The sequence below is a fragment of the Paramormyrops kingsleyae genome, chromosome 8 (genome assembly GCF_048594095.1).
Source record: "Paramormyrops kingsleyae isolate MSU_618 chromosome 8, PKINGS_0.4, whole genome shotgun sequence".
NCBI classification, from domain to species: domain Eukaryota; kingdom Metazoa; phylum Chordata; class Actinopteri; order Osteoglossiformes; family Mormyridae; genus Paramormyrops; species Paramormyrops kingsleyae.
The window spans coordinates 6,291,580-6,435,758 of record NC_132804.1 but is presented as its reverse complement, the minus strand read 5'-3'; the positions used below and the strand labels follow the sequence as shown (position 1 = coordinate 6,435,758).

At 43.8% G+C, this 144,179-nt stretch overlaps 4 protein-coding genes across 7 annotated transcripts; 3 read left to right on the top strand and 1 right to left on the bottom strand.

Annotated features, from left to right (window-relative positions):
* The first annotated feature begins 4,220 nt into the window (after positions 1-4,220).
* LOC140592184 (pepsin A-like) lies at positions 4,221-9,520 on the top strand. The gene is made up of 9 exons (XM_072714898.1): positions 4,221-4,276; positions 4,532-4,679; positions 5,650-5,767; positions 6,204-6,322; positions 8,028-8,224; positions 8,299-8,415; positions 8,653-8,797; positions 8,880-8,978; positions 9,383-9,520. The coding sequence occupies exons 1-9, from the start codon at positions 4,221-4,223 to the stop codon at positions 9,518-9,520; spliced, it is 1,137 nt and encodes a 378-aa protein (XP_072570999.1).
* A 4,952-nt stretch (positions 9,521-14,472) lies between these two features.
* Positions 14,473-19,469, top strand: LOC111853302 (pepsin A-like). Its single transcript, XM_072714897.1, has 9 exons — positions 14,473-14,528; positions 14,784-14,931; positions 15,413-15,530; positions 15,933-16,051; positions 17,552-17,748; positions 17,824-17,940; positions 18,543-18,687; positions 18,770-18,868; positions 19,332-19,469. The coding sequence occupies exons 1-9, from the start codon at positions 14,473-14,475 to the stop codon at positions 19,467-19,469; spliced, it is 1,137 nt and encodes a 378-aa protein (XP_072570998.1).
* A 7,490-nt stretch (positions 19,470-26,959) lies between these two features.
* Positions 26,960-44,001, top strand: LOC111853190 (protein phosphatase 1 regulatory subunit 12B-like). The gene is made up of 8 exons (XM_023829877.2): positions 26,960-27,079; positions 27,232-27,491; positions 34,738-34,751; positions 35,271-35,418; positions 36,046-36,150; positions 36,844-36,888; positions 37,564-37,614; positions 41,367-44,001. Exons 2-8 carry the CDS (start codon positions 27,390-27,392, stop codon positions 41,451-41,453), a joined length of 552 nt encoding a protein of 183 aa, XP_023685645.1. The 5' UTR covers positions 26,960-27,079; positions 27,232-27,389; the 3' UTR covers positions 41,454-44,001.
* A 127-nt stretch (positions 44,002-44,128) lies between these two features.
* Positions 44,129-138,109, bottom strand: LOC111853181 (synaptotagmin-2-like). Of its 4 annotated transcripts, XM_023829842.2 has the most exons (10): positions 137,794-138,109; positions 83,375-83,407; positions 56,930-57,181; positions 55,931-56,091; positions 53,610-53,741; positions 52,704-52,871; positions 50,793-50,960; positions 50,171-50,288; positions 49,559-49,692; positions 44,129-48,414 (listed from the first exon to the last, which is right to left on the bottom strand). In XM_023829842.2, the coding sequence occupies exons 3-10, from the start codon at positions 57,126-57,128 to the stop codon at positions 48,199-48,201; spliced, it is 1,296 nt and encodes a 431-aa protein (XP_023685610.1). In that variant the 5' UTR covers positions 57,129-57,181; positions 83,375-83,407; positions 137,794-138,109; the 3' UTR covers positions 44,129-48,198. The 4 variants fall into 4 exon arrangements, with proteins under 4 accessions (XP_023685610.1, XP_023685620.1, XP_023685600.1 ...); XM_023829852.2 differs by lacking the exon at positions 83,375-83,407; XM_023829832.2 differs by lacking the exons at positions 83,375-83,407; positions 137,794-138,109 and adding an exon at positions 72,271-72,443.
* Positions 138,110-144,179: the final 6,070 nt, after the last annotated feature.

Sequence of the window (144,179 nt, the reverse complement as noted above, 5' to 3'; positions counted from 1 at the left end):
AGGAACACCCACAGGCGACACGAAGGGGCCAGGGGTGAACAGAGGAGGAACACAGGGACAAGGAGCAAACACAGGCGGGACGAAGGGAAAGGGAGGAGGAAGAAGGGGAGCCCGAAGGAACCCAGACGGGCGACGGGCAGCGGCCGGAGGGGCCGCAAGCGAGAGGGAGGAGGGAGCAGGAGGGGACCACCCAGGGGCCAAGGGAACGGGACGAGGGAGTGACGGAGGGGACACGGAGGGAGCAGGAGGGAACACCGGTGCAGGCAGGCAGGAGGGGGAAGCCGCGGCAGGCGGAGGCGGAGCCGGGGAAGGCGCCGTCCGACGCCAAGCCGGAGCAGGGGGGCCCGGAGGCGGCCGACACGGAGCTGGAGGCGGGACCGAGGACCGGCACCGAGGAACCAGGGGGGGACCCGGAGGGGACCGCAGACCCCGAGCCGGAGGACCCGCAGGCAGCCACAGCCAGGGGCCGAACGGGCGAGCCAGGGGGCAGGGCGGGCGGGACCCGGGCCCGACGCCTATGTCCCCGTCCCTTACGGGACACTGAAAGGCGGGGCCCTGGGGGGCGTCGGCCTTGCTGGGGTAAGGGCGAGGGAGTCAGGGCCTCTAATGATGCAACAGGCGTAGCCGCAGGCGGGGCAGCCAGAGCCGCGGGCGTGGTCGCAGGACAGGCAAGACAGGCAGATCAGGCGCCGGCAGGACAGGCGAGACAGGCAGATCAGGTGCCGGCAGGACAGGCGAGACAGGCAGGTCAGAAGGGAGCGCCTCAGCAGGCACCTCGGGCGCCTCAGTCACGTGGCCAGCAGGGGGTGCCTCGGCATGCACCTCAGGCGTGCGGCCAGCAGGGGGCAGGACAGGCGGGTCAGGCAGGACAGGCGAGTCAGGCAGGACCAGCAGTGCCGCGGGCAGGGCGGCGGCAGCCGCAGGAGGTGCCGCGGGCAGAGCGGCGACAGCAGCAGGCGGTGCCGCGGGCAGAGTGGCGGCAGCTGCAGCAGGCAGTGCCACGGGCAGATCCGGAGCGGGCGTCAGGAGGGGAGCTGAGCGACTAGGCGCTGCACCTTTAAGGGCTTTGGAGACCCGGGGAATAGAGTCTCTCACGGCGCGAAGGCCGCCGTGCCCCAGACGCTCTGGCCGGTAACAGTAAGCCTCCAACGGAGGCGGCTGCTCTCCATGGAAGCTGGCAAGGCGGGCAGAGGCATGTCATCCCAGGCGGGCGGTGAGCTGTCATGCTCCCTGGGTAGCTCCCAGGCGGGGAGCAGAGAGCAGGCTCCCAGGAAGAGCGTCGGGGTGGCTGCCTCTCCTTCTTGCCGCGTTCGGCGTTGCTTACGCCGGTTCCTTCTGGAGCTGGGGGGTTGAGCGGCCGAAGCCGCTTTAAGCTCAGTAATGCGCTGTGGAAGACGCGTCTTTTGCAGGGCGGTGGAGGCTGGAGCTCTAGCCGTCTTGCCCAGGACGGAGAGGACGTTCGAAGGTGAGTCGGGGGGCGGCTCCCAGGAGGTATATCCCAGCGGGGACAACCAAACAGCTGCTCTCCCCCTCAGCCGACGAAGGCGTTCTTCCACCCTTACGTGGAGCTGTTTCTCACCGAGAATGTCTCTGTTTTTCAAGAGCTGCCAACACTCCTTTACGAGCGGGCGTGCCTCTGGATCATCGCGGAGTTCCAGCAGGTTGGTCCAGTGGAGCACCTCTTCGTCGATCGAGAGGTCCGCCCCGACAGCGCTGAGCTTGGTTGGGAGACTTGTCATTCTGTCAGCATTGGGATCCGACGAACCAGAAATCAGGCGAGTTGCAGCCAGGAGTTCAGATAACGGGGTTTATTAGGCAAACGACGAACAGGCACGGACATCCACTGACACTACAATGACAAGTCTGGGGAAGACTGACTCAGACGAGGACTAAATACAAAAGACGGGCTAAACATAACAGGACACAGATGATCACAATCAGGGCTGAACACGAGGTAGCGAGGTGGGCGTGGTACACATCAGGAGCGGACAGAGCGGATCATGACACATACCCATGATTTTGGGCATAAATTAATTTGTGTGCAGCCCTCCACCTCAGTATTTGGTTTAAGGGTCTAGTCTCCACACTCAAATAAATAAATGTGAGTCAGCATTCAGTACCAAAACAGTTTTTGTCACATGGTTTTAGTATGGAAAATACACAGGACTTTGTTGAAAAATGCCATTGTTTGCATCTTTATTTAGAGAATAAGGTGCTGACATCTTCATAAGTACAGTTCACATTTTCAAAAAGTTGAATGGAGGCAAGGAAAAGAACACTTTAATCCCAAAACCTTTTGTGGCATAAGCTTGAAATGGGTTTGGTTCTGTATATTTGACCAGGATTATATTGCCACTAATCTTAACACCAAACTGTATTTACTGTAACTTGAAACTTGTGCCTGCTTATATTCTGACTCTGAGCCATTTTGCATGAATCACTCAATAAATATATTTTGAGTTGTCGCAGTTATTTCTGTTTTTGTAGCAATTACGAGAGGTCAGCAAATCTTGCTGTCTGGCTATTACTGTACAAGCATGCTGAAGGAGACACATTGACCTTAATGCTATTAACTATTGGTAAGCTGCACTGGGTAAGGCAGATCCTTAAAGTCCTGTAAGATGTGAGGTGTGTATGTGCTTTTGGCAGTGGACAGGGGTCAGCATGGGCCCTCTGCCCAGTTTTGATACCTTTAGTCAGCATTAAGGTTTTCAGCAGTTTGTATTGCAGTTCCTATCCTGTGGTATCGGACCTGACAGACTAGCTTTTGTTCCCCACGCACATAAATGAGCATTGGGCGCCTATGACCCTGTTGCTGGTTCACCAGTTGTCCTTCCTTGGACCTCTTTTGGTAGCTACTGACCACTGCATCCCGGGAACACCCCACAAGACCTGCTGTTTTGTAAATGCTCTGACCCAGTCGGCTAGCCATCACATTTCGGCCCTTGTCAAAATCACTCAGATCCTCATGCTTGCCAGTTTTTCCTGCTTCCAGGACATCAACTTCAAGAACTGGACACATTCATTAGTGCCCTCATGTAGAAGATTACGTGCTGATTAAATATTACTGTTTATTTTCCGGGTGTCAGGTCCCACCCACCTCCTCTGCCGGACCCTCCTGTCTCCTCGCTCATGTGGCCCTGATGGACCACACCTGATGCTTGTTGCCTCTTGTTAGTCTATTTAAGTACCTGTTTGCCTGGTCATCACTAGTCCGGTCATTAATGTCGCTCTTCCTGTCAGCCCATGTCTGTCCTGGTACTAGTCCTCACGTTTTGATCCCTGACAATTTTGTTAATTTCCAGTTCCTGTTTGTTTAAGCTCAATAAAACCCCTTTTGTTTCACCAAACACCAGCCCTCGAGTCATTCGTCCTGCATTTCATGACACAGGCTAAGGAAGCTGACATTTCTCAGCCCTCAGATTTTCCATCTGAAACAGAGTCCAATCCCTGTCAAGCAAAGCATGACATCAAGGAAAGCAGTAATGTGTTCCAGACTCTCGATAGTGATTCTTTTAATTTTTTATGTGAAAAAAATATATATTATATAGGATGACACAGCAGCTCAGTCGGGTCCACCTAGAGTCTGCAGGTTCCCAATGTGTTCTTTGTCACACCATCCAAAGTAGCACACTTAGGTCAACTGGTGTCTCTGGATTGCCTATAGTGTATGATTGTGTTTGTGACTGTGTGTGTCTGTATTTCCCTGGGATACATTACACTCCTGGGATACAATCATCTTATGCAGGTTCGTAGCAAGCCTGCGGCCGATCCCACAAAGTGCAGAGTATGGGGACTGCTGATGCTGTCAATTTCTGACACTCACTTCCAGGAAAAGCAGCAAGACTAAGTAAGCATGTACCTTGGCTTGGCTTCCCACTGATCAAACGCAATTGTTTTCACTGTATTTTTTAAATGGCAATTTCCCTTGGAGATTCATTTCCTCAGGCTCACAGGGACACACTGCATATCCCATAATACATTAATAATATTCATTATTATTATGCACTGTCAGTATAAGAATGTTCTATTGATCTTAGTTCAATCGCAATGAGGATTCCTGCTGTCATTCCTACCCCAAAATGTTTACTTCTTACTGAAAGCTTGTGTTTTTCTTACCGCCCAGATAAAGAAGTGAGTAAACAGTGACCCAGTATATAAGAGCCAGAGCAAAGCCAGAGTCCCCAGTCACCCAGTGCAGACTAGTGGACACAGTCACGATGAAGCTAGCCTTTCTGCTGTTCGCCCTGGTGGCCCTCTCCGAGTGCCTGCACAAGTAAGACCTTCATTCTACCACTTTGAATTATTTACATTCTTGCAGAAACTGTAGTTGAGTGAGTTCAAGTTTGCCATTATCTCCAACTGCACCTAATGAAGCGTTAAGGTTCAGCAGGGTGAATGTTACGATTTTAAGGTTTTCTTTCATTTTAAGTGAGAAAATCAGGGTAAGATTACACCTTAAATTCTTCACGTGGTTCATGATAATGTGTTGGAGCACAGGCAGGCTAATATGACTGTGATGTACTTGCAGGATTCCCCTGAAAAAGGGAATGACGGCGAGGGAGGTCCTGCAGGAGCAGGGACTGTGGGAGGAGTTTAGGAAGAGACACCCCTACAAACCTATGGTCAAGTTTGCCAGCAACTTCGCCAACACTGAACGGATGACCAACGATGCTGACGTAAGTGACCTTCATGAATTCTAAAATCTCAGACTGAATCAATGGCTTTCCAGTCTGTTCAAACAGGTGGCTACATTTACAGAAAACACAAATCGCACAGCTGAAGAGGCACAAAAACACATGGGCACAATTATAGAATAGGGAGATATTTAGAAGGTAAATGATGCATAATAAGCAGCTTATTCAGGAGTTAGGATTGTATACAACAAGTACTCTATATGAGACACAGGGAGTCCCCAGGATACGAGACGTACGTCAAATTTTGCTGTAATATAAAATAGAATAATAATAATAGAGTAAAAAAAAGAGTAATTCATGCAGTACTGCATTGGAACTCGAGCCGAAAAACCGCTGAAGCCTAGCACTGTTTCACGAGCGTCACAAAGTAGCATGTATGTTCCCTATTACGAACCATTGTATTTAACCCAAATATTTGATATAACATTCTTTATGGCAGTCTGTTGTACGAGTTGTACATAAGTCGGATGTTGTTAACCCAGGAACTGTCCACCTCATATGTTGGTCATTATAAATGACTGATAATTAAAACTGAAACGTATTCTGTAGTTAGAAGCATAACTTCAGCAAATAGATGAAAGTTAAGTGAAAGTGAAGTGAAAAACTGGTTCATATTGTACTTGCAGTCGAACAGCTAATTTACTGAATAAAGACAAGGCCATCTGGAGTTCTGCAGTTCATTCTTGACATCACAAACAGAACATGACTGGGTCTTAAGTAACTGAAATGATTGTTCCTTTTGTTTTTCAATTCACAGCTTGAACATTAAACAGACAATATCAGTGTGTTTCTTTGAGAAATGTCTGCTTAATACAACTTATTTCATAACATATTTGATTTTAAAGATAACACCTTTATTGTACATTTTATGTAATAGAGAGATGAGTGGGTATTGTTTGAACTACACAACTCATACTTGTGATGAACTTCTGGTATCTTTCTTCCTGTACAGCTTCAATACTATGGTGTCATCTCCATTGGAAATCCACCACAGTCCTTCAATGTTATGTTTGATACTGGATCCTCCAACCTATGGGTACCATCCATCAGCTGCTCCAGCCAGGCTTGCAGTGAGTGACGGCTGTCATTGTTGCCTTGGTTACGGGTCAAGTCTCTGACATTTCTATGGTGCTGTCCTGTCTTGGGCTCATATTTAAAATCTGAAGGCTCTGATGATTCTTGTTCCATCCCAGTGAGGTAGCAGAGTCGCAGAGGAAGCAAGAATGTAATCCATGACATAGCAGTAATATTAGCTAATAGTTCTGGCAGCTGTTGAAATTTACACAATACAAGAGCAGCAAGAGTAAGATTTGTGTACTTAGTGACCTCACAAACCTGTATTTCAAGTATCACCCCAAAGGTACAATTACATTGGTCCTGGGTCTTTTTTCAAAAGTTCAAATCCCTAATTACAATTTTATCTGCCTATCAATTTTGCTTAAAAATTTAAAGTAAAAAAATCCTTAAATCACAGTGGCTTTTTTTTTTTTTTTTTTACTTTTCCAGGCAACCATGCTAAATTCAACCCAAAAGGATCCAAAACTTTCAAGTCCACATCTAATTCAGTGGCTATCCAGTATGGGACTGGGAGCATGACTGGAGTGCTGGGATATGACACCGTTGAGGTAAACCGATGTGCTAAAATACACAGCGTTGTGCTGGCTATACATGGTGAACAAATTCACATGCAGATATTACTGTACTTTATGCAATTAGTACCTTTGCTCAATGTCAAATATTTTTATGGAATTTTTGTAGCATAAACCATTGATCATTTCATCTTCCTTTTCCATGTTTTTGCCGAGTTTAGCAGAACAGTCTCTTATCTTTTTCACCACCGTAAAGGTGACATAGAATGCTTTTTTCTCAAATTGTTCTCTGGTGTTTACATGGACGGTATATGAATTGGGATTGGTTGAAAAATGTCCAGAAGTGGTTTTACGGGCCCAGTTACAACCGTAAAATTTGGCTCTAGAAACGAAACAGGCTGCTAGCAACGTTAGCACTGCTCCAGCTATGTAAGTTGCAAACGGGAGGTTTTGGGAAACGTATGCATACAGCCTGCCATTTTCGCTGTTGTCCTCTGCTCGTTATTTGCAATACCTGCAGAATAATGCTGTGAAATTTGCAAACAATTCGTTTATTGGGAATGAGTCCCTTCCAGTAACCAATCATTCATACTCAGTTCCCTGCAATGAGTCGTTCTTTTCTATCTTCTAATTTTCCTCAGAATTATGTCATGAATGCAGCTTCCCTTCTCAACTATAGCCAGTGAGCCATGTGAGGGTGTGCTGTAAGTGAGCATATGATTGGCTGAAGACTAAAGCTGGAACTGAATATATATGTCTACAGTGAACAAACAACAGGGAGTCTAGTTTAGTTCTGAATGAGACACCCAAAAAGGAATGAGTTGGTGAGTGAGTCAATGAACAAGGGAGTCTCTCCACTTTTTTGGGTCTCTCAGTCTCATTCTCAATGAGAGACTCAGAGGAGTCAACAAGTTGCTGAGCAAGTCAGGGCACAAGAGACTCAGGCTACTAAACAAGAGAGTCGTACGTCAGTCGTGACTGAAGTACATCATCTACTGATGCAGTGTATAGCCTACATGTGCAGTGCATTTTAGAGATTTTACAGATGCAACATATTCACGATTTATGACAATGACTATTAGTGATATAGGCTCTGAACATTCCACAACCCTGACCAGGACAAGCGTTTGCAGAAAATGGATGGATAGATGGATGGAATATTGGTGGTATTTAGTTTACTCCTTAGTACCAATTAGCCTAAATAATAGGCAATTTTTTGACATATCAGAACACAGGTGTTTCAGATCTTTTTTATGCAAACAGGAAGTACCACTGAACGAATTAGTGAACATATCATAATGAATCCTTTTGTTGAACTGAATCAAATGAACTGTGTCCCAAAACAGTTATTTCATCCCTCACTACAACAGAACTTTGTTACGTTCATTTCCTTCTGTCACATATTCAAGTGTCATATTTAAAAGAAGGAACAATAGTGTTTGAGATTCACGGTATGTTATTTCCATGTACTGAACACTCCTTTTTCAACTATGCCAAGGTAAAGTCAGATTATCCTTCTATGGCACCTTTAACAAATGCGTTGTAAAACTTCAGCTAAGTTTTACATTTTGGACACTAATTAAAGAAGCCAATCATCTGCAACTTGACTGTGGTCCCTAAGGATCAAATTCAAACTGGGCTGTCATAACAGCACATTCATGGAGCTTCACATCACCATATTGACATTACATTGCAAACCTATTTATCCACAGTGTTAATAATCTGTTCTTTCCTGTCTAAGGTTGGTGGGATCATCGTTCGCAACCAGATCTTTGGTCTGAGTCAGACAGAGGCTCAATTCATGTACTATATGGTACCCGATGGGATCCTGGGACTCGCCTTCCCGTCAGTTTCTTCTTCTGGTGCCACCCCAGTCTTTGATAATATGATGAGCCAGAGGCTGGTTTCTCAGGACCTGTTTTCCGTCTACCTGACCAGGTGGGGCCAGATCATTGGTCAGATAAGCAGGAAATTATACAGCCAGGTCACCTAACATGACGTTTCTTTTTCAGCGATAGTGCAGATGGCAGTGTGGTGATCTTTGGTGGGATCGACTCTTCATATTACACAGGATCCATTTACTGGATCCCACTGTCTTCTCAATCCTACTGGCAGATCAACATGAACAGGTCAGTGTCTGGTCGGCGTCTTTTGGCATCCAGTTGTCAGATCATCATATATCACAAAAAAATTACTAGCGCTTGCAGCATATAAAATATATCGGTAATTTGGAAAAAGTGAAGGGAACGAATGTACCTGTCTTTGCTACATCCTGGAACATTCCTGAGAAACAATGTCTGTAGGAGTGTAAGGGACAAATTTGACCGCTATTTGTCAGTGGTCAACTGATCTTTTGTCCATTGCAGCGTGTCTATCAATAAAAATGCTGTTGCTTGCTCTGGTGGCTGCCAAGCTATTGTGGATACCGGCACCTCCTACATCGTGGGACCAAGCAATGACATTCAAAACCTCCTGAGCTCTTTGAAGGCTTCTGTGGACCAAAATGGAGATGTAAGAGGCTCAGCCTGCTCTACTTTGACATTCAAATAATGCTGCATGAACAAAAAATAAGATGAAGGATTGTGTCCCGTAGGCATTCGTGAACTGCAACAGCGTGGGATCCATGCCTGACCTGACCTTTACCCTTGGCGGATATGCCTTCAGTATCCCTCCCTCTGCATATGTTTCTCAGGTATGATTTGCACAACCAGGATTAAGCTTCACTCTATTAGATCCAAAAAGAAGATTCAATGGCTACCATTTTACTAAAACCCCTGAACTCTAATGAGAGCACTGGCAGATTACATAATTGATATGGTTGCCGACAGAAATCTGTCAGAATAAACATATGAAACAGGAATCAGGAAAGTATACATAGCAAACATTTACTCTTCATCTATTTCCTGCTACCCTTCTTCTGATAATCTTTCTTTCTGTTATATCATTCCACCAATGACATGTTACTTAACACTAGAGAATAAACTTCATTGTTGCCTTGTCTCTCCCTCTCAGAATACTCATGACTACAAGCCATAATCATTAACTTAGTCAACCATCCTTTGAATTGTTAATGTTTCTTTTACTTTTCCATTATAGTACAGCAGTGGATGCATGCTTCGCATTAGTACCGGTGGCTTTGGCCAGCTCTGGATCCTGGGTGACGTCTTCATCAGAGAGTTCTACACCATCTTTGATAGGGGCAACAATCGAGTGGGTCTTGCTATAGCTGTGTGATGCACATGAAGAGGTGTGGAAACAGTGTAATAAATGCATAGATTGTCTACGATGCATAAGATGTTATTCAATAAATGCAAATAATGATTCATTTTAATATTTTCGATTGGACCTCAAATTGATTTGGATACTTTCTGTTTTCTTTACAACACAGCAGCCTGGGTGGGTTTCAGCATACAGTATAAGACAAAAATTAGCTGGCCAATTAGGACAAGCATAAGTAACAGCAGCTATGAGATTTTCATCACTGTGCATGGAAATTCTGTTTATATTATACCGATATGAAAACGGCATACAAATTCCATATTATTAATTAAACACGTGCATGCTTAAAGGTATATTTCAAAGTATAACACTGTAAACCATGGTTGCTCATAGATTACTCTCATTATGGCAGCTACAGTGTCCTTATACCCCCTGGGATGTGGGTTTGAATTCCTACTTCTATAGCCATGCATTTGGAGTCTGTATGCTTCCCTCTGGCTTCTTCCCACAATCGAAATACATGTGGAATAGCTGAAAAGGTCTCTCCAAACTGCCCAATTTATAATAACTGGTCATATAAATGGGCTAAATGTTAAAATACAGGGAAAGAATAAAAATCTGCTGGAAGTAACGTAACGTAAATGGATTTTGATCCAAACTTCACTTTTACCAAGTAAAGTGGACCAAAGAACCATGGACATGTTTCTCTTAGCCAACAAGCCAACATGAAGGAGCATCTTTTTAAAATTTGATCAGATTTTTTACGGAGGAGAGGTTCAAGTCACATTTCTGTTACAGCAGGACATGGCCAAGGTGGAAAAAGTGTGAGGATCCACGGGGAGGCTCAGAAGAAAAAGTGATTTATTAACAAGAACTGAACACCAAGAGATAAACCACAAAATTACGGGACCCCAAGGGGTCAAGTACTAAATAGGAGAAATAAGAACTTTAAAGAACCACAAAAATAAACATACCAGGGAACGGAGCAAAAACTGAGAGCAGGACTAGGGATCAACCAAACTACAAGCACTAAGCAACATCAACACAGCTCAAACGTTTAAACAAAATGACCTACTGAAGAACAGGATGAGGGCAGCCACTTAAATACTGTACATGCAGACAATAAGTTTATCTAGGGGCAGGTGTGGACTATAACCAAATCAACCAATCAGGACAAGCTTTGGCCAACAAGAAATAGGTGGAATAAGTTACAATTACTAGGCACAACAAACTAGGACATACTGACAAACACCGAGGCCTACCACTAAGAAATACCTGGAACATAAGGACAAACAGAACAGAATTAAACCAGGCACGGGCAGGATAAACCCAAAACATGGACTCAAAGCAAAGACTGAGATAAACAATACCAAACACTAAGGATAAAATAAAATCCAATAAACTAAACAAAAGGCATCTGAAACGCATGACTGGAGTGATGTCAGCTTCTGAGCCACTCACTCAACGCACAGAGCTGCGCAGTATCCCTGGGAGCAGGGAAACACACTAGGAACATAGAGATACATTACAGAGAGAACAGGATGGTCACCGACACTGGTGCCTCAAATGGGGGCAAAACCCTTGGAGTTTCAAACAGACCAAATTACAGTACATTAAAACATCATTAACTGCCATTGGATAGCTTTTGGTTTTTCCCAATATGGCAATGCCATCAAGATACTGGTACCATTCCCTGCCACCTCCTTATGCTAGTTCACTTTGGTCTATAGTAAGAGCTCCATATTGTACTGCTCATAATCACTCCCACAGGAACAGACTGCTCACAGAGGCCGGTGCATGTGCTTTGATAATTTGACCAATGTGCTTCTTGGATATTTACTGTTCTGGGACACTATATTGCCAAAAGTATTGGGACAGCCCTGAAAATCACTGAATTCAGGTGTTCCAATCACTTTTATAAACACAAGTGTATAAAATGAAGCACCTGGGCATGCAGACTGCTTCTATAAACATTTGCGAAAGAATGGGTCAGTCTCAGGAGCTCAGTGAATTCAAATGTGGTACCGTGGTAAGATGCCACCTGTGCAATTAGTCCATTCGTGAAATTTCCTTGATACTAATTATTCCACGGCCCACTCTTAGTGGTATTGTAATAAAGTGGAAGCAATTGGGAACAACACCAAGTCAGCCATGAAGTAGTAGGACACGTAAAATCACATAGCAGGGACAATGCATGCTGAGGTGTACAGTGTGCCGAGGTCACCAACTGTCTGCAGAGTCAATAGCTACAGACCTGCAAACTTCATGTGGACCTTAGATTAGCTCAAGAACGGTGTGTAGAGAACGTCATGGAATGGGTGTCCATGGCAGAGCAGCTGCATCCAAGCTTTACATCACCAAGTACAATTAAAAGCATTGGTGGAAAGTACACCGCCACTGGTCTCTAGAGCAGTGGAGACGTGTTCTCTGGAGTGACCAATCACACTTCTCAGTCTGGAGTCAATCTGATGGACGAGTCTGGTTTTGGTGGTTGAAAGGAGAATGGTACTTGCCTGACTGCGTTGAGCTAAGTATAAAGTTTGGAAGAGGGGGAATAATAAAAAAATATCTCCAGATATAAAAAAATATCTCCACAACATTCAATGGAATTTCTTCAGTGAGAGCATGACGCAGGAATCACCTCTGAACTCCCCACTGCAAACACCTGCATCAATTGTTACCAATGTACAACTGTTACAGAGACTTTCAGGACAACATGGGTTTTGCACTGAGCCATACCCATGATTTTGGGCATAAATTAGTTTGTGTGCAGCCCTCCACCTCAGTATTTGGTTTAAGGGTCTAGTCTCCACACTCAAATAAATAAATGTGAGTCAGCATTCAGTTTTTGTCACATGGTTTTAGTATGGAAAATACACAGGACTTTGTTGAAAAATGCCATTGTTTGCATCTTTATTTAGAGAATAAGGTGCTGACATCTTCATAAGTACAGTTCACATTTTCAAAAAGTTCAATGCAGGCAAGGAAAAGAACACTTTAATCCCAAAACCTTTTGTGGCATAAGCTTGAAATGGGTTTGGTTCTGTATATTTGACCAGGATTATATTGCCACTAATCTTAACACCAAACTGTATTTACTGTAACTTGAAACTTGTGCCTGCTTAAGTTCTGACTTTGAGGCTCCATTTTGCATGAACCACTCAATAAATATATTTTGAGTTGTCGCAGTTATTTCTGTTTTTATAGCAATTACGAGAGGTCAGCAAATCTTGCCTGACAGACTAGCTTTTGTTCCCCACGCGCATAAATGAGCATTGGGTGCCCATGACCCTGTTGCTCGTTCACCAGTTGTCCTTCCTTGGACCTCTTTTGGTAGCTACTGACCACTGCATCCCGGGAACACCCCACAAGACCTGCTGTTTTGTAAATGCTCTGACCCAGTCGGCTAGCCATCACATTTCGGCCCTAGTCAAAATCACTCAGATCCTCATGCTTGCCAGTTTTTCCTGCTTCCAGGACATCAACTTCAAGAACTGGACGCATTCATTACTGCCCTCTTGTAGAAGATTAGCTGCTGTAGGAGCTGAGGGCAACGTGCTGATTAAATATTACTGTTTATTTTCCGGGTGTCAGGTCCCGCCCACCTCCTCTGCCGGACCCTCCTGTCTCCTCGCTCATGTGGCCCTGATGGACCACACCTGATGCTTGTTGCCTCTTGTTAGTCTACTTAAGTACCTGTTTGCCCGGTCATCACTAGTCCGGTCATTAATGTCGCTCTTCCTGTCAGCCCATGTCCGTCCCCGTTCTAGTCCTCTCTCTTTGATCCTTCGCAATATTGTTATTTTCCGATACCTATTTCTTTAAGTTCAATAAAACCCCTTTTGTTTCACCAAACATCAGCCCTCAAGTCATTCGCCCTGCATGTCATGACACTGGCTAAGGAAACTGACATTTCTCAGCCCTCAGATTTTCCATCCCTGTCCAGAAAAGCATGACATCAAAGAAAACGGTAGTGTTCCAGAATTTCAATGTTAATTGTCTTAATATTTTATTTGAAAAAAATATACATTATATAGGATGACACAGCAGTTCAGTCGGTTCCACCTAGAGTCTGCAGGTTCCCCATGTGTTCTTTGTCACACCATCCAAAGTAGCACACTTAGGTCAACTGGTGTCACTAGATTGCCTATAGTGTATAATTGTGTTTGTGACTGTGTGTGTATGTATTTACCTGGGATACATTACACTCCCTCCTCAACCAGGATAAGCAGCTAGAATATGGATGGATGGATGGATTTATTTTATGGCAATACACAGGTTTTGCAACCACCTTGTCATCCCTGTCCTGATAACGAATGTGACTGATTAATGCTAAATCTCAGCTTTATCATAGAACAAGACCCCCCATAGGTTTAAAGCTACATAATTCCTGTTCTTCCATCCATCTTAGTCCATAATTATCCAAGAAATAAAATTATCCACCAATCATCTTATGCAGGTTCATAGCAAGCATACGGGTGATCCCACAAAGTGCAGGATACGGGGACTGCTGATGCTGTCAATTTCTGACACTCACTTCCAGGAAAAGCAGCAAGACTAAATAAGCATGTACCTTGCCTTGTACCATCAGCTACTATTGTGTTTTCCAAAGGTCCCATTTTCCCACTGATCAAACGCAGTTGTTTTTACTGTATTTTTTAAATGGCAATTTCCCTTGGAGATTCATTTTCTCGGGCTCACAGGGACACACTGCATATCCCATAATACATTAATAATATTCATTATTATTATGCACTGTCAGTATAAGAATGTTCTATTGATCTTAGTTCAATCGCAATGAGGATTCCTGCTGTCATTCCTACACCAAAATGTTTACTTCTTACAGAAAGCTTGTGTTTTTCTTACCGCCCAGATAAAGAAGTGAGTAAACAGTGACCCAGTATATAAGAGCCAGAGCAAAGCCAGAGTCCCCAGTCACCCAGTGAAGACTAGTGGACACAGTCACGATGAAGCTAGCCTTTCTGCTGTTCGCCCTGGTGGCCCTCTCCGAGTGCCTGCACAAGTAAGACCTTCATTCTACCTCTTTGAATTATTTACATTCTTGCAGAAACTGTAGTTGAGTGAGTTCAAGTTTGCCATTATCTCCAACTGCACCTAATGAAGTGCTAAGGTTCAGCAGGGTTAATGTTATGATTTTAAGGTTTTCTTTCATTCTAAGTGAGAAAATCAGGGTAAGATTACACCTTAAATTCTTCACGTGGTTCATGATAATGTGTTGGAGCACAGCCAGGCTAATATGACTGTGATGTACTTGCAGGATTCCCCTGAAAAAGGGAATGACGGCGAGGGAGGTCCTGCAGGAGCAGGGACTGTGGGAGGAGTTTAGGAAGAGACACCCCTACAAACCTATGGTCAAGTTTGCCAGCAACTTCGCCAACACTGAACGGATGACCAACGATGCTGACGTAAGTGACCTTCATGAATTCTGACTGGTTTTCCGGTCTTTTTAAAAGGCAGCTACATTTACAGAAAACACAAATTGTACAGCTGAAGAGGCACAAAAACACATGGGCACAACTATACAATAGGCAGACATTCAGAAGTTAAATGATGAATAATAAGCAGCTTATTTAGGAGTTCGGATTCTACAGGTACTATATGAGACACAGGGACTGCCCAGGATACAATACGAAAGTCTGATTTTGCATATACAGAATATGAAATACAGCAAAATCAGACTTTCTTATGTTTTTCATTCCACAGCTTGAACATTAAACAGACAATATCAGTGTGTTTCTTAGAGAAATGTCTACTTAATACGACTGTTATTTCATAACAAATTAAATTTTAGAGATAACACTTTTATTGTAAATTTTATGTAATAGAGAGATGAATGGGTATTGTTTGAACTACTGATAAACTTCCAGTATCTTTCTTCCTGTACAGCTGACATACTATGGTGTCATCTCCATTGGAAATCCACCACAGTCCTTCACTGTCATCTTTGACACTGGATCCTCCAACCTATGGGTACCATCCATCAGCTGCTCCAGCCAGGCTTGCAGTGAGTGAGGGCTGTCATTGTTGCCTTGGTTACTGTCCTGTCTTGGGTTCATATTTAAACTCTGAAGGCTCTGATGATTCTTGATTCATGCCAGTGAGGTAGCAGAGTCGCAGAGGAAGCAAGAACGTGATCTATGACATAGCAGTAATATTAGTTAATAGTTCTGGCAGCTGCTGCAATTTATGTGTTTACAAGAGCGGCAAGAGTAGGATTTGTGTACTTAGTGACCTCACAATCCAGTATTTCAAGTATCACCCCAAAGGTTACAATTACATTGGTCCTGGGTCTTTTTTCAAAAGTTCAACTCCCTAATTACAATTTTATCTGTCCATCAATTTAGATTAAACATGAAAAGTAACAAAATCCTTCAATCCCAGACTTTTTTTTTTTTTACTTTTCCAGGCAACCATGCAAAATTCAACCCAAAAGGGTCCAAAACTTTCAAGTCCACATCTAATTCGGTGGCCATCCAGTATGGGACTGGGAGCATGACTGGAGTGCTGGGATATGACACCGTTGAGGTAAACCGATGTGCTAAGATACACAGTGTTGTGCTGGCTACACATGGTGAAGAAATTCACATGCAGATATTACTTGCTCAGTGTTAAATATTTGTATGGAATGAATGAAATGTAAAATCTGTTATCCTGAGCCATCACACTCCCAGTTCTGGCTACTGAGTTTATGTTGGCACAGGCTTATTACATCAACATGAAGCATCATCTGCAAATATTGTACCATAAACCATTGATCTTTCCTCCGTTCCCAAAGTTGCTGTTCCATTTTCGCTGTTGTCCTCTGCTTTGTTATTCACTATACCTGCAGAACAATGCTGTGACATTCGCAAATGACTCATTTATAGGGAATGAGTCCCTCCCAGTAAATAATCACTCACTCACTCACTCTCACTTCCCTGCAATGAGTCCTTCTTTTCTTTCTTCTAGATTTCCTCAGAAATATGACACAAGTGCTGCTTTCCTCCTCGACTATAGCCAGTGAGAGCCAGTGAGGCATGTAAGGGTGTGCTGTAAGCAAGCATATGATTGGCTGAAGACTAAAGTTGTAACTGAATATATATGTCTACAGTGAACAAACAACAGGGAGTCTAGTTTAGTTCTGAATGACAGACTGAAAGGAGTGAAGGAGTTGGTGAGTGAGTCAATGAACGAGAAAGTAATGAGTGAAGTACATCACTACTGTATACTACTGGTGCAGTATACAGCCTATCTGTGTAGAGTATTTTAGAGATTTTAGAGATGCAACATATTCATGATTTAGAACGATGACTATTGGTGATATAGGCTCTGAACTCTCCGCAACCCTGACCAGGACAAGCATTTACAGAAAATGGATGGATAGATGGATGGACTATTGGTGGTATTTAGTTTATTCCTTAATACCAATTAGCCTAAATAATAGGCTATTTTTTGCATATCAGACCACAGATGTTTGAGATCTTTTTTATGCAAACAGAAGTACCACTGAACGAATTAGTGAACGAATCATAATGAATCCTTTTGTTGAACTGAATCAAACGAACTGTGTCCCAAAACAGAGTTATTTCATCCCTCACTACAGCAGAACTATGTTACCTTTGGAGGTATCATTAAGACTATCACATGACAGTCTTGAAATTTTCGAAAAAGTCGATTTCATTTCCTTCTGTCACATATTCAAGAGTCATATTAAAATGAAGGAACAACAATCTTTGAGATTCACGGTATGTTATTTCCATGTACTGAACTCTCCTTTTTCAACTATGCCAAGGTAAAGTCAGATTATCCTTCTATGGCACCTTTAACAAATGCATCTGTTTCTTATTGGAACTTCAGCTAAGTTTTACATTTTGGACACTAATTAAAAAAGCCAATCATCTGCAACTTGACTGTGGTCCCTAAGGATCAAATTCAAACTGGGCTGTCATAACAGCACATTCATGGAGCTTCACTTATCACCATACTGACATTACATTGCAAACCTATTTATCCACAGTGTTAATAATCTGTTCTTTCCTGTCTAAGGTTGGTGGGATCATCGTTCGCAACCAGATCTTTGGTCTGAGTCAGACAGAGGCTCAATTCATGTATTACATGAAACCCGATGGGATCCTGGGACTCGCCTTCCCTTCAATTTCTTCTTCTGGTGCCACCCCAGTCTTTGATAATATGATGAGCCAGAGGCTGGTTTCTCAGGACCTGTTTTCCATCTACCTGAGCAGGTGGGGCCAGATCATTGGTCAGATAAGCAGGAAATTATACAGCCAGGTCACCTAACATGACGTTTCTGTTTTCAGCGATAGTGCAGATGGCAGTGTGGTGATCTTTGGTGGGATCGACTCTTCATATTACACAGGTTCCATTTACTGGATCCCACTGTCTTCTGAATCCTACTGGCAGATCAGCATGAACAGGTCAATGTCTGGTCGGCTTCTTTTGGCATCCAGCTGTCAGATCTTCATATATCACAAACAAATTACTAGCGCTTACAGCATATAAAATATATCGGTAATTTGGCAAAAGTGAAGGGAACGAATGTACCTGTCTTTGCTACATCCTGGATCATTCACACCCCCATCTAAAATTACTCTTATGGCAAATTTATACACTAATCTATGCTGTTACCCAGTCATCCTCTATGTCTACAAACCATTCAAACATTTGAAATATGTAAAACTATTTGTTAAGTGTGAGGGAGCTTTAAAATGATAAACATTTCGGCTTACAGAGAAATCTTGCAATTAAAAATTCAGTCCATCCAAATGTAATTGGTAGAGCACAGTTTTCATTTAAGTTGTACCCAAGTAAATTTCTATAATTTATCATTTAAGTATTGATGTGCTTTGACCGAGAGGAAATTAAAAACGAAATGCCAGTAAGAGAAAAAACTCACGGCCCTCTCCCTCTAAAAGACAATCATGCAATTTTCCTGGGAAACAATGTCTGTAGGAGCATAAGGGACAAATTTGACCACTATTTGTTAATCTGTGGTCAACTGATCTTTTGTCCATTGCAGCGTGTCTATCAATAAAAAAGCTGTTGCTTGCTCTGGTGGCTGCCAAGCTATGGTGGATACCGGCACCTCCTACATTGTTGGACCAAGCAGTGACATTCAAAACCTCCTGAGATCTTTGAAGGCTTCTGTGGACCAAAATGGAGATGTAAGAGGCTCAGCCTGCTCTACTTTGACATTCAAATAATGCTGCATGAGCAAAAAATAAGATGAAGGACTGTGTCCCGTAGGCATTCGTGAACTGCAACAGCGTGGGATCCATGCCTGACCTGACCTTTACCCTCGGCGGATATGCCTTCAGTATCCCTCCCTCTGCATATGTTTCTCAGGTATGATTTGCACAACCAGGATTAAGCTTCACTCTATTAGATCCCAATGGAAGATTTCATGGCAGTAGTTTTATAATATTATTTATACCCCCAGTATCAATAACTCTAATAAGGACAAGGCCAGATTATATAATTCACAGGGTTGCAGACAGAAATCTTTGAGATGAGATTGAATCATGAGATTCAACTCTTAACTCTTTAAGAATAAATATATGAAACAGAGATCAGAAAAGTATACATAGCAAACATTTACTCTTCATCTATTTCCTGCTACCCTTCTTCTGATTATCTTTCTTTCTGTTATATCATTCCAACAATGACATGTTACTTACCACTAGAGAATAAACTTCTCCATTGCTGCCTTGTCTCTCCCTTTCATAATACTCATGACTACAAGCCATAATCATTAACTTAGTCAACCATCCTTTGAATTGTTAATGTTTCTTTTACTTTTCCATTATAGTACAGCAGTGGATGCATGCTTCGCATTAGTACCGGTGGCTTTGGCCAGCTCTGGATCCTGGGTGACGTCTTCATCAGAGAGTTCTACACCATCTTTGATAGGGGCAACAATCGAGTGGGTCTTGCTACAGCTGTGTGATGCACATGGAGAAGTGTGGAAACAGTGTAATAAATGCATAGATTGTCTACAATGCATATGGTGTTATTCAATAAATTCAAATAATGATTCATTTTAATGTTTTCGATTGGACCTCAAATTGATTGGACCCTTTCTGTTTTGTGTACAACACTGCAGCCTGGCTGGGTTTCAGAATACAGTATAAGACAAAAATAAGCCAACCACCTTTTCATTATTATGGGAAGTATTAGAATCTCACAGCTGTCATTGTATAGATCTTAGCAACAAGCATAAGTAATAGCAGTGTTTGGATGCACTATTATTGTCACCAAAAATTTCTGGTTATACTATACAGGTCCGAAAATGCCATTTACATTTTATATGTTCCAGCATATGAGTACATGCTTAAAGGGTTATTTCAAAGTATCACACTATAAACCATTACTGCCAGTATATCACTAGTATTACTATGGCAGCTACAGTGTCCTTATACCCTCCGGGATGTGGCTTTCAATTCCTACTTCTAGCCCTGCATTTGGAGTCTGTATGCTTCCCTCCTGTTTCTCCCCAACAATCCAATTATATGCAAAATAGTTCAGTCTGTCTAAATTGCTCAGTTTATAATAACTGGTCATATGAATGAGCTAAATGCTGAAATACAGGGAGAGAATAAAAATCTGCTGACAACAGACAAAGTAAATGGGTTTCGGTCCAAACTTCACCTTTACCAAGTAGAGTGTACTAAAAAACATGGAAATGTTTCTCTTAACAGCAAACAACCCAACGTGAAAGAGCAGCTTTTGTAAATTTGATGTCTGTGTGTCAGATTGCATCAGAGGAGAGGTTTGAGACATTGCGGGACATGGTGCGGGCAGAAAAAGTGTGACGATCCTTGTGTGACGATGGCTTGGAAGAAAAAGGGGTTTATTGGCAAGAGCTGAATACCAAGGGATAAACCACAAAATGTAGGGGCTATAACAGGTCAAAAGTTAAATGGAAGAAAGAAGAACTAAAAAAACCATAAAAATAAACATACTAGGGAACAGACCACAGAGAGCAGGGTGGTATTTTCCGTATGTCGCTTAAATCATCCAAGATCAGATGCCTCATCTTGGATGAGTTAATGCCAGTGAGACTCATCTGGGATAAGTTGGTTTTTCAAAGGCAGCTGTGTAGTAGATTAGTCTAGCTGGATCCATTCATCCGAGATGATTGCGCGCGCCTGCGCTGCTTGAAAAGCCCATATATATCGAGTCTAGAAAACATGATCGGCAAATCATTGATAGGCTGCAACAAAATCACGAAAGAAAGGGCATATTTTTTTCACAGAAGCGGAGCAGGACCTCGTATTAGAAGTATATGAAGAATTTCAAGAACTAATATGCACAAGTGGTAACACGGCAAAAGCAGCCCAAAGCCGAAAAGACGGCGGGCAAAAAGTGGCCGACAAATTAAACGCGGAAGTAGTGTTCAATGTACTTACTGAATGCAGCATTTCATTTCCTATGTGTCAGATTAATTAATATTTAATACAGTAAAATCCAGTTATAAAGGACTTCAAGGGACCTGGCAAAACAGTCCGATATATCCAGAGTTGCTGTATATCCAGAACACAACTACAGGACACCATTTACTCATGCCACACCCCAGCAGACACACTTCTGGTATAGATTATTATTTTGTACATGTAATAATCCAACTTTACCTTTAGCAGATGCGTGACTATTAATAATCCCGACTACGTATCTGCGCTGGATATTACCAGCACGCCGGGTGCCTTGTAGGCGGAGCTGCATGTCCGTTGAAGCCGAACAAAACTACAGCTAAAAGCAGCCCTGTGGACCAAATTGTTTGTCCGTTATTAGCAAAATTCCGTTATATGCAAGTCCACTATTAAGGGATTGTACTGTATGTCATAATTCCAGATCAAACATAAGCACAATGATAACATGGGAACAGGTTAAAGTGAAGTACAAGAATATACTTCAAACTGGTAAATATTGGTATATCACTAAGGAATTGACATTAAAAAAATTATATATATATATATATATACATACATACATACATACACACACATACATACATACACACACATACCTGTAAATATACACATATATACACTTCACCTTGTTTGACTTTGAATATAAGCTGCTAATAAATCTTTGGGGTACAAAATTCCTCCTCGGCTAAAGTGATATCTTTAGAAAAGAATTTCGTCTGGGAGCAATAAAGGATCTTGCCGATCGCGCAAAACCCTCTCTGTATGAAATTATCTTCTTATAATTTGGCAACCGATATAAATTGGTCGCTCATTCATGAATGGCGAGGCCATGACTTCAACGCATGGACACTGATTACGTGTGCGAGCTAATCCTTGTTTACGTAGAACAAACCTGCTCCGAGCAAGTTTGAGGATTTGGATGTGCTGCTATGACAACACATCCAGCAAGAGTTTCGAAAAACAGACAGATCCAGGATTATGCCAAATTGTCAATAATTACATCTGGCTAAACAAGTAATCCACGTACGAAAAATACCCCCCAGGACTAGGGATCCTCTAAAGCTACAAGCACAAAGTAACATCAAAACAGCTCAAACATCGAACACAATGACTAACCAAAGTTAGGGGCAAAATTAAGGGCAGGCACTTAAATGCATACAGACAATAAGGCTATCAAGGGGTAGGTGCGGACTATAATCAAATCAACCTATCAGGACAGGCTCGGGCCAACAAGAAACAGGTGGAATGAGTTACAATTAACACGCACAAGAAACTAGGAAACATTGACAAACACTTAGGGCTACCACCAGGAAAGACTAGCGACATAAGTACAAGCAGAACAGAATTAAACCAGACACAGGCAGGATAAGCCAAAAACACGGAGAAAAGGCAAAGAGAGAGATAAACAATTTCAAACACTAAAGATAAAACAAAACGTAATACACGCGTCAGGCCTGCTTCAAACCAACAGCTAGAGGGGTGTTCGCTTCTGAGCCATTCACTCAACCCATAGAGCTACACAGTGTCCCTGGGAAGAGGTTAGTACACTAGGGACTGAGGGAAAAGGATTGCCACTGGCAAGATGGATTTATGACTACAGAGCAGGGGTGACCAACCTTTTTGAAACAGAGCTACTTCACAGGTACTGAGCCATACGAAGGGCTACCAGTTTGAAACTCCCTCCTAAACTTATCTAAACTTCATGTATAATAAACATGTTTTAAATGCTTTTTTAAGATATTGTCATTTTCAAATCTATTTAAATGCAAATGTGATTAAAGAAGAATGGCAACAGGATAAAATTAAATTTTAGACGCTGCTCACTGGTGAGTTGTGCTATATTTAGAACAGGTCCACGGGCAACTCTTGTGGTCCTTGGGGGCATCCTGGTGCCCACGGGCACCATATTGGTGACCCCTGCTACAAAGAACCTAGTGAGCATAGTGCATGGTATTTATGACTGAATACTGAATACATTGCCATAAATGTATTCAGTAATGTATTCCATTACAGTGCATAAGAAGCAAATGTATTTTTGAAAGGCATGTGTAAAACATCATTATTTGTTTATTTTCTTTTTGCAGTATTCTGGGTGGTGAATTTGCATATCAGCATCTGAGCCCAAGCTTCTCCCCCCACATGTCTCATACAGTAAGTGAGCAAGATGGCAAATGTCGAGATAGAATTGTATTCAACCCATACAATGACAATAAAAGGCATTCTCTCTGTCAGTGTTCAGGTTATTAATTATAATTCATTTTTATACCACTAGATGGTGCAACAAGATCTTGTAAATGATGAATGAAATTTTTGAGAAGGGATTGGTTTCTTATAATGGTAGTGTTTGCTGGTTCACATTATAAATTAATATTCGATATTCTGTTCACTTTACTGGGTTAGTCAATAGCTATTTATCTGTACTGTCTATATATATATATATATATATATATATATATATATATATATATATATATATATATATATATATATATATATATATATATAATCTAAACTAGTTTTGGACTGAATGTATTGTATGAACTTTAATTCCTTCTGCTTCAGTGCCTTTCATCCCACAGGCAAAAACATGGAGTTCTGTGAACTGGGGGTCTCCACCTTGCTCAGAGTGTGTCTGGCCCAGGGCGTCTTACTCAGTGCTGCTAATCATACGCTCACTGCGAGTATTCCTGGATTAGCGCCTATGAATGATGGATAGATGGGTATTTCCATTTAGTGAAGGTGTGGAGTGAAGACTTTGCATATTTAGTCACAGATGAACAGAACCCAAATATTAAGATAATGACACAAAATAAAAGTGTTTTGTTACATATATATTAAGGTTTTGGATCCATGAAGACCTGAAAACAAAACAGCAACGTTTCAGCTTTAAAATGTTAAGTCCTGTTACAAGCCTTTGTTTGTGGATGAAACGGGATGCGTAAATATTAACTACTAAGTATCACTTTTAGCTCATCCAAAAACAGATTTTTTTTTTCCTTTCTATATTCTGTAATGATTACTGTAAAAAAAACACCAGTTGACAACTCTGTTCAACACACTAAGTCTTTGGAGAATAATCTGTGTCACCCACACTGATTTCCAATAGGCCGACACTAGCCATCCAATCAACTGTTAAAGTCAACTGTCAGTATGCTTCAGATTAGCCAGACTTAACCTTTGGCAATGTGCGGACAGTGTGTGGATTTAAAATAACCTACAGTCACGAAAGGACAAAAGCTGTTAACAGAACTTCAAAAATATGCAAGTACTGCTTGACACGTGTGTTTTATACGAGCTGTAACAGATCAAATATGCTTAGCTGTTTACTCCGACATCACCCACACAAACCGCTTGCAGCTACGCCAGAGGCGAACTGGCGAGAGGAAACTCACTCTGCAGTTTTAAAACAGTTAGTCAACGCAAGCTCAGACAGACACAGAGCAGTAACTGGAGTTTAGGGAGTGCTTATAGATTTGCAGCTTTATTTTGTGGTGGAATATTCAGGTTTTGAATACACAATTAAAATGCTCAAACCATGTTATCACATCCCTTGTCACAATCACTTCATGCTGACTATAATTCCCAAACTCTATGAAGAAACATCACATGACAGATATCTGACATGACAGATTTTATATACTTTATATACTGTTACTCAGTACTTAAGATGTGTTTTTGTTGTGCTTGTGCACTTCACTGTTTGTCCTATCCTGTCATGTCTTGTGTCTTGCCTGCGCATGGGACAGTGAGAAACGCAATTTCGATCCCTTTGCATGTCCAGTGCATGAGAAGGAATTGACAATAAAGCTGACTTTGACTTTGATCTGTCTGTTTTTTGATAAATGAAAAATAGTGGTGTAGTGGTCGACTTCGTTTGGGAACGTTATTCTTTTTGGCACAATCTAAAAATTTGACCACTTCTGTGAAATGAACATTCGTAGACTGTTTTTACGCGTTAAAATGGTAGGTTACCAGTCACGGTAAAACAACCGTGTGGCTCCCAACGTCCACTTCTTTATTTTCATATTCAAAACAAAAACTTTATTGCTCCTCTGACACATACTCCTTCCGGCAGTTGCAAACCAAAACTAACCGGAGAAGCACTTTCATGTATAATATGCTACATAAATTTCAACTTATAATGGCAGGTTTAAAACAACATATTCCAACCATTTAATTAAACAAAAACTACACCATTCTGCATAAATGGCGCTTACAAGTGGTAATAAATTTTGTAATGTAAATTACAGATTGAGCTGCGATCTTCAGTTACACTACTGCTATTCTCTCTGCTAATTACAACATCAGGATTTCAGGCAAACCAGTGAGCCAGTTTGTTGTGTGAAAACCAAGTGTTGCATCAGGCTAGACACCCTGGTAGGTCGAAGGCAGCAAGCAGCCAGCCAATGGGCTTCTGAGAGGAGAAGGAGTGCAAGTGAACCACTGTGATCAGTTTATAGGGGTTCTGGGGGATTTTTAAATGATTAACTTAGCAACATGTGACCAAGGCAAATGCCTTTTAGAGTAAGCATTACAAAATATAGGATGATATTAAACACCCCACAGAATTTAATTAATGGTTAATAACATATTAAATTGAATATACAAGCCAACCATATACATAAAGGACTTTGTTTATTGATTGTTATGAATAGTTGCGCTCTAGGTTTCTTACTGATGAAACTCAGGGGAAAACACTTCAAAGAATTTCATTATCAACCAGAATCAGACAACTGGCAGGTTGTCGAAGTGGCCAGTGTCTGACCTTTCACCTGTGGGGTAAAGGAATTCAGGGTGGGTGGTTTTCTGGCTCCACACTTAAAAACGGGTCCCACATAAATCCTAACATAAATCTTCCCATGAAACAACAAAGTCAGCATTGACTCAATAGTTGCTGTGAGGAGAAATCCATTTAAAGCGACCCATACAGCTTTCCTGCTTGATAACTAATGAACATTTTCATACATTCTCCGGTATTCCCAAAATGCAGGTCTCTTGAGGCTCGAGTTTGACCAAGATGTAAATAAACATTTACCCAAGATAGCATGTTAGCCAATCACATGGCTCACACTCACTTACAGTACACATTATGGAGACCCCAGATAGCATGTTAGCCAATCACATGGCTCACACTTACAGTACACATTATGGATACCCAAGATAGCATGTTAGCCAATCACATGGCTCACACTCACTTACAGTACACATTATGGAGACCCCAGATAGCATGTTAGCCAATCACATGGCTCACACTTACAGTACACATTATGGATACCCAAGATAGCATGTTAACCAATCACAGGGCTCATACATACACATTAGGGATACCCAAGATTGCATGTTAGCCAATCACAGGGCTCATACTTACACATTAGGGATACCCAAGACAGCATGTTAACCAATCACAGGGCTCATACTTACACATTATAGATACCCAAGATAGCATGTTAGCCAATCACATGGCTCACATGTACACATTATGGACAAATTAGAGACACCAATTCACCTTTTTGGATAGTGGGAGGAACCCAGAAGAAACCCACACAGAACTTGTAACATTTTGTTTATTTAGCACTGACTTTTACCCAAAAGCCGTATACAAATGAGAAAACAGGGTCAGACAGTCCCTAGAGGGGTTAGGAGCCTTGCTCAAGGGCCCGACAGTGACATCACTCTGCCAACCTGGGGATTTGAACCACTAACCTCCTGATCACAGGCACAGCCTCACAGGGCACAGTTGCACGCAGTCATCCACATGTGGAGAAAGAGGTGGGATTTGAAACCCCAGCGCTGGAAGAGTCTCAGCGACTCTGTGAGGCACTTGAGACTGAAACAGTGTTCGAAGAACCTGGTACCGCAGAGGAAGTGTGTACTTCTCTGTGCAGTCTGAGAGCACTGTGCAAGCAGGGTGGGGCATTATGCAGGGTGGGGTGCAAGTGGCAGGCAGTCTGTCATAACCACCTGGTGGTTTTGCCTCCTAGACAGCCTCAAAGGGAGAGACTGACAGAGAGAGAGAGAGAGGGAGAGAGAGAGAGGGAGGCTTGATTGTTCATGTGGGAGGTGCTTGACTGTGTGTGCAGGACAGAATCACAAAACTGAGAGAGGGAGAGGCACAGAAAAAGAGCAGGTTTGATTGTTTTAATATTTTAGTTTTAGGAGCAGAATATAGCAGTGTTTTTGTGAGGGAGGTGGGTCCGGGATCCCTCTTCCAGGTTGAGGAGTCTGCCTTAACTCCACCTGCCCCCCTTCCTTTTCTGCAACCCCTGCTGTCCTTGGTAGCAGTGTGGTGGCCTCCCGTTGGACCTTGGAGAACGGCGGGGATGAGCACGTGAAGGATGGCGCGGCGTGTGACATAATCCGTGCGTTTAGCTGCCGCGTGTGTCCAGCACTCCTCCCTGCGCTGGTGGGGGCCGCCGGCTGACCCGCTGCTCTGCGCCATGTCGTCCCTGTACACCCGCAGCAAGGATCTGTTTTACACCAGGAGGTCGCCGTCGGACCTGCCGCTGTCCAGCCGCTCGCTGACAACCCGGAGCCTCAGTGTAAGAGATGCCCTCTCGCCCGTGTGCTTACCCAGACGAACAGACTCAGCAGGAGTCTGCCGCTCTGTGCTCGTCAACTTTGCGTTCTTGTGTAACATGGAGAAGGTTTTTATGTGGGAATGGATGCCAATCATCATACCACGTATGCCTTAATTACCTGACAGTGTTCAGTGTAAAAGTGTAAAATGTGATTTGGTTATATAACATCACACATAACTTTGTAACTAATCATATAAAAAGTTAAAGTTAACATTACACAGAACACTGCAGTCATACTTCAGTTTATCAGCATTCAGTTGTTTGAAACTTTATGCTTAATACTTAGCAGTTGGCTGACTTTTTTTGCACAATATACAGTATATCCATTTATATTCATGAAAGAGCAGCTTCCTAAGATGTACAGCTGTAAGGCTCCATCTAGAGTGTTGGTCTTAGTGTCTCAGTTTAAAGTTAAAGAGTCTAGGTCTCAGAGTCTAAGTTTAGAGCTTAGGTCTTAGAGTCTCAGAAAAGTCTTGGTCTTAGAGTTTCAGTTTAGAATCTAGAATTTACAATCTTGTCCTCACATTTGTGTCTTTTATGTGTCATTGTGACCATGCACTGGATAGGCAGTTATGGAAGATGGATGAAATGGATTGATGTATCATTGCTAATATATATATGGACCAAATGTGGTCAAAACGTATTTCAGCCTGCAAGGCACTGAGCAAGAAGCAGCTGAGGATGTTTGAAATGGCAGTGAAAAAGGTGATGTGCAGGTGGGGAGGAGGACATAGTACAACCAAATAATCATTACAACAGCCCCCCCTCCCAATTTAAAAATCCAATTTGCCCAGGGCATCATGCAAATTTCCTTGGCTTGTCATATGGTGTCATGAGAGTAACATCGCGGGGTTGGACGGGTGCATGCTCAGGCTTATCCTCTGAGGGGTGTGATCACCGGGCAACAGTGAGGCCAAATGTTTACACTGTGCCTTATCTCTGAGCAGCTGATTGCTTGTGTAAATCCCCAGTGATTGGCCTTAGTGATTATCTGAAAGGTCTGGGCTAAAAGTCATGTTTCACCGATCGCAACAATCAATGACACAGCTGCATCCACCTTAACAGGGGATGGGGGGGATTTTCAATGTGTCAGCCATTTTTGGGCCATCGGGCTTATTGGGATGCCCGCAGATAAACACCTTGGGCAGCCCTGCACGCATCCTCAGAGTGCTTTTATGTCGGAAGGACAGTGCTAGGACAAGTTCATCTTGAAGCACGTGATGATGCGTGTTGCTTATAAGCAAAGTGGTTGATACACCAGAGAGGATTTTACCCATTTTTGATGGAAATGTCAAGGTTGGCCTGAGATGATTTCTTCTGCATGATGGTTCCCTGAGTGTCGCTGCAGAAATCACTAGAAATTCTCTGATCCCATTTGTTAATGACAGAAAGCTGAAAGTTTCAGCAACGTGTTAAGCAACCTGATGTGAATTTCTTAGACGTCTGCTTGTATATTCATGATCAGCCGTCATCCTGTCAAGGTGCAAGCCCTGGTTTGTGCCTTGTGTTTCCAAAAAGACCATGCAGACCCTACAGGATCCCGTGAAGGATAAGCAGTTATGGAAGACAGATGGATTATTATTATACAAGTGTGCTGGTCATGTTTGTTCTTGGCATTGTATTCTGCTGTGAGAGGCTGGCGTTTGGCATGAATTCAACAATATCCTCTGTAAAATGAGCGTGGAAGGAGATGAGAGCAATTCTGACTTCATAAAAATTTGTCCTCTATCTTTCTGAGCTGCTGGTCAGAAATCCTGATAATATGCATCCATAAATACATGATCTTTCAGCCAGGCAGAAAATAACTACATTAGACGTAGCTACATTGTAACTACATTTTTGTACCAAATTAACTTTATGTTATTGTGTTAGGCAAGTTGGCACTGGCGATGTCAGTGCAGGCAAATACCCCTGGGGGGGGGGGGGGGGGTGAGATTCATTTAGGGAATATAGGGAATATGTTGTGGGGATGAAGGGACTGTGCTTCCCAGTTCAAAGGCAAGCACTGCTTTCTCCAAAGGGATGGTCACGGGTCCTGCAGATCATTGGGACAGTCTATCGATGAGGTCAGCAAAAGCTATTGCAGCTAGTCTGCCTTGGGCCTGTAACTGACTGACAGCGTGGTGCTGATTGGCAGTTGCTGGGCCGCAGCGGAATCCCGATGATTCGTTGCATCACAGTTATATTTTCTCTGTTGTGTGACGTCTGTGGATGTTTAATAGGGAGGTGAAGCCTCTTCAGGACACTTAGGAAATAAGTCTGTATAGAATTAGTGTGCTGAAGGTTGTAAGATGCAACTTCACAAGTAGGATGAATATCTGAAAAAGTTTCATGCAGCTACAAATGTCTCTATGGTCATCTCAAGCCTCTCTTTGTTAAATCACCCAGTAGTCAGTACGCCAGTGGATTTATACACAGATTTATTTGAGTTGTGGCTAACTGAAAAGGCTCAGACAGGAGACCTCCACCCCAGCAGATTAAGGGAGCCCAGTGCTTGATAGACACCTTAATATATAAGATTATACATAAAATTGGATGGAGGGACCCAAGGTGACATATTGTTAGAGGGCCCAGAATTTCTAGCTACACACCAAGTCAAGCCACACTGTTTTGTGTCAGGATTGTCAGTAATTTTTTTCAGTGCAGGTGTATTTTGCCATTCAGGGAACACTGAATTATGGGAAATCATTGGAAATAAAAAAAAATTCAGCAATGAAGGATCACACTTGTGCAGAAAAACACTGAAAATTAGCACTAATAATTCATACAATCAAAAGAAAAACAACAGCACAGTCTTTTATGAATATTCTATGAACTGTTTTTCACCTTTTCTTTGGGAAAATTGAAGAATATATATTTTATTATATATCCTATTAGAAAACAAATCTAGAAAAAATGTATTGACTTTCTGCATTTTTATAGAGTGACCATAAGAGTATTATATTCATACAACACATCGTCATCTGGACAAAAACACCAAGGTTTTCACGGTGGCCTTCCTGTGATTTTACTTCTTTGTTTAAACTTTAGCATGCAGCTGAAGCATTTATATCCTTCCATATATTAGCCTGGTTGATAGTATCCCAGTCAAAAGTGGGAAAAAGAAAAAAACAAGCATCCACAGTGACACACCAACCAAAGCAATGCACCAGAAAATATCTGTTTACCTCCAGGGGCTGGAGTGACTTTCTGAACAGCCGGTTAGTGACTGGTGCTGTTTTGTCTTGTCCTGGGAACACAAGATTGTTTCCCTAGGAAGCTGAAAAGAGATAACAGGAAGCTAATCTGAGCTGTTTACTCAAACTGCAGTGCTAGACCGTCCCATCAAGAGGAGAAGGGCTGAGCGGACAGTCCTGCTGTTGGTGGATGGGAAGTCTGCCGTAGCGCTGATGTTTATTCTTGGCCGTACTGGGGGCGGAGGGAGGCTCATATTTTCCATCGGTGAGAGCTGGCAGAAATGACGAGGAGTCATGGACCCAATTCAGAGTGCGAACTTTAGTGTGAAGTTTTGCATTTTATCACCGTACAGTCAGACTGTGCAGGGCAAGGGGAGCTTAGGGACTTAATGCCCGACAGGGGATGTGCGGGGGAGTGTTCACGAGATCCCCCCACGATGTCACACGAAGGCGCTGAATGTTTAAGATGGCATGCGAGCCGCAGCTTCTGTCTCAGGACCGGACCTCTGTGTGGGCTGTGATATTGACGTAAGCCCTGGCGCGTCATTCTGTCCGCTGTTACGGTGACCTGGGCCTGCGGTGCCATCGGCCGCATTTAAACTCTGCAGTCCTTGTGATACCTTTGCCAAGCACAAAAAGCAGGATGAGAAGCACATGGGTATTAACCGACGCAAGGCCTTAAGGGACAAGTTACATTGCGTGCTCTGGTCTCTAGGGTGACACTAGAACCACATCCAAGATCTATTCTTCCTCTTTCCTTCTGCGTTTTGTTCCACTACAATGGTTATGGCATGAGAAAATGCAGATAAGTAAACAAGAGAAGATATTATCACGTTCAGGAGGCCCCTCTTGGCTGTAGCTACTGGAGAGTTATGCTACAGAGTTAGTTTTCAGTTTTACTAGTTTCTGTAGGAATGCATATATTCTAGAATAGAATAGAATAGAATAGAATTGTATTGCTGCAAACCTGAGGCCTGCAGCCGACAACAGGTGACAGCAGGATATAAAAGCAGTTCAGATTAAGTACCCACTCTGACCTAAGACGTCAGACTGCTGCTGAAAGGCTCGCAGAAAGGCTGCAGGGCACTCTGTGCCATCGTCCGCTCCTTTGATAGCTTGAATAGAAGCCCCCCTCATTGCCCCTGGAGAAAAGTGTCTGGATGTAAGATTCCGGGTGGCCAGTGACCCTGCGTGCAGGGGTTCTGGTTAAAGGAGGCCCTTGTTTCACCGAAGGGCCGAGAGCAGGAGAAGAGATAATAAAGGAAGGAAGGGAGGTGGGTGAATAAAAGCTGGAGGCATGAACGGAGAACAAGATGTGGAAGAAAGACAAGTGGGCAATGGAAGACAAGGAGGTGTGTGAGTAATACGGAGATGGTGAATAGAGAGAAAGGATATATAACACTGTAATCCAAGGCTTCACAAGAAGAACTTAATGTGTTAATGTATGTAAGATGGACTGACCACCCACATATGATTGATGGGGGTGTGAGTTACTGTGGAAATTATGGATATAATTAGCAGCAGGTCCACCTGTGGAACTTGAGTGAGAAGTTCCTGCTGTTTGCCTCCAGCACTCCAGTATTCTGGAGTGGTAGAGAGAAAAAGAACCTGGAACAATAATGCATGATGTCAGCGTGTAAATATTAACATAGGACTGGAGCTGAGGCAGGTCTACAGGTGTGGCCCATCTGAACCTTCTGGAACCATGTGAATCCCTCTGGTGCACAGCTGGACATCACTGTGGTAGTTCACTGCCTAGAGCTCTCTTGCCGCCCAGTGGGCTGGTCTCGGCTCAGGAGATCAAGTGTGCTGCCAGCAGCCAATCCTTGTCTCTGGCAAGCCGCTAGGGCTATTCACAAAGCCCATCCTGAGCTTAACTCATAGAAGCGCCTGAGCTAGGCAAAGGCAGGCTTGGCGATTCCTGCTAAATGAGATACTGGCGGGTCCCTGTGAGCCGGCAGCCGGCACCATCTCTGACACAGCCACCCCTTGGGCCTAGTGACAGGGGCAGATCGGTGCTCTGTGTACGGTCCATGACAGTGTGCAGAGTCAATAAGGGGTGCAGTAGGACCTCCATCAATGAGCAGACTCTACGAACTACATCCTAGGCAGCAAACTTTTAAAATGTCACTTGATATTACCGAACTGGTCATAATTACCCACAATGCAACACAATTATCTTCGTCAAGTGGCTTAATGAACAATTTATGTCATGCCCAGTGACTAAGCTGACAAATGGAAGATTATTATAGCATGAATTCCCAGGAAGTGCAATACATTTTATTTTCATTTGTTTGTCATACTTAGAAAAAGGACCTTTACCTTAAATTTTTGGCCCTAATCAATTTGCCTAAAATCTCAGTCAATAAATTTCCACTCTGTGCATCTCGCCATGAATTTCCATGATGGATAACGGTACACTTCTGAGATGCAGAACACCTACAGGTGAGCGTGAGCTACGTTTCAGCCCCTGGCCAAGGTCTGCACTCTATTCTGTGTGGCCACTTTTAGCTTCCTTTGGGGGCTCCGCTGAAGTTGTTCTACTTGACTGGAATAGGCTTAGGTTTCGCCTCAGAATGTAGCCCCATGCCATGTGCTCCACAACGGGAATGTTTATTACATTCTCCCACGCTGAGGTGAGGATCAGATCCCAATCTCCTGGAATGCAAAGAAACACGAGGTTTGGAGGCAAGTGTTAGATTTGCTCTGATTTGCAGACTCGTCCCAAGTCAATGGTTTTGTGTGGGACCTTTTCTGGGTGTAGATAGTCACCTTTTACAATGTCTCAGACCAAGAGCTGGAACAGAACGCATACTTGTGTGCCCGGCATTTGTGTCAAAGAGTTTCCAAGTAAAAAAAACTATGGTAATCTCAGGTTCTGTTGCAACTGGAGATTAGCATGTATGATTCAACGTCCTGGCTCTGAGCCGAGGTCAGCTTCGAGAAGCTGAAATGGAAAAATATGTCTACGTTACCTACATTCTTATATGCCATAGGTCACACGTAGGATTCAGTGTGTGAAATATGAAGGGAAATCACAATAGCCTTGGAGTCATTTCTTATCCGTTACTATTAGAAACCAAACACACAAGAAACAGAATAGATGCGACATGTAATCGAAGTATATGTGGTTGTACTATAGATGCTATGAAGTAAGAATCAATTTGTTCATGCTACTAGCAGACAGTTTAGATATGCATTAGTCTGAGTGGTGTCTGTGTGCTGTCTTAGTAGCGGTGTGACTGAGATGAGTGAATGTGGCGCTCTCTCTCTCTCTCTCTCTCGCTCTCTCTCTCTCGTTCTCTCCCCCTCCCTCTCAGTCACAGTGGTACAGAAGCCCATCCTGCCTACACACCTAAGAACAGGATTCACGTGCTTCCCAAAAAACAAAAAAATCCCTTGTCCAAATGTCTTTATTGTTGTGGCAGTTAGCAGAATGAGTCATCAAGTTTGGACTGAAGCTGGGGGGCGGGGGGCACAATGCAGGTCGGTCAAACGAGGTGGGGGCCTGCAGAACTGACTGCACATCTCAACAAGCTCCAGAAAAGACATGTGGGAGAAGAAATCAGGTCAGGATCTGCTCACTCTGTTCCCAGACCAGTTCGGCTATCTGTCATGCAGGCTCTGAGGTCATCGCTTGGAGCTTGTCAAGCAGCAGACGAATGCTGGAACGTCAGACTCTAACGAAAGCGGGGCCTTTCGGCGACATGATGTCATCGGCTGCTTCTCCTCACGGCAGGCTTCTAAGTACTAAACAGTCCATAAAATATTAACAGGCCTTATTGAAAAGCTTGAGCTAGCGTGAGTACTGTCAGGATCAGGCCAGGGAGAAGTATATCACAGGCTCAATGATGTATACAAAAGGACATGTGACATCTGGATGCGATTCCGCCTGTCACATAAAACCATTTCCTCTGTGGAAAATCATTTTGACCATAAACACTTTTTGCATATTTATATAAGTCTCAAATTAGCTGAAGTGCCATCAATGTTGCATTTCTGACATTTCATTTCTCTTTTTTTTACAACAGGAAAGGACATCTAGGTGAGTGACTTTTAAAATTTTCCTCTAAACATCACTAGTTTCTTGTATTCTTTGTTAATCTCTTTCTTTGTTAGTTCTCTTTTTTCAGTCCCACTTTATTTTGACCTCCAGTGTGTGTTTGCAAGCCACCTTTGCTGGACACCTTCTGGGATGTAATTTGCTACAGAGGTTCTGCCCTCTGAGACATACTCAAGATCCTCACAGATTTACTTGGATAAGCAGTAATCCATCCATCATCCATGATTACTCATTTCGTATCGCTTTAGACTGACCTTGGAGCCTAACCCACTTATGTCAAGCACTGGGCCCAAAGCAGAGCACACCGTAGACAGGATTCCAAGCAATGAGGATATGCACACTTACGCACAGTCACCATACGCACTTCTAAAAGTGCTTATTCAAGTATAAACTGGATGATGTAATTCCATGGCATGTTGTTTCAGTTAGCAGGATAGACTGTAATAAGCATCAGACCTGCTCTGCTATACCGTCAGTAGTAGTTACACTGCCTTTCCTCAGGGTGGCAGCTGGACTGGGCTCCACTCCCCAGGACGGTGCCACAGACAGAGGGCTGGTCCGTTCCACCTCCTACACCATCCCGAGGGAGACCCCAGTGGTGAACCTGAGCCGGGTGCAGGACAAGGCTGATCTGCAGAACTATAAGAAGGTATCAAGAGGCGCACAAGCCCCCAATCCTGCCATGGATTAGCATCCCATGCCTCCCACTGATTGGCTCAGCTGTTTCTACATTTAGGGTGTGCCCAGTATCGCATACTTGTTTGCTATGTAGGCAAAATATAGTATGCATGTGAGTAATATGTCTTAATCTTCAGTATAGATAAGACAGTAGATAAATAGTACCAGGGTGACTACATTCTGCGAAACGGTGTAACCGATGGACGCTACGCTGTCCCACAAGGCTACTGGAGCTGCACCCAGAGATGGGGGGGTCTAACTACGTTATTGGTAAACATCTGGGTTGGACAATATGCATCATGGTGGTCACAATATGCCCAAGTGCATGCAGAGTGTTCTCATTCATGCATACATTGGGTACTACATTAACGGTTGAGTAGTAGGCTTCTAACAAATTAGCAAGCATACTGTGAAGTATGTGATTTCGGACATACCCTCAGTCTACAAAACACTTCTTGATACAAGAACTCACTTCTGCCTGACGGGAATATCGATAGTCTCCCATTTGGTCTGAGAGCGGAATGGCCCTACTGTTCGCTTTACTGTGGCAGGAGCAAACGTAGCCTTGACTCTGACATCATCGCTATGGGCCTTGCAGATGTACGAGGGCGCCCTGGCCGAGAACAAGAAGCTGAAGTCCAGGTTGGAAGTCAGCAAGCAGGAACTGACCAAGATCCAGACGCAGGTGGACAAAATCACCCAGGTGCTGGAGCTGAGTGAAGCCCCACAGGAATCGCAGCAGTTACTTCTGCTGCTTCATATCACAATCCAGCAGCATGCGTGTATATTAAGAGGATGCAGGAAACTTAAACACTCATTCTACAGTCTACTAATTAGGAATGACTGGAGAAACAGAGAAGGGGGTGTTATGTTAGCATAATCCAAATAGAGACACTTCAGGAATTTTAAAGAGATCATGGACGTGGCTGCTTTAGAAGAAGTACAACGCAGGGCTACAAGAATGATTCCTGGCCTTTGGGGGATGTCTTATGAACAGAGGTTGGCCGAGCTGAATTTGTTTAGCCTTGAGCAAAGGAGACTAAGGGGGGACATGATCCAGGTATACAAGATTCTAACAGGTTAAGATGCTGTTCATCCAAATAGTTACTTCAAAGTAAGTTCTAATTCAAGAACCCGTGGCCATAGTCGGAAATTAGCGGGGGAACACTTTATTTTGGGTCTGAGAAAGAACTTCTCACAGCGTGTGCCCAAAGGGATAGTAAATCCTAGATTCCTTCAAATCTGAACTTGACAAGATCCTGCCAACTTCAAATGATTAGTTTAATGCCCACCAAGTAAGCTCGATGGGTCGAATGGTCCCCTCTTGTTTGTAACTGTTAATGTTCGATTTACACATGAAAACTAAAGAGTTTATATCTTTGTTTTTTTGTTTCAGAAACATGACAGGATATCTGAAATGGTGCTAGAGACAGAGAAGAAGGTACTTGTTATTTAGATGATAATTATTAATGTTAGCTAACGTACAGTACTTGTACCGTCACAGCTACACCCATAACACTCACATGTTATTCGTACACCTTGTCTTGTACTCATAATAAATATGTAACGCCACACAATGGGTATTCCATTTCCAGGGCTGTGGGGCAGAATCCCAGCTCTGTGTGGGGGGTGTTTGCACACCCTCCCTGCATTTTTGCAGGTTTCCATCTATAATCCACAAACATTCATTTAGCTGAATTGAAGTTGACCCCACCAGATGGCTGACAGCAAAGTCTTTACGCATTTTGAAATGACTGACCAGTGTTTTACCATAAGCTCCAGTTGCATTAATCTTAGTCTGTCAGTCCCATCATCATGAGCTAACGCCGTAGATTTGGTTTCGACACTGGTAGGGACCAAACCAGCCCTAAAACCTCCACCCTCCTAAATACACAATATTAGGAGGGGTCGACCGTCTACACCCAAATCTGTGTCCATTGCATGACCCTTCTCTCAGTACTTACTCACACACCACTGATCACATGCAGAACATACGATTTACAATTCCACACTATCTTAGCTTATGCTCCTACAGAGCCAGGATCAACGGCAAGAATTTTAAAACCGCCGTAACCCAAAATCCTTGCTAACCGCGTCCTGTCATCCCTCTCTCAAGGAAAAACGGGTGCTGGAGAAACAGGTTTCAGAAATGGAGGAGAAGTTCAAGGTGAGGTGTATTCAGCAAGCAGCTCATGAGGTCGCCCCGGTGAAGCCTTTCCTTGCATTCCCTCTGCTGGGGTTTCCTCAAAAAGCAAAGATCAGAAAAGCGCATATGGAGGACACAGTACAACACAGGACCATGTGCATCACAACACTAAACAGCAATTTCGATAAAATAGTGTCAGATCTTTGTAGGACATTTTATTTAAATAGCCTCTTACTTACAGCTTTACTCCTATTAATACATTTTTGCTTTACAATGTTGCATAACTGTAAGGGTGAGTTTTACCAGAGCTGTGTGTGTGAAGTTATTGGTCCTACAATGATACACCCCCTTCTTGAACTTGAGAAAGCGTACAGTCACAAGTGAGTTATCTGTGTTTTCCATAGCCTGAGAGAAAACTGTGGAGCTGGTAAATGCTGCCAAAAACATAGCTGGTGCTTTTCAGACCTGCTTCTGCCATCGCTGATCAAGGCACGGCCACTGCATGCAGGTGGAGAATTCAGGTCAGATCTGAACAGTGATCCGAGGAACAGAAAGTAAACCTGCCCTAGTTCTGCTAAAACCCCATTCCCTGAAATAGGCTTGAAATGCTGGTCACTCCCATAAAGCTTAACACCTTGTGTTTTGATACTGCTAGGCATTTGAATAGTTCCACAACCTAAAGGACAGTAATTATGTGGGCAGTGTGTGCCTCAGCAGATTAGGACTGATCACACGACGGGTGTCTGTGTGATCAGAAGGACGTCAGTTCAAATCCCTTAGGCGGCAGAGTGATTTTACTGTTGGGCCCATGAACAAGGCCCTAACCCCCAGTCGCTCCAGGAACTGGTCGACCCTGATTTCTCAAATGTCGGCTGCTTTGGATAAAAGCATGTGTTATGGTGGGGCATGGCGCAGGCAAAAATAGAGGGATGATCCACGGAGTGGCTCACGACAAAAATGGGGTTTATTAAAAACCAGAACTGAACACAAAAGGGGGAAAAATAAAATAAAAGGATCATGAGGAGTCAAGAACAAAACAGAGAAGAATTAACTAAAAGTAACCACAAAGTAATGGTATATAATGCAGACACTTAAATCTACATAGATAATAGGGCTAACAAGGGGCAGGTGTGGAACATAACCAAAACAACCAATCAGCAACAGCACAGGACAACAAGCAACATAAACATTAAGGGTTAATAACAATAATAAAAATAAGGTTCCATAGCACTACGTGCTTTGGAACAAGCAGGGTTAACCTAAAACAAGGACACAAAACAAAGATGAAAATAGCTGCAGAAGAAAAACAGCAAGCCAATAAATATTAAAAGAATAGATGAGACTAGCCTCTGGTCAGCCTTGAAGTCATTACCAGAGGGGTTTAGCCACTGAGTCACTCCCGCAACCCATCAAGCTCCGCGGCAGCTTGGAGAGCAAGGAAACACGTTAGGGGCTGAAGGGGTAGAAGACAGGGGGAAAGCAGGATGACCAGTGACGCCAACAACACATCTGCCACACACTTATCCACTATATAGTCATCAGTGAGCCTGGACCCATTTCCTAGGCAATACAGGTCACAAGGTAAGGGGTACGATGGATGGGATGTCAATCCATCGGGGGCCCTAAAGAACGATAAAAATGAAAAATCTCATGTTATAATTCTTCTCATTGTGCTTTACAATAGGAAATCATTTAATGGTAAGCTCAGTGAATTTTGAATTCATGGCATGCATTGAAACACTGGAGTATGAGGAAGTTGGTGCAATTTCTAAGTAGGTGCAGATGGAATGAACACATAATTTGTCCAGGAAGGTGGTCTGTTAGCCTCAAATCACGACTAGCAGCCAGAAGACAAGACAGGGGCAGTTCAGTTCCCGTGTGACTTGCTATCAGTGCACAGCATGGAATTAGCTCATAACCACAGTCTGGTTTTGTGGCTCGCCACAGGTTCTCTGCCAAAACCACGCTGCAGCTACAATGGTCTTTGCTGTTGGCGCTTGGTGCCAAGTGCAAGTCGGTTTGCAGCCGTCATGCGGCTAAACTTTTACACAAAATCTCCTGGATTCCTGCATTTGTATGAAGCTGGATTCCTCCATTTGTATTTCATGCCTGGCAGAGCCAGTGAGTCATGTACCAAGCACAGATATTAATGAATATAAAGACTGAAAACTTTTTTGAAAAAAAAAAATTAAATTGCGGGGAAAAGTTAAAAAATCCAATAATATAAATATGCCTATATGCAAATTTAATACAAATTTAAATAGCTTTTGGCAAGAAAATAAAATGAGTCATTATTTCATAATAAAGAAAAATGTCTACCATCCTTGTAATTTTAGCATAGTGTGTGGTTCTGGGTCATAATTCTGATCCAGTAAAGACCTCTAATTTCAGGTGGTGACTTGCTAATAATGCTGAATAATGATGCATAAAGTAAGGCATTTACTTTGGCACATTTGAAAAAAGAAAGAGCTATTAGTGGAAAAGAGTAAATGGCATTAGGTGAAGGTGAGTCGGCTTTTTGAATTGTTTCTGGAAATATATAAAATTAAAATGAACAATCTCAGGAGCACCTCTCCGGGGGTTAGGGTGTGAGCCACAAATATAAATTTCCCGTAGTGTGTAAGCGTGTGTGCTATGTGGCGGATGGGCTTACAGACTGTGTGGGACCCAGTACTGAAAGATGGGGGGGGGGCCTGAAACATGTTAATGATTTAACTTTAAATGGCCCCATAACTACCTTTACTGCACTTAACCCCCAGTGCAGCTGAAGGAAAGAACAGAGAGCCCCGTTCGGGCTTTTCAGGCTCATCTCCTGGGTATCTCATGGGGTCTTTTGCATGACGTCAAGGGAAGTTAACGTCCGAGGATGGAATGGAGGGACTGGAGAGGCCAGATAATGCCAAAGACTGCATAAAACAGCACTGATGTTTTATTAGACATCCATAGGTCACAGAGGAGAGTTATAACTCACATTCAAGCAAGGCAGCCTTGAACACCGAAACCTCCCATGTTTGAGGAACGTGATTCTGAGCTACTTCCCTGCACTGAGTGACAGAATCGCGTGATCTCGCAGGAGTTGGCGTCTATTGGAGGAAGTGGCAAGATGGCCAAAGATCACTCTAACGAGAACATCTAATATTCCCGCCTGAATAGACATGTTAAAAACGATTTTATATGTAAGTTTTAATTAATTATGAACAAAAAAACAGACAGCAGTAGCAATCGCTTTACTTGGAGCCTTATTGTCAGGAAAGATGGAAAAATCCGGTATAGCCAAGCAGCCTTAAATAGCCATACAGTATGTACTGGATTGCAACTATTTGTGGATGTTCAGTCCCAGTGCTAGACCAGTAAAAACATAACATAAATAATCTGTTCTTTTGATAAATTTAGCCGCTCATCATAAAACTCTTCCTTCAGAAGGATATTCTCTAGAGATGGTGTTTCTCTGTTTCGTTTGCTGCCCCTTCTGGACCTGACGTTGGGAGTTTGTTTTGAATTGACGGGGTCTTGATGGAAATATCCCATATTATTTAAGTACATGTAGTGCAGAAGCCTTTGCACAGGGATGCCATGGAGAGATGGTTTAGGGTTTCGGGTTTTGGGTTTAGGGTTTTGGGTTTAGGGTTTTGGGTTTAGGGTTTAGGGTTTCGGGTTTAGGGTTTCAGGTTTTGGGTTTAGGGTTTAGGGTTTAGGGTTTCGGCACCAGCCCACAGGCCTAGTCGGAGGCCTGCTGAACATGCTGCTACAATCATCCCTGTCGTTTACTACAGATGCTGACGAACCTGAAATCCGAAAACCAGAAGCTGAAGGACGAGAACGGAGCCCTGATTCGCGTCATCAGTAAGCTGTCCAAGTGAAGGGGGTCCCCACGTCACAGTTCCTCTTCCCAGCTGCCCAGTGCTATTGGGAATGCTGGGAATAGAGGTGCAAGACCAGCAGCCTGCTTCGCATGGGAGTTCCCCACTTTGCTCTTCAACACTATATTCACTTTGCTTGAATCCTGATATTTTTCTGTTCATTTCACTACAAGTCAATGATAAGGTGCCTCCCTGTGGTGACTGTTGATGAGAAAAGGACCTCTGTGCTTCTCAGAGTTTCCGCACAGGCTCACACACTTGATTGACTTTTCCCACCATAATACCAAAGCTTAATTTTTAGTGGGCATGAATAAAACTCCCTGTAAGGACATCGCTGTCCCCCAATAAGCTCCCATCCCCCAGCAGATGGATCTGCTCACCAACCAAAGGGATTCTTGCACTATTTTCTCCAATAATTATCTTCTACAGCTAAAGTAATAAAGTATCTCTTTTTATTTAAAATTACTTTCACCTAATGAGGAATGTAAATGTGTAATTGGTGGATCAGATGAGACATTTTTGCAGGATAATCCAAGATCGTATAATTAATGGGGTTTTTTTCCCTTAAGGAACATAATGTTTTGTTAAAAAAAAATCTATACAATAAAATATAACAGAAAGCCCATTCTGATAAAAAGTAATGTTTGATTGTTCAAAGAAGAATTTTGAATACCCTACATTTTTTAATTTAATCAGTGCATATTTAAGGCTCCCTCTCCCGTTTCTTACTTGTTATTTCTCGATTCTTTTTCTTAGGCTGCTCCTCTTTGTTTATAAATATTTATAAAACATTGTAATCTTCACATCCATACTGCCTGTCCCTTTCAGGGTCTCTGACAGGCTGGCCCTTATCCCAGGAAGTGCAGGGCAGGGGACAGCCAGGAGAGGGTGCTCTTCCGCCACAGGCCACACACACAGTCACACGCTATGGTCAGTCACCCAGGTCACAGGGAGAACATGTCAAGAGCAGCTGCCTAAAACCCTGGAAGTGTGAGGCTTCAGCAAATGGACAAATACATGACAGTTTTTATAGAACTGGCCCTTGAACTATTGCAAATTTGTCGTGGTCAGAAGATTGCAGAAAAGGTTCAGGGGTAGAAAAGGACGGATTCGTGATGAAGGCAGACATGAAAGCAACACACTTTACCACTGCAATTCGGCAGGGTAATGAAAGAAATAAAGTAGAGTGCTATGATTGGAGCTTTGGAGAAAGGAGGGCACTGTGATTGGAGCTTTGGAGAAAGGAGGGTGCTGTGATTGGCGTTTTGGAGAAAGGAGGGCAATCTCATTCATGACTCTCATTCTGGTGTAAGGTCCTAGATTCCAAAGGTGAGATGTTCTGTCCCTCCTGAGACTTTGTCATTTTGCTAATATTAAAGATCAAACCTGATTAGATCTCTTTGGTCTGACCCTTCCAGATCCTGTGTATTTTCCTTTGACAAATTAGCTTGTACATGCTCCTACAATAATTATGTTATTATGAGAAGTCGCCTGACATATGCCTTTGGGGTCATACTGACCCCAGGGTATGGGTGAGAGTGAGGGGTGTGACACATTTCCTGATCCTGTTATGCTACAATCATGCTTCTCATTTAATCTCGGGACAGTTTGTGTATCGAGTCTTTTTCATAGCACAAGGAGACTGACCTCTATAAGGAGTCTGCCTCAAACGGTAAAAAATGACTTGTTCCCCAAAAATATACTTTTTCCTTATCAAAAGAGTCAGTGGCCTGTTTATTAGGTACACATTCTTGTTAACATGAACAGCCTGCTCCACCAAAGAAAAAGGCGCAAAAGGTTCTGTTATTGTTTGGCTAAGCTTTGGAATGGTTAAGGTGGCTGATTTATGTGATGTTGAATGTGGTGTTATTGCTCCTTTCCGACGTGCAGGTTTTAGAGTCTGCCCTCCTGGGATTTTCACATACTACAGTGTCTAGAGTTTAGGGGGTTTGGTGCAATAAGCAAAAAACATCCAGTCAGCTGCACTTCTTTTGGAAAAAAATGCTGTGTTACTGAGTGAGGTCTGAGGAGCATGGCCAGACTCGTTAAAACTCAATGGATTGCCACAAATGCAAAAACATTCAGTGCAGTACAACAGTAGTGTGCAAAAATACTTCTTTGAATGCCCAATTGGCCTACCATTGAAGCCCGTCTGGTGGCAGTACCATATACCTAATAAAGTTGTTGCTGAGTATCGCATCACTATGTCAGACATACCTCCAGCACCACAGTACCCAGCTCAAACAATGTGGAACTCTTTAAGAATGAACACATGTATATAAAATAATTCACAATATAGCATATTTAATTTATACACTTACCACACAAAATATATACAATCTGGCTGTATCTTTATTATTATGATTCTATACATCTTGTTCAATAAAATAAAAAAAAACATTTACAAATGGCAAAAGAAATATAATTATAGATAAATACTAAGTACATATAAATCATTTAAACAACACCCTAGAATTTCAACAGGCAGACACACAGAAGTCGTATGTTTACACATCTAACGAAATTAAAATCAGAATTTTATACAATACTCAAGTCATATGGCTTTATTTATTTGTGTCTCTTTGCTAGTTTGTTTATAATATACATATGATTCAAACAACCAACCAATCAAACCTTCTGATTCGTTATCTGGGGGGAAGGAGTGTGGAAACACAGTTTTAAATTCACTACAAAGCAAATTTGTTTTTTGTTTTTTTTGTTTTTTTTTGCTTCTCCAATCTAAGGAAGGACACTGATTTTGAATCAAGTTATTATTGAGAGGAATTTGCGAACAGGCCTTAATATGTCGCAGAGGTCGGAGGCAGATGGGCTCAGTGCTGGTCCAGGGAGATCCATAAAAAACGCTGTACTTGGCTGCCCACTGGGCACCTCGGGTTTGGATTCAAACAAATGCGTGGGCATATGGAGCAAAATAGTGTGAGCAGGGGTTAGTCTTCACTGCTTTGGAAGACAGCAGCTGGCTTGCAAAGTCACTTTCCTGCACTCTGGGCATCTGGCAGCGTTCACAGGTCTTACTTCACTCGCCGCTAAGGACATCTCAAAAATTACCCTTAGTCATATTGACAGCCCGGTATTTTAACTGGCTGTCCCTTCGCTTTGGGTCAGAGGTAAGCGTGACAGATGTGGCGAAAATGAGATAACATTACATTCCAGTCACCTCATAATTGACAACAGTTGGGAAAAAATCTACAAAGGGACTACAAAGGAAATGAAATGAAATGACTGTATTCCTTAAGTGGGCAATTAATCACCATGGGAACCAGGGAACGATTAGAGAACTTTTTTAATCATATTTTTTTTTATCTATAGATCTTACATTTTTTTCTTCTTTTTTTAGCAAACCCCCTACCATGTAAAGCAATCCAAATGTTCACCACTATGGTTCAAAAGTTCACCACTGTTCCCATTTCTCCAGTAAACTAACCCCTAATTATTCTCACGAAAAGCAAGCATGCAACTAAATTGTTTTTTGTAAATAGTGTTCCGTCATGGGAATCTTGTAGTTTAGCACTGAAAAGAGACTAAACAGCAGCTTCGGTATCCGATATTTACTGCCACGTCCCACACACTCTAATGAAAGATACAGAAAAAAATACGTTTTCCAAATTTTATTATTAAAATGGGAAATGACATACACATACACAATATATTTTTTGCTTTGCCTTTAAAACATGCTGCTATATACAGTATTGTATAGAAGCATGCAATATTAACAAATTTTATCTATGTATATATTTATATATAGAGAGAGAGAAAAATGAGGCAAAACTACACACCAATGGATAGTTTGATGAATGTTCCCATTTGCTGTTTAGTGCTTTATTTCCTGCTTTTTGTTTATTTTAGTACGTGTTCTTTATATTTCAGAATAAAAGACACACGCTGATGCTAGAAGGATGGCTTTTTGGTTGCAGATATTTGAATCTCTGAGTGTTTACTGCACTTGTTATGGTCCTGTGTAAAGTGACTGTTCTGTTATATTCATTATCATTCATTATTGTCTGTCCATCTGTCTGTCTATCCATCCATCCACCCACCCATCCGTTCATCCATCCTCCTTCTAACCAGTTAACCTGGTCAGGATCATGCGGGCCTGGTGCCTGTATTATTATTATTATTATTATTATTATTATTATTCCATGACTTTTAACCACAGCTGAACATCTGGAAACATGGCTATTATTATTGTATGTTTGCGCATAAAAATGAGCATGACTAGAAAATCGGTTTCTGAAAAAATTCATTGTAGGTTCACACAAGCTTCTGCTACCTTATCAACACTATTTGAGGAAGTCTTCTTTGCAAATGTATTTTTAAAAATGCTGATAAGAAGACAATACATAGATAACAGTAATTTACTAAATATTTCTAAAGGCATATTTAAAATGAAACATTTGTGGGATGACTGGGATCATGCTGTTGAATGCTTCTAAATGACAGTGAATCATGAAATGTTTCTTTCGTGAGATAAATTTCTGATAACTTTGTTTTTTTACACTGAGTTTTGCTTGTAGACTGCACAGTTTTTGATGTTTTGTGCAGTCAGGTAGAAAATTACAGATACCTCAAATTGATTCATTTCATGGGACCTCCACAGTGGCGTACCGGGATTCAGATATTTGGCTCTGTTACATTCACGCTGTGGGCTGCTCTCCGTCGCCCTCTAGTTTGCACTGCAGGAACATTCGCTTTTGTATCTGGAAGCATATTGGTTCCAGTGATGGTGCTGAACAAACAACAAACTGCTCCAAACTTGTTAGAACAACAGGCGACTGATCAGAAACTTCAAACGGCTCTCTTCAGTTGTCAATACACATTGTTCAACGGGACACGTACGAAAGAAAGAGGGTATTGTAAAATACAATGTAAAATAAAGTGCACCATTTTAAGGTAGACTAGTAATGCCCTGATATACATAAAATAAGCATATACCAAAATAATGTCATTCACTATACCCATTCAGATTTTTAAAACTGCTCTTTCTCTCTCGCTCTATGTTTTTAACCATTCTAATTCAACATTTTAAGAGCATTAAATGTTTACTTTAGAACCTCTTCAATGAAAAAGTATGTATTTTAAATACATGTTTATGAAGCTATGGATTTCAGTTTATCGCTAATGTAAGATGCTTACATTGGTTCGCATGAAAAAGACAGTATGGCACCAATTAGTACATTTATATAGCTATTCCTCAGAATTTTTCCCGTTCCATTTTCTTACTGCAGATTGCTTAATAGATAAGCCAGGAATAGCATTTACATGTTTTCAAAACACATAGGAAAACTCCATGGCTCCATGGCTGATGAATGAAGTAATGAGCTGGAAGCATTTATATGTAAGGTGGTAGATTGCAGGCAGTAGAAAAGACACCTCACAAACATCCCATTTGTGGGGTCCTTAGAGTTCAGTCCTTAAGACAGAGGTCCAATCAACCATTGATTTGGAAGACATTGTTCCTCAGTAACACACAAATAATAAATACATGAACCTAAGTGCACTATACATCTACATCACAGACATCCCGTTCATTAAAGAAAGAAAATCAAAACATATTTGCATTTTTTATGAACTTTTTCATGCTAAAGGCACAAAAAGCTGACCGTCGTGTAGGTGAGATTCTATTTGTAACGTCCTTACATGACTAAAACTTGTTTGTGTGGAAAGGGTGACATTCCCTCATATAACCATCTCCAAATACAGCTATGAAGCATGTAGTCACGTCGGAATATCATTCATAAATAAACAAATTCTGAATTGATGAACAAACAAACAAACAGATAAACAACTCCCTGATGGAACGTGCATATGCATTATTCATATTTTACTGTTCTGTATTCCCAAACCCCAAACCAAGAACTGACCTACAAACACACAGTGTATTTCACTCTAGGGGACAGGGCAGGCAGATTGAAATTCTATATCTACCAGACCCAATCAGCTCCCCTACTGCCAAAATTTGGGCATGTTGATTCAGAAGATGAATGCTTCAATGTCATCACCAGCTATCCTCCACTGATTTCATAATTTAATAGACAACATCATGTAAACTATCCATCCACATATTTTCCGAAACCACTGGTCCTATTCAGGGTCATAAGGGGTCTGGAGACAATCCCAGAGGCAATGGGTGCAAGGCAGGGAACAAAGTGGGGTGGGGGGGTGCCAAGCCCTCGCGGGGCACGGTCACATACCACTCACACCAATGGGCAATTTGGCAACTCCAATAAACATCAGCATGTTTTTGGACTGTGGGGGGAAATCGGAGAACCTCGATGAAGCCCCACAATGACACGAGGAGAACATGCAAACTCCACACACATGGAGACTCAATGCCATGCCGGAGACTCAAACCCTGATCCCAAAGGTGTGAGATATCACATCAGCATGCACCCCTCCATGTAAACTAAAAATAAATAAATTTAACAGTATCTTACTCCAAATTAAAATGCTTAAAAGTAGATGAACCTGTATAAACAATCTCTTCCAATCCTCTGTATGTTTCCTGTACTGTCCACGTATTCGTTTTAATTTTTTTTTAATTGATGGAAATTGTTGAAATACATGAAAAAAAATGTAAGAATAGAAGATTCTTACTTTTCTGTTAATTTTCTGGGTTTTGGATGATTTTATGGGTTTGACCATGTCATGGTTGTTAATCCTTGAATGTCATGCAGTGTTGGGGTTTTGAGTTAGTTGGGTAACTGGTTTTATGGGGGGGGGGGGGCTACTTCTTGCCCGACAGAGAGGCTAATATGGCATCCACCTCCTCCTCGGGTTTGAGGGAGTGCCACTGGGCAATGGGCCGCCGTGGATTGGCCAGCATGTCGGACCAGTGTCGAAGCTCCGTGCCAGACGCCTTGCTGCCCACAAAGACCTTGCCGATGGCGTCGTTCTTCCCGATCTTGTCGTAATCCAGCACAGTAACCACTGCCACGATTTTCTAGAAGAGATGGACCAAAGGAAATCAGGAGAGCCGTCTATAACTACACTTGTCTGCCGACATCTACTGGATTACACTGATTATCAGTCTTCTCAAATAACAATTAGGATGACATGTCATTGACACATCAGGGGGGGATTTTCTTTTTTCACCAACACCATCTTGTTCTCTATGGCACACATGTACGTGAGAGTGAACTTGGCAGTGGAGCTGGGAGTTCGGCTTTGCTCAAGGGCCATTCTGCTGAGGCTGGACTTGAACCGGCAACCATCTGATTACAAGCACAGGGGATTAGCCCCCAAACCACACACTGCCTCCTCTCTGAGAGGACAACGCAGTCTTGAATACTAAAGGCCAGCACTCTCAGAAGTTTTACTCTTATCCATCGAATCAATAGTATTGATTAATAACGAACAAAGCCCAGGAGCTTATCATCTAACTTGAGACTAGCTAAAAGTATGAACATATTCAGTGAAATCTCTGAAAACATATTGTTCCTTGCACTGAGAAAAACCTAAAATCTGTAGTAGTTAATTACAGCAAAAGATAAACAGGAAACCAAACCATGATACACATTATCTAGTTACTGAAATCTGACTCCTTCCTGTCCTCCTTCCCACATATCCACAGTTCTGTATTTGTCCACTCGTGCTCTGCACTGGCTTGTTAACAGAATGTGCCACCTGGCCTGTAACCTCCATCAAGCTGTAATTATGTCCTGACGCAGATGCGCATCCCAGCCCTCTGTGGGTGGATCATTTCCACATTAAAATACAATTAAGAGGATGGACAGGGCACAAGCCCGGCTCGCAGAATGATATGACCACCCTGGTAGGATTCTACACCCAGATACCACAGAATTGTGGGTGCAAAATTCAAAATAAACACAACCGAACACCACCTTCAATTACCTATTTTAAAGATTCACTACACTACAGAAACAACAAGATTATATGTGACATGTACATAAAGAAAGTTCTTCTGTGCATCTCTTTTAAAATTTGTATTTAAGTACAGCTAAATCTGCTTATTCTCTTTTGATACCCATTTTACAGACTGACTGTACGACAGTGATGGTGAATCTTAAGCCAGGTATATACTGTCCATGTTAGAACCACACCGCGACCTCGGGTCAGCACTGTACCTGCATCTGCTCCAGTGGGATCTCGAAGCTGAAGGACTCATTATAATATGGATTGAGCGTATTCTTCTTCACCGTGGTCTTCTTCTTCTTAAGACGCTTACCATTCTGAAGGAGGTGGATTTTCACGTAGGGATCTGCCACGGGATTGTGAACACAAAGTACAGTTATACATAATGGAGATGTGGAAAAACAGCTTTTACTCACTGAATCTTCAAGTTGGATGGATGGATGGATGGATGGCTTTTTATGTTTTCTCGCAGAAATTGATCAGAGTTATGTGAAACTGACTTTCATTTCCATTAGCACTTATCCAGTATAATCAATATAAATTAGCGTAATATAATTTTTTGCCAAGATATCTATCTTGCACAGAGCCTGTTACACTGAGATGCCACTAGGTGGCAGCCTTGACAAGCCTGTGGAGAACAGCATGACAGATGTTACATATCCATTAAGCAACTCCTTCTGTGCACCTCTTTTAAAAATTGTATTACAACCCAGCTACAAATCTGCTAACACTCTTTTGCAAACTTCACTCATTGCCATATGGTCATGCACTGGGGAACATTTGCATGAGAGGTACTGTAGAGCAGGACTGAACTGGGCCCCAACCTGAAAGTCCACCCACATCCATTTTCTTCAAATTTTTGGCCTCCAGAATGCAGATAGTAAGCTTGCCAGCAGTGGGAACGTAGCGCAGAGAAATGCAGATGTCGCCTAACTTCTCAGGCTGTGTAGGACAAGATGGGGGAAAATATGACAAACATCATTATAGCAGGACTCACATAGGTGTCACACATTTATAGTTACATTTGAGGGAAATCCCAATTGACTTATCTTTTGTTGTAATTAATGGGCCCCAATAATGAAAAATATCTTACATTAACTTCCTGCCTGCTGTTATATTTCATAATTCAGGGTTCAGCAGTAAGGGTCACGTTTCTCCATTCAAATCACACCCATTTCTGCAGGCCATCATTTAAAAATCACAGAATTGTAAAACTGCATAATTTATTTCTGTTTACATATTTTAAATATTTTAATCATTTGATGGATGAAATTTGCAGTACTAACTAGCTGAGAATGTTAAATGTATTTTTCAGGTTAGAAATGATGCGTATTGACGACTTGATGTCCTACATACTTTGGCTTTCATTTCCGAGAACTAAAACCCGCGATTAGTATACGGGACTCCTTGTGGCCAGTGAGAAGCGGGTGTGTGTGGGGTCCGCACCTCCTCCTTCTCCACGCTCTCCAGATCCCGCCACTCCTCGATGGGCTGACCCAGGTCAATCGTGTTCATGGGCAGTTTCACCTCCCCGATGATGTCATGCTTGGAGAAGCGGTCGAAGTCGTAGACTGACATCACCAGTGTCTTTCCCCCCAGCTCCTGGTAGGGGATCTGCAGAGGGGGGCGCGGGCGGCATGTAAAGTGAGGAGAGGTTAAAAAACGACAAGAGCTGCTGTATCTGACTGCACTGCTCATTTAATTATTAATCAAATGCGACTCTCGGTGTTTGACAGCTTTACATCCTTAGAGAAGGAGAGGATGGCATTGCAGAGGGAGAAACAAGTCTCATGGCAAGACTAATTAATAAAGGCTTGAATTCAATTTAAAAGGCAAAAAAAATTCCATTATTATGTCAATAGTGGTATTTCAGAGGCAAAGGAGCCACATTGTACATTTTAACTTCCTACGTTTCTTGTTGCAATAAAACAGGCAGGATACCATGCAGCCGCTGCCAGCACATGATTGATGTCGCATATTATCCTGCAGAATATTAATGCCTTTTCACTGTGCTCTTTGTTAATGGCGACACTTGCCAGTGTAATTGGAAAACACTGTTTTTCACCGTCTGAGAAACATGAGGAATTAACTATTTGCGAGTCGTGCTTTCATACGCTTTATTTTGTCCGGCCACATTAGTGAATTGTCTGGACTCTTTTGTCATCTTTCCTCCCCAGATGGAAGTCACATGTTTCAGTGACATTTGTGCCTCACTGAAATGCATATTGGTATGTAGCGTAACTTTGACATCAGCGATATTAATGACGATTTCAGACTGAAAATGCCTTAATCTGGCAGTTTCTCAAACCTTGTCCATTACCACATGAAGAACATCAACCTTAGATGAAGAGAGAGAGATCAGGCGTTGTCTTTTGGATACTGTAAATATGTGTTGACATATAAGTATATTAAAGTATGTTCTGTAAACATCTGAATACTCAATCCATCCATTGATCCATAGCATATGCAGTGATCGACTGATTGGTTGAGCTGACTAGGATTCCAGCCCGATACAGATCACTCACACACTAAGGTAAAATTAGTTTATTTTGACTGGACAGTAAATCCATACAAGAGGAGCAAGGCCATGCAGATGCCTTGTAGCCAGGGCAGGAGCGACACCTGAACCCAAAAGCCTGCTAGAGAGAGGCAAGCTGATAAAAATCACATCCCAAACACAGCTGCATAGAGAAAAGGACATTAAAACTGAAATCAAAGCACAGCCAGAATCAAGTATTAAATCAAATCTTGTCATGTCTCCAGTTTTTGGAAGTCCTGCACTTCCCCAGACCCGTGCTCCTCAAAAATAAGCCATCTAAGATTGAGGATCTGACACGTATGCAGGCATTTTTTCCCCAGAATTCCCTTTACTTCACCATATCCCCTTTATCAATAAATGGTAGCCCAGGAGAGGGCCTGGTGCAGAGCCCCGGCCCACTCGATCTCCCTGACAGATCACTGAATCAGCACGGGGGGGGGGGGGAGGGGGAGGGGCACCATTTGTCACCCAGCTTCGCCCGCTGAGTCGGCCCCTAACGGTTCCGCTTGGGTTCTTTGGCACGATTTGCTTTTCTAATGCCAGCACCAGAAGCAGCTCGCTAAGCAGTTCTCATAAGCAGCCTGTCTGAGTCTCAGTGTGACAGCATGCAGCAGTCGTTGCTCGTTCTATAAGCTTGTAAGTGCAGCCTTTGAACTGGTGTATTGGAATTCTGATGAAGAAAAGCACAACTCAATAATGCAACATTAATCACTTAATAAGACGCATATTTACTTTAGCAAGCTTCAGGAGCACTGGCTTTTAGAGCTGAACGCAATACCTTTGCACACGTACCCATATATTCAACTTGATGCGCTCACCTTGAAAACAAAGGTCTCGTTGAAGACTGGATTTAGTGTCTTCTTGTGCACCTTGGTGTCAAACTTCTTCTTTTTGTCAGGTAAGAAGAAGACTTTGACGTAGGGGTCAGATGTGCCTCCTGTGTCCATGGATATGAGGTCTGCACACTGCAGGATGCCGACGCTCAGCTGGAGGAAAAAAAACAGCACCCGTAGGTCATTTAGTCTGCCCCACCACCAGGGGGCGCTCTCACAAAGAGTGTCCGAATTCATTATCCATCTAACCATTATCTGTGTAGGGTTGCAGGACTCTGGGGCCTGTCTCAGAAGTTATGGGTGCATGGCTGATTAAATTATGGTCCTGCAGAATGGGTTTGGGATGTGTTTAGAGTTGGCAGAGCAAAATCTCTGGCACTTGGAACCTCTGCACTGTCATGCAGTTCCCAGGACAGTTTGAAGAGGCTTTTAATTTAAGACAAGCAGATGAGGCTTTAATTAATTGTTGTTTTGGGTGATTGTAAGATACCAAGGACTTGAAATAAAATTCTCAGCTAGGACATTTGAGACAATGGATTTACAAGATCAATTCTGAAACTTAAAGATGTATAAAACTAAAGTGTTCTAGTTTAAAATGATCACATTTAAGTTCTAGATGAAGCAGTAGGTGAAATAATGGTTCAGCACAACAACTTTAAATCAAATGGCTTTTACTAACAGCCCCAGAATGCACCCAGCCGTAAAACACGTAATAGTTTCTAAAATATCCAGCTGCATCGACAAGTAAAATGTGGATGAAAATGTCAACGAAACAATTAAATGTGAATCATATCCCCTTTAATATATCAGCCAATGCTGATACTGTGCCATGTAGTAATTTCATTGAAAACCTGCCGTCCCATTCTCAGACGCGCCATCGGTCTTGCCAACCTTGTTGTCCTGGAAGTCAAAGTCGATGGAGTACTGCAGCTTGCCCAGTTTCTCCTCCTCCTTCACCTCCGGCTCCTTCTCCTCCTCGGTGAGCCCAGTCTCTGCGTCGTCATCGTCGTCGTCCTGAAGTTTCTGCAGTGGGACGCGAAAGGGGAAGCATCGAGGTCAATGGTCAGCTTCGACAAAAAAATGTGCTGGGGGGCTGCATCCGTGTGACTTTGGAGGCTAGATCTGGCCACCTGCCCCCCCCCCATTAGAGCCAAGCACGCATATAATCTCATATGACAAGGGGTACAGTCACCCAAAAAGAATGATTTAAACTTGACTTGATTTACAGGTTCCTTAGGTGGCAGAATTTTTGTGAAAATTATAATAATAATAATAATAATAATAATAATAATAATAATAATACCATCATTAAGCATATTGGGGAATCTGTTCCATATTGAGTGTTGGAAAATGAATGGAATAAAAACAAATACTTAGTATATTAAATGGTTGTATACTTTCTATAGTTCATGTATGTATCCATAAATCCATAAATGTATAAATCCCCATGGAATCTTTCTTGGGGTTAGGGTGATGGGAACAATACATGGGCAGCCTGGATAGGATGCCAGTCTACCGCAGGGCTATAGGAATATTTCCATTTTAATGTTTATTTTTAAAGGCATTTTATACATTTTATAGTGTACAGTACAGTGTGTTATGATGAGGTCAGGCCTTTAGATTGCATCCAATTTTAACATTGTTTGTATTCTTGTTATTAGATTCCAATGATTTTCCTTTTGATATGTCACCTTGGAAATCACTGTCAAGGTCAAGTTTGAATCATCCATCCACAGCTGCTTAAAGAGCCCGTCGAGTTGTTAGCAAACACCAATGTGCATTGATATTGTACGGTGAAGCCATTTATAACTCAACATGCAACAAAACTCAAGGCCAGGACAGCAAATTTTTACCGGTGAGAAAGGGCATTAAACTTGACTTAACTTTTGATGCAGAATAAAAGTTTGAGTGTAATACAATACCAGGCATAGTTTATGAAAGAAGCACAATGGCTTGTGCTGTACACTAACATCAAAATATAAAATGGTTGTTTAGGTTTTCATTTTCATTCGCAAATAAACAACTTTTTTTAATGCATGCAAACTATGTGTTAAAATCTAGCAGACCACTGGATTCAGAGTTTGGATTCAAATTTCATTTGAGTTTCACTCTTGGCTTCACACTAAAATTTGATTAGTATGGAAAAATACAAGCATTTTCTGGAAAACAAAGAATAATGTCACCTTTCATGCTCCCAAACAAAGCAGCGACTAGGCTTAAGAAAACAGCCACTTCATCCATTGCCCACCGCCTTGCCCACTACCCTCCACCCCCACCGTTCCATACAGCGTAATCGTTATTGCAGGCAGCCACAGGGTGGCGCTGTGAGCCTTCAACCTACCGTAGCGCAGAGAGGTCCACGACAGTCAAGTTTAAATGGTGCACACACAAGACACAATGCAGGAGGAAAAAGGAGAGCAAAAGAAAAGAAGGGAGAGATTGAAGTCACAGACACAAAACGAGTACAACACAATGTGACCCAGGCTTAAAAATGACACAAACATAGTATATTTATCCCTGAAAGTCATTCACTCCTTACATTGTCAAGTGTGTGAGCCATATATGAGCTGCTATTAATTATGCCAGACTGCAAGCAGCACTCTTTCCCAAGACTACCCTCTTTGCACTCAACTACTAAATGACTTACCCACATTTTCCTGAGGGAGATCTTTATATTGTCCAATCAGCCAAACATCTCCACTGTCGCTTAGCATGACGATTGTCTCGCTAAAGCAGACAGACCTTAGCGGAACTGGGAAAATACTCCCAGTACACTAACGTGCAAAGTGCGGCATGTCGTCCGGCTGGACAAAAAAATACATACAGCCATACGGCTGTCACATTTACCCATAAATGCAGAAGGTAACAGAGGTTATCCTGAGAAACAGAAATTAAATGTGCTCTACTGGAAGTCATCTAATCAGAGAGGGAGAAACATTTACCAGAGCCCTCACTGAGGTGGATGGGTTTTGATGTTCAATGAGAATGACCACACCCACATTCTGACTGCGAATGTGAATTTGTGGTCATATTGTTATAATAATTTATTGATGCTATGGTAATATGCAGATCCTTTACTGGATTTTTAAATCCGGTTTCATCAGGTGCTACTTGTGTACACAGATCGGAAAGGGATCAGACGTGTGGAGAGTTGAGGAGGTGACGGGTGCTGTGGGTGGTCCTCCTCCCACGATCTGACATGGACGCCCTACCTCATCGTCTTTGCCGATGTTCTTCATGTTGAAGCCGCCTTTGTCCTTCTTGCCCTTCTTCTTCTTCTTCTTGCAGCAGCACTTTTTGATGATGCAGAGGCAGCAGGTGAGCACCAGGAGGCAGGCGACCACGGCGATGGCAATGAGGGCCCAGGGTGGCACTGGCACACAGGGGCCGGAGTGTTTAATCCCAGGCGCAAACCCCCCCCCCAACACCCCGCAGCCACACGGCTTCAGCTGACATATTCAGATAAATCTACACGTATGGCGTTCAGTTGTGATATTGATTTTTCTAATTGAAAACCAGGATAAGGATAGCAGCATCTCACACACACACACACACGCACATGTAGGGTAAACATATCCTTATGGGGACCGCTCATTCACACACGCACACACACACACACACAAAATACCAACTGAACAATACCACACATTTTCAGTTAAAAGATCCTACCCAAGGCAATTATGAAACAATTGCATACAATTTAGGCAAAAGATGCAATGGCACAGTGCTAAAAAATACACACAATATATTAATTGCATTAATTCCTCGGTAATACAGTTAAAAAACTATATCAGTTGTACTCATTAAGCCTTCTGTCAAGTGTCACGGGTAAGTCTTACTAAGTAGCTTGGAATCTTATCAAGGGGTGAATCTCAATATGCGTACTTGACCATACTTGTGTTCTCCTGTACCCGTTTTACGTCATCTTCCACTGTCAAATACCAATGACAAATCCTAAGACCACAAGTTCTGGAGGACAGTAGAAATCTCCAGATGTTGTTCTTGCTCCACCCCAAATATGAAGGGTACATCAGTTGCATCTTCACCAGACGGGACTAATCCCAAGATTCATTGCACCCCAAGTTCATTCCTGGAAGGCAAGTTAGCAAGACGGGTCTTGCCAAGAGCCACAAGTACAGTCTTTGCGTTCTTGGTATTGAGATTCACCCAAGGACACGACCTCTGCCCTCCGACCTGGAAGGGAAACTCACGTGGGATTTTATTAATCTCATTCAGGAACTTGCTCTTAATCTCCTCAAAGGCATCGTTTTTGTTTGGGTGGCCCCCGGTCTCGGTCGAATTATCGGCCACCGTGGACGCCACTGGGGGGGGCGGGGTGGCCGTGGTCACGGCACCCGTGGGTTCTGTGCCCACCATGGGCGCCGATTTGGACTTGAAGGGCCACTTCATCCCGGGCGGCTAGAGAGCGCGCAGTGGCGGGAGCACAGGAACGTACCAAACAACTGAAACGAAAGGGGGGGCAAACAAACATGTTCAGCTGACTGGCTAGTGTATGTACCATATACCTGAAGTCTGCACTTTGACCTTTAACACAGTGTTACACCTAGGAATAAAGAAGCGTTACATAAGGAGAGGAATCAAGCTCAAAATATTACATAAGGCATTCATTATTTATAGTAATGCATTATAAAATAATGAGAAGAGGTGACCTTTATATAAGGATTTAGGATATATGGGTATTCTCAGTTTCATTAAAGTAAGACTGAGGTGGCCAGTGGTAGGCAGAGAAGTGCTAGCCTGTGTGTGACGCGAGAGGCTGTGGTGCAGTGATGCGGACTGTGAGCAGGCTCAGGGTGAGCTATAAGGCTACGCTCCTGCTCCACTTTAACATCTACGCTCGCAATGCAGCCGCAAATAAAGATAAAAGAAGGACGGAGTTTATTGGCGCTGATATGCCGGATTTGACCACAAATAGGGTATAGATCTCTTATCCTTTATCATTCGCGTCAAGGAAATGAATCATCCCAAAGGATGCTCTCATCCACCCCCCCCCCGCGCGCTTTCTCAGCCGCGTGCTCCCACATGAACTCCAGGGGGCGCACTGTGTCCCATTTCTTTATTTGGAAAGTGCATGACACAGAGAGGGAGCATGGTAACACAACTTTAATGAGCTTCTGCTGGGTACCAGAAGAGTCTGGGCATCAAACTCTCCGTAGTATTAGTAAAGGTCTGATCAGTCAGCAATTTAAAAATAGCAAGAACAGCTCAGCTAAGGTTATTTCTATGTTATCCGCTATACTGTATACAGCGCTCACAGTAAGTCTTGGGACGCTTGATTAATTCTGTAATAATGTTTCAAATTTATTGGTTTTATAACAGAAGTCTAATGATAAGCAATGTTTTTCGTATCTGCACATTTTCTTTTTATTAAGTGTCATAATTTTTGTGACTGACTCCTTCAGTTCTGTTTTTGCCATTTTGATGTTAAATGCAGTTGTAGTCACTGGCTGACAAGGGGACACTAAACACAGATGTCTGGCGTTTTATGTTATTGCAAAAGTGTCACTAATTAAAAAGCCCCCAATGATGCTTGTCGATTAATTTCTTAACTCAGAACAGCTCTTATAAAACCATAATTTGGGTTTTGATTTATTGGTACTTGAAATTAACATTTCACTTCTGGTTGTTTGTAATGTGACACATTTTTCTGTAAAGAAATTATTAATGGTTTCTCTTAGAGAAACCATAAAATTGCGATATATGTACCGATATAAGCAAGCATCCCAAGACATTCTATAAGAACTGTATACATATTTATTTCAGTGCTTTTATGTAAAAGCAAATGAAAAATGGATACACTGATTCACTTATGATCTCTAAATTACTTTTGGTGTGAGTGCGTTCCCTGCGATGGCCTGGCATCCCACCCAGGGTGTCCCTGCCCTGTGCCCTGCGATGGACTGGCATCCCACCCAGGGTGTCCCCTGCCCTGTGCCCTGCGATGGACTGGCATCCCATCCAGGGTGTCCCTGCCCTGTGCCCTGCGATGGACTGGCATCCCGTCCAGGGTGTCCCCTGCCTTGTGCCCTGCGATGGACTGGCATCCCATCCAGGGTGTCCCCTGCCCTGTGTCCTGCGATGGACTGGCATCCCACCCAGGGTGTCCCTGCCCTGTGCCCTGCGATGGACTGGCATCCCATCCAGGGTGTCCCTGCCCTGTGCCCTGCGATGCACTGGCATCCCGTCCAGGGTGTCCCTGCCTTGTGCCCTGCGATGGACTGGCATCCCGTCCAGGGTGTCCCCTGCCCTGTGCCCTGCGATGGACTGGCATCCCATCCAGGGTGTCCCCTGCCCTGTGCCCTGTGATGGACTGGCATCCCGTCCAGGGTGTCCCCTGCCCTGTGCCCTGCGATGGCCTGGCATCCCACCCAGGGTGTCCCTGCCCTGTGCCCTGTGATGGACTGGCATCCCACCCAGGGTGTCCCTGCCCTGTGCCCTGCGATGGACTGGCATCCCGTCCAGGGTGTCCCTGCCTTGTGCCCTGCGATGGACTGGCATCCCGTCCAGGGTGTCCCTGCCCTGTGCCCTGCGATGGACTGGCATCCCATCCAGGGTGTCCCCTGCCCTGTGCCCTGCGATGGACTGGCATCCCGTCCAGGGTGTCCCCTGCCCTGTGCCCTGCGATGGACTGGCATCCCACCCAGGGTGTCCCCTGCCCTGTGCCCTGCGATGGACTGGCATCCCACCCAGGGTGTCCCCCAGCCCTGTGCCCTGCGATGGACTGGCATCCCATCCAGGGTGTCCCCTGCCCTGTGACCTGCATGTGAAATTTTTATTTCACTGCCCCTCATGCTGTATTTCTTACTATTTAAAACTTCTTTTAATATTGTTTTCCTGTGTACAACGTTAAAAGCATTAGCGTGTTACAACAAAAAGCATGCTAATGTCTCCTAATATAAATTAAATAAATCGGAAGTGATTCATGCCATCCATCCATCCATCCACCCATCCATTCATCCTTCTTCCAACTGCCTATCCTGGTCAGGGTCACTGGGTTGTTCAAGTAATGACTAGCCTCATAAAAACACACACACCAGATTTAAAAGTTTTTACTATAACAAATAATAAAACCCTCACCGAAATATCATGTGAGATATTTATGGACCATTCCATAAGATGGACAAATATCTGAGTGACATGAAAGTGCACAGCTCAGTGTCTCACTTTAGCTTTTGAGGAGTCGCTGATGAAGGACATCTGCACATATGAGGCTCCATATAACTCTAGGGGAAAACTGTTAGGACATGTGCCTGATAACAATCATTTTCTGTGTCTAGGTATGAGTGCTTTCCTTTTTGTAAATATTATATAGCGACAAAATAAAATTAGCTCAAGAAGAGGAGCATGAATAAAGAATAGGGCAAGGCAATAGGGACAAAATGGAGGAGAAAATTTCAGATTAGCATTTTTTATTCAGTTTCATTTATTTGTGTACCTTGATCATGCATTTTGTACCTTGATTGTGCATTTTGTACCTTGATTATGCCTGTATAATGTTTCATGCAGGTGTGCATCATAGGGCACCAGATTGTTTTGCACAGACCGTTTTAGCCCGGAATTGCATTATTAGTTATGCATCTGCAGATTATCAAATAATGAAAAAAATGCTGAATATTTGTTTGCTAATGGAGACATTAAAAATGCTACTGAAAACAGCTTTTTATCAAACCTGCTTATATAACTGTCCACTGCGTAGCTCAGAGGATCGTCCCTGCAGTTTAATGTTCCTTCTCCCTCATGCTCAGAGAAGTCAGGGTGCATTTTAGTCCAAGCAGGGCCAGCTGAGCATAATTAAGAGAAATTCCTTACTAAGTCTGATGGATGTAGATATGGCTTTGGCTGGAAATCAGCCAATCATCACAGTTGAGCACAGACTCTGCAGGCTGTACAAAAATGGGTGTGGGTGCGGTTCTCAGATATGGGTAAAGGCCGCAATAAAGGAAACAGCTCAATAAATGAGTAACAGAAACAAAGTAAACGGAATATCCTGTGATGGCAGCATGGTGGCGTGGTGGTTAGCGGTTAGCGCCCCCATCTCACACCTCGGGAGCCCAGGCTGTGATCCTCTGTCCCAGATCTGTGTGCATGGAGTTTGCATGTTCTCCCCATGCCGACATGGGGTTTCCTCCACTCCCCCCCCCCCCTACACAGTCCAAAAACATGCTGAGGTTAATGGGAAGGGTGTGTGTGTCCTGTGACAGACTGGCTCCCCATCCTGGGTTATTCCCTGCCCTGCGCCCATAGCTTCTGGGACAGGCTCTTGGTATTAGATAGATAGACAGATAGATAGATAGATAGATAGATAGATAGATAGATAGATAGATAGATAGATAGATAGATAGATAGATAGATAGATAGATAGATAGATAGATAGATAGATAGATAGATAGATAGATAGATAGATAGATAGATAGATAGATAGATAGATAGATGGATGGACATATTGACAGCTGGTTCCTCCATACAGCAGCTGCTTCTGAAGTAATTAAGCACTCAGCAGCCCTACATGCTTTCAAACTGGACAAGCCGTCCTTTGAAGAGGGTGACAGCTGGGGCACATTTGGCAGGAGCTTCAATAATGACAATAATGGCTGATGTGACACTGGCAAGGAAGGGAAAGACATCATGGGGAAATTGCAGGCGGACTGCCGCACACAACGCCGGATCAAGACGTCTGAGAAACAAGTCAGAGAAACACAGGCAGTTCCATTAGGAGTCCACTGGGAACTTATACCATTAATGATTAAGCTGCATGTTCTCTGTCATATAAGAGGCAAGAAAGGGCAGAATACTGAATCACTCTTAGGTATGTTATTCATGGTCTCCATCACATGACTAGGGGAGCCATTGACCAGTGTATATCGCATTTTAACAGCCGTCAAATAAGCAAACAATGTGCCTGACTTCAGGTCAAGGTGCAGATTGAGCTCCTGAAGGTTTTACCCGCAGCCTAAGAACAAGTGAAATATTCAGCAGTACATAAAGTACTCAAATGAAGACTGTTACTTTATTAATATGTTAAAGAACAAAAGTTTAACAAAACTGAACCCTAGCTCTTTCAGATGCTGATGCTCAGTGACAAATGAACTGAATTTGGCCGAGTGGAAAAGGAAAGATCAATTATCCTCTGATGCCGATTCGATATTGAGCAAAGAATGTCTGCAGGCCGGGCAGACCAAGGCCTCCTTCAGCTCCTCAAGTACATTATCTCCCCACCTGGTACATTTAAAAACATATTTCGAGTTACATTAGCTGTACGTTAACCTGAATGAGTGTTACACTAATTTGGGGGGGACTCACCCAGCCTTTCTGAAAGCTCCCCCAGCTGCTTACTCACTCGTCAGCTATTTATAGCTCTCTGGCTGTTCATTGTAGGTCCACAGGATTTTACTTAGAGCTTTTTTTGTAGTAGCTGTCATTGGAAAGCTGTCAAGAGTTAGATGACTGCAGAGGTTTGTGCAATTTCCCTCCCTCCTGCTCCTTTTTCCACTTGTTATATAATATCTCAGTTTTTTGAAGCTCAGAAGCCTAGACCCATGGGACGCTTTGCAGAACCAACTACCTGTACAAGTGAGCTGCTCTGCTCAGCCTTCGTTTACGTCCTGCCCTCTTCGTTATTTTGACACTTGATTTGGTTGCCACGTTTTTTTTGCTTATCTACCTTTTGCAGAACGCCTTTAATTAGAGGACAGCACAGTGCTGCAGTGGTCAGCATGGTCCCTTCGCTCTCGCAATGTTGTGGGTTTGAATCTCACCTACACGCTCTGCGTGTAATATTTCTATGTTCTTCCTGTATCACACTGGTTTCCTCCCACAGTCCAAAGACTAAGCAGTTAGTCTATCTGAGTCTCTAAAACTGTCCATAGGGTTATAACTACATGCATGCGTGTTTGTGGGTAGGCTGACGTCCCATCCAGGGTGTACCCCAGAATGGCCCTCACACTTCCCATTAGGGTTTGTGTTGGAAAAGAGAGACTGTCAGCTACTGATTTGAATCAAAGGGAGACAAAGGATTTAAGCAGCATATGAAAACCCCATTTTCACTTTCGCTCATAAGGCACTGCGGGAAATCCTCAAGAGGTGCGCGCTCATCTTCTCGTAAGGGGTGTGGCTTCTAGCTTCTAACTGGCCGCTAATACACTGCCCACGTAGGTCCATATTCGCCGCGCTCGCCACCAATCCCTGCCCGCCGCTATCATCGCCTCCGCGCTACACGTGGACACTCATTTACAGTGAGCGCGCCGCAGCTGTTTGCTGTCAGCTGCGTGGGTCACTGCGCCACTGCCCTTACATAACACTGTGTCGGGGTGTCACTACTGCGCCGAGTCTCGGCAGCACTGCGGAAGAGGACGTCTCAGGAAACAAGCTGACGACTCAGAGGACGTCTCAGGAAACAAGCTGACGACTCTGAGTCAAAGAAGCAAGCGTTATTGATGTGCTGTCCTGTCTACGCACAATAAATTATTTATTTATAGTTTTTACAGAGTGACTCAGTGCATAGCACTGCAACCACAGAGCTGTGTGCTTCACTGTTAACTTTGATACAAAGCTACATTATTTGACTACTCTCTCTCTCTCTCTGTATCTTACTTTTTTCTCTCTCAACCTCTCCTTCCCTTCCCTCATCTCTGCTGTCTGCTCCCCATCCACCTCTCTCTCATTCTCTCTCTCTCTCTCTCTCTCTCTGTATCCCTCCCTCTCATTCTGTCTTTCTAAGGGCATGCATTGCTTTATGGGATATATTTTCCACAACTGGCACTGGATCACTGCAACCCTAATTGGATAAAGGTATGGAAGATTTATTACCGACATAATGGTATTACTACCTCAAAACTACTTAGAAACAAGGGTAATCTCAAAAAACTTTTTAGAAACATGAAGCTGGCTTACTGTGTGGAATTTGTAAGCATAAATTTTGCATGCAAAGTTGGACTGCTTTGCAAATTAATTAATATTACAGTGATTTTCCCAGAGAAATAAAGAATTTAAATGCAAAAATATCTATCATAATGAGAGAAATGAACCTTCAAACCCACTTTGGAGCGGATCATCATGTGCTGTCTGTCACTGACAGTGTTAACCTGCATGTCTGTCATTAATTACTTCACTAGATCCCACTGGACTAAAGCAGGGAGGTTCTGGCAGCACGTGCTGATCCTGCCCACCACACTCTTCCAAAGTCTTGGTCTTCCCATCAAATCTTCTTCCCAATTCATGTTGACATACCCAAGCTTAAGATGTCGGACCTTCGGCAAGTTGGGCCATTAACTGCTAGAAGCACCGCAAGAGTCCAAGAATGTATAAAAAACTTTCTGACCCAAGGAACATAATGTTGGATGACCCAGCTTCAGAATCTGAAGAGCCACTCTGCTGATTTTTAACAAGAGACAATATGGGATCCTGCTGCTTCAGCTAATTGTATAACTTCAACCAACGGAGTTTCCTTATAAAGCAATAAGTCGCTAATTGAATGGACACCCGATTTATTTTTTATCAGATTACTGTGGATTTTACATTAACTGTACCCATTCAATTACTCTAAGAGAAGGGCTGAGAGGTTAAAATTTCAAGTTTTATGGCCACTGTAATTTACGTATTAAACTTAATTTCTAAAAATACATGGCAAAAGGTACAGTTGTGTTATCTCTTAAAAGCCTGCGGAGTATTTAAGTGTGTTTCTGCGCTGGGGTGACGTGGGGGGACAAGCTTGTACTCCCTGGCATAGGCGGCTGTCAGTGCTCTGACTCGCCCCCTGCCCTGTACTCCCTGGCATAGGCGGCTGTCAGTGCTCTGACTCGCCCCCTGCCCTGTACTCCCTGGCATACGCGGCTGTCAGTGCTCTGACTCGCCCCCTGCCCTGTACTCCCTGGCATAGGCGGCTGTCAGTGCTCTGACTCGCCCCCTGCCCTGTACTCCCTGGCATAGGCGGCTGTCAGTGCTCTGACTCGCCCCCTGCCCTGTACTCCCTGGCATAGGCGGCTGTCAGTGCTCTGACTCGCCCCCTGCCCTGTACTCCCTGGCATAGGCGGCTGTCAGTGCTCTGACTCGCCCCCTGCCCTGTACTCCCTGGCATAGGCGCCCGGCTCACTGTCAGCATGTCCTGGATAAGTGCTTATGGTAGATGGCTGGATTTCCATGAGCTTCTTAGTTTTTGCAGATATAACGGCAAAGTGCAAAGCAACAATAAACACCAAGAAAGGCACACCTTCGCAATGCAGGCTTCTTACAGCCGCGATACCATTCCAACTGCCTCCTGCTCGCTGACGCTGAGGCCTACATCGCCCTGCTGACGGCCGTACTCTCCCCCACTACAGGCAGAGGTAACTGAGTAAAGTGCCGCAGTCCTTATGTTTGATTTGGGCGCTGAGCCAAGGGATCCCCCCGCCCCCCACCGCCGCCTGCCAAGTCCATTTCCCTCCCAGACTGCAGCTTTTCACTGCGAGGCGGCTGACTGTGTACCAACGGCCAATCACGGAGCATCACATGGGCAGGCCAGCCAATCATCACACCTGCAATTAGGGGGGTGGAGACTGGGAGGGGGCGGGGCTTTCTTTCAGCACTGATTGCATCTTGCTCAGCAACCAAGAACGCCCCACACTAGTGTAGCTCGCCCTCCTTCACTAGGGGCCAGTTTACAATGACCGCTACACTGCACTCCTGTATATATTTAGGGAGGTCAGCGATGACCACACAGCACGACAGCAAAAAGGGTAGCCCCCCCCACACCAGAGGTTTCTGAGCCTGAGATTTCCTGACCATACCAGTTTAGATTAAAGTTCAATTAGAAACACTGCTTAAATAAAGTGGTTGATCGTAGTTTTGAAAATGGCACGCATGATTTCGGTTTCACACAGATGACTAAAGACGAAGGTAAATGCCATGGTGCCGTGGAGCAGTTTGTTTGGGTTCCCGTTTCCCGTTTAATCACAGCGTGTAATTAAGCCGTCGGGCGTCGGCAGTCCAGCCTCCTGCTGACTCACTGCGGCCTCAGATATCTGCTCCATCACTCTAGTGCTGATGAGAATAAAAGAAAATCGGCCAAACTATGGTCGACCATTTCCTTTTGATGGGTGTAAAACAGAAAGTTGCACTTTTCAACAAAACCTTTTTTGAACTGGATAAACGGCTGGAAGATGAATGGGTGGATAATATTATCCCCGCCATAAATAAAACCAAATCCAATTCACTGTTAGTGTGTGTATTCTTTGTATGCTGATCTCTCTTTCATATTTTGCTAAAGAAAACCTCAAAAAAAGTCTCTACCAACATATTGAATATTGAAGTCTAGTGTGTATAGAATTAAACAGAAGTTTAACTCCCTACCTCTGTGCTAATATCGATAACACAGCGTAAATATGGCTGCTACTCTCATCTGCCGCACATATTCCGTCCAGGTGGCTCTCACAGCCGAACTGAGCAGGTGCACGGAAACCTTAACGGCCGCCAAGCTTTTTCTGCCGGGCGATTCCACTCGTCCCGCATTTCTAAAGGGGGGGGGGGGGGGGGGGGGGTAAAATCAGCACGTTAACATAGTATTCTCGACGTACACCGAGTTCTGCATGTAACAAAACACTGGCACCTGAAGGCCTGTTCTGTTAATCGTCACATCAGCCAAAATGACTTATATTCCTGCTTGCCTCTGTGGGCTATTTAACCCGTTCTCGTCCCATAACGACCTCCCCCGTACTCCATGCCACGTGGTACAGCTCTCCATGCTACCTCGCATGGTGGTTGGATGCATGCAATACACTTCTGGTGCTAGTGATGGGCAGCAGGTGCAGGGTGATCCCTCACGGCCTTCCCTCCCAGTCTCGAATAACCGACGGCCCCATATCTTCCCGGCTGAGGAGGGATGCAGACCAGCGAGCTCCTCCTGTCTCTGCTCCATCTCAGGCTCCGCAGCCTCCACCTACACAACACTCTCCACCACCTTTCACCGGCCACCCTCAAGGCCCCCTGCAGCTTCGGGGGCACAGTGAAGGGGCAGCCTGAGCCTGCTTCTGTTTCCTGGGTCTCCCCACTCATAGTGCCGACAGCGATCTCCATTCATTCCGATTATCCACACTCACATTCACTGTGCTCCACACATGTTTAGAGCTGTTTATTTCCTGATAAAATTAATAGTACTAATGTCTTTTTCTCCTTTTCTGGTCTTATAACCAATCGATCTATGTCTGCTTTCCAAAATATTGTACTCCCGGGAGTTCAAATATCACTGCTAAATTGTTCTGCGAAGAACAATTTCATCATTTTATAGATTTATGGATGGATAGATATACTACCTTAAAGACTGAATATGCCACTGTAGCATTAGCTTAGCTTTAGCACGCATTTTCCTGGCATTACAGATATGATATCTTTGGTCTGTACAGCAGATCGCCGTGTGAGTCTCACTCCCGGCTCACACGCCGAGCACTCAAGCTGCGATTCATTCAGCTCGGTTTCGTTCGCTAAATGTGACCAGGACTTCCCCGCAGCATAAACTCACGGGCACCTCTCCAGGACTCTCCAGGTTTCTTGTTTGCCACAGCGGTCCAATCAGTGCCCTGATTGGCTAGAGGGCAACGCAAACAGCTCCTCTACCTGCTGGACAGGAGCGACGCGGCAGCGCACGTCAGAGGGGCCCTCATCAGGTTGACATCTGCTCCCTGCCACTTCACGGCGCGGCACCGTGCCAGCACAAAGTCTGATGACAAACTATCACCAGACCAGCGGAATCAAGAAGCACTATGCTGGACCAAGAAAGGCTTGATGATTCTGAAAGCCCTAAGCACTGAGTTGCAGTTGGTGTACTCCCACCTCTCGTGGGCCATAGTAAGAGAGAACCTAACCCCCGCCACCCCCTCCACCCACACACGTTTGGATAAAAAGACGGCAGAGAAAAGACCCCGCAGCTTGCATGCAACTCACCAAAGGATGCGGATTCTACAGCTACACATGGTCCACAGAGGATGGGGATAGACATGTTGACCAAAAGGGACCGTAGTGACAATCCTGAATGAAATTAATCAAAGAAATGAAGGATATTTTAAGAGCTAATTGGCAGCGACTGGTGCCTTTCGGTGTGCATATAACCTTGAGTGCGAGAGAGAATCTGTAGGTGAAGCAGGGCCCGTTCTGAACGGGACATGCCACGCCTCAGCCCGGCTGACGGACCCTGACTTTGCGTGGAAGTCGGTGGAGATTAAAGTGGAGCAGCTACACGGAGAACAGGCTGTTCCGCTCTGACTGCCCAGCTGGCCTTGAGGTGCAGGGTAAGTCAAGGAGCTGGGCACCAGTAAAAGCCTGGATGAAGGCAGGTGTCCAAGCCATAAGCAATTGAAAGCAATGAATTTAGAGAACATTTTATTGTGCACAAATATAAAAAAAACACCCATATTTGGACAAAATAGCACAGTAAAAACAGCTTGTGCACCATCGCATGACGAACCTCCGCATCAGCGTTTCCCAGTCCGGTCCTTGGGGACCCACAGCTGGTTCATATTTTTGCTCCCTCTGAGCTCCCTGCCAGTCTGCATTTTTGCTACCTACCGGGAGCTGGGAGGAAGCAGAAACGCGGATTGGGAAACACCGCCTCACGCCATGACTTGGCCAAGTCGCTTCTTCAAACACCCGCTGCGTTTGGCCTGGTGGGGAGACTCTGGCCTGAGATTTATTACTGAGGGCTTCGTGGCTCCACCACAGCATCTAAGCAGGCCAGTCTGTCTATTTAATGAAGCTGGACAGCTTCCTACCAGCCTTCTTGTCCAGGCCTTGCAGGAAGCCGTGATCTACAGAGTGGAAAGAACTGCCGGAATCCACCTCATATATGGGCCGTAATTACTCTAAAATATATATACAGTGGTACCTCAGAACTCGAATTTAATCTGTTCAGAACTTCGGATCGAATCCTAAAAAGTTCAAGTTGTGATCGAATTTTCCCCATAAGAAATAATGGAAAACCAATTAATTGGTTCCCAGCCCCAAAAATTACACCTAAATATGTTTTTTTAGCATTTAAACACAAAATAAACTGGATAAAACAAGAATAGTATATACTGAATTAAACACATCTAAGCACATTTATCAAAACAGTAATTTGTAAAGTAAGAAAATGGATCCAAACAATGTGTCCTGCCCCGATCGTCCGCTCCTTCCATGTGCCACGCCCCCTCCTTAACCCCGTGTGGAATCCCCGTGTGATCAGCTGTTTCTGGTTGTTGTCATTAGACCTCTGTATTTCGTCCGTGTTTCAGTTTGTTTCCCCAGTCCAGTCATTGTATTGTCCGTCTGCGTTTTGCCTGCCTTACCTGGAATTAAACCCTGTATTCCCCGATACCCTGACGTCTGTGCCTTTGTCTCCGTTCCATCCCCGCTCGGCACAACAATATTATTATATTTAAACGTATTAATGGTTTATTATTAATATTAAAATAATAAATAAGAAATCTTTATTTTAAAATGTATTTTATTATATAATAATAACAATTACTGTTACTGTTATCATTGTCTAAATGTATTTTTACTGTCTAAATACATGTATTCAGCTAGTGTAAACATGCACGATGCTATCACAGCTAATGCGAGGCTCAGACTGAAGCTTTAACCTTTGTTTCCGCTGAGAGACATGCTGCGTGACCCATTTCCCCGCGCGTACAAGTTATCTTAGGTTGGCGTTCACAGTTTGACTTCTGAGATTCAGATCGAGCTCTAGGTATTTTTTTTTCGAACTGGTTCGTTCGACTTTTAAGAAATTTGACTTCTAATGAGTTCGAGAACTGAGGTACCACTGTGTGTGTGTGTGTGTGTGTATGTATATATATATATATATATATATATATACTTCATTATCTCAATTATAATAAACTTTATTTATTTGGATCTGGACACTGTTAAGCTTTTTGTGCTTATAAAGTCCTTTTTGAATTGATTCCTTTGCATAATGAAGCTGCTTCAACAAACAGCTGGTTTCAGAGTGAGAGGATGTTGAATGTTCTTTTATCTTTTATATTAATGGTGCTTCCAAATTGTGCATCCCGACTGTGAAGACCCGCAGGAGCGGGTCAGGGCCGTGCGGGTAGAGAGGGAGACGCAATCTATCCCCGTCTGGAGGACAGGCAATTTAAGGGAGTTATCAGAAACAAACGAGAAAGGCGCACGGGCAGAATTGAGTTTCACAGCAGCTCACCGTGAAGCAACTTGCACGGGCTTTCAATTAAAGCTGAGAATGACTGGGGTTGTAGGGTCAATTATACTGGCAAAATATCTTTGCCAGTTAAAAACATTCTGGGTAACACGACAAACTATTCACAATTGCATTACGGACACTACAATATTGAATCCTAATAATGATGACCTATTATTTTCCTCATTCATGTCTGTCTTGGTTTCATATGAATGTGATCAATGTTTAGTCCTGATGGATGCAAAGTGAGGCTGGGCCTGATGTGGGAGTTTATCCTGCAGGTTGGACTGTGTGACGTTTGCTGAATGTGGTCTATGGTGCGGTCTTCCCAGCACAGACCATAAAGCATGGCGGCTCGCACCAAACCTGGGAGAGGCCCTGACACAGAGAATGTGCACAGCGACCGGCTGTGCACCTCCATTAAAGGGGGTTTACGGACAGCAGTCTACTGGACTGTTAGAGAAGGAGAGAAACACTTCAACGTGCCGACTCTGGGCTAACTATGACCCTCTACTGGTTACGGATGACGGATTTTTAAGATTAGTGTCAATTCACAACAATCAGAAAAAACGAGGGGTTAAGCTCACATTACATAATAGAAAATCAACCAATAAAAACTGTGACAATGGCTGTGTAATCCAGATTAACTCATATACTTTTACTCAACCAGTAGAGTTCATTGTATTACTTGAGAAATCTTACTAAATGTGAGAAGCTTGCAGTCTGCAATAGGTCTGTTTTTTGTTTGCACAAAGCATTTGGCTGCTCGTCAATCCTGTCAGTCACAAACTGTATACCAGATATAATAGCATATGTTTTGAACATGCTGTGATCCATCCATCCATTCAGTCATCCATCTGCCAACCGCTTATCTACAACAGAGTCGCTGGTGAGCTTGGAGCTAGTCCCAAGCAACATAGGCCGCAAGGTAAGCGACACCCTGGACGTGACGCCGCTCCTTTTCAGGGACAAACGATACGTGAAAAAAAATGTATTTGTTATATGATGTGTGACTGTCAAGTTTTAAGAACTGTCTGTGTGACAAATCATATGAACAATGACTGATAAGTCTGAAAAAAAAAGCTGATTTTCCTGCCAGCTTAAAAATTCGGGAAAAGGTATTTCAAATAGTTAGTAAATAATAAATCTTTATCCTGGAAGGTTTTAAAAAAGAGAATCAACAGGCCACGTAATAGAGAACAAATAAGAAAAAGCATTGTAACACATTGTAGGTAGTGAATTGAACAGCACCACTAGATATGAGTCTGTTAGGCTGATATCACTGCATTTAAAACAAGGAACAGGCAAAGCCGGACGAGTCCTGAAAGCTCCTGACTCAAGTACGATGCTACGTAAGATCCTTCACTGGGAATCAGTGTCCTGCAGCTGAACTGTGCTGTGCAAGCAAACTCGGTTCCAGGTGGAGAAACAATGAGAGAGAGAAAGAGAGAGAACCTGAAAGAGAGTGACTTCAACTCCCCTCTGAAGCCTAAGTCAGCAGTAGTAAAAAGAGCAGAATAGTAACAGATGTGCAGCTACTCTCACTGTTACGTGGGGCTGCACCGCAGTTGCACAAAGAAACACTGTAACGCAAATGCAAGCTTTAAAGTCGCTCATCGTGTCTAAGACGGAGCTCAGACCTCACAGCTGTCTGAGTTCGGGCCGGGACGCTCTTTCCGTTTCGAATCGACCCAAAAGACGCGCGGGTGACGCGTGTGTGGCGTCCTGCACTGTACATCTTTCTGCGCTTTTTCTACCCAAAGTTGGGCTCTGTGCAGAATCAGCTTTGTTTTTTTCCTTGCTGAAGACCAAGGCAGTGCGTGGCAGTGCGTGGCAGTGCGTGGCAGTGCGTGGCAGTGCGTGGCATCCTGGCACAGCGCTTTCAGCATGCTACCTGGCAGAGGAGCAGGCCATCCACTCAGCAGCATAGGCACTGCAGTCAGATAAGTTACAAGATCTCCAGGTCAGACACTCCAGCAAGAAAAACGAACCAAAAGAAATGAAATGAAATGTAGATGCTGGGATGCCAGAAAGATGACATCTACTGAGTCAAACTGTTTCTGTAAAAAACGAGTCTCTCTCTGCTACAGATATTAAACAAACACATTTCCTTATACATTTACTGCCGAGGCACGGAGCATTATCCCTCAGCGCTGCTGATACGAGCCACTTCGTTTCGGAATAAACTTTCGCCTCCATCTGCTGCATGATACATCAAGCGCTGGGCCCTGCCCTTAACGATGCAGCAGCGAGAAAATGCAACAATAAACCAGCAAGTCAGCCAATGTTACCCAATAATCCACATGACTGGGGTCAGTCGCGTTTCTCCACATAGGCCGCGGTCTCAGGGCTTGGGGCCACACTTACCAGTGATGGGTCCTCAGCGCTGGTCCCCGCATCCAGAGTACAAGGGGCGCGAGGTGACGTTTCAGTGAGGTCCACCGTCCCTCAGCTGCCCTCCTATCAGCCCTGAGAACTGCAGTCTCGCTTCAGCCTGCTCCAGTGCTGCAGTACTCGCTCGCCCCTACTCTCTCTCTCTCCTTCGCTCTCTCTCTCTCTCTCCATCAGAAGCCCTCCCGCTCCTAGTCCCCTCCCTGTTTGCTCTTCCCCACTCCCTCTCTCCCTCTCCACCACACACTCACACACACTTGTGCACTAGTACGCAGATCGTGAGCACTCTCTGGCCCTTTGCTCACCTCTCACCCCCTTTCTCATTGTCACTCTTTGTCTCATACCTGCACGCTCCCCATTCCGCTCCCTCTCTCTCTCTCTCTCTCTCTCTCTCTCTCTCTCGCTTTAGCCATTCCACTCGCATGCTGCCGCACTGTAGCACTCTGTCTGTGGGCCGACGTTCAAGGGCAGTCTCCCAAAATCAATTTCCAAAACGATAGCCCCCTCCTCCCCCCCCCCCCCCCCACTGGATTTGGAAGTGATGTGGCGGGGGACACTCAGCGATGGTCCATTCTCACCTCAGAATAACAGACAATAATAAAATTCAAAATAACAACAAGGAGGTACAGCCCTATAGCGCACACCGCAGTGTGGCGGGCGGGGGGGGGGGGGGGGGGGGACTCTGTAATACTCAGATGGGACATTGCTTAGTGACACACGGCTTCTCAAGGGACATTTGGAGGCTGCTGCCTGTCCAAAGCACATTGGTAGATTGCAGACCTTCCTTAGGTGGTTTGTGACAGCAGCATCTTCCATGGGGAGGGAGGGAGTCATGAAAAACAATGTGTGTATATCAGCGTTTAGCTGCTCTGAGCACGACAGCGACCACTTTCCCAGAGACCTGGATTCCAGAGCGGCAAAACTCAGTATCACACATCGCAATAACAATGATTCTTTTGATTTGACAATACAAATAAATAGATACAAGCCGAGAAAAAGCAGGAGTTTTAAAACGGAGGACTGCAGTCCAATCACTTTAATAACTGGTGCTTTAAAGCAAGCTGGCAAGATGAAGAGAGGAACGCTGACAGAAAGCTCTTCCTCCCAGCTGACCGAGCGCGTCTGAGCAGGCAGACGGATGGAGGAGAACAGGCCTAAAACAGCAGCCGTCCTGTAAAGGTCACTCGCAGTGACAATGACACAGAGACAAGTCTTCAAGCAAGACTCTTCATACATGATTCGGGTGTGCAGCGGTCTCCTTATCAAATATCTTTTTGTTCTTTCTATTATTGTTATTAATAATCATAGCTGTGTTTCAGACGCGTAATGTACGTAACAAGGTTACAAACTGAACCATCAGGCAGTAAATGTATCACTTCCGTAGAAATGCCCATATTCAGCGTCTGCCCTCACTCAGTCATTGAGTTATGGGGGGGCGGGTTGTGTGTGTGTGTGTGTGTGGGGGGGGGGGGGGGGATTACATCATCCTTGCAGAGTATACATAATATTTAAGCCAACCTAATACCCGGTGACACAGAGATCGCCCCCTTCTGGCAGTGCAGGTGAACACCCCCTTCACAGTGAGGCTGTTATGAGCAGCAGTCCTAAGTGTTACCTGGAGCTGGCAAAGAGTCCCCCTGCTTATCTGGGCTGAAATAGACCTGAGAGCCCAACAATAAGCACTACATCTACCATCCAGTGATGAGAGCGATTTCCCATGATCACAGTGGGTTCACTCATGGTACTCCATACAATTAACAGACTGCATGATCAGAATGACATGGGCTCACTGAAAGCAAGCAGCACAGTGGCACAGATGTTGTATAAATCCTCATGCATTCTCCAGGACTTTTCTGACATCACCAGCCCGTTTTCGTTGACAGGTCGCGATGCCGTGAGATAATGGAAGGCACGAGCCCACGGCACGAAATAGCTAACAGATGCTGGGCTGTCAGCGACGGACGAGGAAGAAAGCGGTGTGCTGAGACTCAAACTGCGACAAAACGCAAGAATGTGCAGGAAAAGAGGAGACGCAGCTCTGCATATTCTGAGGAGGGCACTGCCCGTCCCGGCAGGTCAGTCAGGTGACTTTAGGTTTGTGTCATGTGACTAGCTGCCTGCCATTCATCTCCTCCCATCTTCCTCTCCTCTAAATTTCCCTCCATCACACTGTTCTGTCCAGCCCCGGCGTTCCTGCCGTTTGAGGGGATGAAGAGGTAAGAAGGTTCTGGAAGCCCTGCGCTACCTTGACCCTATTCTGGTGCGGAGGAGCCGGAATGAAAATAGCCGACATCGGCAGAAAAAAACGAAACAGAAAAACTGCACGATCATTTCACCTTCTGCAGTCAGCCTTTCGGCAGCTTCGCTCCCTGAATGCCACACGTCTTTTTTTTTCACCCTCCTTTTTTTTCTCCAAATGCCAGCTGTGAGGAAGGACAGCATTCATCCAGACCATCTCAACAACGTCAATGAGATCCTAATCAAATATGATTCTCATTATGTATATGCTGGGCTCCTCAGGACATCCTGTGTCTGCTGTTAATTCTGTGCGGAATATTTCCTCCTAACATCAGCATTGCTTCGGTGGGCTGAGCCCAACTGCAAACCAGCCAAAGCTGGTGGCCGCTGCTTCTGCCCCCCCCGCCCCGACAGTCAATGGCCATCACGTGCGCGGCTGTCGAACAGAGAAAAAAAAAACAATATCCAGTCGACCATTCTTAACATTAGTATATCAGCTGCTTAATAACTCCAATAAACTTCTGCATTATGGGCATAATACAGAGCAGTTTCTATATTTTGTTTGCCCCCATTCACTTGGGTTTAATTTACACAGGGACAGCTTCCAGTCTACTGCAGCATATCTGCTCTCATCCAAGCCACAATGGCACCTATTTCGATGTCTGCCTTCCCTCTGTATTTACAGACAAGCGGAGGCATGTAAATAATGCAACGGAAATGGTGTTCTTCTGTTGTCCTTAAAAGACAATGTAGATCTGACATCTCGCTATTTAACACTGACTGAATCACCCACTGAGCTTCTCACACCTTTTCGCACCCACCCAGTCCTGCTCATGGTGGGGCCATTTTTACACAGACAATCGGCTGCTCGGGATGCTGGGAAGGGGGCAATGCACATTCACGCCCAATCACATAGCTCTATGCGTCGCTGCCTGCCCAGGATTTTTAGAAAACATAAAAACAGACACAGACATCTTAAAAATGCAATGGTAACAATTTTAGGCTTGATTGTGCAGCATCAATAATTTGTGTGTTATATTAACTAAGTGTAATATTCTTTAATGCAAAGAATGCTAACTTCTTTTTTTCATTTTCTTAACATAGGCTTAGCGTGGCTGTCATGTCTTAACACTTGAGCAATAAATTAGTGTTCATGTTGTTATATCAATACATGACTAAGTAAATGAATGCTTTAATGTAAATGCATCGCTACTCTTTAAGCTATTGGATAAGTGCTGCTTCTCTGTATCTGCGTTGAATGGCAATCAGAGTGAAATCCCTCTTTTAATGAAATTAGGGACCATCAGTAAAATCCCACATCTTCCTTAAGATCAGTCTAGCACAGGGTCACAGTAATTCTGGAGTTTATCCCAAGAATTTCTGTTAATTGCAGGGCAATACTCACACACTACAGGTAACATAGAGATACTAAAAGCACAAGCCTTTGAAATATCTGGAAAAGATCAAGAATGAATAATACTTAAACAATCAAATTTAAAATGTATCAAAAATTCAAAACCAAACATTTAAAAAAAGCTGAAATATTTTTTTTCCAGTATAAACTATTATGGCTTCTATTGTATTTTTCCATTCTTTGAAACCTTCAGTCACAGGAGCACGTTCAGAGAGAGATTAAGACGACCCAGATGCACCACTGAACGACCCAGATGCACCCCATGTATAGTTAATTTTCTGTAATATATTAGGATATTGTTTGCATATTGTTTATATATATATATATATATACACACACACATTATATACATATAATATATTGTTTGTATATTGAGTTCTTTGTACTATTAGAGCCATTTGTAATGTTGGTATTGTAATATTTGTTGGTATTGTAATATTTCTAATATTTGTTATTGGTATTTAACTTGATAATTATTTTCTTACTGTCCAGGAGCAACTGTAACCACACAATTTCCTCAGGGATCAATAAAGTATTCTGAATCTGAATGAATTCCCAGAAAAGTTGGGATTTTTTTCAAAATGGAACAAAAATAAAAATCTTTAATGTGTTAATTCAAGTGAACTTTTACTTAACTGACAAATGTACAAAGAAAAGATCACCAGTATTTTTACTGACCAACTCAATTGGATTTTGTAAATATAATAAAGTATGTAAAATTTGTAAATATAATGAATGTAAAATTTGTAAAAATAACTTAGAATTTGATGCTTGCAACGCATGAAGAAAAGTTAGAACAAATACATGTTTACTATTGTGTTACATCACCTTTGTTTGTAATTCTATTTTTGAATCGTTTGGGAATTGAGGATACTAATCTTTTCTCTGTACTTTTGTCAGTTAAATAAAGGTTCACATGAATGAACAGATTTTTGTTTTTATTACATTTTAGGAATTATCCCAACTTTTCTGGAAATGGGGTGTGTAGATTTAAGCACAAAAGCCGACCTGGAACAGGGACATACAGGGTGGCACCTCCAGACCTGGGGACTCAAACAGCCGCCCGGCAGGTCACATGATCTCCCTTGGGGACAGACTTGGGGACTCAAACAGCCGCCCTACAGGTCACATGATCTCCCTTGGGGACAGACTTGGGGACTCAAACAGCCGCCCTACAGGTCACATGATCTCCCTTGGGGACAGACTTGGGGACTCAAACAGCCGCCCTGCAGGTCACATGATCTCCCTTGGGGACTCAAACAGCCACCCTGCAGGTCACATGATCTCCCTTGGGGACAGACTTGGGGACTCAAACAGCCGCCCTATAGGTCATATGCCCTCCCTTGGAGACAGACTTGGGGACTCAAACAGCCGCCCTGCAGGTCACATGATCTCCCTTGGGGACAGACTTGGGGACTCAAACAGCCGCCCTGCAGGTCACATGATCTCCCTTGGGGACTCAAACAGCCACCCTGCAGGTCACATGATCTCCCTTGGGGACAGACTTGGGGACTCAAACAGCCGCCCTATAGGTCATATGCCCTCCCTTGGAGACAGACTTGGGGATTCAAACAGTCGCCCTGCAGGTCACATGATCTCCCTTGGGTACAGACTTTGGGGATTCAAACAGCCGCCCTGCAGGTCACATGATCTCCCTTGGGGACAGACTTCGGGACTCAAACAGCCGCCCTATAGGTCATATGCCCTCCCTTGGGGACAGACTTTGGGGATTCAAACAGTCGCCCTGCAGGTCACATGATCTCCCTTGGCTAGTTCAGGTTTTCTTCAAGCACTCTGTCTTCCTCCCACAATTCTAAGACATCCAGATAGATAATGGGCGCCTCTAAACCATAAGTGTGCGTGCCCTGTGATGGACTGGTGGAATGAAGATTCAGCAAAATCTTAGGTGCAACTCACTCAGCCAGACAGCCTGTTCCCCCGCCGACAGAAGATGCATGTAGAGATTGGGGGGGCAGATTCTACAGCAGGTGATAATTATCCTACTAAATGTCTTCCCTAACTTATGAAGTCTTGGCAAACGCTGATTTGGGGATTACTTTAGATAATATAACATTCATCCTGGAATGAAGGCTTACATATGAAGCGGTTATTTAGTAAATAATACATGATTTCACATATGTAGACATTATTAAAACAAATATCCTCTTTAGACTGATCAGCTTCTACATCTGAAGCTGGCCGCTTGCCTGCTAACCAATTAAAAGAAGCATCCAGCTCCTACTGGCAAACAAAATATATTGATTAAGTTATGCAGAGCTCACTAAAATGCAATCAAACATTTTGTGAACCTTATGGAAAGTAAACAAGGCTTGTCATCTATATATTATAGTTATAAATATAGGTATGAGTCCTAGAGAATGTTAGACGCCGCAGTGCATGAATTTTTGGCATTTGGGATTGGAACATGTTGTGAACTTGGTCGTCTAGAGGGGTCTGTGTTGCGCTTTGCCCGGGGGGGTCCGCCATCGTAATGAGTGACATCGGGACAGTCTTCCCTGCAGGACAGCTTCGGCCCTTTGCGTCTCAGCCCTATACAGTGAAGCATGCTTCCTCACTGGGCTTCATCTTCTCTAATGAGCCTTTCAGGAAAGGATGCTGCTGGTGGACAAAGGCTGCTAACCATCTGAGAAAACGTGGCTTAGGACCTATTATTATTATTATTATTAAAGACCTGTGATGGACTGGCACTCGACCAGGGTGCCCCCCCACAACCCAGACAGAAGCTGCCTTCAGGTCTCCATCAGACTGCCTTATCCTAAGCAGGGTGGTGGGAGTCATAAGCCTACAGCTAACCATTGCACCCCCCCCCGCCCCCCCATTATAATTATTATTTGTATCATTAGTATATTTAAATCTTCACCTCCTGAAGTGGCTTCTTTACTTTTTAATGTTTGTTTTCATGTTGTGCTGACCTGCCCCAGCCTGGATGGTCAGTGACCCTATTGCTTAGTGCCCACATGGTTCCTTTCGCTGTGCCAGTCATCTCTCTCTCTCTCTCTCTCTCTCTCTCTGACTCTGTCTGTCTATCTGTCTCTTTCTTTATCTGTCTATCTGTCTGTCTCTTTCTTTCTCTCTCTCTCACTCTGACTCTGTCTGTCTATCTGTCTCTCTCTCTCTCTCTGACTGTCTGTCTATCTCTCTCTCTGACTCTGTCTGTCTATCCGTCTCTCTCTCTCTCTGTCTTTCTGTCTGTCTCTTTCATTCTCTCTCTCTCACTCTGACTCTGTCTGTCTATGTCTCTCTCTCTCTGTCTTTCTGTCTGTCTCTTTCTTTCTCTCTCTCTCACTCAGACTCTGTCTGTCTATCTGTCTCTCTCTCTCTGTCTTTCTGTCTGTCTCTTTCTCTCTGTCTCTCATGAATTGCGAAAAAAAATAATCGACTTTTTCCATTTAGGAGTAAAAAATGCCATAGATGTGATACTACGTTAATGTGATACAAATGCATAAAATAATGGAAAGGCATTCATTTACAAGCGTGATATTTGCTTTAATTTAGAATTAAGAATTCCTTTTTTTAAAAACATTTTTACAGAAGACAAATATCTATACATGGCATTCAAAAAGGTCTGGGAGGTGGGATTCGGATGATAAACAGCTATTGACTGATTCCACCTGTTCCTTGTTTTCACTTGGTTTTTCCATTCCCTAAATAACATGACTCTCTGCACCCTGTCCCTTAGTCGCATGACTCTCTGCACCCTGTCCCTGAGTCGCATGACTCTCTGCACCCTGTCCCTGAGTTGCATGACTTTCTGCACCCTGTCCCAGAGTCACATGACTTTCTGCACCCTGTCCCAGAGTCGCATGACTTTCTGCACCCTGTCCCAGAGTCGCATGACTTTCTGCACCCTGTCCCAGAGTCGCATGACTCTCTGCACCCTGTCCCAGAGTCGCATGACTTTCTGCACCCTGTCCCAGAGTCACATGACTCTCTGCACCCTGTCCCTGAGTCGCATGACTCTCTGCACCCTGTCCCAGAGTCGCATGACTCTCTGCACCCTGTCCCTGAGTGGCATTATTCTCTGCACCCTGTCCCAGAATCCCATGACTCTCCGCACTCTGTCTCTGAGTCGCATGACTCTCCGCACCCTGTCCCAGAGTCGCATGACTCTCTGCACCCTGTCCCAGAATCCCATGACTCTCCGCACTCTGTCTCTGAGTCGCATGATTTTCCGCACCCTGTCCCAGAGTCGCATGACTCTCTGCACCCTGTCCCAGAGTCGCATGACTCTCTGCACCCTGTCCCAGAATCCCATGACTCTCCGCACTCTGTCTCTGAGTCGCATGACTCTCCGCACCCTGTCCCAGAGTCGCATGACTCTCCGCACCCTGTCCCTGAGTCGCATGACTCTCCACACCCTGTCTCTGAGTCGCGTGACTTTCCGCACCCTGTCCCAGAGTCGCGTGACTCTCCGCACCCTGTCCCAGAGTCACATGACTCTCTGCACCCTATCCCTGAGTCGCATGACTCTCTGCACTCTGTCCCAGAGTCACATAACTCTCCGCACCCTGTCCCTGAGTCGCATGACTCTCCACACCCTGTCTCTGAGTCGCATGACTTTCCGCACCCTGTCTCTGAGTCGCATGACTCTCCGCACCCTGTCCCAGAGTCACATGACTCTCTGCACCCTATCCCTGAGTTGCATGACTTTCTGCACCCTGTCCCAGAGTCACATGACTTTCTGCACCCTGTCCCAGAGTCGCATGACTTTCTGCACCCTGTCCCAGAGTCGCATGACTCTCTGCACCCTGTCCCAGAGTCGCATGACTTTCTGCACCCTGTCCCAGAGTCACATGACTCTCTGCACCCTGTCCCTGAGTCGCATGACTCTCTGCACCCTGTCCCAGAGTCGCATGACTCTCTGCACCCTGTCCCTGAGTGGCATTATTCTCTGCACCCTGTCCCAGAATCCCATGACTCTCCGCACTCTGTCTCTGAGTCGCATGACTCTCCGCACCCTGTCCCAGAGTCGCATGACTCTCTGCACCCTGTCCCAGAATCCCATGACTCTCCGCACTCTGTCTCTGAGTCGCATGATTTTCCGCACCCTGTCCCAGAGTCGCATGACTCTCTGCACCCTGTCCCAGAGTCGCATGACTCTCCGCACCCTGTCCCAGAATCCCATGACTCTCCGCACTCTGTCTCTGAGTCGCATGACTCTCCGCACCCTGTCCCAGAGTCGCATGACTCTCCGCACCCTGTCCCTGAGTCGCATGACTCTCCACACCCTGTCTCTGAGTCGCGTGACTTTCCGCACCCTGTCCCAGAGTCGCGTGACTCTCCGCACCCTGTCCCAGAGTCACATGACTCTCTGCACCCTATCCCTGAGTCGCATGACTCTCTGCACTCTGTCCCAGAGTCACATAACTCTCCGCACCCTGTCCCTGAGTCGCATGACTCTCCACACCCTGTCTCTGAGTCGCATGACTTTCCGCACCCTGTCTCTGAGTCGCATGACTCTCCGCACCCTGTCCCAGAGTCACATGACTCTCTGCACCCTATCCCTGAGTCGCATGACTCTCTGCACTCTGTCCCAGAGTCACATAACTCTCCGCACCCTGTCCCAGAGTCGCATGACTCTCCGCACCCTGTCCCAGAGTCGCATGACTCTCCGCACCCTGTCCCAGAATCGCATGACTCTCCGCACCCTGTCCCAGAGTCGCATGACTCTCCGCACCCTGTCCCTGAGTCGCATGACTTTCTGCACCCTGTCCCAGAATCACATGACTCTCCGCATCCTGTCCCAGAGTCGCATGACTCTCCGCACCCTGTCCCAGAGTCGCATGACTCTCCGCACCCTGTCCCAGAATCACATGACTCTCTGCACCCTGTCCCTGAGTCGCATGACTCTCCGCACCCTGTCCCAGAGTCACATGACTCTCTACACCTTGTCCCTGAGTCACATGATTCTCTTCTCTAAAAAGAGACTATAAGAAAACCATTATTCCTCTACTGTCATTAACTCATTAACCAGAGAGGTTGTAACTCATGTTAATGTTTAGATTTACATTTTAATCGTTTGGCTGACCAAGGCTGTATATATACAACGATCTAGGTTAATGACTGATACATACACACACCAAGAACAGCAACAGAACAATGGAATAGCAGAAACCTGAAAATGAAACAAAATGAAAAAAATGTAGTATGAGATATAGATGTACTAGTGTAAGGGAAAGAGATGTTTCCACCAGACAAAAGCAGATAACTGAAAGCATATCCGGGCAATTTCTGTGATAGAAATTATCATATAATTGCAGTTACAAAAGGTACAGGAAAAAAATGAATGTATTTGCATAGGTGTGTGTGGAGTTTGCATGTTTTCCCTTAAACTAACCAGTCTCACTAAATTGCCTGCAGTGCATCTGCCCCCCAAAGCAGTGACAACCTGTCCAGGGTGAGCCCCCCTGCCTTTGCTCTTTGTTATAGGTATAGGAGGTATAGGATCCAGGTGACCCTGTCCAGGGTGAGCCCCCCTGCCTTTGCTCTTTGTTATAGGTATAGGAGGTATAGGATCCAGGTGACCCTGTCCAGGGTGAGCCCCCCTGCCTTTGCTCTTTGTTATAGGTATAGGAGGTATAGGATCCAGGTGACCCTGTCCAGGGTGAGCCCCTCTGCCTTTGCTCTTTGTTATAGGTATAGGAGGTATAGGATCCAGGTGACCCTGTCCAGGGTGAGCCCCCCTGCCTTTGCTCTTTGTTATAGGTATAGGAGGTATAGGATCCAGGTGACCCTGTCCAGGGTGAGCCCCCCTGCCTTTGCTCTTTGTTAAAGGTATAGGAGGTATAGGATCCAGGTGACCCTGTCCAGGGTGAGCCCCTCTGCCTTTGCTCTTTGTTAAAGGTATAGGAGGTATAGGATCCAGGTGACCCTGTCCAGGGTGAGCCCCCCTGCCTTTGCTCTTTGTTAAAGGTATAGGAGGTATAGGATCCAGGTGACCCTGTCCAGGGTGAGCCCCCCTGCCTTTGCTCTTTGTTAAAGGTATAGGAGGTATAGGATCCAGGTGACCCTGTCCAGGGTGAGCCCCCCTGCCTTTGCTCTTTGTTATAGGTATAGGAGGTATAGGATCCAGGTGACCCTGTCCAGGGTGAGCCCCCCTGCCTTTGCTCTTTGTTATAGGTATAGGAGGTATAGGATCCAGGTGACCCTGTCCAGGGTGAGCCCCTCTGCCTTTGCTCTTTGTTATAGGTATAGGAGGTATAGGATCCAGGTGACCCTGTCCAGGATAAGTGATTAGAGCAAACAATACATTTTCTAGAAAATTTCTTTCTACATTTTTACAAATTCGACTACATGGAGTTCTTGATTTTGTATGTGTGTTTGTGTGTGTGTGCACATGTGTTTGCATGAGACATAGTGCTCATTTGTGAATGCACACCCAAAATGACACTCATTGCAAGTACTCACAGTCAGATTTGCAGATGAATAGGCCAAAGCAAGCTGAAAATAAAGAAAATATACACATAAGAATGAATGCATTTACGGCATATGCACTGTGACACTTCACAATGGTAAATGGTAATAAAATAAACTAACAGCTGTGAATATGCATATTTAGAATATTTTGTGGTGCAAGAGGAATGGTACTGAAATTAGGTTTGCATACCAGCCTGGGATTAGGAAACATCCAGAGCTACTGGGATAGCTTATGTAGTTATTAGCGCAATAACGTCTGAAATTACCTACCCACCAGTGACAAAATATAATATTACTACCCAGAAAAGTGACTCAGTTTGTATTAATAAGCTTGTTCTTTGATTTCTGGGAGGAAAAACCTTTGATCAGCTAGAATTCACATGCATGAACTACAACACAGACTATTAGGGGCACTGAACAGGACCAGGAAGCAACCGCATGATGTAACGTCCTGAAAGAAATTTTAAACCTGCCTCGTAATCACTTGTCTGACTAAGGCTAATTTTCAGTCTTTTAGTATGAAACTGTATTCAGAATAACCTGCAATGTGTTACAAACGTATCCAAAAAATCCAATCATCATTCTCCTGAATATAAAACCAGATTATAACCAGTATAACCTTTACACAGTACATTTGCTGCTCAGTCTCTGACTAATTTTTACCTGATAACCATCTCTTCAGCCTTGTGTTCCATGTACATATTTATCTAGGCATCTTATGTAACTAATCGAGTTGCACCCATCCCTCCATCTTTTAACTGTTTGTGCTGGTCAGGGGTACATGACAGACAGGGATCCATCATTCTAAACAGAAAATATTACAATTAATTAGAATGTATGTTAAACTTAATATGAGGTTAGAAGGAACTGATACTGTAAATGTGTGCTGATACATATGAATATTAATTTTATTCAATTAGAATATAGAGCATATTGGTCTCAAATTTTACCCCCAATCTAGACCGTGTTAGCAAACTGTCCTATGCGCCTCCCTGAAGTCAATATGTCTAATGTAGGATGTACTATATTATACTGCACTATAATGTACAACACTGTACTATACTATACTATACCATACTATACTGTTAATCTATGCTATGCGATACTATATACTATACAGTATTACGCTATGCTATGGTATACTGTGTTATGCTATGCCATGCTATGCTATAGTATACTACAATGTGAGTCATTTGGCAATCACCAGATCATCAGCAGTAAATGTTGCCAACCGTTGGCTCATATAGTTAGACGTAGTGAGACACCAGGAACAGAAACTGATCACTAGAAAACAACTTTTCACCAGAAGTTACATGTGACGTGAAGATGTATTTCAGCTCACTCCCCATACTCAGGATCTATGAAGGTTTTTGAGCTGCAGACATATAAGCAAGATTAGAAAATTGTCAAAAATGACACAAGAACAAGCTAGAAAACAATCACTTTGAACAGAATTGGTGATTTTATGCATAAATGGTGAGTGGTTTTGTCAATCATCAATTATTCCATTTGCAGTATCTACATGAAATTTCACGATAGAACTCAGTGTGCATTGAATGAAATGCTAACATTTGAGTGTGGACCAGCAAAGCCATAAATAATTAATGATAAAGATGCCTACTGTAGTTAGCCTCACTGTTTCTGATATTGAAGTACTGAACACTGTGTGTTACATTTTATGTTCAAGATTTATTGGAATTCTTGGTTGTGTGTGTGTGTGTATTGGCTTTAGCTTATATAGTAGGCTTAAGAGTGATTTAGAATAGAGAAAACTGTAGAGACTACACTTACTGTATAAAGCTGCAGTGTAGCACTCAGTAACCTCCACTATGTATGTTTGCGCTGGTTGCAGGAACATCTGACCCATCTGCTGAATACATATCTGCTGAAAAAAAGCCTTGAACAGTCAAGCATGGTAATAGATCCTCTCCCCGCCTGTCTCACGTGGGAAACATCAGTCCTGCCTTCCACAGGCCTGATAAAAGGCAATGGCTGGAGTCTAAATCACAGCCTGCAGAGCGGCCATTTTTGCAAGAAGGTTCTGCTTGTGTTTCATACCAAATAAAATATTTATTTTATTTGATTTTATTCATGTTCAGTGGTATGCTGTCTGGGTTAGACACCAGCCCTGTGTGATGCAGATAAGGGTTAGTGACAGTAAGATGGATAGATGGTTTTGGGAAGATAGTTTTAAACAACTTAGCAGATACAAACAAAAAATCTGTATCTATTCACAAGAGATGCAAAAAAAAAAAACTAAACTTCTTATCTTTTATTACAAGTGTCCCTTAAATAAATTGAAATTGGTATGAAGATGAGTCGGAATGCATAAAATTTTTAAAGGAACACTTTCTGAAAAACAATTTTAATTTCGCGATGCAGCCAATCAGAGGCGTAATCAGACGTAATTAAGAGCTCAGTAGGGGAGGGAGTCACTAGCCACAAAGCATCATGCCGGGACCAGAGCTGAGCAGCACTTACCTAAAGCAATTTCTCAAGAAATCATGAGTCATTAACATTGTGAACGGCAATGTGTGAGCAGCATTGGAGTAGTGAAATTGGTAATGAAATAGTACTGAGGCTGGCTACTCATGGTGGACAGCTCTGTCATCTAGTGCTTTCAATTCCCACCCTCACTCTGCATATGGGTAGTTTGTTTGGGTATTTTTATGTGCAGATTTACATATGTCTGAATGCCCGGAAACGGCGTCAAGAGACATAAGGTCATAGCACTATGGCCTGAGCCACTCTGTCACCGTTTATGTTCTGTGAGCCTGGAACCGACGCCAGGCTGCACCGGGCTGGGGGAAGGGGACACCATGGACGACAGTCCAGTGCAGGACGAACACCGGCCATCATGCAAGGGTGAGGCTAACCACTTAACGACCATACCACAATCCACGTTTAAATATCATGTTTGTTATTTAATATGCTCAAAACATACAGTATGTAGTCAGCCAATTCTTATCACTTAATGTCTTTACATGTGTGTTCCACAAAGCCTCAACTTTCCAGTAGAATATGCTTTCCTTCATTATCAGAACTAGGAATCCTGGAATCTTTATGGGAAAAAACTCAAATAACCAGCTGGATCTGGGTCTAACCACACAAACAATAATAAAGTTTTTTTTAAGAAAAAACTGATATTTTTCATTGAGTGACAGGTTTTTGTAATTTAGGTCATTACAGAAATGTATTTCCGTCACACAGGCTATGGTGTGAGAGCCAGAGAGACCAGGAGACTAACAGTCGAAACATCATCATCATCATTTTCCCACCACTTGTCCTGGTGTGGGCCGCGGTGGCAGCGGGCTGAGCAGGTTACAGCAGATGTCGTCTTACATGGCCAAATGGTCAGAGGAGGCCAAAGGTACGACATCACCTACAAATAGCAAGGATGTCACTTTTAGCCCCCCGTGCTGCACGCCCTTCAGTCACGGCTGGGCCCTTACACCCTGATGATGCTGCTCAAATTGGCTTTGATTCTGTGCCAAGTATGCAGACTCAAGTCCTGCTATGTACAGGGAGCAAACAGCACAGGCAGCGGCTCTGCAAGCCCATATGTCTGCAGCATTGCCCACAGTATATGTTGGGGCGGGCAGTCACACGCCTCCTCCAACTGCCCGAAGTAAACCAGACTGTGTAAGTGTAACTTCAGTCCTCACACAGCTGTGAGAGGGAGAAGAGTTGATCCACTGTTCCTCCTGATTCCGAGTTTTGACCGTCACACAGAGTCTCCTCTCCTGGACTCTGACGTAAGCTTTCCCAGGGAAGCTACGAAGTGTCACCCTCTTATAGATAAAACGCATCCCCCTTTTTTAAAAATAACAACCACTGAGTTCAGCATGTATTTCACCTACTCATGCAGCCTTTCCACTACACGGGCTTCTGACCACCAAAACAGCTTCATCTGAGTCCAATTCACCAGATTCTCATGAGTAAGCATGTGCACCAAGCTAAGAAGTTCCTCAAAGTGTTTTTTTCCAGTGCTCAACAACACCCTCCGAGTCTGCCAGCACCTCCCCACCCCAGAACTCAGCCAGAGCAACCTTCTGCCTACTAATCCTGGGGTTTGCCAACGCATCTCTGGGGGCTGTTAGTATTCTCTCTGCATGGGCTCTCCAAACACCTCCCACCTCAAACTTCATGAGCCTTCACTGAAGTTTATGGCCTGGAGGCATTTTTCTGCTTTCTCAGGAGACCTCTGTGAAAGCATTTCTCTGAAGGTCTCCTTCTTCATCTCGACGGGTTCCTCCATCGCAAGGGATCCACTAGTGGATACTAGGGTTACCGCCATGAGGTTCCAAATCTTACCAATTCTTACCGCGCTGCTACTTGTGTGGCCTTGAACAAGTGTTTTTTCCAAAGGTGTAATTTGAGTTCAGCTCACCTAGAAGCTTCAGCCAAATATCTCCAACAAGCTTGAACTCATCCAGGTCATCCTCATCCATCTGGCCTCCACCCCTATCGCCAAACCCAACTCGCCAAATGATTGGTTGATAGCGCTGTCTCTTTCTTTATCCAAGTGCCTCAAACAAACAGCCTCAAGTCAACTGACACAACTATACAGTCGATCACTCATCTTTGACCTACAAATTTATAAACATCCTTGTATTTGAACGTGATGTTTATAATTCAGGGCTTCCACAGCAGTCTAATAACAATTCACCACTTTATATTCTTCCCAATCATGCTCCTGCAGGTATCTCCATCACTGAAGTCTCTCAGTAGGATCCCAAACCGTAGGTGGCCCCTATTCAGGCACCTCACCCACATTCTCTAAGAAGATTGGGTATTTTGAACTTCTGAGTGCCTACACATGAACAACAGTTAGAACGTTCCTCTCTGTAACTCGCAGCTCAACTCTCTTGTCCACCAGGAGAAACTCCCATTGCAAAGCATTCAATCTGGAAGGATTTCCACACCTGCCTCAAATTTTTCACCACTGTGAATTAATGAGTAGAAGAAACTCCACCCCCAATCAAGTGGGCTGGTCCTGGAGAACACACTGTGAATGTAGCTAAGGCCAATTCCATTTAGCTCATAGTGCGGCTCCTTCCCCGGCTGACAGGTAACATTCCACATTCCCTCACCGAAGTCTAATCCATCTGGGTCCTTCCAACTGCCGCTCAAATGACACTGCACGGGACCTCTGCTTTTCATCTTGTGGGTTGTGGGCACTTATGATGGCTCCACGCAGCCATTTTGGCCTAACCCTAGCAGGGTGACATAGGTGGCCGAGGCCACCAGGTACTTAGCAGTGCACACCGCCCCCAGGCCCCCATGTGGTTAGCAGTACACACCGCCCCCAAGCCCCCATGTGGTTAGCAGTGCACACCGCCCCCAGGCCCCCATGTGCTTAGCAGTGCACACCGCCCCCAGGCCACCAGGTACTTAGCAGTACACACCGCCCCCAGGCCACCAGGTGCTTAGCAGTACACACCGCCCCCAGGCCACCAGGTACTTAGCAGTACACACCGCCCCCAGGCCACCAGGTACTTAGCAGTACACACCGCCCCCAAGCCCCCATGTGGTTAGCAGTGCACACCGCCCCCAGGCCCCCAGGTACTTAGCAGTACACACCGCCCCCAGGACTGGCTCAAGGGGTGGCTTCAGGTAACTGCATTCCAAGCAGGATATGCTGGTTCTTCTTGGCATTCTTTATTGGGGTCTTTGTTGGATTATAGTTTATCTGGATTCTCCCCACAGACCTGTTCACCAAGGGAAGCCCCACCTGGAGCTGAAACTCCAGATATTCAGATTTAGGTGATCTCTGTAGATAAGGCATTAAGGCATGCAGACCCCTCCAGCGCGCTTATGTCAAGATCCTGGATGGGCATCTACTTCCCATTTTTACCTTAAGTGGTGATAGGTTTCTGGTTGTCGTGCTAATTAAATTTCCTCCCTTCATGGTTTGATATCATCTGCCAATTATACGACTTTGTCTATTGCCATAAAACTACACTAACAATAACATTAATTAGTTTGCGGCTTGGAAAGCACCATGGATTGTTTCCCCTGGGGAGATTATGGAAAGCAGGTAATGCGTGAACATTTCTGGACTGTGTTAAAAGGGCAAAGAACTGCCACTCACACAGCAACCACTGCAAATTTGTTAATGTTGCTGTTGCGCCACTCGTCAGCTTCATAAGAGAACCTGAAACGTAAACTAACAGATATTAAATTAGACATGCTAGACAGACCCTGTACAAGGATCATCTGACAGAGATAAATATAATCCATCTTCTACAAGTGCTTATACAGCATAAGGTCGTAGCAAACCTGAAGCCAGTCCCGGGAAGTACAGGAAATACAGGGCTTGCACCTTGCTTAAGGGAAGCTTGTGGGAGTTTTACTTACATAAATACAGTATGTTCTGAGGGCAGAACGAAAAATGATTGGTTCAGAGACATGACCAATCAGACTGTAGAGTGGGCCACAACCTTGACCAGAATAAGAAGGTAGAACATGAATGGATGGATAGATGAAGATCCCAATCCCTCTGAATAACTCATTTACTTTTAGCATTTGTATTACATAAATTGAACATAAAATGCATAATTTATTTTATGTAGTATCAGAGTACTATTAATATACATTTTTCATCCATTTTAGTTTAACGGCTACTTGTTATTGCGTTGATGATACTACTGTATAGTTAATTTTAACAAAAAGGTTAATGTTAGTAGTTACTTTGGATTATTACCCAAACTTAAAATATGGTGACTGAAGGCATTGATCACGATGATAAAAATGATAATCACACCAATCAGTGATCTTATAGACTATAGTGATTGTTATTACACATGTATAATATACTGTAGGAGTATATATCAGTTAATGGAAATCTACCAATGCAAGGCAACATAGAACAAAAGTTTAATGTTTACTTGCGTTATTTTTGCTTACGACCCCTCATGGCAGGTGGAGGCATTGACCTCAAACAAACAACAAACAAACAAATTTATTTTTGTATAGCGCATTATCACAACATTACTTTGTCTCAAAGCGCTTTACAGCATCCCCACCCAAAGCCCCCAGTGAGTAAGCCATAGGCAACAGTGGCAAGGAAAAACTCCCCAGAAGGAAGAAACCTTGGGAGGGACCAGACTCAAAGTGGGAGCCCATCCTCCAGGGGCCGGCAGGGAGAGTCAAATACAGTTAAATCTGAGACACAAACGGGGAGCAGGGGGGAGATGACAAGCCGGTGCCAAACACACCCACCCACAGAGGGATTCTCAGGAAATAAAAACACCTTGAGAAGCTCGCTGTTTGTTTTTCACAAAAGACAATTAATTGGAATTTGTATTATTTTCAAGTTTACCAAACACTTTGAGTGTACGGCTCAAACCTGAGAGAGAATATGAGTAATGAAACCGAGATTTAATCTTTTATATTACCTGGTGATGCAAAATGCCCTGACATTTAACACGCTACAATAAATCACTACAGTTTAAGACTGCTCTTGCCCAAATAAAGAAAAAATAACATTGCGACATTTTCTATGTGACTAACTGCAATTATGAACAAATTATTGGTTGTTGCAAATGATTAGAAATGACAGAGACCAGGAAACAGTGATTTTAGTATTGTAACTCAAAGTCAAAGGAATATCATTTGATAATATACATTTATCTCCTGGGTGGGATATTGATTTATTCCCATGTTCAGTAAGGTAGGGGCTGAAATCCTGTGGCCACAAGAGCAATGAAGGTACGTTTGGGCCCATCGGCAAGGCACTCAGCCCTAATTGTCCAGATATCCTTGATTATCCAGCTTTCTGGATGCTACTTAACTGAACAAAAACAGCAGCTATACAAATATAAAAAAACAGAGTGTTTGGAGAGCTAAGGATATGTCTTTGTGAATTTCACATATTTACCTTCAGATCTAACCTTGTTTTGAAAGAGTACCTTCGACATTCATCCCCAAACATCTGCATGCTAGCAGACTTTGTGTTCTGTTCAGCTGCAAGCCAGCTAAATCTTAGAAATAAAAACATATAGCATTTAGCCATGTGTTACTTCGGCTATGCTTCCGACATCTTTAACTGCAACCAGTCTACACTCAGCCGTCAAATATCATTTGCCGTTTGCAAAAAATTGCTTTCATTTTCAAACAAACATTAATATTTCAGAGGTTGCATAAATGCCTCCAGTATACAGAATACATAATGCTGTAACCACCTTCTACATTCCTTCCTTCCTTCAAAATTAAAGAAAATCGAGGCAATTTTGTACTTGCCATAACCAGCTGATAAAATTCTGATGGAGACTCTTAATTCATGTGACACAGTCACTGTCATACACATAATCAGATTAGCTCTAAGAAAGTTTCCGGCATTATGATGGTGGTTGTTGTCACAAAGCTGCATTGATGCCGGTGTGTCCATTTGAGCAGTGAAACAAGGCCCCAGGAAAGAGTGGCCCAGCTGGGTTTGGGCCTTAAAAATGACGGACACTTTGCCAGGGAGAGCAGCTTTATCTTTTCATCTTTGGCCAGCCTTCCAGGATCTATCAATGCTGTCACCAAGCTGCACACCAATCCTCTGTGAAACCCCATTTGAAAAAGACAGCTTTGTCTGTTAGGGTATAGTCATAGAGGATGCTGGAAGCCATGCAGAATGTTGCCTCACATGTCCTAACAAAAATTCTTCATTAAACTAAGAGTATGATAAAGTGTCCATCCATCCATCATCTGTAACCGCTTGTCCTATTCAGGGTTGTTGGGGGTCTGGAGCCTGTCCCAGAAGCTACAGGCACAGAGAATAACCCAGGATGGGCCATCAACCTATGGCAGGTTAAAATTTCAGAAGCTTAATCGTTCCTCCTTTTGTCGAGACCCCAGGATAGCTTATGCCTAACTCTGCCCCTGAGGTTAAGGGTTAGTCTTGGATTTTTGCAGACGTTCGTTTAATTGTTTTCTCTCCACATCTGTTCACAATTTGTCTACCACTCCAGCGACATAGTAACGAAGACACGGGATATGTGATGCTAGTTTTGTTTCTTAGCTGTTTTCTTCTTCTGTTAGGCTACTCTGTACCAATTTGCTTGCCAGTGAAACAACCTGTAGACTCCAGGGGTAAAAGAACGCTGGGTAGCATGAAGTTTCGAGTGGAATAGTTCATTACTGCCGGGGGGGGGGGGGCAACACTGTCTATCCTGAAAACTGTCGCTAAGAATGCAAATAACAGATATTTGATGTAATTTAAATGATTATATTATGTTATATACTTAAATGTAGCTTCTGGAAATTCTGTCTTCATATAGGCGATTAACTCACCCCTCCCATCTAAAATTTCTGCTCTGTCAGGAGTCTCCAAAAGTTCCCAGGGAGGCCATTTTGAATTAAAGCCAACTCAGAACAGCCGTTTATGACAGAAATGTCATCCCGCTTGATGTCTGGCATTTCGGAAGTCTATGAACTGAAGTTTGCAGTCGGAGTCGGATGTGATTTTTTTTTTCTAATTAAAATTGAACTAACTAATACCCTACGGCCCATAGAACACATTTTATTATGTAAATTGAGCTCTTTTTAAAATTCAATGGCCTTGAAGGTCCATAATGCATTCTGGAAAGTAATGACAAATATTGGCTGACAGAATCCCATAAATAGATCAGTTCAAATGAAGTCCTAGGTTTTATATGCCCAGACTGAGGACATCTCATTCGTTCTGGATAAATTCAAAATGTTTCAATTACTAGCATTTATTTTTGGGTTATTAGGTTACTGAGCGCAATGCAAGTAAGTTGAATAATTAACATTTTCATCCATCCACCCGTCCATCTCCCATAATTGATAATCCGCTACAGAGTCAAGGTGAGTTTGGAGTACATTTTACATGTAGATATATTTAATTATGGTAAAGTGGACCTGGTAATTTCACTAAGAGCACTAATTTATTAATTACTTAATTAATTTATTTTCTCACTGTTACTTAATCATTGAGCCCTCCAAGTTAAGTGTTTTCAGGGCCTTTCTCTGTCACTTGGTTGGCCAGCACAGTGTCTTCCAGAACCTTCTGGAACTGAAAAACAGGGTGTGATGCCATGCGTGATGGGTGATGCGCCCTTGCTCGCTCCTTCCCTCGCAGGAGATTGTGATGTCACCCGCTTTAAATGTGGCGGACACACGGTTCCCAGGTGTCATGAACCAGGACTAAAATGCCCTTGTAAATTTTAGCTGAGTTTTTCCAAGTAGAACTCCCACTTGTATAAGTGAGTAAAATGCAAAAAAACATCAATTTTAAGCTGTGCCATTTACGTTGGGCAAAAGCATTAGCTAAGAAACAGTTCATTTATTTTTGATTGTTGTTTCATTTGTTACTTGATTCATTTATTGATTTATTGACTGATTGATTTCTCTGATTTCTCTGTCTTCCCTTTTCCCTGATATTTTTCCGTCTTATTGATGTTTTAATGTATCACAACACACCCATGTAAAGCACCTTGGAGTGACTCTGTTGTGAAAGGCGCTATATAAAATTGAATTGAATTGAATTGAATTGAATTGAATTGAACGGTGATGAGTTGGCTCAGGTGGCGGGGGAGGAAGCCGGTCAGACCTGGTAGGCCCAAGCGCATAGTGAGGGTTTGCTGGGAACGTCTGGCAGAGGCTCCTGTTCGCTGGAGCTTTAACTCGTGCCTCCGGCAGAATTCCGACTGCATGCCGGGGGAGGTAGGGGACATTGAGTCTGAATGGACACTGTTCCGGACCTCCATTGTGGAAGCGGCCGTACGGAGCTGTGGCTGCAGGGTGGTCGGTGCCTGTCGTGGCGGTAACCCCCGTACCCGATGGTGGACACCAGAGGTGAGGGGGGCCGTGAAGCTGAAGAAGGAGGCTTACCGGGAATTATTAGCCCGGGGGTCTCCGGAGGCAGCTGACGGGTACCGGCGGGCCAGGCGGAACGCGGCTCGGGCGGTCGCAGAAGCAAAAACCCGGACGTGGGAGGAGTTCGGTGAGGCCATGGAAAGTGACTTTCGGTCGGCCTCAAAAAAGTTCTGGCAAACCATACGGAGTATCAGGAGGGGGAAGCAGCTCCTGGTTCCTACTATTTATAGTGGGGTGGGGGGGCTGTTGACCTCACCTGGGGACATCATCCGGAGGTGGAAGGAATACTTTGAGGACCTCCTCAACCCTGCCTCAGATACATCTACGCATACTGCCTTTGAGACATCTGAGGGCACAGAGCCCGAGGGTGCTTGGGGGGGCTTGCCCATCACTGAGGCTGAGGTGGCCAGGGTGGTTAAACAACTCCGTGGTGGCCGGGCCCCGGGGGTGGACGAGATCCGCCCGGAGTACCTGAAGGCTCTAGATGTTGTGGGGCTGTCGTGGCTGACACGCCTTCTCAACAGTGCGTGGAGGTCAGGGACAGTGCCGCTGGATTGGCAGACCGGGGTGGTGGTCCCCTTATTTAAGAAAGGGGACCGGAGGGTGTGTTCCAACTACAGGGGGATCACACTTCTCAGCCTCCCTGGGAAAGTCTATTCCGGGGTACTGGAGAGGAGGGTGAGATCGATAGTCGAATCTCGGATTCAGGAGGAACAATGCGGTTTTCGTCCTGGTCGTGGAGCGCTGGACCAGCTTTATACCCTTGCAAGGGTACTGGAGGGGGCCTGGGAGTTTGCCTATCCAGTCTACATGTGTTTTGTGGATTTGGGAAAAGGCTTACGACCGGGTTCCCCGAGGTGCTCTGTGGGGGGTGCTTCGAGAGTATGGGGTCCGGGGTCCACTGTTGTGGGCGATCCGGTCCCTGTACGAACGGAGCAGAAGCTTGGTCCGCATTGCCGGCAATAAGTCGGACGTGTTCCAGGTGCGTGTTGGGCTCCGCCAGGGCTGCCCTTTGTCATCGGTCCTGTTTATCATATTTATGGACAGGATTTCTAGGCGCAGCCAAGGCGTCGAGGGTGCCCAGTTTGGTGACCTCAGGATTGCCTCGCTCCTTTTTGCAGACGATGTTGTCCTGCTGGCTTCATCTGCTGGGGATCTCCAGCAGGCACTGGGGCGGTTCGCAGCCGAGTGCGAAGCGGCAGGGATGAGGATTAGCACCTCCAAGTCCGAGACCATGGTTCTCAGCCAGAAACGGGTGGTTTGCCCTCTTCGGGTTGGGGAAGACGTACTGCCTCAAGTGGAGGAGTTTAAGTATCTCGGGGTCTTGTTCTCGAGTGAGGGTAGGCGAGATCGGGAGCTGGATAGACGGATCGGAGCGGCGTCTGCAGTTCTGCAGGCGCTTAACCGGTCCGTCGTGGCTAAGAAAGAACTGAGCCAAAAAGCCAAGCTCTCGATCTATTGGTCCATCTTTGTCCCTACCCTCACCTATGGTCATAAGTTATGGGTAATGACCGAAAGAACGAGATCGCGAATACAAGCGGCCGAAATGAGGTTTCTCCGCAGGGTGTCTGGGCTCTCCCTTAGGGATAGGGTGAGAAGTTTGGATATCCGGAAGGGCCTCAGAGTAGAACCGCTGCTTCTTCACGTCGAAAGGAGCCAGTTGAGGTGGTTTGGACATCTGGTGCGGATGCCTCCTGGGCGGCTACCCGGAGAGGTTTTCCGTGCATGTCCTACAGGGAGGAGGCCCCGGGGCAGGCCCAGGACTCGCTGGAGGGATTATATCTCTCGGCTGGCCTGGGAACGCCTCGGTGTACCCCCCGAGGAGCTGGTGGGGTTAGCTGGGGAGAGGGAGGTCTGGGTGCCTCTACTGAAGCTGCTACCCCCGCGACCCGAACCCCGGACAAGCGGCAGATGATGGATGGATGGATGGATGAATTGAACGTTACAGCACCAGAAAGACTGGGTGCAAATAGCCAGACATCATCAAGCTGCTGAACCAAATACCCTTGAAAGGCATCTAAGATTCATGCAGTGGCAGAGTTAAGTGGGTATATGGGTAGGTCTTTGGCGTGACCCTATAAAATCCAAAATTTCCATCTGAAAGGGTCACTCATTTTATGTCCCCAACATAAAAACAGCCCACCAATTTAACAAAAAAAAAACAAAGAGATTTAAACAAACAGGAATTTCTTGTCCTTGAATGAATGAAGTCATTCTGTATTTTATCTATGTCCTTGTGCCCTTGGGCTAACAGTCTTATGCATCTGCATTAATCAGTTTAACCTGTAAGTTATTTCTCAGAAAAACATGAAGCATGTCTTGGTGGCATGATTCAGACCAGCTCATGTGGCCTTAGAAGAGGTGGGACAGTTTGTACAGTTGGTGCAATTTTAGAAGGGAAGGCGTGTCAGAACAGTTTAGTGAGACAGAGGTGAGCGGAGTGGCGGAGAGACTGCACTGCCATGGACTGTGGCTGCGTTTAAGAACGTCGCCTGAGAAAGACCTGCAATACGGAAGACATCCGGTGCCCAGTGTCTTCCAGGAGATTCCTGCACTTCACAATCTCAAATAGAATTGGTATAATACAACAATATGCAATATTTCGCATCATTTTAGCATCTTGCTTATGAAATCTACAGACTAGTTTCAACATTGCTTCTGATTGAAATTGATGAATAATCTTCCAAAAAACAGGAATAACTGGCAGTAAATATAAATAGTATACTTATATTAATATATAAAAATCCATACATTCACCCAACTTTCGAGTGCTTATATATAATATGTATATTTAATGAATATATAAAGGTTGCATGTCTGCTTTCAAAGGGCACAGTCGCACAACACATAACTGTAGGATTAATTTCACATATGCTAACACCTAATTTTTTGGGTATTTAAGAATATGTTCTTTAAAGAAGAGGCATGATGGATGGATGGATGGATGGATGGAGGGTTTTGCTGTGTCCTGAAATTACTTTGAAAGAACAGCTAATTTGAAATATTTAGCCATTTAGCCAAGCAGATATTGCTGGATGCATGGAGGTTATTCTCAAAGCCTGCAATGCTCATCCTTTGCTGGTTTCAGAGACCTTATGGCCAAAGGACGTCTGTATGAATGATGTGACCACGGCAGAGTTCAGCATGCCTGTCGCATTCGCTGCCCTGATTTCGCATTCTTACACTGCATGTGGGCTGTGCTTTGCTTCTGTGTCTGGTAAAGAAAGGCTGCTTCAGCCTGTTCTAGGGTTGACTGACACTCTGTGCAGATGGCTAAGCCTCTGGCTGCTGTTTCGCCCATCAGGGGCAGGCAGGCAGTCATCATGTGCATTTTTTTCCCCTCAAAATGCAAATTTCCTAAAACGTTGACACCAGCAATTCTTCCCCTGGCAAGAATATGTCTTTTTTAGATGCATGGAGGGGTCAAAGGTGAGGAACTGGTATACTATTCTAAAAAAAAAATATATGAAAAGACTAAAATATTACATTCTAGCGCTGATTTCATAATGAAGTCATAGTGGGGAGTATTTATGTAAGTGTATAGTATAAGTGTATAACTTAAATTCTATCCATACAGTAAGTTACCGGAGGTGTCTCCTATGGCTCCACGAGTACAGCATTGTACTAACAATACAAAGGTCATAGGTTCAGGTTCCAGGAAGCACACATAAATTGTAACCCTTCCATCGACTGTAAGTGTCAGATAAATGAGAACATGTTTCCTGCGGGGTGTTCCACAGAGCAGGATTTCTTGGTTAGCTGGGTTAACTTAAGCTGGAAGTCATGATAGTTCAATAGGAATGCTCCTTACCTAAACCCTTATTGGACATTCATGGCTCCTAGCTTAAACTAATCCAGCTAACTGAGAAATCCTGCTTCGTGCACCACCCCCCTGGTTGCAGGGAGCCTAGATCACATCCAGAGAAGCGCAGTTACATAAGTAATGTTCTGCTTATATGGTTGTGCTACTGACAAACATATGTAAGGTTTTACACTTCAGTTTGAAAGCCTATGAGTACATCACTCCGCAGCCTTGTATGCTGTGGGTCCTTCTCTGGGGTGTCGGGGGGGTCACTGGTGCCCTGGTAGAGTCAGAGCCCCAGGCACTATATAGGGGCCCCTGAATAAAAAAAATACTGTATATGCCGGTAAGGTGGGGTTCATAATTTCTACCTACACCCCTGGTTCTGATTAAAAATTAAGCTACTGCAAATGTTTTTTCTTTTGACTGTTTTATTTCCATGGGATTAAGTATTGAACAGGACAGTATTTTGATCTTGTGGTATATCTGTTATCAGATCCCAGAACCACAGATCGAAAACATTGCTTGCAATAAATTTGTGCAGAAAAACACGGTGTGTGGGCATATCCTCCATTTGTTCACCAGAGAGCACGTCTTTTATGTTTTTTTTATGTAAATGTCAGATGCACTAATCTCAGCTGCATATAAATATATTTATTAGCCGAAAGCTTTTCTCCAAAGCAGCTTACAGATCAGCGCATTAAGCAACAAACCAGAAGTGTTGAAAGAAGCAGATATTCAGTGAGTGTGGCAAACTTCAGGTGATACGGTGACACCTATGTGAGATGCTGAAACATTTCTGGTTGGGAAGCCTCACAACCTGCAAAAGCAGCCGGGTGAGAGGATAATATGGAAGAAGATACATTAAACTGGCTTCAGGCTAACTGAAGCCAGTTCAATTGGTTCATTGTCATTTAGTTAAATTAATCACGCGTGACCTTGAGTTTGTTTCCGCCCTTCGAACCACCCGGTTGGAAAATAAAACATTCAATGACAGCGGTATATTTCTGCTCTGTCACCGTCACTGCTGCTTCTTATAAAAAGCTTTATGATTAAAATAGCTGTGGATGTGAAGTAATTTACTTAACAAAGCCATGTTGGGAAGTAGCAGACAGAAAGGTCACCGTGCCGTGATGTCACCTGCTTGTGAGTTATGTTACGCTGGGCTGCCGGTGCCCCGGATCTGCGAGGGGGGGCCACGAGGGAGGCAGCGGGACTGAACTCAGGAAGGTTTCTAGCTGCGCGTGACACGCGTGCATCATCCAGACACACTCCGATAAGCGCAGAGCCTGATGGGGAGGGCCGGTGTACGGGGGGGGGGGGCGGTATTTAGGTCACTCTCCACACCCCTCCCACTCTCCGCCCACTCGCTCACATTTGTGGGGCAGAAGGAGAGGAGAGGCAGGAATCCTTTTGGCTCCTGGCTACCTAGGACTGCATTGCAGGGGTAACAGCATTGAGATTTGGAGCCGGTGAGCGTCAAGCTGACTGCAGCAGTACAAGCTGCCAATGCATTCTAGAGCTGTACTCACAGACACAGTACGGTCTGCGCCTGCGCATGCCTGCGCACACACACAGCCACAAATGCATATAAACTATTGATGCAGTTTGATGTTTGCACTTGGGAGGGCAAATAAAAACCACATTCCTTACCCTATGTGTTAACGCGTGTATGTGATGTATCCATAACCTACTATAGCTTTACATATAGGGGACCAGCAGGCCGCTTATGCCAGGGGCAGAGGGCCAGCATGCAATGTGCAATACCGGTCTTGCCAATTAATTTCGACTCACGCGATTGGGGGGGACGTGCCCTCGCTGCCACTCGCCCCCCCCCCCCATACTCTAAACACTGATTCCCTCCAGTGTCAAGGTCCAGCTGCTGTGTTCTGGATTAGTTGACTTAAATATATTTGTTTCTAAAAATAAAAAAAAAAACAACCCCACCTCTCTCCATTCACTCTGGGAAGCAGATTCCTTCAGCATGATAGTTTTAAAATGGACCATATCTCCATAGGAAAGGTTAACAGAAATGCGTTTAAGGAGTGATGATGATCATGACATTGATAATAATAATGTTTATCATTTAGAATTTCTGGCTAAAAGGGGTCGGATATAGAAAGGAATGGAAGATTCATTAGATATTAGGTGCATAGATTTATATCTCATCTCAGCTAGTAACACAAAGGGGTTAATGGGCATGAGACAGCATGCTAATCGTACAAATCAGACTTCCGGCACGTTCTGTAGGGCATCACTGTCTAACTGAACTTCAAACTCGATCCCCCCCTAAAAAAATTAACCTGATGACTAGATCAAACATCCATCCATATACTCAAATTTAATTGTTGATAATGATGGGGTTTACCATTTTATATTTGATCTATTTATGTTTATTGCAGAAGTTTCTTTATTAAACATATCAATAATTATCCAGAGAAGCTGGTAGCCATGTCTGTCAGGCAGAATTGAATGTGGAAGTGCTGAGGAGGAAGGCGGCTGGAAGCGAGACACTGGTGACCATCAGCGAGACGTTTACCCCACATCCTCATGATGCATAGATACAATAAGATGTCCACTGCAGAGCAAGCTTATGTCCTCTGTATGCTGGGGCTGCACTGATGCTTTTTATTAAGTACAGCACTTTGTGACTCTATGAAAGGTACTTTATAAATAAATTTCTGCTTCTAATAATAAGAATAAGAATAAGAATAATAATGATGTTGATGACGATGATGATGATGAAATGAAAGCGACCGGACAGCGGACTGGATTAATGAATCTTAATGAATCGAAAGACTCTTGAGAACAGATATTTTTGGTCATTTTTCCCTAATGATGCTGGGAGGTTTTAAAATTGTTTCCTTGATGCAAAACATAGTGCACAGCTTCATCGGTTTCTGGTCAATAAGCTACATTAGAAGAATTCACTGCCAGAGCAAACTGCGCATCGAAATCAATTTGCTGGGAGAAACCTGCCGAAGTTTTTCTCTTTGGCTTCCGCTTACCATTGTACTGTGTGGGAATCAATCTCGGTGCTCCGTCATCAGACAGCTCGCAGTTGTCTGTGGAGCGTTAAGCTACATGCAGTGAGAGGAGCTCCAATTTACTTGGTGACATTTGGCCGCCTTTTTCATCCTATCAGATGAAAGGGGTCGCAGGGTTTAAATGTTCGTGCTGTACTTCCTCTGGAGCCCTTTTTCTTTGGAATTAGCCTTGGTCTACAGTTTTGTGACTGACTTTCCTGCCGAAACTTTATCATCTGATACAAATTTATCCCAGTGTTTTGAAGGTTTCCTCGATGACTTTTTTAGGCAACTTAATTATCATGGGATTCATGTTTTCCTCCTTTCTTGTAAATACAAAAGTCATTACTGAAAATGCATGTAGATTCCTTCATCGTTCTCTCCGGATGAACTTAAGCTTGGCTTCAAGGTTTTTTTAAAAAATATATATTGTCAATTTCCTAAGCAGGTAAATGACGTAACAAAGCTTGATTTATAAACTAACCTAATACATGATCAGTAAACACTTCACATTAACTGCACCTTCTTAATCTATTCATTATGCATTCATAGAACATTCAGTGCACCTTCATAATGCATTCATAGGGCATTCATAAGCAGGTTTGCTAAGGTTTGCTATTTTCATATAATGTTTGGTATTAATGTACACTCACCTAAAGGATTATTAGGAACACCATACTAATACGGTGTTTGACCCCCTTTCGCCTTCAGAACTGCCTTAATTCTACGAGGCATTGATTCAACAAGGTGCTGAAAGCATTCTTTAGAAATGTTGGCCCATATTGATAGGATAGCATCTTGCAGTTGATGGAGATTTGTGGGATCCACATCCAGGGTACGAAGCTCCCGTTCCACCACATCCCAAAGATGCTCTATTGGGTTGAGATCTGATGACTGTGGGGGCCATTTTAGTACAGTGAACTCATTGTCATGTTCAAGAAACCAATTTGAAATGATTCGAGCTTTGTGACATGGTGCATTATCCTGCTGGAAGTAGCCATCAGAGGATGGGTACATGGTGGTCATAAAGGGATGGACATGGTCAGAAACAATGCTCAGGTAGGCCGTGGCATTTAAACGATGCCCAATTGGCACTAAGGGGCCTAAAGTGTGCCAAGAAAACATCCCCCACACCATTACACCACCACCACCAGCCTGCACAGTGGTAACAAGGCATGATGGATCCATGTTCTCATTCTGTTTACGCCAAATTCTGACTCTACCATTTGAATGTCTCAAGAGAAATCGAGACTCATCAGACCAGGCAACATTTTTCCAGTCTTCAACTGCCCAATTTTGGTAAGCTCGTGCAAATTGTAGCCTCTTTTTCCTATATGTATTCCTATTTGTAGTGGAGATGAGTGGTACCCGGTGGGGTCTTCTGCTGTTGTAGCCCATCCGCCTCAAGGTTGTGCGTGTTGTGGCTTCACAAATGCTTTGCTGCATACCTCGGTTGTAACGAGTGGTTATTTCAGTCAAAGTTGCTCTTCTATCAGCTTGAATCAGTCGGCCCATTCTCCTCTGACCTCTAGCATCAACAAGGCATTTTCGCCCACAGGACTGCCGCATACTGGATGTTTTTCCCTTTGCACACCATTCTTTGTAAACCCTAGAAATGGTTGTGCGTGAAAATCCCAGTAACTGAGCAGATTGTGAAATACTCAGACCGGCCCGTCTGGCACCAACAACCATGCCACGCTCAAAATTGCTTAAATCACCTTTCTTTCCCATTCTGACATTCAGTTTGGAGTTCAGGAGATTGTCTTGACCAGGACCACACCCCTAAATCTATTGAAGCAACTGCCATGTGATTGGTTGATTAGATAATTGCATTAATGAGAAATTGAACAGGTGTTCCTAATAATCCTTTAGGTGAGTGTATATTAAGGCTGTTAAGGTGTGTTAAGATGTTAAGCCTTACAAGCTGCTTATGAATGTTCTATGGATGCATAATGAATGCATTGTAATGGTTCACTGGATGTTCTACAAATGCACTATAAAGGCATTATGTAGGTGCAGTTAATGCAAAGCGTTGCCAAATAATCACTACTGGAGAAAAATACTGTGGCACAGATACAGAGCTCTAGCGAATCTGCCTGTGGGCCGTCCTGAGGACATCCACTCAAAGCACATCCAGTCTGAGAAAGTTTTAGTACTTAGTGAATATTCTAGCTATATGTCTTATGTGAAATAGTTATACAGTACCAGTCAAAAGTTTAGACATGCCAAGCCACCTGAAAAGGAGAGTGATAGAGTGCTAGTTGTGTCACATGACCTGGCCACCTAAGCTAAACCCAGTGGAGATGGTTTTGGAGGAGAGCTCCTCAACTGTGGGACCTCCTTCTGGACAGCTGGAAGAGCATCCCAGGAGGCCTCCTCATGAAACTGGTGTAGAGGAGACAGTAGGGGCAGCCAGTCCCTGGAGCAATTGGGGTTGAGGGCCTTGCTCAAGGGCCCAATGGTGGGATCACTATGCAGACCACGGGATTTGAACCAGCAACCTTCTGAGTCCCACAGAGCTGCCCCCCCACCAAACAAATTAAACGTTTTCATTTAATACTTTTTTGCTCAGTGCATAATCCCATATATGCTATTTTATAGTTGTAATATCTTAATAATAATTCTAAAACGTACAGAATAGTACAAATAAACCTTTTTATGGGTAGGTGTGTCCAAACTTTTGACTGGTACAGTATGTCACAGGCAGATTGAGTTACTAACTGTGTGGTGGACAGAAGAAGGTTTTGGGATGTGTACCTCTGTAGCAGAGCTGAACCGCATCGCTTAATAAGACATAGGTGTGACATAGCACATTATTAATGTGAGCTTCCCAGTATAGCATGGGGGCTGTGAGACAGAGTCCCCGGGGAAGCCGGCCCTGATGTTCCAGCTCACCGAGATCCAGCTCCAGCACTGATGCTCCTTTGTGTCATTGTTTAACTGTTTACCACTTGAATTAAACCAGGTTACTATGAAAGGCATAGATCAGTGCTGTATTGCACTAAGACTGCAGTATCTTCTGTTTTGTTGCAAAGCCACAGTTGATAAGCAGTGGAATACATTTTATGTAGCATGATTTTTGAGAATTTAATTTCTTATATTACTGATATTTACCACCATGACAATCAAATTAAGCACTAAAAACCCACTTTTCCAGGTTCACTGGTCCTGCAGTCCATTGCCACATTCATTACTGATTCCCTTCTGCAGAATTTACTGGAGTTAATAGCATTATCTGATTCCGACATTTTAATACAAGCTTGGCTATCAGAGATATTTGCTTAAATATTTGCAAAGAAAATTGGACTTTTGCTTCCAGCTCTAACTCTCATGTTATATGAGTAATATAATTCATGCAAGTGTAAAACAATGGCATCACTTCATGAATGGGCAAATTTTGAGCAATTTATGGAAGATTTTATGCTTTTAAATTGTCAGTGATGTGAATAATGTATTGAGGCACAAGTGCAAATTATCCAGGCACAGATGATCCATGTAGCTTATATCTCCATCTTATCGTTGATTGTAGATGGTTGAAGGCTTCAAGTCGGACCCTCTAGAGTCCCAGTGACCCCAGCCCCAGATGATTTTAAACATCCCTCAGTTCTACAATGACCCTGAATGAGGTGGAGCTATTGAAGCAGAATTGCTACTGCAGCCTTCTGTCAAAACCCTACAGATAAAATTATATAAAATTCTATTATATAATTACTCACCCACAGCTTTTCCATGACCGCTTATCCAGTATAAGACTGAGGTTAAACTGCTTAAGTTAAATAAAATTTAGAAAATTAGAAAATATTCAAGAATTCAACATTAAAGTAATATAATTAATAATTATACTATTAACAACTGCAAGGTTATCCATCCATCCATCTATCCATCCATCCATCTATCTATCCATCCATTTTCTATTCTTATCCTATGCACTAGGTCATGGGGGTCCATCCCGGACAATGAGGGGATACATTTTTGCAGACATATATATTTTATATCCCAAGGAACATATTTTGAATACATTTTTTAGGTCCAGCATCTGAACATTCTACAAGCTTCAGCTACAATTGGAATAGATTTTAAAGTATTTAACAAAATCAATTATTTAATTATACTGCATTTGGGAAAAATGTTTAGGTGACAGTTCTTACTACTCTCATGAATTACCGTACATATCTTTCATTACTTTTCATTACTCAAGCTATAAAATTGTATTTTTTAAGAATCACAGTTTAGGAAATGCAATTGAATACAACACTTCTGATACAAGTGAAATGCAGCCAGCTTTGCAATGCTTAAAAAATGCATGAGGTTTTGCAGCTAATCAAAGCACCAACACACATCAATGACTGGATATGCATCCCTTCCTTGTAAATGAAATTAAAGCTATCATCGTTGCATTAAATTTTCAAGCAATAGTGTAGATTTTCTTCGCCTCCACTGTCAGACACTGCAAATTAAATGAGTTTGTGACAAAATATATGACTATCTGACAGAGAGAGAGAGAGCATGTTCATCTGTATATGATGGTCGTCTTTTTCCACCAAACCTGAGATACGGGTTTATTTTCCTTTTCCAAGGGAACACGGTGCTGCAGACAGTGCAGACAAAAGCAAATGATGGCCCATTGTCTTCTGAGTGGCCTCTCATGTCCAAACAGTAGCACTATGGCTGAAAATTGACCCGCCACTCTGTCTCATCCCTGTGCAAGTAAGTCTGAGTCAGTGGTCTTTCATCCAGACCCAATTTCGCTGAGGCCTAACAATTGAGAGCGAAGGACAAAGCCTTGGAAGGCTACCTGGATGTTAGCATGTGCCAGCAGTGCAAACACGCTGCCTTGGCTCAGGCTGGGAGGGCTCCATTCAGGCAGCTGTGTGCAAACGTATTGTGGCTGGGAGGTGACCTTGTTTGTTTGCTGACAAATGGTCAAACAATAACTGAGGAATTAATAGGAAACTAAGCTCACAAACTAAATACTGTACAGTGCTTATGTTAGAAAAATAAACATGAGTAACGTCAGGTTCACTAAGTAAGGAAAACAGGAGAATCTTTTGTCTTAGCTAGGGCTAAATTTAATTTTTAATTATAAAAGTGAACCTGCTTTGGATTGTCTTTTTTTCTGAAAGGTTCTTTTCAGGGGGGCGGGGGGGCAGCCACTGTTTTTGAAACGGTGCCTTTTTTCTTCAATCCATTAAGCTCTTGTCTGTAGCTGTGATTAAATTTATTGACCTTAGAGCTCTGTGATAATTAACTGAAATATCAATTGTGAAACAAGGGCAGTCATTTGCAATTATTCTGTCATTAAAGCATAAATTACAAACTAGCCCCAGAAATATCCCAGTGAAAGAGAAGACTCATAAAGGGTGTAAACATGTGAATTAATACAGTTACAAATAATTATAAAAAAACTCATTACAGTTATCCTACCTACTACATGATTTCTACATGATTTCTTTATAATAGGTAACACCTTTTGCAATTAAATTTCCTTACAAATTACAAATTAGAAATACAAATTTTCTTTGCTGGTTTTGTTTTTTGTTGATCCAAATTGATTTTCGAATTTAAATGACCTTTGTGTTGTACTCTGTTTGGGCTTTTCCTAAATTCAGAACCTTTCCTTCCTGGACAATGTGATTGCTTTGAGACATTTATTGACAATATCAAAGCACCCATCCGTCCTGCGTAAGGCCTGATCCTGCCTTGGCGCACAATTACCATAGAGCTGATGCAAGGCGGGGGCGGGGGCGGGGGCGGGGGCCGGGGGGGGAGGCTGGATCACAGGATACACTCACCCCCTCACAGAAACACATTTTTGGTCTGTGGGCGAAAACCAGGACAGCCAACCCACAAAACCCACACAATCACAGGGAGAACATGCATACCCCACCAGTATAAGTATACAATATTTGAACACCCAGCCGCAGAAGTGTGACATAAGAGTGCTGAGTCATGAGCAATGATATTATCCAGCAGAAGTCTACGGAATGACAGTCACACACACACACACGCACACACACACACACACACACACACTTGCCTAAAACCTTTGAAAATCATGCTCAGAGGACACTACCCATCCAGGGTGATGCTTACAGTGACACTGGGCCACAGTCCATAAATATTAATCCTCAAACACCTCAACAATCTTGTAGCTGCATCAATCAATACAGACAATGAGAGAAAAAGGGCAAACTGTATCCTACTACAGAATGGGGTGACAGTTGCATATTAATTATCAGTGAAAGTGATATTCTCTGAAGCTGAGAGACAAACAACTGGACATCACTGTCATAATAACTATAAATATATATATAGTTATTATATATATATATGTGTATATATATATTATATACCTTTATATATCTATATACGTCTGAGCTGTAGTCTCTACATTGAAATTTTGGAAAATTATACACTTTAACACAGCAACACTAGTTGTAACAACACAATAAAATTATGTAGTAACAAGATGAAGGATAACAATTTTTTTCACAATTTTTAAAATATTTTGACAGTATCCCTTCCCTGAATAGCCCAGATTTTGCATTTCATAGTGTGTGAAATAAGGTTTCTGAAATGACTCGGGGACACATGAACAAGTCCTTCTTTTTGGAATGAGACCAGATCCTCAAACTCAGTGTTTCCCAACACGGTCCTAAGGGACCCACCGATGGCCCACGGTTTTGTTCCCTCCAACTCTCTGACACGTTTTCGCTCCCTCCCCAGCTCCCTGATAGACAGTCCACACGGGAAAAACATGGGCGGTCTGCGGATCCCCGAGGACTGGATTGGGAAACACTTCCTCAAGACCTTTAGGCTGTTTTCTAAAGAAATAGTATAATGTATTCTACACTTTGCATGTTAAATTGCTGTATTATTTCATATATAGGTATTTTATATAATATACAAACCATCTAAATTATGCCCATTTATGTACAGAGTTACTACCGTAAACACTGGGAGCACTATGTTTTGACCCATTGATAAAAATGGAAAACCAGCACTGAAAGGCTTAAAAGTTACTGTGAGCAACATGGGATTCTACGGTCACAGACAGCTAACCTGGTTTCCCAGACAAAGATGCGTGATGTACCCAAGATGTTTAATATTCAACATACATTATGCACTTACACTGACATATTATGTATCGCTAATATTTATATAGTATATGATTTTATGTGATCTGTACCATGTTCAGTATTGATTTTGGCTGACACATTGCGTTGAAGTTTCTGTGATCTTTCAGCAAGCTCCAAAAATATTACCATTTAATTGTACATGAACAACTCGCGAATAACCAAAACGGGAATGTCAAGTCATGAAGGGTATACTGTACTTCTTAAACTGTCTTATTGTGTTTGGGGAACTGGTAGAATGGGACTCGTTCCAGTGGCCTTAACTGGGAGTTTGAGCTCTTAACACAGACGGTCAATGGGATTCAAATCAGGACGCAGAGTAGGGCCTCCTCAGAACGGCCTTTGCTATCTATTCATCCATCCTTGGGTGCTTTCAGAGTTGTGTCCCAGTTATGTCTCCTACTGGAAGGCCACTGATCTGTGAACACATTTCACTCTGGAAAAGCTTTGATAGTCTTCTGATTCCATTGTGTCCTGTACAGATTCTATACACCTGGGACCAGAGGCAGAAAAGCAGGCGCCAAAGCATCACTGAACCTCCTCCATCTTTCACGAACCTTTGTCTTGGTTCCTGTCAACACAGAGTTGGTTTGATTTGCCAAAAAGCTCAAGTTGTGCATTGTTAGCAAACTGCAGTTGGGTTTTGTGTTTCGTTCTGAGACGTGGGATATTTATGGGTCTCTCCTTCTCTTTTCTCTCTCTTTTACATTTTACGTGTGTTATACACAGTGACAGGGAAAAGCAGAGTGAGTTATTTTTTCCATTTAAACTGGATGAATGAGTGACTATGATTGATATCACCTGTGCGACTAATTAATAGAGAATACTACAATGCACTTATTTCTGATCTTTTCTAAAGGGTAACAGTAATATTGTCCAGGACATCTTGGAATAATAGAGCCCTTTGCATAGTTTCTGTTTTGAATTGAAAGAAATGCATGAATGGATGAAAAAAAGTTTTAATTTCAATAGTTTTTAGGAAGAATGCCGCATTATTCGAATAAAATGCATGGGTACCAATATTCTGGGCCTCCTTTCTCCTTTGCCTTCTACAATTATGACACCTGGTAGCAACTTTTAATGAATTTGGTGACCTTGGATATCTCTGGGAAACACAAAGTCCTTACATGCCACCACAAACTTGCTGTAGTAAACTGCATGTTAATCATTTTCACAGAATTTTAGTTTAATGGGGTGTACATAATCGAGGCTCAGACATTTCCTTGAGGGGAAAAACGTGATAAAAGCATTATTATTGTTAATCATAAAAGCTTTGGTGCTGAAGAACGTAATTTTCTTTTTTTCTTCTTCGATACAATTTGTATTTATCTTTTTCAAAGGACTGAGGAAACAAAATATATCACATATGTCAACAACTTGTCAACTAGGTGACATACTTGTGACATCATTGTTACCAGCAGAAGTCCGACCCATGAGGTCGATTGGCGTTTTTGGCTATACCTTTTCAGCACACATCTAGCCCTTTGATTTTGCACTGGGCTGGTATGATTTAAGTATTCATGATCAATTAACCCGTTCCCATGCCAGTCTGATCCATACTGACACTCTGCCTGGACACATAGCGTCTGAAATGCTACATAAAGGCACTTATGTAGATTAATAATTAAGCACTCCCAATGCCGCAGGCCAGTTGCATGGTCGTTAGACAGACTTTCCCTTACCGCGTAAGCCTCTGGGCACACGCTTCAGGGAAATGCTACCACAGGTGTTCGAGTAAAAGGCATAGCAAAGCAGCCACCGTGGTAGGAATTTAACAGCACACCTCATTCTCCGCTTTCACGGCGTTTTATTTTCCCGAGAGCACGAGCGCCAGCTGGATCACTTTGCTGAGGCTGAACGCAACACTCCGAAGCCGAAAATTGGATTCGGCTGGAAGGGGAAACAGCAGCCCTGTTTGTTTGTGACATGAAGCGGCTGTCGGTGTGTCGCACTAGTGGCCTGGTGACACTTCTTTAGGCTGAATCTGTGTCAGTACAGAGGCTCACAACCAAAGAATGAGAAAAACGCTGCAGCCACACATTCCTTATCGGTATGTAGATTGCTGTGGGTTTTTCCTCTATACGTCCTGTAGATTATTCACCTACATTCATCATAGAATGGATGACATTATCTCTGCATACAGGCATTTATACAGCCATGCCCAAGTACAGTAACTACATCATCTGTGAATATAAATGCAGAATATTAATAACATAAATTAACTATTACACAGTACAATAACTATTAATTGGTATGAGTAATTTTGAAGTAAAACATTGTTACACTTGCATCAGATGCATCAGTGATATTTAGTTATATGTCACTGGAGTCTTAATATACATTTAATTGTCATTATATTAACTGCTGTTTCAGTGTAAGGATGAAATGATTAGCTGGACCAGAAGCACATTAACATGGTCAGGGGGCCCGGAGCTCTTTGAGATGTTTCATTCTAAATTTATTCTCATTCTTAATTCAGGCCCTTGAGTTTCAGCCTGGACACGGCAACAGATTTTCGGTTTAGCTTGTAATGCTAATAGTTTCGCGCTGCCGAGATTCACCATGCCGGACAGCAAGTTAGCCTTTCGCGAATTCTGTGAGATTGCCTCTGTTTCTTTATACGTACACAGAAGCTGAGAGGCAGAAAAGGTCAAGTGCTGCACGCAGTAACTGTGATTAAAATTAAGCATCAGGGGGTGAATGGGGGAGGGGGGGCGCGGAGGTCCTATGGAGAATACAAGGAAATGTCAGAAGTGCCGCCAGGACACTGTGACAGCTGTCATTGTCAATGGGGTCCGCCGCCATTGCACTGCATCAGGAGGACCGCCGGGTCTCTGGCTGGGCTTGGAGCAGTCTGGCAGCTCACTGGTGTCACTCTGGTGTCACTGCCGCGGTTCAGCACTGACACCTTATCGTCCCTCATTGTCATACAACTGGCGTAAGTCAGAAAGACTCTGAAACGCAATCGTGAGAAATGCAGCATTACTGGGGTCTGATATTAAGACACAGCCTTTTATCATTATTTTTGTGATTTGAGGCTGGAGGTACGTTTAAGGGGGCTTCAAATTCCATTTAATCCTCTTTCCCACACAGCTTATTTTGACTTTGTTTATTCAATCAACTGTTATGCCGTCTCCTGTGGTCGTCATTATCTGAACTCACAGCTTTCTCCTGCCTGCACTCTCTGGCTGCCCATCACAACATCATAGTGCATTCATTGATTCGTGAAGGCAGACAGTGCCAGGTGTCAGGAAGAGCGCCACCCAAAGGCCGAAGGAGGTATAACGAAAGAACTGCCCTGTCAGTTACCTTCTCTGGTCTGCAGGAAGGTGAAGATGTTTAAAAGAAGCTCTATGGTGGAATGATGTGGGCACAGAGAAGCCTCCTTTGTGAAGACGTGGCCCTTCCCCTAACCCCCTCATCAAAAGAGCCTCACTGCAGTGTCTTTCTCTCTCAGCCGAAGGTCAGGCGAAGTAGGACAGCCCAGCACCATGCCCCAGATGCTCTCTCCCTCTCTCACGCACACACAGACACAAACGATTTAAGTGAATCTCTCCATTTGTAATACCGAAAATAGCTCACCAGTTCCAAGCATGTCAAGAAGGTCCTTCGAGCAGTGCAATAATGCCGTCATTCGCCGTACAGGTTCTGACCGCGAATAAGACCGACATTGGAGCAACCCATATTGGAGAATGAGACTGACTTAAGAACTAAATCCTTAAACTAAGTCAGAAATGAAACTAGGGAGGAATTGGTTTGAAGAGGAAGGAGCAGTCTCCATACCTATCCCAACACATCCTAGCCAAATTAGCCAGGCCAGCTAATCACCATGATATTAGCTTGGTGTACTTATGGTCAAGAGAGAATAAGAAAATATGTGTATTGGTCCATTTTCAGAGATGCTTTTAACCAGCATGAGTGATAGTGATGGATTAACAGTTCCTATGCTGAGTTCTCCACCCATCCAACCTTCCATTTGTTTCTCTAGTACAATGTCACATAGTAATTTGCAGCACCCACACACAGCAAAATTCATGGGGAAGCACAGGACAGTACCTGCACACAGTAGAATTCATGGGGAGGCACAGGACAGTACTCACAAACGGCAAAATTCATGGGGGGGGGACAGGACAGCACCCACACACGGCAGAATCCAAACCCAGTGGTGCAGAGAATCAGTGCCACCCCGGAGAGCCACACAGTATCGCCCAGGCAATTGACAACACATTTGTGTTTTACTCACTTTTTACTAATTTTACTCAAAGTAAATACCCACCATGTTTTAGGCCAGTAAAATCAATATCTGCATGGAAAAAAAACATATAACCATTCTAAATTTAACACCACACCCTCACAGACAACCAACAGGGTGTTGCATCACTCTGTGAATTATGCTCATTTGCCCATAATTGGAAGGTCACCAGTTCAAATCCCATCTCCGGCAGTGTGACGTCACTGTCAGACCCAGGATTAAGGCCTTCAACCCCAATTGTCTGTAGGACACTGTCTGATCCTCACTTTCGTCTCACATCAGATCTGTCAAGTAAAAATACTGATGTATCTGTGAATTTTTGAAAAGCCGATCTTCCAAGAATCTGACACTGCTATTAATTTCTGATATCCAGTACATACTTTAAATTATGATAGTATATTTTCCATCATGCTTTATGTTTTTTTTCCATAGTTACAAATACAAAAAAAAATACACCAACTGTTATATGAGTGCTACAATTGCAGTGTAATCAGTGTAATGGCATAGAAATAATCTTGATGGCTTTTTGGCCAAACAAACATTGTCTGGGGGGTCCTTACGAGGCAGAAATGTAAAGCGCATTGAGACAATGTAATGTTGTGATAATGCGCTATATAAATAAAATTGAATTGAATTGAATTGAATTGAAAGAAAGAAAAGTCTATTTAGCATGAACAAGATGGTTATACAGCTGCACATGAGCAGCCTACAGGTGGTTCACTTTGTATTAAGATGACGATACCCTTGTTTGGATCAAAGAGAAAGAAATCTTATTTTTTCGAGCACTGAGACCAGGCAGCCTACACTGAGCATTTAAATGAAATAATACACATTGGTTGTTGGAAGGATTGTTATACACAACTAAACAACTGATTAGGAAAATATTTCATACGGGTTTAGCAGGTCAAAGTATAATAATAATAACTGATATTTTATTGATCCCCGTGGGGAAATCATCTCTTTTTACACCTCCCTCAACTTGCTCTTTATAGAGAAAGCTGTCCATGAAGGGCAGCCACCCATAGCAGCGCCCAGGGAGCTGGGGGTTAAGGGCCTTATTCAAGGACCCACAGACATGCTGAGGCTGGGTTTGAACCAGCAACCTTCTGATTACAGGCACACAGGCCGAGCCCACTGAGCCACATGCTGCAGTATAGACAGTAATTAGTATATTCATTTCTTAAATCCAAATTTGCAGTGAATAGCCAAAAATCATCACACTTAGGTTTCATTTTGACCACTTTTAGACCATCATTGTAAAAAATAATTTTTATATATGTTAAAATGCATTAGATAATAACACCTATCAAATTTACATAACCAATCTAGCAAAGGATTGCATACAGTCACTTATATGTAAATTACATGTAGATTCTGCAAACACACAATCGTACATAAAATATAAGAATAACCCCATGAAAAAATCATAGATTTTTCAATATATTTGGACAAATATTAGATCTTCATTTCAACTATACTGATAGAGACATATGACAAGTTGAAAACTGAAAAAGTTACACTTCAAATTAATATGTAGTTATCCTTCATACAATTAAAATGAATAAAATTTTAAATGTCTTGTTAGGACAAGTAAAATCAGATACACAAAATAAGGTGCAAATGCTTAAGTCAAAAGTCTGAGGGTCACACATTATATAAATATCTAGTCTTCTTCTGTCATAGTCTTTGAGGTGCATGGTACCAGCATGCCAAGATCAATGTTACTGCTGAAGGCCCTCAGAATGAAAGGTGGAGATGCTTATGAATCTGGGAAGGGATTGGAACAGTTTCCAAGCTTTTTGAAATCATGCATAAATAATCCGCAAAAGAAAATGATATCTAACCACTGGCGATCTGTCCAGGCCATCCCACCAAATACAGCCCAATAGCAGATCTCAAGATGCATCAGGAAGACTCAAAGAACCCAATGGTGTCATTGAGGGATCTATGGGTAGCTCTTGCCACAGTCCATGTGAAAGTACAAGAATCAACCACAAAACAGAGAGAGCACAAATTTTACCTTCATGGGAGGTCAGCAAGGAAGAAGGTTTTGCCCTAAAAAAAAACATAAACTCAAAATTGAGGTTTGTCATTAAACACCAATATTAAGGAGAACACCTCTGGATTGATGAATTCTGGGCAGATGAGCCAAAGGTGGAGTCGTTTAGGCACAACTTCAGATGTCATATTTAGTGAAATTTTGAGAAAAAGAACCTCTGACTAACTGTGAAACATAGCGGTGGGTGTGTGTTGAATTGGGTTGTTTTGCTGCTTTAGGTCTTGGCCAGCTTGCCATCATAGTGTCTACAGTGAACTCAAAATCATACCAGAGACTGATTGATGAGAATGTGTGGCCTTCTATCAAAAAGTTGAAGACATAGAAGCTAACCTGCAAAGGAGCGTGTGTGTGTGTGTGTGTGTGTGTGTGTGTGTGTGTGTGTGTGTGTATATATATATGAATATGAATAAATGCACAATTATATTCATTTTAAAGTCAGTATATGATGTTGTATTGATCCTGTTCCATGCACTCCAGATGATATCCTCCTTTCTAATCAATACAAACAACCAATACTGAAAAAGCACTTTGAAGTCATCCTGAAACCGAATCCTTTCCATGGTCATATCGCTTCTGCTCTGACGGCTCTTTTGAGCCAATTCAGCCGTATGAAATCAGAATTGCTTTTGTCAATTTTCGATTATACGCTGAAGCATGAACATCGGCACTGTAAATTCATCAGTATCATAATCAAGGCGCGATTCGCTGAGGGTCGGGCATCTTAAAATGCTCCCGTCCCAGAGAGGAGGAACTATTGCTTTATAAGATTTAGAGTGATCACTATAGAAAGACAAAGGTTTAATCTTGTCGTGACCTATTATAACTTTCTTTTAACTAGTTATACTTTTACCCTGACAGATTTAGGAAAAAGGAGCCTTTTAGTACTGAGACACCAAGAAGCCCTCAGCTGAAATATCTATGTGACTTTGGCACAGATAAATCGCCACAGAAAATACCTACTGCAAACTACACACTGGCTGCTCACTCTTTTTTTTATTTTAATAGGGCGGCCGAATGGCCCAGTGGGCGGCCCGAAGCCCGACACACCTCCAGAGCTGGGTCTTTCATTTTTCCCGTGTGCATGTGCGACCGCATTTACTGCAACAAGCTGCTTATGCGAACTGGTGTCTTCCTGTGTAGGGCGTCAACTGCTTAGTGCCCAGTGTTTCCTAGGATACAATTTCACTGGATACTCAGTGCTGGGAACGTATCTACACACTTCTGCATTTTAACAGAAGCGATCCCTCAGTCTAGAGCTACCTGAGGACAACTGGAAAGGATTTTTTTATGATGTGATGGTGGTAGAACCTCTTTATTGAATTCTCAGGCCAGAGTATTTTTTATAGTATTTTTTGTTATTTTGGCATAAAATAAAATTAACTGAAATGATACTATAGGGAGATACTTAACAATACTGGGTGGCACAGTGGCTCAGTATTCAATGCTGTTGCTCCACACTGCCAGGATTATGGGTAAGTATCCTTGGGGACTATCATGTTCTCCCCATGTTTTCATAGGTTTCTTCCTTGATTTTCTTCCTGCTTTCACAGAACTGGTGCCCCTAGATTGCCCGTAGTGTGAGACCCCTGTGATGAACTAGCATCCCATCCACCCTTGTGCCCTGCGACAGGATATTAGTTCACCATCAGTCTGTACTAGATACTGCTCACACTCACACACATAATTTATACAAAAAATGTTCCCATCAGATCAGTTCAGTGCAGATTCTTTATATATTTACTATATAGACCTATCAGTCATTTTTATTTGAAGTGTGTGCCTTTTTAACAGTGTTCGTAAATAAGCAACCATTTCTATCTCCAGCATGGAATTGACTTTTGTTTGCTTTATCTTATAGCTGCTTCAGTCACTGCTGCTTCTCTCTCGCTCAGCTAACCACAGCTCTCACTCCCCCTACAGGTCAGGAGGACTCAAGACCAGCTGCCTTGCTCTGCCTCCCTGCCCCCCTCCCCCCCCCAAAAAAAAACTCCACTATCCATTCTTCATTTCAAATATTTCATGTGGTACACTCAAGAGAGCTAAAAACAGGCCTTTCACCAAAGACACATAACAGACACCTATGAGAAGCAAGTTATATAAAATATTTAGGTAATACTCAGGTTGCAGTGACCCAGAAACCAAGAGAGAAGTCAGTGTGATGCTGTGCAGTGTTTTAGCTTTTGCTTGTCGTTGCTAATAAGCTGCTACTCTTCAGAACCAGATCGTGTCTGCAAGGATCGCATGTTAACACAAACACCAGCCTGGCCTTCAACCTCCCATTACATTTGAATGCCCTGCCTTTCAGATTGCTAAGCCACTGATTAGTCTTGTACACATGGAGTACTTTGAATTTAATCCACCCATCCATCTTTCCATCCATCTCCCATAATTACTTACCTAGTACAGGACTGGTGTGTTCCTGGAGTTAGAGGTGCCAGGTCACATAACTGTATATCTGTGGCAAACCAGAATAGCCAGAGCAAACCCGTGCAAATCCAGTGCCTCGCACCAATGTCATTCTCTAAATCCAGTGCCTCGCACCAATGTCATTCTCTAAATCCAGTGCCTCACACCAATGTCATTCTCTAAGTCCAGTGCCTCGCACCAATGTCATTCTCTAAATCCAGTGCCTCGCACCAATGTCATTCTCTAAATCCAGTGCCTCACACCAATGTCATTCTCAAAATCCAGTGCCTCGCACCAATGTCATTCTCTAAGTCCAGTGCCTCGCACCAATGTCATTCTCTAAATCCAGTGCCTCGCACCAATGTCATTCTCTAAATCCAGTGCCTCGCACCAATGTCATTCTCTAAGTCCAGTGCCTCGCACCAATGTCATTCTCTAAGTCCAGTGCCTCGCACCAATGTCATTCTCTAAATCCAGTGCCTCGCACCAATGTCATTCTCTAAATCCAGTGCCTCGCACCAATGTCATTCTCTTGGGCACTCATTGAACTCCTTGCTGTCGATAAATGCTGCATTGTGTGCTTCAGTTCAGGTTTGCCGTGTTTCTCACACCACTGGTCTTATGGCACTTCCAGAGTGATTAGGGAACATGTGGCGTTTCTCAATACCAAGAAAACACAAAGATCGTACTTGTGAGTCTTGGCAAAAGCAGTCTTGCTAACTTGCCTCCCAAGAATGAACCTGGGGTGCAATGAACCATGGGATTGATGCAACTGATGTATCCTTGACATTTGGGGAGGGGCAAGAACAACTTCCAGGGATTTTTTTTTTTCCCCTTTTGTCCTGTCCGGCAGCTTTAGCAGAATCATGGTCTGAATGCACTGCTGTGCCAAACATGTTTGCTTTACCATGAGGGGCTCTATAAACTCTGTATCTTGAAGAATTTCTTTTTGTTTTATTTATTTATTTAATTTTTAGCGAATGTAAAATATTGCAGTGGCTGAGCTGGCCGAAGAGGAGGGACAGATTAGGAGGGGAAGAAAAAGAAAAAGAAAAGAAGGAGTAAGTGAGAGAGATAAGTCAAAAACGATAGGAGTAAAGTGGAAAGCACATTATCTCCAATTGCTACATCTGTAAAGGAGCGGGAAGAAAAAAAAGGCAAAAGATCAACAGCATCTGAAAGAAGTGCAAAAATGGATAAATTCATAAACACAAACAAAAATAAAGAATGAAGAAAATAACACAGCTATACAAGCATACAGAATTGTTGCGTGTGCGTGGAGGAGTGCGTGTAAGCGTATGTGCATGCGCGCTCATCTGTGTAGGCGAGGTGTGCGTGTGTCGTTTGCGTGTGTCGTGTGCGTCTGTCATGTGCGTGTGTCGTGTTTGTGTGTTTTCAACATGGAACGTACTAAATAGCGAGGGTGGGAGGCCGCAGTCACACCCCACAAGAGCCAGAGGTCGGCGGAGACAGAACCAGGAGGCCCAGGAGGCCCAGGACGACCGCAGCCACCGAAGACCACGAAAGAGCGGGGCCCCATGTCCCAGTGACAGCTACGCCCCCCTCCAGCCGGGGGAAGAGGGAGGTCCAGGACGCAGTCCCTGCAGCCAAAAGGGCATGAGCCTAAGAGAACCAGAGGCAACAGGCAGCCGACCCCGCGAGGACCCCAGGCGGCCGGGGGACGACCAGCCCCCGGTAGAGAGCCCCACCCATGCCAGAGAGGCTCGAGCCCCCACCCCAAGGAGAAGGGCCAGCAACCACACCCAGGAGGACAACCGCGCCCAGGACGGAGCAGCAAGCCCCGGACCCAGGCCCCCACCAGCCATACAGACACCCCGCAGACACACCTCTCAGCCATGCACATAGGCCATACACACATCCCCACAACATACACAGACACCCACACACACAGACAAAAAGACATAAGGCCATCCACTCCGAACTGCCCTCCGACGTGCAGGAGAATGGACGCGACTCCCGGCGCCAGCCAAACGACCACCCAAGCACCCCCCCCCCCACCACCACCATCTCCGGCGGGAGCAGGGGTGTAGGAAGACCCGCCCACTCTCCTCCCCCATGCATCTCTGTGTGAGGTAGAGTGTTGGATGCGTGTGGTGTAGGGGGTGAGTATGACTGTTGAGAAGCTAAGATGAATTTAAAATTGACGGGGGAAGCGTGGAGGAGCGCTGCTTGTGAACAGTTCTCCTCCACATCACCCCTCCCTCATTAAGACCCTCAATGTATATAGTGTGAGTAAAATTGAGGGGCGGCAGCAGCGCAGAGGCAAATGAGACCACCAGCCTCTGAGTAGTGCCCCCACCCCCCAAGGCCCTGTGTGTATACTGGTATGTGACGAGTAAAGTGCAATTAAAACAGGGGGAGGCAGAAGGCTGTGCAGCACAGTGAATAAGGCCATGTAAATGGCCCCCGCCACTGTAACATGCATGGCATACACCCTCCCCGAGATCCTACCTGTGTGCGTGGCATGTGGTTAAATGAGGGGGGAGAGGGGATGGGATTCATAAGACCAGGGGGCAGATTACTCAGCCCCGGCAAAAGAGAGTCAGCTAACCAGCTGGCTCAATTGGCACCCCAGCCCCCCACCGCCGTGCGGGAAGGAGTGGATCCGGGGCCCCCGGTGACAACACCCCAGAGCACCGGCAGCTCCAAAAGCGTCAACCCCCCCCCCCCAACCCAGAAGGGCAGTCCGCAAAAAAGTGGCACGAGACTCGCCACCCCCAACACTGCGCAAGTCGGACACCCAGACATGGACCGACCCCCCCTCCCCGGCGGCTCCCTGGAGGGAGCACAGGGAAGAAACGGCTAGGCCCCCGGGCGCCAGAGCCCCCAACCCCGTACCCTGGCCCGCACCAAAGACTCCAACCACCCATCCCAGGGCCAGCCCCTGCCACCACCAGCACTCCAGACCCCATGCCCCATGGCCATCAGGCAGCACCCGCCCAAGCCCCCCCCACCACCACCAGCCAGGGCAGACACCCAGACATCACAAGACGGCAGCCACAGCCCCCCAGCCCCAAGAAGCCACTAGACGCCCACAGCTTGAGGGCCCAACCTGCCACCCACCAGGACCACAAGGAGATGAGACCACAGCCGACCACCCCCCCTATATAATGGAATTGGTCAGTGTGGACCAGAGAGAATCCAATTCACCTAATTGATTTTTTCGGAAGGAAGCAGACATTCTCTCCAGACTTATGTGATCTAAAATTAAATTTATACATAAATAATTTTTTGATTTCCGGTTCAGTTTCCTTTGCAATGCCTAAGGCAGTAAGGATTATGTGCGCCTTATTTTCTTCCATATCTAATTCACTTGCATCACCTAAAATGTACAATGTGGGTGAGATTGGGGTGTGACAATTAAACCATATTGATGGATCTTCACATATCTTCTGCCAGAACTTCTGCACCGGTGTGCAGGACCATATGGCATGTGTGTAGTTCTCCACAAAGTAACCTGAGCAATGGGTGCATAAGTTTGATTGTATGAGGACCATTTGGAACATCCTTTGTCCTGTGTAGTGGTTTCTATGGAGAGTTTTGTATTGTAGAACCTGTACATTGGGACTTTTAATCATTTTGAAGGTGTTTAAACATATTTGTTTCCAAAAGTTTTGCTCTGAATCGATGGACAGATCTTGCTCCCATTTTTAGGTTGGGAGGGAAATTCATCTATTTTTGACAATAACTTATACAATTTTGATAATAATTTGGGGCAAGAGAGATTTAAAAATTCGAGTACCCATGGAGGTATTTCTAAATTAAGATGATTAGGATTGAACTTTGCCTGAATAATGGACTTCACTTGCTGACACTCAAGAAATTTACTGTTGCTAATTCCATATATTGAGACAAGTTCATTGAATGGGATAAATTTCTAAAGTTCTAGATTTATAATCCCTTTATCGCACCATAAGGGAAAGTTCAATGCTTTCTTTTTCTGGCAAATATCTGGATTGTTCCAAATGGGTGTTAATTTACAGGGGATAAGTGCAGACCTAGTTATTTTTTAAAATTCCCACCAGGCTGTCAAGGAGGTGTTAATACTAAAGCTTTTAAAACAGTTATAACGCTTAATGCTAGGACTTATAAAGGGTAGATCAGAGATCTTTACTTCTCTGCAGATTGCTTGTTCTAAGTCCAGCCAAGGACTGTCTACTGGGCTTGATTTAATCCAATTTGATTGGCTACGAAGTAATGATAGAAATTTGGTAGTTCTAGACCACCATTACTTTTAGCTTTTTGTAGGGTTTTTAAGCAATTACCGATGGTTTGTTCTTCCATAAAAATGACGAGATGCTTGAGTCTAGTTAGTTTAAACCAAGCAATAGAGGGTTTATTAGGGATCAATGAGAACAAGTAATTGATTTTAGGCAGGACCATCATTTTAATGGTGGCAATTCTACCCATGAGTGATATAGGTACAGCAGGGGTCTCCAACTCCGGTCCTGGAGAGCTACTATCCAGTAGGTTTTCTATCCTACCTGGCTTCTGATTAGCCACACCTGTTCTAAGGTAAATACCAGGGCCAGGTGTGGCTCATCAGAAGCCAGGTATGATAGAAAACCTACTGGATAGTAGCTCTCCAGGACCGAAGTTGGAGACCCCTGAGGTAGAGATTTCCATCGCATGAGATCATCTTCTACCTTTTTAAATACTGGAATATGATTCATCTGTACCAAGTCTGAGAGCCTGGTGGAAAAATGTATGCCTAAGTATCTAAGGTTACCTGACCGTAAAGGAGCAGCAGTTGTGTATATTACTGTTGACTTGCTCCAGTTGACGTAGTAGTCTGATACAGATGAGAACTTATCTATAAGTGATATTGTCTTAAGAAGAGAGGTTGGTGAGTTCCTAAGAAAGAGTAATACGTCATCTGCATTATGGTCTATTTTTCCTGTTTGAATTCCTTTAATATCTAGATTTTGTCTAATTGCCGCTGCTAGTGGCTCAATGAAGATAACAAAAAGCGAGGGAGAGAGCGGGCAGCCCTGCCTGGTGCCCCTTTAGTTCATTTGTCCAACACGTGCATTTGGAGAGCTGTATAGTGTTTTGATCCAGCTTATGAAGGATGAACCAAATCCAAATTTATGTAGAACTGCAAATAGAAATTTCCAATTTACTTTGTCAAATGCTTTCTCTGCATCTAGAGATATAACCGTGGTTTCTAATTTGTTAATGGAGCAATAGTCTATAACATTCATTAGTCTACGTGTATTATTGGCTGAGTGTCTACCCTGGATAATACCTGCTTGGTCGGGATGTATAAGAAATGGAGTTTTAAGGTCTACGTTTATGAGATTGGGCGGTAGCTGGATGTCAGTGTTTGGTCTTTACCAGGTTTCAGAAGCAGGCTAATATTGGCACAGTTCATGTCTGGAGAAAGCGAGTGATCATTCTGAATTTGAGTAACCATTCTGATAAAAACGGCCAGAATACTTTGTAGAATTCTGCTGGGAAACCATCGGGACCTGGGGCTTTCTTTATTTGGAAGATACTGTACAGCTTCATTGAATTCAGATATTGATAGAGAGTCTAAAACTCTAATCTGTTCAACATTTAGCTTTGGCAGATTTATATTGTTAAGAAATTTGTTGATGTCAGCATCACATACATTATTCTGTGATGAGTATAAAGCTTCATGAAATTCTGTAAAATATTTATTAATTTGTTAGGGATCATGAGTTATATTCCCCATCGAGTCTTTAATAGAACCAATTGTTGTTTTTTCTTTATTTAGTTAACTTAGTTTTCTTTATTGGTTAGCCAGGAATTTTCCAGATTTATTGCCTTGTTCAAAGTTCTCCAATCGCAATCCTTCTACCAGAAATTGTGTCTTCTTATCATTTAGTTAATTAAATTCCAATTTTAGTTTTGTCAAGTTGCTAATTATATGCTCTTGCGGTGAGGAAGCATAAGCTGTTTCATGTGTTTTTTCTTTATTTTTTTTTATGTGAGCAATAAGATATTATTTTTCCTCTCATTACTGCCTTTCCTGCTTCCCAGATAACACATGGTGACACTTCTGGTAGATCATTGTTATCCAAATACTTTGCCCATTCATTTTTGAAATAATTTATAAAATATTGTTCTCTAAGTAAAGATGTATTGAATCTCCAGTTCGTGCTTGGTGGTGTGACTCTGTCCTTAACCAAAGAGATAGACACCGGTGAGTGATCACTGATAAGGATAGACTGTATCTGAGTTTCTGTGGTGTTCCTCATCATGGAGCTGCTAATTAGCGAGAGTGTGAGTGGTGTACTGGTGAAAAGAAGGTGTGATCCCTGGAAGTGGGGTGATGTGAACGCCAGGCATCGCAAAGACCAAAATCATTCATGTATTGTTTAAGAATATCTGTAGATAGCCAGTTCCTTTGGTTCACTGCTGTGCAGAGTCTGTCAATTTCTGGGTTCAATACCAAGTCTCCTCCTATAATGAGTGTGGTGTCCGAGTGATCGGAAAGTGAAGTGAAGAGAGCATGAAAAAGGAGGGGTTATCAACGTTCGGTTCATATACAATTCCAGGGATTTTCACTGTCCTCTGTACTTCTGTTCGTAGTATTATAACTGGCCTTCGGCAATGAAAGATGATGTAAAATAGGTACGCGAGAACACAGGTATGGTCATGTACGCATATTGAGAAAGATCCATGGAATCCCTAAATTGCCCATACTGTGAGACTGAGCCAGTGAAGGACTAAAATGCCCAAGGGGCACCTCACGCTTCCTGGCATGGGCTTCCCATAATGCCGAGCCGTTTGCGGTGCCCTCTCCCATAATGCCAAGCTCTTTGTGGTGCCCTCTCCCATAGTGCCGAGCCGTTTGCGGTGCCCTCTCCCATAGTGCCGAGCCGTTTGCGGTGCCCTCTCCCATAGTGCCGAGCCCTTTGCGGTGCCCTCTTCCATAGTGCCGAGCTCTTTGCGGTGCCCTCTCCCATAGTGCCGAGCCCTTTGCGGTGCCCTCTCCCATAGTGCCGAGCCCTTTGCGGTGCCCTCTCCCATAATGCCGAGCCGTTTGCGGTGCCCTCTCCCATAGTGCCGAGCCCTTTGCGGTGCCCTCTCCCATAGTGCAGAGCCGTTTGCGGTGCCCTCTCCCATAGTGCCGAGCCCTTTGCGGTGCCCTCTCCCATAGTGCAGAGCCCTTTGCGGTGCCCTCTCCCATAGTGCCGAGCCCTTTGCGGTGCCCTCTCCCATAGTGCCGAGCCCTTTGCGGTGCCCTCTCCCATAATGCCGAGCCCTTTGCGGTGCCCTCTCCCATAATGCCGAGCCCTTTGCGGTGCCCTCTCCCATAGTGCCGAGCCCTTTGCGGTGCCCTCTCCCATAGTGCCGAGCCCTTTGCGGTGCCCTCTCCCATAATGCCGAGCCCTTTGCGGTGCCCTCTCCCATAATGCCGAGCCCTTTGCGGTGCCCTCTCCCATAGTGCAGAGCCGTTTGCGGTGCCCTCTCCCATAGTGCCGAGCCCTTTGCGGTGCCCTCTCCCATAATGCCGAGCCCTTTGCGGTGCCCTCTCCCATAGTGCCGAGCCCTTTGCGGTGCCCTCTCCCATAGTGCCGAGCCCTTTGCGGTGCCCTCTCCCATAATGCCGAGCCCTTTGCGGTGCCCTCTCCCATAGTGCCGAGCCCTTTGCGGTGCCCTCTCCCATAGTGCAGAGCCGTTTGCGGTGCCCTCTCCCATAATGCCGAGCTCTTTGCGGTGCCCTCTCCCATAGTGCCGAGCCCTTTGCGGTGCCCTCTCCCATAGTGCAGAGCCGTTTGCGGTGCCCTCTCCCATAGTGCAGAGCCGTTTGCGGTGCCCTCTCCCATAGTGCAGAGCCGTTTGCGGTGCCCTCTCCCATAGTGCCGAGCCCTTTGCGGTGCCCTCTCCCATAGTGCCGAGCCCTTTGCGGTGCCCTCTCCCATAGTGCAGAGCCGTTTGCGGTGCCCTCTCCCATAGTGCAGAGCCGTTTGCGGTGCCCTCTCCCATAGTGCCGAGCCCTTTGCGGTGCCCTCTCCCATAGTGCCGAGCCCTTTGCGGTGCCCTCTCCCATAGTGCCGAGCCCTTTGCGGTGCCCTCTCCCATAGTGCCGAGCCGTTTGCGGTGCCCTCTCCCATAATGCCGAGCCCTTTGCGGTGCCCTCTCCCATAGTGCAGAGCCGTTTGCGGTGCCCTCTCCCATAGTGCCGAGCCGTTTGCGGTGCCCTCTCCCATAGTGCAGAGCCGTTTGCGGTGCCCTCTCCCATAGTGCAGAGCCGTTTGCGGTGCCCTCTCCCATAATGCCGAGCCCTTTGCGGTGCCCTCTCCCATAGTGCCGAGCCGTTTGCGGTGCCCTCTCCCATAATGCCGAGCCCTTTGCGGTGCCCTCTCCCATAGTGCCGAGCCGTTTGCGGTGCCCTCTCCCATAGTGCCGAGCCGTTTGCGGTGCCCTCTCCCATAGTGCAGAGCCGTTTGCGGTGCCCTCTCCCATAGTGAAGAGCCCTTTGCGGTGCCCTCTCCCATAATGCCGAGCCCTTGGCGGTGCCCTCTCCCATAGTGCCGAGCCCTTGGCGGTGCCCTCTCCCATAGTGCCGAGCCCTTTGCGGTGCCCTCTCCCATAGTGCCGAGCCCTTTGCGGTGCCCTCTCCCATAGTGCAGAGCCGTTTGCGGTGCCCTCTCCCATAATGCCGAGCCCTTTGCGGTGCCCTCTCCCATAGTGCCGAGCCGTTTGCGGTGCCCTCTCCCATAGTGCCGAGCCCTTTGCGGTGCCCTCTCCCATAGTGCCGAGCCCTTTGCGGTGCCCTCTCCCATAGTGAAGAGCCCTTTGCGGTGCCCTCTCCCATAATGTCGAGCCCTTTGTGGTGCCCTCTCCCATAGTGCCGAGCCCTTTGCGGTGCCCTCTCCCATAATGCCGAGCCCTTTGCGGTGCCCTCTCCCATAGTGCCGAGCCCTTTGTGGTGCCCTCTCCCATAGTGCCGAGCCCTTTGCGGTGCCCTCTCCCATAATGCCGAGCCCTTTGCGGTGCCCTCTCCCATAATGCAGAGCCCTTTGCGGTGCCCTCTCCCATAGTGCCGAGCCCTTTGTGGTGCCCTCTCCCATAATGCCGAGCCCTTTGTGGTGCCCTCTCCCATCTCCTGTTTAATTCCCCCATAGAGGTACCTGGCAAAATTTTCTGTGAAGCTGAATAACCACTTACTATTACTATTACATTTATACTATTTACACAATATTAACATGTATTATTGGGTACATCATTTACAGCTTAAGAGAAGCTTCTGCCCCTAAATCTGATGTTCAGAAAGGTGGTTCTGTGGTTTGGGGACTGTTGATTGTGTGTTGATTACTGTTACAGCAGCTTCCAAATTAATGAAATAATAAAAATGACCTAGATACTGTGACTGTTTTATAACCTATATAAGAACATTATAAATAAAAACGGAGAGTTTTAGCAGGTCTTGGTTAATTTGTGGACCTAGGATAATCACAATAATATCCATTCAGCTTAATTAGAATAAATCAGTCATTTAACTAATTATTCAAGGGCATTGAACTATAAAGTAACCCACTTACTCAATTAATTATTATCATTAGCATTGTATAAATATATTAAGAGTCAACCAAGAGACATTTTTAAAGCTTTCTATCCTGTATAAATGCAGCCCCAACATAAAACCCCAAAATGTGAAGACAAACTTTGGTCTGAATTGAATAATCATCAACAAAGGTTTACTAATCATGAGTAACATTCTGCAGAGTCATCCATTCAGTCTCACCTTTTAGATACCATTAGTCTGTGCTCACTAACTTTGTCAGAAACTTCTTTTCTGTGTGAAAATCCCATTTTTCAGTCTATGCAAGCAGGATAATTGTAGCTCATAGACATGCGCGCAAGGTCAACCATTTTTTTTCCAAAATTATCCGTACTTATAAAACACATCTGAAAATACACCCACACAGCAATATAACATCCATGATTTATACATTTCCATCTGTTTTCATGCACAGCAAGGAGTATAAAGCCCACAAAAAACAACAACAAAAACACTAGTTTAAAATCATTTAAAAAAAAACACTGAATTTGGATTCTGTCATTGCTCCCCTCACTTCTGCGGCACCCATGCATTTTTTGCGTGCATAATGCATAATGAATAACTCATATTCAAACCATTCTTGATTGTAAATATAAATTAAACATATTAAACTTCACACCAGATTAGTTGAACCTTATTGTTAACCTATTTGCAAGCAATATAATATGGCACTATTAATTCTAAACTAAAAGTCAAATATAACTAGAATTGCAGCTTGACTGAATGAACTTGTATCTACTCGTGATGACACATAATCATTTAGAGATTATACAGGCTCCCTAACTGTTTGGGAAAATGTGCACTTTATAATTTCTTCATTTACATTTGTTTAGGATTTATGTCTTGTTGATTTCATTTGATACAGGCTAAAGAATCTCACACGAAGCTACTCCTCATTTCTCACGGTGTAGCGAAACAAAAGCCTTGGTACACAAATAGATGACATTTCTTATCTATTTTATACAACAGCAGCTCCAGAAGGACGAATTGAGGTGAACCTTTGGTCTCCCAGGCCAAAGACAGTGACTCTAGAATCTTATCTACACATGTCCAGATTGCATTTCTCCTTTCCTTTATTTTTAAATCTTTCTTGAACACATACACTGACCAGCAACCTCATTAGCAACACTGGTGCACCTAATACGTATCAGCCAGGCCAGCATCAGCAGCTCAGAGCATTAAATCATGCAGATACAGGCTAAGAGCTTCAGTTAATGATCAGATCAAGCATCAGAGTGGAGAAAAAATGTGATCCATGTGCGTTTGGTTGTTGGTGCCAGATGGGCTGGTTTGAATATTTCGGAAACTCCTGATCTCCCGGGATTTCACAGTTTCTAGACGTTGCACAGAATATGGTGAGAAAATATCCAACATCCGGCAAGCAGCAGGTCTGTGGGCAGAATCACCTTGGTGATGAGGGAGGTCAGAGGACAGTGGGCAGCTGGTGCAAGCTAACTGGAAAGAGGGGTATTCCCAGTAACGTGCCTGGTGGCTGTATGCACCCTCTCTCATTCTATGAGACATCCCACCATAGGGGTACTGATTTCTGGGAGAAAGATGAGGGTCAGCCGGTAGGGGGGGAGGTGCTGGCCAATGCATGGCTGGTATTACGGTAATTCCATATACATATTGGCAACTGGGGTGGGCACAACAATAAACAACAAAACTTCAATCTGGCTAATTTTATCACCACTGAATAGCGAAAAGACAGATTTCCGGGACGTTGCGCGTCACTGTGGGCGTCTGGGAGCTGCTGTCAGTTTGCGGGAGACTTCCGGAACTTCCGGGAGAGGTGACATGTCTGCACTGTGGACACGTCAGAGGCATTCATTTGGCTAAACTAACTGCATTTGAACTGAAGGAGGAGGATGGAGCACCTGCAGATGAATATGCAAACCCCAAGCATTCGGAGCCGGGGTGTAACTCAAACCCCCCCACCCTGGACGGGAGGCAGCTCTGCTCTCCACTGACCATGACCTCAGTGTCCACCCTGCATTTTTTAAAGCTGGCCTGTTCTTTCTGCATGCCTGGGGGGGTCGTGCAGCCAGTTGACCTTGGTCAAAAATTTTGGTTCCTCTCGTCTTCTGGCTTTCTTTCTTTTCCTCCCTTTCTCTCTCTTTTTGTAGCGACTTAAATCCCTTTATTGCCCTGTCTTTTGTCTTGCACCGTCTTTTCTTTTATTCCACTCCTGTTTTGTCCTTTATTGCATTGTTGTTCGTCCTGTTGCGCCGTCATGCATCTGTCCCCTCCCCTGCAACCGTGGCACGAGAATCTCCCTGGGTCCCTTGGAAACACGCGACAATACAAACTTGAAATCTTGGGCTACTGTGTCACCTACATCCTTCAAGGGCTGGTTTATTTAAGTTTAATGTATGTATTATATTCAAGGGAAGGAGCACCATCGTTTTCAGCTTGCAAATGAGGTCCAGTCAGTGGTAACAGGCTGTCAAAATTTGCTGGTTTTAATAAATGTAAAATGACTAAAGGTGGTCCCCCGCACATCCCTCACCAGAGGCATACCCCCCCTCGCAGATTAAGACCACATCTGTCTGCCTCGGTCTTTGTTTGGTGCCAGCGCAAAGCCATAAGGTTACGTTAAAGGCCACCTCTGCCCGAGAGTGCCGACAATCAGCAGTTCACTGCAACATGAGCGTTGCGAAGCACGTCTCTCACTCCTGTGAAGGATTCTTACATAAGGCACACTGCAACACTGCAATGGAACGGCAACATTTCGCAGCATCACAGCGTGAAAATAAGCACCGTTTTATTCAGAACAACCCAGCAAAGTTTGAGTCCTTCTTATAGATTTGGGTTATAAAGCTGCAGAGGTGCCTCCCCAGGAAATGTTCGGTCTCCCCAAGCCGAGACAGAAGAGCTGGCGGAGGCTCTGCGGATTCGCACAGCCTGGACCCCCCCTGTCTGACCCTCCGCGCAGCCCCTCCCCTGGATTAATTATGCAGCTTACTGCAGCATGGCTTTGCACGCTCGCTCTCCCTGCACCACGGCTCCAGGCACGAGTTGCAAGGGACTAAGTGCTGACGATCATCCATAACATGCCGCAACTATGCCCCCCCCCCCCGCCCCCCTCCACCCGCCCGCTCATTGGTATTCAGCCAGCAGGGAGCCAAATGACCCCTAGAAAGCTCTGTGTATTCCCCTGCTTGTTTAGAGCATTGTAATGACCTCCCCCAGCAAAAGCAGCCCACTCACTGCAGTAACAGCATACAATGGCTAAGCGTGCATTTGTTACAGGGATTGGCCAGGCATTGCACATCAGCGCCGCTCTGCTGGTCCCTGGGAGGCGGGTAGATTAGGATGCTGTAGGGACCTATTTCATATCACACTGAGGCAATTGCACATATTTAATGCAAACAATATTGCTTTGTCAGAAAGCTTCAGCAGTGTCTCTATTCAGTTTTATCTATCAGAGTAGACCCTGGGTACCTGATGCTTAATTCTAATAATAATTATATAGTTGTATTCTTGTATTGCAATATTCTTGAATAGCTCTGCTGTCACTTTTCAATAGTTCTTGAAAGTGGTTGCAGTCCACTTAGATTAATCTTACTCTGGCGGACGCCAGTGTCTTCCTGTTCCTCCTCTACCCTCTTCAGCTCATCTCTCCAGGGGCGTCTCCTGAGATTTTGTGCCATAAAAAAGCACTTTATATTGGGCCCCCAACCCAGACCTGTTACTCCTCTCTGTACCTCTTCCTCCTTTCCGTACCTGTTACTCCTCTCTGTACCTCTTCCTCCTTTCCGTACCTGTTACTCCTCTCTGTACCTCTTCCTCCTTTCTGTACCTCTTACTCCTCTCTGTACCTCTTCCTCCTTTCTGTACCTGTTACTCCTCTCTGTACCTCTTCCTCCTTTCCGTACCTGTTACTCCTCTCTGTACCTCTTCCTCCTTTCCGTACCTCTTACTCCTCTCTGTACCTCTTCCTCCTTTCCGTACCTGTTACTCCTCTCTGTACCTCTTCCTCCTTTCCGTACCTGTTACTCCTCTCTGTACCTCTTACTCCTCTCTGTACCTCTTCCTCCTTTCTGTACCTGTTATTGCTCTCTGTACTTCTTTCATCTCATTGTACCTCTTGTCCTTCCCTGTACCTCTTGTTCCTTTCTGTATCTCTTTCTCCTCTCTGTGCCTCTTGCTCCTCTCTGTTCCAGTTACTCCTCTCTGTACCTCTTTCTCCCCTCTGTTCCTGTTACTCCTCCCTGTTCCTGTTACTCCTGTCTGTACCTGTAACTACTCTCTGCACCTCTTTCTCCTCTCTGTTCCTGTTACTCCTCCCTGTTCCTGTTACTCCTGTCTGTACCTGTAACTACTCTCTATACCTCTTTCTCTTCTCTCTTCCTGTTAATCCTCTCTGTTCCTGTTACTCCTGTCTGTACCTGTAACTATCTCTGTACCTCTTTCTCCTCTCTGTTCCTGTTACTCCTGTCTGTCCCTGTAACTACTCTCTGTACCTCTTTCTCTTCTCTCTTCCTATTAATCCTCTCTGTTACTGTTACTCCTGTCTGTACCTGTAACTATTCTATGTACATCTTGTTCTTCCATGTACCACTTTCTCCTCTCTGTACGTTTTTCTCCTCTGCGTTCCTATTACTCGTCTCTATACCTCTTTCTCCTCTCTGTACCTCTTTCTCCTCTCTGTACGTTTTTCTCCTCTGCGTTCCTATTACTCGTCTCTATACCTCTTGATATTCTCTGTATCTCTTTCTCCTCTCTGTACGTTTTTCTCCTCTGCGTTCCTATTACTCGTCTCTATACCTCTTTCTCCTCTCTGTACCTCTTTCTCCTCTCTGTACGTTTTTCTCCTCTGCGTTCCTATTACTCGTCTCTATACCTCTTGATATTCTCTGTATCTCTTTCTCCTCTCTGAAACTCCTTCTCCTCTCTGTACCTCTTGCTCCTCTCTTTTCCTATTACTCTTCTCTGTACCATTTTCTATACTGCTTTCTCCTCTCTGTTCCTGTTACTCCTCTCCATACCTCTTTCTCCTCTTGTAACTTTTTCTCCTCTCTGTTCCTCTTACTACTTTCTATACTTCTTGCTCCTCTGTGTACCTCTCTGTACCTAATACTCCTCTGTGTACCTCTCTGTACCTAATACTCCTCTGTGTACCTCTCTGTACCTAATACTCCTCTGTGTACCTCTCTGTACCTAATACTCCTCTGTGTACCTCTCTGTACCTAATACTCCTCTGTGTACCTCTCGTTCTCCTCTCTCTTCACAAAATCCCTTCAGCAAAGTTAAACTGGAGCTGGCTGTACCTCTTGAAAAGGAATAAATCCAAACCGGGGGCTTGTCCTCTCCTTAACAGTTAAGGAGTCAAGTAAATAAAAACATTAAGGATTAAAAAAAAATATATATATATCACGACACAGGTGTTAGTCAGTTTGTGCTAAAGGCCGAAACAACCCACTTAGTTGACTTATACAATAAGAATTTATTTTACAAAACATCCTAATATTATTTTTAGATTTTTTTCATAAGGTAATTGGCCCCCACAGCGAATAGGGGGACCAGTGGTTCTAATTGTTTCTGTGCTCCAGGAAGAAGTTCTCTGTAAGATACACACATGGTCAGATCAGGCCTGCTGTCTGTCTGCCTCTTTGCTGGACAAAAATACTCACTCATGATTCCTTGAGACAAGAATCACTAAGAAGGACCTATCCGACTGATAGTGAAACACAGTCATACTTATAATAGGTTTTTAAGTGTTCTGCCATATTTTCTGTCTAATTTAATCTTTTTTGTCTGTCTCTGTAACAGCTGGGACATGATTTTCCTAAAAATTGTATTGAAATAGATCTTATGAGATAAATACAAGAGAAAATCTGTGTCCTGGTGCTTAAAGACATTTAATGTTTTCCCAGATTATTTTATACAAAAGTGAAATTAAATTTATACATTTATACAGCTAATTAGATCAAAGCAGAACGCTAGGAGTTGGCATGCTGGACTGACAGCTACCTCTGTCGCCTTCTTCCACTGACACTGCAGGTCAGCTGGTGCTGATGACCCTGTCCTTCCTAAGACAGGGTTCATACTGACTGGAACCCTGCATCGGTAGGTGGATAACATGACCACAGTGAAGGTAGATGTCATTAAACAGAAACGAAGATCTTATTGACTGTAGAGTGAAAACTGTTATAGGACTGCATACATTTCAATGATGTGGACTGCGCCAGAGTGTTTAAATCAACAGTGTATTTATGCATTTTCACATTAATATAAATAAGATGATGTTATTTTTAAATGGGCACATTGTATTATATCCCACCCAATTTTTGTAAAAGGGACCAAAAGTCTCCTCTATGTTTATATACTGAAAGATTGATTCAGGAACCTGATCTGATTTTCCAGTTATGGTCCTAAATCCTAAAGGACATTTACTTACATCAATTCACTTATACTGTTCAATATTACAAAGGTCTCCTTTTAGGCATAAAATTGTAATGTTAGGCCTTCTGGCGTTGGAGATCTGGAGGGGCAACCATTTTGCATTATGGAATGTGTAAAAGGGCAAGTTAATTAAGCCATATTTTACATTATGTTCTTACTAGATAAATTAACGCTTTGATTAAAAGCAATATTGTAAGATACAGTCGGGCAGATTAGCCATCATATGGTGGAGGGAGGGCAGAACCTACACAGCTCATCTGGGTCTTAAATCTGATCTTTGCGTAACACAGTTTTCTTATCTCCCGCCTGGGCGACCAGGCTGAGGCCCTGAGGTCTGACCCAAGCCTCAGATACCTGAGCTCCCGTTGCATTTGGCTCCTCCCAAAGCTCACACTGAAACAGTCATTGCGTTTGTTCATATTGGGAGGTTTAATGAATCACACATCCTCCGCCTTCCCATGAATATATTCACTGCTTAAGAAATGCACACAGAAATAGAGAGCAGTACGAACATCTCAGGTGGGATGCATTATTTCACCAGTGCCTGCAAGGCCTGGCAGCACAATAGTCAGCTTTCATACTAAGACCATAAGGCGTCCAGTTTCGGGACCCTTGTGGGACTCGGTTCATCCGGCACATTTTGGATTATATTTATGATGATGAAAATGGCTTGATTTAAATATGTCTGAAAAGAGGAGACCTTCCAAGGTTTGTGGGACAGCTGAAGGGCCCAGCATAGCTCATATATTATCTCAATACTACTTACCACAGGGGGGGTAAGTGGCCCAGCAGGCTAAGCCTCTGTGCCTGTGGTCAGAAGGTCGGTGGTTCAAGCCCAGCCTTGGCAAAGTGATCATGGCGCAGGCCCTAGAGCAAGGGCCTTAATCCTACCACACAGAGACCAGTGCTACACATGTGTGAATCCATCATTTATTGTGGCAAGTGATGTCTTAATGGTTAGGATAAGAAACACACATGTAATTAAAAGTAGCCTGAGGTACCCTGAGCAAGGTACCGCCCCCCGGGTGCCGAATTAGCTGCCCCCTGCTATGTCACAATGTCATAAATGGGTTAAATGCAGAGTGTGCTGTGGTGTGTCAAGAATGATCACTGATCACCAAATTCTAAATTATTTAAAGGTAAGTTTCTGGAAGAAAATCGAGATCAGAAAACCATAAAAACTAGCAAAAAAAAAAAAATCCTTTTAACAAAACATTTAGAAAACCCCCAGAAACCACGATGAGCATGACAGCATTGTTAAAATACTGTGTGCATATGGCTGCCTTTTCATAGCACCCACACAATCGTGGAATATTCTGAGCAGCATTTGCACGTGCATTATCGACCGTGCAAAGGGGAACGGCAGAGAAGACAAACAGGTCTGCCACACTGCCATGGTATTGATTTACTTCACTATAGTTTATCGTCTTCATTGAATATAAATCATAGATTTGCTATAACTTACGGTACAATTCTTTGAAAATGACCAGGTGTTTCAGCAGATAACGAGCAGCGATGCTGTTTTAGCACGTGATTGTGATTGTATGTGTTGGTTCATGCATGCTGGATGTTTTACTCTGTGCCTTCGCTATGCTAATATTGTGAATTATAGCCGAAATTATATGCTTAAAAATACTCCACTTGGCAAAGAGCTTTCAGCCATATGTGACTTGAGAAGGGCAGGCTGTTTGCTTCTTTCCTGAGAAGTTGTGTCAAGCTCAGAAAATACAAGGTGGTTGCACAGGATTGAAATTTACTTATTACTTTATCAGTCAAACTGAGAATTGGTAGTCAGCATTTATTTACTAGAGGAATGTCTTTAGGAAGTCTAAATACGTCTTGCAGAACTACTTGATATTGTTCTGCCTAACCTCAGTGTTGACCTTTCAGTAATGGGAAGATTATTTGTATAAAGTATGTAGTGGATGAAAGAAAACAGGTATTTCAAAGTAGAACAATCAATCCATCAATGGTCAAGCTGCGTATCCCATACAAGGTCGTGGGGTGAACAGAATAGTATTGGGGTAAATAAAAAAGAAACATTAACAATTGAGAATGCTATTGAACCCCATACATAAACCTCCAAGACAGTGGAATTTAAGAAACACACCAGGGCTATTGAGGTTGTGAATGGAGACAATATTGAAAATACCAGTGATATTTTAATGAAACCACTACCTAGACGTTTCGCTTCATGCTCCTTCCTGTGATGCCAGTTCTGTTTATGGGTTATGTAATCATTTATGTGCAGGGATATGTAACCCCTGTTCATCACGACATCACCGTTCAGCTTACATCATCGATGCTGACTTCATCGAGGTTTGATAGGACCCTCGGGGATAATGAGAGATGACCATCATCCTTTGCAAAGAACATCGTACCTCCAAATCTTACACATTTACCTTGTATAACATCAGGGTGATCTGACCTTATCTATCGATATATGCAGCTCAGCTTCTAGTGCAGGCACTTGTCATGTCACACCTTGTCTACTGCCCCCCCCCCCCCCCCCTTACTGACAGGGCTACCAGCTTGTCCTATCACATTTCTGCAGGTGATTCAAAATGCATCAGCATGTCTGGTATTCAATCAGCCAAAATGTACGTGCTCCTGTTTACACCTCTCCTTGTCACTCCTGGCTCCTGACAGGCGTTTGCATGTCCAAGTCCTTGGTGCTGGCTATCTGAGCTGCTAATGGAATGGCATCTGCCTACATTGACTTGCACACCAGTACCTACATTCCATCTCACCCTCTACGGTCAGCACCACTCCACCGCATGAAAACAAGTCAAGCATCTGATCAGCAGCATCCGATCAGCAGCATCCCTCATCCAAGACCAATCTCGTCATCGTTTCATTGATGGTTTCATTGCCATTTTTAGAAAAACTTTTCTTGTATTTTGCATTTATCTAGTAGGGGAAAAGTCCTTATGTTTTAATTGGTTTTGCTTTTCTGAAGGTACGTTCCAGTGATATTTTGAAGATCTCCTGCACCAGTACCAGTTTGTACATGCTACTGGTCGCCCATTGGAACCCCCAATGCTAAAGGTGGTCCCTGTTACTGACGTGCTTGTGATGTGGTGTCCACAAAACTTGTATGTCACTTTGGACAAAGGCATCTGATAAATGAATGAGCATGAATGTAAATGTAGTAACTGTCTCTTTGTCTTTTGACTGTGCTTATGATGTGAAAATCACAAGGAATATGAAGGAGATCTTTCAATAAAAAAATATATATATAGCAAGTGATTTTGTGATGTGTTAAAATATTCAGCTGCCCATGCAGAGCACCTAGAGAGGGTCAGGCCGTTCTGATATCTGCACCAAGCAGGACCTCTAGAATCATTCCATAATTTCTTTATAGATGTTTCTCCCCACAGCAACTGAAAATCCTGCCATTTTACATGTCATTTCATACAACCTGACATTTCGACTGTATAAATTCTAAATAATTTCTAGGTAAGGGGCAGACTATCAGGTTCTCTCCTGGGACATTAGCTAGTCACTGTTCATCATGCGCCTGGATCATTCACCGCTATCTGCTGCACTGACAGTGGTGAGGCACTGAGGTCCATCTCCGCATTTTTATACATGACATTCACATCTTCTCCTTTCCCAATCAGGCTGTACGGCTGACTTTCCGCCACTAGATGCAGACAATTTCTTATCTCAAATCATAATGAGGGGGGTATTCATGTGTCGCTAGATGGAATTCCTCCAGGCAAAAAGCAAATGTAAAGATACAATACATCAATTTAAAAAAAAAAACTGCAGAGAAAATGCACACAAGTTTACTCTGCACCATCACTACCACAGTGCGTCGGATCTCTGGGGCGAAACAGCACCCACTACAGGACAGAATGCAGCATGCTGATAAGTATTTGAAGGTCAAAATATTAGTTATTAAAAACATATTTGAACAAATTAATACAATGATACTCAAGCCATGGAAAATTGCTTTTCCATGCGACCGGACCTCACCATGGAAAACATTCCTCCGCACAAAACACATATTTTTAAATGTTAAAAATCATAACATAGAACAGACTCACCTTATCGTTCAGTTTAACTGGAGCAAGGGAAAATAACTACCCCTCTGTCCCAATCTGTGCTATCTGACCTGTGAACTTTGTCTCAATCACTAATGAACATCCGTAGTAACAGAACGTGCCAGGACCATGGCACACAGTCATCATAATAAAAGGGCTTAATTAGCGGTCCTGTTCCTTAATCTGACCTCAAGAGGGTCCGTGTTTTGATAATTAATAAAGCAAATAGTGGCTGGTTTATCTTTTTTAAATTAAAACCCACAAATGCACATATATGTGCGTGAAACGTGCACCTGTACCTACTTCACCCATCTCGGTGCTGCCAAAGTTTACGGTTGATATTTGCAAAACGTGACTTTTTTTTCCCTATAAAGAGGGCACCTCACTGCGGCGATTTGGCTTGAACTTTCCGCCTCTTTGAAACTGCCTTTTAACCATATCGACAATCGCAACCCTGCAGTACGTGGTTATAATTACTGACATGCCAACGAAAACAACCAGCAGTCACCTTCGGGGGAGACTTTCAGATGAAATCAGGTCGTAAATACATCATCAGTTGTCCGATTAAAGAACCATTTAGTGAAAGCATTCCTTTGAGCTTTAATTATGAATAATTTTCACTTTGTCTTGTCATGGGATGCCGCAGCGGGTAAAGTTATTGGTCCTAAACATATCAAACTCATTCTGTCAATCCTTACCTTTAAAAAATTCCGCTGGGTTTTTAATTGAAGATAAAATATGGAAAATATATTTATTTTTCTGAAATAATGCAGATAAAATTCTGGCTTACTACAAGAACACATCTCTCAGAATAATAAATATGAACGAATGGAATTAAAAATTAGAAATTGAAAATGAATGAGAACAGAAGCAGAGAGCTTACCGCAAACTGGCGATCTTCCCCAAACTTCTGCAGTACCTTCAGTGTTACTTTCAGGGAGGCAGAAAAACGTGCTTCGGGGTGTTTTTTTGTTTTTTTGGCAGTTCTGTTAACTCCTCCCTTCCATCCTAATGATGTGCTTCCTTCAGTGCTGGTGCACCTTTGGTTTTTCTTGCTTCTGGTCGTCTCACACAGACATTTATCGGAATCTTTAGCGTAATCGTCTGTCAGTGGAAACTACGGCAAAGCCATACATACTGTATACAGTCTTATACACTCTTTGCCCACCGGCCCCAACGGTGCTTCACTGCTGCATTTTCCAGCACTGCTGCCTCATTGGCTGAGCTGCTGTCCAATAGAATAAGGCTATAGCTCTAATTGGGAGGGGCCCCTGTTTTCTGGCGCATCGCAGATGTTATAGCGGTTCCGCACAGCGTCTCTTCTCCGTTAGATATTCCTTTGCCTTTTCTTTTTTTTTCCCTGGAGCCTGCCTGTTGTGAGGAATGCTGAACATAGCAAAACTGATTCAAAGAGGAAGCAGGGGGTGGGAGGTTTCAGGAGAGCATGGAGGGATGGAGGGAGATAGGGGGGCAGCAAATCAATGCACATACTGCTGTGCTGGACACAGAGGGCCAGAGTGGGGAAGGGGTGGGCTGAATCATTTCCACTCTGCAGGCTGTACCTTGTCACGCCTCGTGTGCTGTGTGTGTGTGTGTGTGTGTGTGGGGGGGGGACCCGGATGGTACGTGTGGTTTCTGTATCCACCCCGAGGTAGCTAACGCCTGCAGCTCTGCAGTGGCTGCAGTCACGCTGAACAGGGTAGCGAGTGTCCATTTGCCAGCATGTGCAGGACTCTCACCTAACTGTACAGTGAATCTGCAGAATGCAGGGGATACTCGGGATTCGACGGCCGTCACACGCTCCCATAGAAGGTCAAACACTGTGGACAATTAAGAGTCGCCAATGCTGAGTGTTTTTGCACTGCGGGAAGAAAGAAGGAGAAACCCTGAGGAAGAAGAACACAAAATGAAAACTATACACCGACCGCCAATGTGAGGCCAGATGTGACTGGTTTACTAAGAGATATGATCAAATATTAATTGGATTATCAGGTCCAATCAGGTCCCAAATAATAGGAAATAGAACACTGACTTCAGGGACGTCTTAGACTGGCTCTGCCCTGCCTTGGTCAGCTGCAGTGTCGATGCCTTCTCTCTGTATCCGTGCCCTAGTTAGTGCCCTAGTTCAGCCACAACACATGGCAAGTCCTTAGCATTAACTGTCCAGTTCCTACTGATCTCAGGGGTCTTTTTACCTCAAGCTCAAAGCCTAGTATGAACCACTGAAAAGCACACGGGGTCTTAAAACAACTTTTCTCTTTTTTTACAGACATTACTTACATTTGGCATCTGACACAATTAATTTACTAATAGTGTACACATTGATGATGCAAGCAATCCTGAAGGAAATCTGGCTGAGTGCTAGTTCAACAGAAAGCGAGAGAGAGAGAGAGAGAGAGAGAGAGAGCACTCAGACAAGCCATAAGTTACTATAAATCATGTTTTTTTTTTAAGAAAAATAATTCAGCAGGACCTGACTTAAACTTTCCCAAAATAACTTCCTCCCCTCCCCTCACGTCAATAACCTTAAAGGCCAAGTGGATACATTGAATACACTAAAATCTGAACATCTAACATGAGGAAATGACTGCTAACAATGCAAGCAATTCATTTGGTTTATTGGGATTCAGGATACAAACAGAAATGCAGCTAAAGAGTGCATGTTTACCCTCCAAGGAAAACTCATGGCTAAAAAGGTGAATTAAAAATCCCTAAAACTGGATACATTTCTTTTAATGCCAGATTTCAAGAATGCAGTTACAAATATTCTCACTGATACATGCAATTGTGTCCCAACTGACTCATATTTGCTTACTGTTTGCTGCTCTTGCCTTGCGGTTGTGTTGTCTGTTGCTTGTTTGTTAGCACATGTTTTACATTGTTTTAACCTCGGTTATTTTTGGACCTCCCCGCCCCCCCAACCAAAACCCCAATTTTTCTTCAGTCTTCACCGGGCTCTGCCTTTGCCAGGCCGCCATCGCAAATAAGGAATCGTTCTTAATGACTCGCCTGGTTAAATAAAGGTTAAATTAAAAGAAAACAAAAGTAATGTCCAGTGAGTCCAACTTTTAAGTTTCACAGTGAGGCCCGGATCCTGTCCCAGGCATTCTGGGACACAAGTCTGGGCTACACCCTGGATGGGATGCTAGTTCACCAGGGCAGATACAAACACAGAGGCACTATGGGTAATTTAGAAATGGCAATTAGCCTAAGTGCTTGTCTTTGGCTTGTCTTTGGACTTTGGGAAGAAATGCCCAGTGGAAACCCATGCAAACTCCTGACATGCAGAAAATAGCACAAGGCAGGTGTGACCTCCTGCAGGACACAGTAAAATGTCCAGAGTAAAGGAGCGTGGGAGGGACCTGGAGCACTGAGAGGAAAAATCCACAGAGACACAGGGAGTAACATGCATTACTCTGCATACAAAGGGCAGACTGGGAATCCCCATTATTACTCAGCAAGACACCCTCTAATGGGCAATACTGTGTCCCACACATGGCTACGTATTTCGAGACAGAGAGGGAAGGCCGTTCACTTTATTTAATATTCCCTTCAGAGTAAAAATAACTTCTCATTTCTAGGTTAAAAAGTGTTTCTAATATAAAGGCAAAAAGCAGATTAGTGAATGCAGTATATTTAATATATTTATATGATATAAATGATTACATTTCTATTTATTTATATATTTGCATATTTTATACCAGTACAGTGCTGCCATCTACTGTTTATTCAGGTAAACACAATATGTTCTCATACATCCATCCATTTATCCATTCATCCATCCATCTTCTAATGATTTATCCCACACAGGGTCACTGTAAGTCCCGATACAGTATTTTGTACTAACTCACAAGCTCAAAAAAACTATCACTTTAACTGCAAAGGTGATTTTCTCATTAAAATTTAAGCCTTGGTAGTTTATTTAGGTTCTGGTGGTGATTCTTACTTTTTTGAAAATATTAAACCACTTTCAGCTGTGGGCCCTGTTCATCGTATGTGGATAATTCAGTTAGTGAGATACAGGATTTTCCAATCGTTAAGGCAATCTTGGGTTTCATCTATCTATTGTGTTTCATAGTGACCAATGAGATCACAGTGTTCAGGCACACCTCTGGAAATCCTCGCCCCTCAGCGACTCTGTGGGGGGGGTGCTCTTGCTCTTAGTCGAGCATGCCTCTCAAGCAACGAGAGTTTAGAGAGATCATCAAGTCCCCTTAAATCATGGAAGGGTACAATATAGGTTCAGGAAGCAGGGAATATATAATGTTAAATTACTAGGCCTGTATATTCAAAATGTGACATGCAAAACGGAATCTGCTTATTTATCCTGAATTTGTTTGGCAGGCAAAGAGGAATGAATGCTCACCAGAAGGTATTTCATAGGGAGGGGGTTACCTGTACTGCATGTTTTTGGACTGTGGGAAGAAACCAATATGACACAGCAAGGACATGCAAACTCCGCACACCTACACATACACACACACACACACACATTCAAATCAAATATTCATATCTTTGTGGGGACCATCCATTCATTTAAATGGGTATAATCCTAATTCCAACAATGACAACCTTACCCCTTACCCAGCCCTAACCTTAACCATAAGTAACCAAACAAAATACAAGACTTTTGCCATTTTTAGTTTTGGTTTGCAGTCGCAGATTTTTTTTATATAAAATTGAATTTCCCCTTGTGGGGACCGACACAGAGAGTGGGGATAAGAGTTGAACCCCCAACCAAAATGTGAAGCAAGATGTTTCTTCTTCTAAAGATTCTGCTAAACGTCTGGTACCAGACTGGGAAGGAAGCTGAACCATAGCAAAAAAAATTCTATGGTAGAGATGTCTGGATGTTTTTTTGTGCCATGAGTTCACTCTGCATGTCCCCATTTTAGCCATTTAATTCACCTTAAAGCAAAACACCTGAAAGCAATGAAGTAATATGTATCAAACGTTGCAAGAGAACTGTTCGACATCTCCTCAAATTTTACCTCCTCCCGAACAGCCCCCTTTTCCTCCGATGAGAGCTTTACACTAAGGTCTCTAGCTGGTGACGGGCATATTTATTCAGTAAACAGATGAATATGCAGCACAAGAAGTAAATGTGCTCATAATATTTTCTTTCAAAGCACAAGCCCAAAACAAGGTATCTACCTAGTCTTTGCCTCCATATGTCTCCATAACCACATGCATATGCTTAAGTGGGATGGAGTCACTAGCTGTAACTTTCCATTGTGAAACAGAGCAGAAGAGTCATGGTTGAGAGCCCTCTATCTGCTCTCACTGGCTAAATAAGACACTGAACAAAGGGGCTAAACCATTGATTCTTGTTCATGAGATTTTGTTCACAGGCATTTGGGAGGTCAGACACTGACTGGCTCACAATCTCCATTCTAGTTCATCCCAAAGGTGTTTGATGGGGTTGAGGTCAGGGCTCTGTGTGGGCCAGTCAAGTTCTACCACACCAGACTCACCCAACCAGGTCTTTATGGGCCTTGCATTGTCCGCTGGAACAGAAAAGGGCCTTCCCCAAAGTGATGTCACAAAGGTGGAAGAAGAGGATTTCAGATGTTTGGGAAATGCATGATTACGTACGCAAAGCAAAAGACCCTGGGGAAAGCAGCCACACTGCGGAGAATGTAGGCGAATGCACTGGTGTCCACTGCATGAAAAGGGAATCTGTGACTGACATTACAACATGCAGTGCTACTCAGGGGCGTTGCTAGAGATTTTGGGCCCCATGAAAGCATATCATATTAGGCCCCCCAGTCCAAACCAATCCAGTTATTTTCCTAATTTTTTAGGGCCCCTGTCACTCAGGGGCCCTTGGAATCGTCCTAGCTTTCCTCCCCCTTACGGCGCCCCTGGTGCTACTAATTACATCAATGCAGCACAGGGTCATCTAATGTGCAGCAACCCTGGAGTTGAGGGTTAAGGGCCAGGGTTCAAACCAGTGATCTTGAGATTACAGGCACAGAGACGTAGCCCCACTGAGCCACTCACCACATGAACGACTGGGTTCTGTGTGTAAAGGGCTCAGACTCGGGGTCACAGAATCCCCCACTAGCAGGCAGAAAGTGGCCCCATCTCATTTCAACAGATCCACAACCGACAGCTACCTCCTCCAGGGGGAACAGCAACATTTGGGACTGGAAAAGGAGAAGCTGATTAGCGGCTGTCCGACGCGACGGAGCAGTACATACGATATCTGCTGAGCATCAGAGCAGCTGTGTCTGCTGTCAACTTTGAGAAAAAAACTGAGAGAATAAAGCTGAGCACAGGCGAATGGTCCCCTAAGAAAGGCTGAGCACAGGCGAATGGTCCCCTAAGAAAGACTGAGCACAGGCGAATGGTCCCCTAAGAAAGGCTGAGCACAGGCGAATGGTCCCCTAAGAAAGGCTGAGCACAGGCGAATGGTCCCCTAAGAAAGGCTGAGCACAGGCGAATGGTCCCCTAAGAAAGGCTGAGCACAGGCGAATGGTCCCCTAAGAAAGGCTGAGCACAGGCGAATGGTCCCCTAAGAAAGGCTGAGCACAGTGTATGAGATTCCTCACTTATCAGCCCTTAGTGCGGATCCGGAATGAGACTTTAAAAATAGGCAACTTTAAATTCATATTATTTATTTACTTTCCGTTAATGTCACATTGTATTGTAATAGGCTGGACAAATGGAGAAAGAAAAACAGGTAGATTAGTGTCCCTGATTTTCAGTTAAGGTAATATTCTTTACTTTGTATAAATGTCAACAGGCTGGACAAATGCAAACCTTTGCTGAGATTAACATGCACTTATTTACTACAGGTGCAAGAGGTTCTTCCACCTTTCAAAGTGACACCATAAGCATCGTGTGCTGACAGATATCCAGCTGTGTCTGCTGTACTGCCTATAAAACACTAGACCCACGGAAACGAAGAGGAAGATCATCACCAATATGGAGAAGCGGTGCAGTGAGGGAATAGGGCTCATTTACGCTGCTGAAGAAAGGTAGTCACCTGGATCCACAATTCCATCGGCATCATTCCATCCCTGGATCCAATGCTCCTCTTGTACATTTGCTTTAATGGTGTTATTTGCCATTGTTTTAGCTATTAAACTTATATGGGGATATAGACCAATATTACATACTTATTTCAGGTGGTAACAAAATTGGTTATAATTATTAATTATTAAGTGCTGTTAAATTGATGTGAGGAACATAGGCAATGTAATAAATGTAGTAAAATGTAATATTATCTCAAATCTTGGACATGTTACAAACAACCATATTAAT

Bases quoted from the DNA above. Each gene is read 5' to 3' on its own strand.
- LOC140592184 (XM_072714898.1), top strand. From the start codon at position 4,221: ATGAAGCTAGCCTTTCTGCTGTTCGCCCTGGTGGCCCTCTCCGAGTGC. The intron at 5,768-6,203 runs GTGAGTGACGGC...TTACTTTTCCAG, and splicing joins CTGCTCCAGCCAGGCTTGCA to GCAACCATGCTAAATTCAAC. The intron at 6,323-8,027 runs GTAAACCGATGT...TTCCTGTCTAAG, and splicing joins TGGGATATGACACCGTTGAG to GTTGGTGGGATCATCGTTCG.
- LOC111853302 (XM_072714897.1), top strand. From the start codon at position 14,473: ATGAAGCTAGCCTTTCTGCTGTTCGCCCTGGTGGCCCTCTCCGAGTGC. The intron at 14,529-14,783 runs GTAAGACCTTCA...ATGTACTTGCAG, and splicing joins CTCTCCGAGTGCCTGCACAA to GATTCCCCTGAAAAAGGGAA. The intron at 18,869-19,331 runs GTATGATTTGCA...TTTCCATTATAG, and splicing joins CCTCTGCATATGTTTCTCAG to TACAGCAGTGGATGCATGCT.
- LOC111853190 (XM_023829877.2), top strand. From the start codon at position 27,390: ATGTCGTCCCTGTACACCCGCAGCAAGGATCTGTTTTACACCAGGAGG. The intron at 36,151-36,843 runs GTGCTGGAGCTG...TTTTTGTTTCAG, and splicing joins AGGTGGACAAAATCACCCAG to AAACATGACAGGATATCTGA. The intron at 36,889-37,563 runs GTACTTGTTATT...CCCTCTCTCAAG, and splicing joins TGCTAGAGACAGAGAAGAAG to GAAAAACGGGTGCTGGAGAA.
- LOC111853181 (XM_023829842.2), bottom strand. From the start codon at position 57,128: ATGAAGTGGCCCTTCAAGTCCAAATCGGCGCCCATGGTGGGCACAGAA. The intron at 53,742-55,930 runs GTAGGGCGTCCA...GTCCCACTGCAG, and splicing joins ACATCGGCAAAGACGATGAG to AAACTTCAGGACGACGACGA. The intron at 52,872-53,609 runs GTTGGCAAGACC...TTTTTCCTCCAG, and splicing joins TTGACTTCCAGGACAACAAG to CTGAGCGTCGGCATCCTGCA.